This window comes from Medicago sativa, chromosome 3 (assembly GCF_051527215.1).
Source record: "Medicago sativa cultivar Bolivia chromosome 3, Bolivia_mono, whole genome shotgun sequence".
In the NCBI taxonomy this organism is placed as follows: domain Eukaryota; kingdom Viridiplantae; phylum Streptophyta; class Magnoliopsida; order Fabales; family Fabaceae; genus Medicago; species Medicago sativa.
In genome coordinates this window covers 4,452,421-4,588,084 of record NC_140751.1, presented here as the reverse complement: position 1 = coordinate 4,588,084, position 135,664 = coordinate 4,452,421, and the positions used below count along the sequence as shown (strand labels likewise).

At 32.8% G+C, this 135,664-nt stretch overlaps 4 protein-coding genes, 4 long non-coding RNA genes and 4 pseudogenes across 8 annotated transcripts; 2 read left to right on the top strand and 10 right to left on the bottom strand.

Moving 5' to 3' along the window:
- Positions 1–21,363: 21,363 nt before the first annotated feature.
- LOC146935075 (uncharacterized) lies at positions 21,364–22,066 on the bottom strand. Its single transcript, XR_015030116.1, has 3 exons — positions 21,866–22,066; positions 21,710–21,782; positions 21,364–21,625 (listed from the first exon to the last, which is right to left on the bottom strand). It is a non-coding gene; the product is annotated as an uncharacterized LOC146935075 (long non-coding RNA).
- Positions 22,067–22,077: 11 nt separating this feature from the next.
- LOC146935074 (aspartic proteinase Asp1-like) lies at positions 22,078–23,406 on the bottom strand. The gene is made up of 5 exons (XM_085757783.1): positions 23,217–23,406; positions 23,005–23,131; positions 22,730–22,920; positions 22,416–22,643; positions 22,078–22,324 (listed from the first exon to the last, which is right to left on the bottom strand). Exons 1-5 carry the CDS (start codon positions 23,381–23,383, stop codon positions 22,078–22,080), a joined length of 960 nt encoding a protein of 319 aa, XP_085613909.1. The 5' UTR covers positions 23,384–23,406.
- A 3,174-nt stretch (positions 23,407–26,580) lies between these two features.
- LOC146935073 (putative inactive shikimate kinase like 2, chloroplastic) lies at positions 26,581–31,493 on the top strand (annotated as a pseudogene).
- A 13,274-nt stretch (positions 31,494–44,767) lies between these two features.
- Positions 44,768–46,847, bottom strand: LOC146935072 (aspartic proteinase Asp1-like). The gene is made up of 8 exons (XM_085750254.1): positions 46,651–46,847; positions 46,418–46,544; positions 46,134–46,324; positions 45,820–46,047; positions 45,569–45,728; positions 45,270–45,458; positions 45,114–45,186; positions 44,768–45,029 (listed from the first exon to the last, which is right to left on the bottom strand). Exons 1-8 carry the CDS (start codon positions 46,815–46,817, stop codon positions 44,932–44,934), a joined length of 1,233 nt encoding a protein of 410 aa, XP_085606380.1. The 5' UTR covers positions 46,818–46,847; the 3' UTR covers positions 44,768–44,931.
- A 5,019-nt stretch (positions 46,848–51,866) lies between these two features.
- On the bottom strand, positions 51,867–53,232 carry LOC146935071 (F-box/kelch-repeat protein At3g23880-like; annotated as a pseudogene).
- A 4,762-nt stretch (positions 53,233–57,994) lies between these two features.
- LOC146935067 (putative inactive shikimate kinase like 2, chloroplastic) lies at positions 57,995–84,902 on the top strand (annotated as a pseudogene).
- Positions 66,210–68,594, bottom strand: LOC146935070 (uncharacterized). The gene is made up of 2 exons (XR_015033064.1): positions 68,103–68,594; positions 66,210–66,427 (listed from the first exon to the last, which is right to left on the bottom strand). It is a non-coding gene; the product is annotated as an uncharacterized LOC146935070 (long non-coding RNA).
- On the bottom strand, positions 72,358–74,742 carry LOC146935069 (uncharacterized). The gene is made up of 2 exons (XR_015033063.1): positions 74,251–74,742; positions 72,358–72,575 (listed from the first exon to the last, which is right to left on the bottom strand). It is a non-coding gene; the product is annotated as an uncharacterized LOC146935069 (long non-coding RNA).
- Positions 78,498–80,855, bottom strand: LOC146935068 (uncharacterized). The gene is made up of 2 exons (XR_015033062.1): positions 80,391–80,855; positions 78,498–78,715 (listed from the first exon to the last, which is right to left on the bottom strand). It is a non-coding gene; the product is annotated as an uncharacterized LOC146935068 (long non-coding RNA).
- Positions 84,903–98,559: 13,657 nt separating the features above from the next.
- On the bottom strand, positions 98,560–100,441 carry LOC146935066 (aspartic proteinase Asp1-like). Its single transcript, XM_085757777.1, has 8 exons — positions 100,235–100,441; positions 100,002–100,128; positions 99,718–99,908; positions 99,404–99,631; positions 99,197–99,356; positions 98,898–99,086; positions 98,742–98,814; positions 98,560–98,657 (listed from the first exon to the last, which is right to left on the bottom strand). Exons 1-8 carry the CDS (start codon positions 100,399–100,401, stop codon positions 98,560–98,562), a joined length of 1,233 nt encoding a protein of 410 aa, XP_085613903.1. The 5' UTR covers positions 100,402–100,441.
- Positions 100,442–122,224: 21,783 nt separating this feature from the next.
- Positions 122,225–124,061, bottom strand: LOC146935065 (F-box/kelch-repeat protein At3g23880-like). The gene has a single exon (XM_085757587.1). It carries the CDS (start codon positions 123,902–123,904, stop codon positions 122,750–122,752), a length of 1,155 nt encoding a protein of 384 aa, XP_085613713.1. The 5' UTR covers positions 123,905–124,061; the 3' UTR covers positions 122,225–122,749.
- An 8,127-nt stretch (positions 124,062–132,188) lies between these two features.
- LOC146935064 (F-box/kelch-repeat protein At3g23880-like) lies at positions 132,189–133,329 on the bottom strand (annotated as a pseudogene).
- Positions 133,330–135,664: the final 2,335 nt, after the last annotated feature.

Here is a 135,664-nt window from a genome sequence, read left to right as displayed (position 1 = left end):
CATGTCCCTCAGCATGATTCATCAAGTACCCATCAACCAACGTTATGGTTATCCTTTTACAGACAACGTTAGAATGGCAACAAAGCACTTGAGTCCACATCTAGGGATCATAGTGGTTTCAGGTCTAAGAGCGATATACATTATTATCATTGTGAGAATATCTTATGACATTTTCATAACATACTATGTAGTATTCTCACGGTGGGTCAATCCAGTATAAATATTACCCCTAATATTTATACCTATGTATAGACTTAATATCTCAATATCAATGACCCATGAGATGCGGTCATCAGTCTACATACATAATAGTCTTTATGCTTTATTATTATCCCAATTCATATTAAAGCTTGACTATGGATATGTTTAAGAATAGCGTTCTTTACGTAATGTAATCTCATGATTAAGTCACACTTAATATTCCATTACATGAACTATCTATTCTAGGGACTTTATTATTTTGAAACATAACAAAATCAATAAAGAAATGCCTTATTATTATATATATTCACAATATATATTTATATCAATATCATGATACAAAGCCAAACCCAATCAATATTGATTGGATATTAGGGCTTACTCCAACAATCTCCCACTAGCACTAAAAGCCAATCAAATATTAACTCAATATATATTGATCAAGTGTTAGCATCAAGCACACCCTGGGCATGATACTATTCTAGTAGATAAGGAACTCTTTCCTATGTTGGTAGGTTACACTTCTTTCAATTTCCACTTTCGATTTTCTATCGAAAAGAAATTGAAGTGTCAAAGCATACATTTGGGTCATTGGTGAGATCAAGTTTTCATTGCTTGCAAGATTTAAACCAATTTTACCTCAGAAGAGATCAATGAAATCCGCAACGCAAGAAACACGTGTTTTCACTCATTTATGAGCTAAACAATCCAAATCATATATATTTGACATCTGTAATAGAAACAACTACTATCTGAAGCTTGTACTTTTACAAATTTCATAGTTGATATCCTAGCATAACATTTATTCCAAATTACGATCTGGATATACTGTACACCGATATGAAAGTCAACACTATTGTAACTCATTTACAATGTTTCTTTCATATGTGTTCAAGAAACAATCCTTAGTCCTTTAAGACATCCATGGATATTCTTGAAAGTATTCTAGTGTCGAACACTACAATCAATTTTGGTACATATTGAAAATAATTTTCTAACCATGTCTCACATGTGTAGATAAATTGTTTTGGTGACTAGTATGTCATCCACATACTCCACCAAACTAATATCAATGCTCCCACTATTCTCCTTGTGTGCACAAGATTTTTATAGATTTTTATTAATCAAAGTTTTTCATAAAACTTCACTAATAAAACAAATAATTCAACTTCAAGAAGCTTGCTCCAATTCATACATGAATTTTGTAATATATATACCTTTCTAGCATCCTTTGGATTAACGAAACCCTACATATATGTCAAATACATATACAAGGTCATTCTAATTAAAGAATGCAACATCGTTGTCCATCTCCTAGAATTTGCATTATACAATAATGACAAGTGGGATCGTTAGATTTAAGCATTATGATGATGTAATAGTTTCGTCATGATTTGCATCACGAGTTGCATGAAACCTTCTACAATCAATCACATCTTAAAGGTATTCATAATACCATCCATGTCAGTTTTCTGAAAGAAAAATCACATTCCAATATCCATATATGGTTTGTGTACATAGATTCTTTATAAGATCCCATGGCATATAGTCACTTCTCAAAGTTCAAGCCATTTAGATCTTGTGCTACTCAAACTGATGATTTAACAACAACCGTTTGTTGAATCAACTCGTGTTCCATTCTTAGAGAGATGTGTATTTTGTGTTACTTGACTTAATTCAAGTTCTACATCACTCCCACTGGCTCCTGTAGAGACATACTCCTTGAAAAGGAATACTCCAGTTCTAGCGACAAACAAATTTTGTCAAAGAAGAAGATGTAAAAAATAATATCCTTTAGTTTCCTAAGGATAGTTACACAATTATACATTCATTAAATTTGAAGTTTAGTTTATCTAATAAACCATATAACCTGAAATTATCATAAAGTCAAAACTAGGTACTCTTACCTCCATATCTAATATGGTGTCTTTATGATTACTTAATTGGAACTTTGTTGTGGGTGAAGAATAACTGTAATTTAATTAATTTCAAGAGTCATTGAGTTATAATCAAACTATTTTAGATCGAGTCATGTCAAACGTGAAGCGATATAAATAATTTATACTCATTAATCAAGCATTTACCATCACGACTTACTCGTATAGTCTTTATACTTTTCAAACTTATTCCTTTTACTTCATTGTTAAAATCTTTGAACAATTTCAAAGTTTTCTTGAATCGTGTCAAATACACTTTGCTTATCTACTAAATGATTTAGTAATGTTAGATGAAGTATAGAAACAATATCTAGCAAATATGTTTAGTTCTCCATATACATCTCATATGTATATCAATTCAAATTAATTATGTGTCCTTTCACCTTTGTTGGTGACCGGTGCATTAATCTATTTTGAAAAGTGGAACTCACATCCTTCAAATGATATAAAACCAAATGAGTCCAATAGTCCATATCCATGGATTTTGGAAATGTGAATCACACTTGTTTGTACTAAACAGTGATGCCAATGATATACAAAAGGTTCAAATCTCATTTGATCCTTTTCTCATATGTTATAGACTAACTTATCAAGATCATGGAACTCAAATCCATTACTTGATTAGCATACTTCTATAGAAAACATAATTTGCATAATAGGACAACGTTTGTCTATTATTCAACTACACAATCATTCTCTTGTCAATACAAGATTTATGATTTAATGCTTCTATTTTATATGGAATTTAATAACAATTATTTGGCTCCATATCAAGTTAAGTTTAAGTCCAAGCATAAGCTCTTATAGTCAATGAAACAATTTGTTCCATTCCAGACGTAGGTGAACTTCACTTATAGTTAATGTTCTGCTTCTTTAAAACTCTCTATATTTCAACAAATATGAGATTAATCATCAAGTATCATATACTTATGATGAAGAAGTAGAAATTTAACTTTCTATAACTATATGGGTAGATAAGAAGTCTTACTTCTATCTTATATTTTGACCCTTTCAAAACTACGAGCAATTTTTGTTTTTCAACTTTTGAAGTAATTGCTTCCCCTTTTGCAACCGTGTTTAACCTTTCAAAGGTAGAAAAACAGAATTTGAATTTTATTCTTATCCATGTACATCTACTTGATAGGCTTAAACTATTCATCTTATAACATTGAGGTTGAATGATCATATCATTCTCCATCGTCGTTACCACTATGAGATATCCTATATCTACTCATTTGACCTAATGCTTCTGATAAGCGTTGTTTTTCAAATATAGACATAGAAAGTTGCTAGGAAATAACTGCTCGAGAATATACAGTTTTTCTCATTCTTAAGAACAATTCTTAAATTTTGTACCAATTCAGAAACTCTTTTCTGAAAATTTTGTTCTTCATAAGAACTTTTAACAGTATAATAAAATTTATATGCTAAAGAAATTCTAAATACAGAAAATAAATAAAATAAATGTATCATGATTTAAAACATATTTAAATAGGTCTTTAATTAAATACGCTCCCACTATTTTACTCAAATCAAATGACCTTCAAAACACTTGATTCGGAAAATCCCGTTGGAAGATTTTCTAGTGGGTTGAAATCCATATTTCACCTTGCTTTAAGTCAACGGGGGCTGTACTCAAAACTCAGTTATTTAGGTAGGAACTCCTTCCAATTGTATCTCATACAACTTTCAAATCATTTGAGTGAATAACTCCTTACTCTAATCTATCATATAGATGTTCCCAAACATTGCTTCTAAATTTATTTTAATCTTATTAAAATTAATTTAGTTAAGTTAAACCCAAAAGAATAACACTTGGGTAAATTGGATTACCGCACCGCAACTTACTAGTATAGAAAGTGCACCTCGCGGAGGCGAAACCTACACATTTCGATATTAGTCTTGAAGGGTGTTAAACTTTTGGAAAGCATTAAACTTAATATTTTGAATTGAAGGATTTTTATTAAGTTTGATCTCACCTCACCACGGCTTATATATCATATATATTCGCACTCCAATCATAACATGCATAACGATTATACAATAATAAAAGTGACATGATTATGGCCATCCTAACGCTATGACTCTCTCAAGCCAATGAGAGAATCTAAACTAATCCTAGAAACGACCTTGCTTCTCCAAGCTTGACCTCCAGGACTATCCTAACGTCATGAGCCCTATTACTTCTTTGTATTCTATTTACATTACATATGAAAGAAAACTCGTTTTACATACGAGGGAGTGGATGAGAAGAGAATGTACAATAGAGATATAAAAGAGAGACACGACACGCAGGCCGTATTTCAAAATCCAAAAGAAATAAAATAAAAGGACTAAGGCCATAATCATTCACATGATAATAATAACAAACACACTTTTATTATTATTAATTATACCTTATAATTAAATAAATTAAATTAAAATTTGACATATGATCACACTACGCAGATTAGCTGGGGGTTTAATTGAGTACCAAAATATATTATATTGAGTACAAAAATATATTATATTAAGTACAAAAATATCTCATATTATGTACCAAAATATATTTTATTGAGTACCAAAATATATTATATTATGTACCAAAATATATTTCAGATCAAGTACTAAAATATATTAGATTGCATACCAAAATATCTCAGATTGTGTTCCAAAATATTCTAGATTGCGTATTTCGCATCAAGACTTGACACGTTTATGAACACCCAAATCGTTTCGGCAAATATTATGATCAAATCCAAAAGATCATATATGATATTGAAACTCTTTCAAATCATGATTCTTTTAAATTATAAACAAATCAAGTTAAAGTCATGCAAATCGATTAAATAATTTCAAAAGATCATATATGACATTGAAACTATTTCAAATCATGATCTTTTAAATTAACTATCAATTTAGGATCGTTTATTACCTTTCAAACAACTTTTGAAAAACAATCCAAAAGGTAGAATTTTTATTTACTTAATTATGGTAATATTGACACTCAATAATTATTATAATTAAATCTGCTTTATTTAGGCAATCAATTTGTTTCCAAAACAAAATACTGGGCTAAAATTAAGCAAATATTTTATTACCAAATTCAAAAATCAAATCATATCTGATATTGAAACTCTTTCAAAATCATGATCTTTTAAATTTACTACCTTTCTCCAAATAAATAAATTAATTAAACATAAATATTTTCAAGGATTGTTTGTTTAGCATGAACAACCGGATCTATGATGCTTCACCAGATTCGGATATTGAAGCTCACTCTCACGAATTGTTCAAATTCACAACAATCTCTTTGAAAACAATTGATCGAATGATACAACCATAATAATACAACGCTTGTATAGTTAGGTATCCTAATACAACAATCAAACATCAATAGTTTTAACAATTGTTTGTTCAGTATGGACAACCGGATCTTTGATGCTTCACCAGAATCGGTATTCGAAGCTCAATCTCACGAGTTGACTACAAATTCACAATCAATTATATAAAACCTATTGAACGAATGATATCATCAATATATCACATACAATGATGTTGTATTAAAATCATATATCACATATATGATATTGATCAATCAATTTTAATTAATATTTAAATTTAAATAATAAAATATTAACACTTAATATTCTATTTTATTAACGGATTTGCATTCCAAATTAATTCCTTATAGAATATCAAAATATTAGCAAATCAAATATTTGCAAAAATATTATTATCTCTTAAAACAATTTTAAAAGATAATCTAATTTGATTTGTTTCCAATCATGTTCCCGTCGATATGTATAATCGATATGTCGATACTTCACCAGAAACGGTTTCTGAAACATCAAACAAATCGAAAAGCCATGCACAGAAAACATGATACGATGCCAATTTTAATTCTCTTTATTATTTAATTCCGATTCAAAATGTTTAATCATATTAAAACATAAAGCAGTAACAAAGCAATCTGATTCATGGTTTCGTAATTGGCTCTGATACCACTGAAGGAAAATCGAAAGATATCATGCACAGCGGAAGAAGAAGAAGAAGAAGAATTTCGATTTTCTTTCCTTGGATCATTACGAAATTCAAACATGAATCAGTGATTCGATTGTTACCTTGAACTGTGGAATCTGAAGGCTAGAACTGGAAACTGGAATCTCGATCACAGCCAAGCAAGCAATAAGCAGCAAAGCCTCTAGCAAGTCCACACGAACAGTGCTCCTCCAAAACTCGGTGCTAGCCAATGAATTGGAAGTGCAGAGAAGAAAGAGGTTGCTTCAAAAACGTGTAACCAAAAACTTCAGCACCAGAGTTCTATTTATAGAACTTCTAGTGTGCTCTGCAAGTCATAAGTCACTATTGGGCTTCAGTAAGCCCAACAACGAGTTTAGTAATTTTGCTAACTAATTAGCGTTATTTACTAAACGCACCCCTTATATAAGTCATGCTTATATATTTCTCTTTTGACTGTTCTTTGTGTGTGACCCTATAGGTTCTAGTCACGTTGGCAATAATATTAAATCTAATATTTAATATTATAAACAATGAGCGGTATCTAGCAACACATCATTGCTACCCAAGTGACAAGAATGTCAAGTGATCTGACGAAACCTTTCCATGATAATACTTATGTGTACAATTACTCCTTTGTCTCGATATCTCTATTGATCCCAAGGCATAGATATTGTCACCCTTGTATAGATCAATGTTTATATTTCTTGATTCCGAAATATACTGAATAACGAATAAGTCCAATATCTTATATTGACTTAGTTCGGCATGGCCATGCAATTTTACAGTCATATTTCATCAAGAGGCCTAAAGATATATCTCCTGTTTATGAGGAGGGACAAATCCCATCTAGGACACTCATGTCCCTCAGCATGATTCATCAAGTACCCATCAACCAACGTTATGGTTATCCTTTTACAGACAACGTTAGAATGGCAACAAAGCACTTGAGTCCACATCTAGGGATCATAGTGGTTTCAGGTCTAAGAGCGATATACATTATTATCATTGTGAGAATATCTTATGACATTTTCATAACATACTATGTAGTATTCTCACGGTGGGTCAATCCAGTATAAATATTACCCCTAATATTTATACCTATGTATAGACTTAATATCTCAATATCAATGACCCATGAGATGCGGTCATCAGTCTACATACATAATAGTCTTTATGCTTTATTATTATCCCAATTCATATTAAAGCTTGACTATGGATATGTTTAAGAATAGCGTTCTTTACGTAATGTAATCTCATGATTAAGTCACACTTAATATTCCATTACATGAACTATCTATTCTAGGGACTTTATTATTTTGAAACATAACAAAATCAATAAAGAAATGCCTTATTATTATATATATTCACAATATATATTTATATCAATATCATGATACAAAGCCAAACCCAATCAATATTGATTGGATATTAGGGCTTACTCCAACAGTTATCTCCATCTTTTGGTGGTATGTGTATCATTCCATAGATTAATCAATTCAAGTACTTCATGTTTGCCTGTGATTTTGGAAAACGGGGGCTAGTTCTGATTATTACAAGTGAGATCGAACTAGAAATCTCAAGACCGTTGTGCAAAGGTTTTTATCGGAAAGAGTTTGAAAAAAGGCCACGAAATGAACTCAGATTGCTTAGAGAGCAGGACGGGTTTGATATAAAAAGGCACTGTCTCGCGACAGGTTTGAGAATGTGATTAAAAGCTTAAAATAAAACAAGACAAAAGTAAGTTTACGCACGTAAACTCAAGGAAAAGGTAAAATGCAATGGATTAAAATAAAAGGGGTGGTCTACAAATCAGTTTACATACATTCTGTATAACTCATTTCCCTATACGTCGGTAGTTTGAGTGTTGTAGAATTCTGTATATGATTTACAACCCACTTTCCGGCTTGGAAACTACTATTTATACTAAAAAAACTGGATGGTGAACCACTAACTCCATGAGCAGCACTTCTTCCGTCTTGGACAACCACTAGTCCCACGTTTTCCGCTAAAAGGAAACTGCTTCCTTGCTTGAAATCGTGCTTCCCGCCCTTTTCCTTGTCTTTGACGCGAAACTGTCCTTTCAGTCTTGCTTTGTCGAGATTCAGGTTATGCGCCTTAGGCTTAATGCTTCGACGAGATTCTTCAATTAAAATAAGGAAGCTTCTTCGATTCCGGCAAAGTAAAAAGTCAAACAAATGTCGACCATTGATGACATGCTGTCATTACGTAATTTTTAGGACTTATTGTGACATTTTGATAGAGTTCTCATGCAATTTATACTGTTCTGGAGTGCAAAAAGCTTAAATATTGAAGTCTGTTCGAAGGAAATCGCGCCACGCCAATTTCAAGCCGTGCTGCGATTTTTGAAGCAAAATTACATCCTCCCTGTTTGAGGGAAATCGCGGCACGCCTATATACATGGCGCGGCGCAATTTTGACGGGTCAGGCCCATGACTTCTATAAATACTGCACTCAATCTGAAGAACAGGGGTTACGATTTTGGAGAGCAAAGTGCGATTTTGAGACATCGGAGACGGCTAGAAGGGCGATTTCTTCATCCTTTTACCAATTCATGTATGTTTTAATTATTTCATTGATTATGTTATTTGTAAACTCGATTATGAGTAGCTAAATCTCTTAGAGATTAGATCCGAGATGAATCTTTGTAACCCTAATTGACACATGTTGCTGTGAAACTCTATTTTGTTTATGAATTCAATTCTAGTTTATTCAATTCAATTGTTCTTAATGCTTTTTATATCTTGATCACATATAACTTGATTTCGTGAGAATGAATGACCACTGACCATGGCTTTCAACTTAGACCTAATTGAATTGTTCTAATAAACAGGGTTAGTCTAGGAATAGATAATCGTTTGTTAGTGATAATAGGTTAACGTTCGGTAAAACCTTCAAGAATTATTAGACCACCTAAGGAATTAGGGGCTGTAGTTTAAGAAGAGGGTCCTAACTCAAGGGATTGATTAGGGCTATTTTGTTAATCATCGTAAATTAGAAAAGGATTCATTACAAATAGGTGCAGTAGACCAATTAGGGGAACTTAGAGGATTCGACGGATCTGATCTCATCTTTCTCTCCATATTTTCTTAACAAATCTTTATTTTCTGTTTCTTGATTTAATTAAAATCAAACCAAATCTTCTGCCTAGCGGCAAACTAAAAATAAACTTTTTACATCCTAATTATATAACGAAATTGAATTATTGAAGTTAAAAACAGTCCTCGTGGGATCGATATTTTTACTACTTCGATAGTATTTGGTGCACTTGCCAAACCTCTATCAAGTTTTTGGCGCCGTTGCCGGGGACTGTTGGTTTATTTCAACAAGGCAATTACGTTATTATTTAGGATTTCTGTCTTTTATATTTTTGTATATATATATTAAAAAAAATATTATGCTCTTTGTTTTCTTCTCATTGTACTGTGCTACTGAAAAGTTTATCCAAGTTTTGCAGCTATGATAGACAGGGTTCTCCTCTATGACACAGAAGAGATTGCTAAGTTGCAGTATGAAAAATATATGCTATCTTTTAAGATCAAAATTTTGGACAACAAAATCTCGAGTTGTGGTCATTATGAGGCGAATCAACCAGGTAGTGATGGTGAAGGGAAGAAAGAGGTGATCAACATTGATTACAATACTCAACTTCATAATATTTTAGATGATTTCTTGGTGTCAAATCAAGTTTCATTTGAGAAGTTTGATGTTCAGTGTGGTGATCTTGTTGAAAAAGCACATGAGTCTCAGAGGAAGCTGGTTCAGATGGAGATTGAGTGTCACAAGGTTGTGGTGGAAGAAAATCCAAAAGTGAGGAGTGATGACATCTTCCCGAAGTCTGAACAAACAGGGGTTAAGGAAATCACTCGTGTGCAAATGGGTGCATGTCCTTCTCTAAGGTGGGAGAGCTTAAATTCCAAAGGTTTAACTATGAGCACATGGGAGCACCTACTTCTTTATGCCAAGTTCATGGATTTCCTGCCTAACAAGAGGAAGAAGAAGGGTGATGTGTTCTTTCTGACATATTTGCCACCCTAACAGTGGTTGAAACGTCAAGCTCAATGACGAAAAAGAAAGCGCTTGGTGGGAGGCAACCCACTATTTATTTTTCAGGTATGATTTTATTGCTTTCAAAAACAAAAACACAAAAATATTTTTCTTTTCTTTTAATACAAGGCAGGAAAGTTTAAAAATTTTGTTCAAATATACCTCCTGCCAAGAAAATCATGCAAGGTACTGATGTCTTGCATGATTCTCTCCTCAAAAGTTTTTCATAAATTAAAGGAACTCAGGCATTTTTCAAGAAAACAAAAATTTTGGCCTGAGGAAGCAAAACATGCTCCCTGTTTGACTAAAATCGCGACGCGCCTGTATATGGCCACAACGCGATTTTCATAAGCAAAGAACCAAACTCCCTATTTTGAGGAAATCACGGATTTTCCTCCTCAGCCTATAAAAACCTCACTATTCATCATCATTTTCATTCCATTTTTCCTACTTTTCTCTACCAAAAATTTCCCTAGACTTCCCATTCACGAATTTTTCCCATCTTAATCTACCTTATCACTTCCTAAACATCATCAAACCACAATCCAATCACAAATTCATCAATCCAAACCATTATCATTCACAATCCATCACAATCCATCATAATTTTCCCAAACTTCACAAAATTCCCTTTTCACCATCTTCCTAAACCACAAATGGCCTCAAACCAAAGAAACACCCGCTCAAAGAAAACTACCAACCCCAAACCATCCACAAGCAAATCCAAACGCCCTCGTGCCGCATCCGAACCACCCGAAAACGCCATCCATTTCATCAATGACCAAGCCCAAGAGTTCCATCAATCTATGAAGAGTTTCGAAGTCATGGGGGAGAGGAAGTTTGATTTCACAAAGCTTGTGAAATATCCTTTCTTTGAGTCTGAATTACGAAGGAGGGGGTGGACGAGGTTAAATGAGATGATAGATGAAGCAAACAACAAAACGGTGATCGTCGAGTTCTTTGCAAATGCAAGGGTGTCCGATACACCCTTTCAATCTTTTGTTCGAGGAAAGTATATTGATTTCAGCCCAGATGCTCTCAATGCATGGCTGAATGTTCAAGCACCGGAGGAGTGTTGGGTTGAAAAATTGAGGAGGGAGAGATTTGCCATTATGGAGGATACCTTTGATGAGATCATCACCACCATGTGTAGGCCTGGGTCGACTTGGAAAAAGTCCCGGATGCTTACCTATGCAGAGATGCTGCCGATACCCAAGGCGTGGGTGTCATATTTGGTCCAGACTCTTGAGAGTGCATCTTGCACTTCTGAAATTCCTCTCAAGAGGGTGCTTGCTGCCTATGCCATCATCAAGGAGCACCCTATAGATATTGGCCGCCTCTTGGCCAATAGTCTTCATGATCTAGCAACCGGAAACACCAGACAATTGGGGCATGGGAGTCTAATTAATTGGTTGTGTGAGCAAGAGCTTGTGCCGGCTTATGATAGTGATCTCAACACCAGCAATATGAAGCCAATCACGGACTCGGTAATGGATGGATTTGTGAAGAAATATGAGGGCTATATGAAGGAGAGAGAGAGGGAGGCAGCAAGGCAACAACAAATGGAGCAAGGAGGGAGTAGTAGCCGAGGGGGTTATGCTCCTCTTCACCCAAAGCTTGAGGAATTCATGCATGTGCAAGCTAATTGGATGAATGAGACTTCGGACCAGCTGTGGGTGAACCGTCCTAGGTTCTCAGCTGCGTTTGCTGCGGAGGCTCAATTGCATATGGGTCCGAGTAGTGGGTCTTATGAGAGGTTTGGAGGCTCCCGTGAGCGCATGGAGCAATATTTTACACATCAAGAAGAGTATGGTCTGCGCATGAGGAGGGAAATCACTGATGATTTCAATGCCACCGAGCAAGATCAAGGGGATGACATCTTTGAAGGATTAAGGACACCGAGGGCTGGACACCCGGATGATGATGTGAACATGGGCTGATCTACTATGGATTAGCATTTCCTGCTTTGTATTTTATTTTCGCTTATTTTTCTTTTGATGTATTTTCTTTATTTTCTTTTTATGTCGAAGTCCATTGAACTTATTTCCCTATTGTAATTGCTCCTGCACTTGTTTATTATTAATGAATTTGTTTTGTTTCATGTGACCTATTCCAGTTTAGTAACAGTTGTTTGATGAAACGGTATTCCAAAAGTTCTAAAGGAGGGGTGACTTGATTCAAAGGCGAAGTGTACGGCGTTGCTAGGTAGTCACATACTCCCAGAAATCTCAGCCATAAGGTTCATTGCCAAATTTGTTTTTCAATTTACTTATATTTAGATTAGTTTTCCATGCAACTACATTTCTAGAACTTGCATTGTTTCTCTATTATTGATTGGTCTTTGTCAATTACACACTGAGGCAAAAGTGCTTGGTCCTGTGAGCCTTTTTGAAGCCTACCCTGTTTTAATTTGTTGAATTTATCCTTTCTTAACCAATTGTGAGCCGGTAGGATTAGAACTTTTTGTTCGGTGACAAACTACATTACAAGCCTAGAGACTTTTAGGACTTGTCCCTTAATGTATTTTCTGAGTTAAGGCATGATAGAATGTTGCTAAAGATTTAGTTTGGGGTTGCTATTGGAATTTGCAACCAACTAAGTTTGGGGTGGGGGTACTAGAGAATAAGAGAACAAAAATGAAAGAAATATGAAATTGTCATGCAAAATACACACAAAAATGGTGTATCAAAAAAAAAAAAGAAATTGTATGGTGAAAAAAGGGACAAAACATTGAAAATCCGAGTAACTTCAAACTCGATTGTCCCTAAATGTTAAAAATGTTCTCTAGTACCTTTGCATTGATTGTGTTTCCACAAGGTGAATGATTGAAGGATTGAATTTTGTGCTTTAATTTTCGTAGGAATGCCTAACTCAAATTTTGTGTAGCCTACTTATCCAAATATATCCCACCTTTCACCTAAGCCCCGTTAAAACCCTAAAGACCTCAAAAGTGTGTAATGATATTGACTTTGATTGATGTTTAGAAACTTTTCAAGCGTATGGTAATATGTAGACCTGCATGTCGACTGGTAGAACCCTATTTCATATTGATGCGTGAAGTTGTGAACTGGTGGATGCGAACAAGTCAAACTAGCTCATCTTTAGCTAGAAGGAGAATGAAATTTTGGGTACTATCGTTTTGTCAGGTAACTGTTATTTTACTGTCGTTTGTCACTGTTGCAAGCAAATTCCTTGAGGACAAGGAATGGTTTAAGTTTGGGGTTGTGATGACATGCTGTCATTACGTAATTTTTAGGACTTATTGTGACATTTTGATAGAGTTCTCATGCAATTTATACTGTTCTGGAGTGCAAAAAGCTTAAATATTGAAGTCTGTTCGAAGGAAATCGCGCCACGCCAATTTCAAGCCGTGCTGCGATTTTTGAAGCAAAATTACATCCACCCTGTTTGAGGGAAATCGCGGCACGCCTATATACATGGCGCGGCGCTATTTTGACGGGTCAGGCCCATGACTTCTATAAATACTGCACTCAATCTGAAGAACAGGGGTTACGATTTTGGAGAGCAAAGTGCGATTTTGAGACATCGGAGACGGCTAGAAGGGCGATTTCTTCATCCTTTTACCAATTCATGTATGTTTTAATTATTTCATTGATTATGTTATTTGTAAACTCGATTATGAGTAGCTAAATCTATTAGAGATTAGATCCGAGATGAATCTTTGTAACCCTAATTGACACATGTTGCTGTGAAACTCTATTTTGTTTATGAATTCAATTCTAGTTTATTCAATTCAATTGTTCTTAATGCTTTTTATATCTTGATCACTTATAACTTGATTTCGTGAGAATGAATGACCACTGACCATGGCTTTCAACTTAGACCTAATTGAATTGTTCTAATAAACAGGGTTAGTCTAGGAATAGATAATCGTTTGTTAGTGATAATAGGTTAACGTTCGGTAAAACCTTCAAGAATTATTAGACCACCTAAGGAATTATGGGCTGTAGTTTAAGAAGAGGGTCCTAACTCAAGGGATTGATTAGGGCTATTTTGTTAATCATCGTAAATTAGAAAAGGATTCATTACAAATAGGTGCAGTAGACCAATTAGGGGAACTTAGAGGATTCGACGGATCTGATCTCATCTTTCTCTCCATATTTTCTTAACAAATCTTTATTTTCTGTTTCTTGATTTAATTAAAATCAAACCAAATCTTCTGCCTAGCGGCAAACTAAAAATAAACTTTATACATCCTAATTATATAACGAAATTGAATTATTGAAGTTAAAAACAGTCCTCGTGGGATCGATATTTTTACTACTTCGATAGTATTTGGTGCACTTGCCAAACCTCTATCAACCATATTAAACGAGCCTGTCAAATTTACAGGCTAACAAATGCCCCCCATAAAAAACCTTTTTCGACGACATAAACTCCACGAAGGAGAACATTGGCATTTTTTTAGACTTATTCTTGAGTCATCATGAAGCATGACATCATAGCTATCATTGCATTTAGACATAGTCTTTTCATGTCCCCCTTGAAAACTTGTAAGATATGTCTTTCCCTTGGACAATTGATCCAATTCTCGTAACTTTAGGTCTTCCATCAATGCGCTACCTTCTGCCTCGAGCCCTTTCAATTTTTAGTGCTTATAAGCATTTGCCTTTTTCCGAGACACGTGGTGATTTTAAAAAACGTAACATGAAGAGTCTTTATATGATGTCTATAAATCATTTTACCATCCATCGTTCACTTTCTTCATCCCTTCTCTCTTATTCCTTTGCGTGCTCTTCCCTTATAAAAGAAAGAATCAGAGTACAAAGAATGGAACACATTTCAGATGATGATCTGCTCAACATTCTCAAGAGAGTAGCAGCTTCTCATGTTGGGTGCTTTCTTCGTTTTAGGGCAACGCCTTCTCGTCACTGGAGACTTGCCAAAACTGCTGAAGTTCTTTGAGCTTTGCCAAGGAATTGTCTATCATTCCTTACAGACCCTAAGCCCTGCGTCAGGGAGCAAATTCTTATCTGACATATCACTGATAGCCAACATCCAGCTTTTTGTGTAGCTCGAGCGGCTTATCTTCTTCATGAGACATATTTCGACCTTGGAGAAATTTGACGAATTCTCCTGAATGTAAAAGCACATGGCTCCATCGAAGCAAAGTAATTTTTAATGATTCTGGACGCTCTGGCCAGCAACGGATTTTCTCTAGCAGATGTTTTCTCGGTCTTTGAAGACCTTTTTAAGCGCAAGCAGCTCTCTAATTGCAGAAGGGCCTTATGTGGGCTCCAAGTTGCTACTCGTCGAGACCTCTTCCTCGTGAATTGGACTATCGGCTTACGTGTCGATCTTATAAAACTTGCAAAGGTTCTGGGTGGAAACTGAATTTCTTTTCACCATCTCTGGGTTTCGACGACAATTATTTCATGACCAACATTTGTCTCTCCTGTCGTCTTGATGATGTGCTTTTGTGGTTTTTAACCCATATTCGATTCTCTGGGGCATTTTAATTTGTTCAAGGCCACAAAGCCTTTTTTGATGTGTCGAACTACAATAGGTTAGGAACTGATTTCGACATATTTATCAAAGAAACTGATTCCTTTGACGATCTGTAAAATGGTAAAGAACCTCAATTATTGAAGATAAGAATTATTTGCAAGCCGAGTAAGCGTTTGCAAACAAACCAAAGTTGTAAGTAAAACTTCAATAAACATAATTGCTTGCCTCCAAACTTTGATCTTGACAAATTTGCGACAAAGGTTTTAAACAAGAATTACATCTATCTCGGTTTCGCCCACTACTTATGGTTTTCTTACTTAAACTTTTGAATCTTTAAGGCAACTAATGCCAAATTTCACCATTTAATTTTCAACTAAGGAATTACATCCATTCCTTAACAAAGATACAATCAAATTTATGGTCAACTAACCAAAGTTCCTGTAAGTTTAAACTTTAGTGTTTCGATAGTATCTTCATCAATGGTTTCTTAACCATCTTTTGATAAGTACTAGCCATTAAGGCATGTTTGATTTCAGACTCCGACTACACAACCGTGATTTGATTCTAAGCATCTTGCTTAGTTGTGATGATCATCTTCATCATTCCCTAAGGTTAGGGAATTCATATCCTTCATGTCAGATTCTGTGTCGAACGTCTCCCTTTCCCACATGAAGCCATGAGTTGGATGGAGTTTCATAGAAATTGCATCTGCTTGATTAGCATCATCAATTTTTACAGATGAACATGGAGTGATATTTTCAAAGTTCTTGTCAAAGGTCTTCCTTGTGATTTGATTTACTTCAGCAAGAAAATAGCTTTGGTCAGCCTCAATGTTCTCGACTATACCATCATCTCACCAGATCGAGATTCTTTGGTGCATGGTTGATGGAACAACACCTCCCATCAATCCATTCTCTCCCCAGCAACAAGTTGAAATTAGCTTTCGATGGGACCACCATGAATAAAGTTGGTCTAACCACAGTTCCCACCGTTAGACTTACTTGGAGAGCACCAAGGGAATGTCCAGCCTTTCCTTCGTAATTCGACAAAATCACATTATGAGGCTTCAAATATTTGTTGGTCTTACCAATCCTTTTGAGTAAGGATTGAGGCATTAGGTTGAAAGCAGTGCCACCGTCGACCAACACTTTGTTAACACTAACCTCATCCACTTTGGATTGGATGAACAAAGGTTTGAGATGACTCTTCATCGAATCATCAGGCTGTTAACACTAAACTCACAAATCTACTTGATCTTTATGGAATGCACTTAAATTCAAAATTTAATTTGATTTTAAAATGTTTGTTAACTCGTAAAAAAAATTCTACTAATGTGAAATCCAAGTATGGATGTTTGTTAAAATTTTCAAATTTGTTACTTAAATATAATACAATATCTATTATGGTAGTAAATTTTTAAATATTATTGAAATATAAAAGTGACATTGACAATCATTGTTTGGACAATTTTATTATACTAGTTGTTATGAATGTGTATACTCATGCATTTTTTTCCCGCATAATAGGGTAAATTAGTTTTTTACTAACATCCATTAAAATATAATGTCACATTCAATATTGTTTAAAAAAAAGCTATTCTCAAATTCATTAAAATTTACTATCATAACAATTTATCATCATTTTAAAGTAACAAGAATTTGAAAATTCTTCCTTTAAAAAAAAAAAGAAGAAGAATTTGAAAATTCTAACAAATAACCATACATGAATTTATCATTAAAATAAAAAAAATATAAATTGACAAACCATTCAAATATCAAATTAAAAATAGAGAAAAGTGTATTCTAGAGAATAAAAGAGATATGAATATTGGGGAAGAAGAAAACTATTATAAACAACGATAATTATCATATCATTGTAAATGCTTGACTTTAATTATAATTATTTATAAAGTCACACATATGGTTAATTGTGTTTTGCTTAATGGTTAACATTTTTTGCTATTTGGTTTCACGTATGTATGCGGGTTCGATGTGTAGTGCATGTGGTGTGTGCCCTCCCCAGCCCCCTTCTTAAAAACTTAAAATAATGAGAAATCTATGTACAATTATTTTTATAAAATTTTAAGATGATCCTGATATTAAAATAATAATCAATTGTTATGGCATTTAATTTTAATGGAATTTACATTACTTTTGTAGAGTTAAAATTTAAAATTACTTTTAAAAAATGAGGGAAAGATTCAAAATTCAACAAATTAGGGATTAACCTTTATTAGAAAAAAAAAAGGATGGGCCAAAATCATTATCATGTTTATTTGTATTGTCTAGTTAAATGATTTGTTAGATTCGACTTAAAAATATATTGTATTGTTTTAAAAAGATATTATCACAAACTTTTGTTCAATAGATAAGCTTATGATACTTGTTGTGATATTAATTATTTATAATATTATGTTTGAACATTAGCTAGAAAATAATTTGATTAGTATTATCAAGTAAATAACAGTATTATCAAATAGTTTAACAGTTGGTATGGACAATGCATAAAATATGCAAGGTCCGGGGTTCGAACCCCGGCCACCACAAAAAAAAAAAAGTTTAACATTAGTTAGATAAAATTCACATCATTTCCATCGTTATCAAGTTTGACCCCTGACTTTAGTTAGATTATCAAGTTTGAGCCCTGACTTTAGTTAGATAAAATTCACATCATTTCCATCGTTATCAAAATTGTTGGTGCACCTCCCAATCCCATCAATGATAGTTAGTACTTTACCCAACATTATATATTTGCTGCCTCGTAGTGGAAAGTCATATTGTATGTGACGACTGAACATAGCCCAATGTTTGTTTGGATGAATCAACGTAAGTTTATGGTATGCTATCTTCATCTTTTGGTGCACATCTACTTATTAGCATTCTATATATTAATCAATTCAAGTACTTCACCATTTCAAACTTTTTGAAATCTTCTCAATTGTTGATTTTTTTTGACAAATATCAAAATCAAGAGTACAATATCTTATTATTAATAAGTTTTTGTTGATATAAGAACATGTAAACATATTTGAGAGTTACATATATAAAGGTTTGGTTAATTAATGTATATACGATATTATCTTTTGAAATGGCTAATGTTAGTAATAATTGGTTAGATTAGTTTTTCTCTTTCGTTTAAGTTTGAGCCTATACCTCAAACTCTTTAAAACTTATCATCATAATGTAAGTTGCAAGAAAATTCTCTTTTTCATTACAATTTTCAAGAAGAAAAATCCACTTACATCTTCAAGATTAATTTGTAATGCAGCCAAATCTCGGACCCCAAAGGTTTATTTGTTCTCCTCGTGAAATATTTTTTATTTTTTTCTTGAATAATCCTCGTGGAATATTTATTTACTTTCACATTCTAGCACTCAACAAATTGCTCGAGTTCATAAACCAATAGAAAAAGAACATCTACTCAACCATTTGAAACGCTGACTTGAAATATTGATGAAGAAATAATCGCATACCTAATTTATTACCTTCACCGTACTCATAGAGTTTTGGCGTTAAGAAATTGAAAACGACATAATTGTGTGATTCACCGGGATCTTCGACCCAAAAGGTTGATTTTCCTCATCTTGGAATATTTCTTTACTTTCACATTCTAGAACTCTACAAAATAGTTAATTTCAAAAACCAATAGAAAAACATGAAATCAGAGATTTAAAAAATGAACTTGAAATATAGATGAAGAAAAGACCTCATACCTAATTTCTTATTGTCACCACATTCCTAAGTCTTTGGTGTTAAGAAATTGACAATCGTGTAATTGTGTCATCCAACAAGATCTCGAACCTCAAAGGTTGATTTTCCTTCTCTTAAAATATTTCTTTGTTTTCATACTCTATAACTCGACAACAAGATCAAGTTCATAAACCAACGGAATAAACATGCAATCAATGATTTAAAACACTGATTTGAAATATAAATTAAGAAATGATCTCCTACCTAATTTATTATTGTCGCTGCACTCCTAGGGTATGGCTTAAGAAATGATCATATTTGACAATTTGTTTTCTCTTATTTCAACACTTTCAGCTCATTGTTATTAATTATTGAATATGTTAATCAAAATACCTGGTCATTGTTTTGCATATATTTTTGGTGTTAATTTGCGCGTAATTTAAACAAAACAAAAAAAAAAAACTTTGGATTGGAGCATCCAAGTTGAATTATCTTAGCTGAATTTTGTACTTTGGTTTCTCCAATTTGAATATGTACATGAATGCATACAATACATTGATAATCGATATCAGCACTTAAATTGGATATGTTAGCTATACTCTTCAAACCTTTGTGACAGGTAGAACAGATATTAAAGTCCAGGATTTTGTAAGGAAATTACAACATCCAAATGTATTATGCATTTCATTATACTTACACAATCACACAATCTATCAATGTTCCATAAAGACAACTTTATGTGATTCATTTATTACACAAAAAGAAAAAACAACTCTAGACTAGCACAAATCTCTTAGGAAGTTCCATAACTCTTGTTCACAATCATCTTCAGGAAATCTGCAGACCACATAACATGTTAAGAATATTGATAGTTAGTAGTTAGTTAAAATTACTTTGTTAGTTAGATCACTAGTTTAGTAATATACAAGCACCAAAGTTCCTACTAAAATTCAATAAATTAGCTACCATTTACCCTTTGCAACCATTCAGTCACAAGTGCACTAAATGTTGTGAAATACAAGGTAAAGGGAACTAAGAAAACATGCATATAACTGAATTCCTTAGATTCATTTGTGCTTAAATTGTGCAGTTAGAATCCTTTTGATATCTAAGATTTTTGTGCAATGCATAATTCTAACTTGTGTAAGTCTTAGGAGTTACTTCTCAAATTTGGTATTTGGACCAAAAATCATGCACCCACCATCATGTTGAGCAATGCTTAAGAAATTGACTTGGAAGACCCACTATCAGAAAGTATGTAGATTCATTAAATAATCACGGAGTCTAGCTACATAATCATATCAGTTAGGATAACAAATGTATGCCGATAACGAGTCAAAACTATAACATGGACATCTACTGCACTCTTGGTTCACTACATTAGTTCCTACCTCGGCTCAAGCGTCAACTGCTCAAATTCGCCTAAACCTATTGTTCCAAGACACAACATAGTTGTAAAAATTTGAAAATAAAAAATTATGCAGCGAAACAGAAATTTTGCTCTCTTGCACTCAACCATTGTAGTTCTAGCTCTTATTCCGTTGACCTCAAAATAGTAATTTAGGCACATATGTACAACTCAATTGTAATTAAGGGAATCAAAAGCCATGACAACGATATAAACCCACTTTGTTTTCTAATATGGTATTAGATTCTATCGATTGGTACCCACCATTTATGTACACTTATTAAGCCCAATAGTTTCGGGTGTGAGTGGTTTTATTGGAAAAAATCCAAGTTCAACATAAAATAAATATATAAAGTCAAAAATGAGTTTCTAAAGTGTGAACACATCCTCACCGTACAAGCCGGTTTTAGAATGACAAATCATATTCGGTTCAGTTCAGTTCAGTTCATCCAATACCTTTGTGTCAAAAGAAAAATGAGAAGAGTTGTTGGATCACTACAAATGCCAACAATATAAGTTTGATGGACAACGTATTAAAAATACACTCAACACAAGGGGCGAGTTGATTATTAGAATGGAGAAAATGAAGAAATAACTCAACAATCAAATATTTATTGAAATTCTATTATCATATAGTATAATGTTAATTCTTTTGGGGAAGAATGCAAATTATTTAAGGCTAGTACAATACAAGATGTGTATTTATTTTATTGAATCTTGCCATCATCCATATCCTCCCGCTTAAGCCTCAATCGATCAACGAGGTGGGGGAAGTTTAGTACAATCGTTAGGGACCCATCCTATCCGCTTTCTCTCGTTGTCAAAAATCATTATCTTATCGTTCATAGATAAAGCTGTTGACACCAAAACAAAATGTTATGACAAATCAAAGTAATAATAATCAGTAAAAATATAAAAGAGAAAAATTTCTTTACTACCTCCTATCACATTATCATCACCAAAACCATTTACAGCGCTATCTTCGATTAGCAAGCATATATTTCCTTTTCTCTGAAAATTAAGGATATATAGCTAGCACATTAGTATATAATTACTTAATTAGAGGATCATATATAAAATCAAAGGTAGCTCACCGAGAGGGTTATATAATGTTTAACTAGTAGTTGAAAATGCACATCGTTTAGGAAGCTCAATGTTATAGGCTTCAAATACTCTTTGCTGACATCGTCTATAGACGTAAATCGTTTCTCACCCTCCCAACACATTAGAGTGCCTTCCTTAGCAAGTTTAAACTTTTTTTTCGAATTCAATTCTTTATTTATCTGAAATATTAATTAATATTTGATCAATAACCACTATGAACTGAAAACGTTATAGTAAATAAATAAGTCGATGAAATTGATATATAATAATTTATATGATTTTTGCTCGCGAGATCCAAAAGAACTTTATAATCTATAGAATTGAAGTATGAACGAGCAGTTCCGCAATCAAACATAAGGTCACGACCCCTAATAGAAGTAGGTTTTCCATTGAAAAACAGATCTATTAGTCCTGCAAAATAGCGTCCTTCCTCAGCCTTGTTATTATTTCTACATATATAAACAAACAAATTAAATTAATTAAAGTTGTGTATAGTATATGTATGTATGAGTGGCAACATCTATTAAATCATTTACTAACATTGAGGGACTTATGTTAGGTGTCCAACTAATCTGTGTAGGAGATTTGGGAATGAATTTATCTCCAAAGAATATGTACCCTCCTCCTTTTTTTATGCAATGACCTACCACATTTTGAATCAAGTCTTGAGATTTAAGCTGGGACAATATGCTGGCCTTACCAAACCCAAGCCCAAGGATCCCTTCAATATGTTGGTTTTTATAGGGAACCTTCAATTTATTTGTACACCTGTCATATTAATTTTAACACATAAACATAAATTATTATCAAATCAAAACTAGCTACATAATCTTTGGTGCGTGCGAGTAACTCACCCGAATGTCAGTGCAGATCCCTGAATACTGTCTTTTACTAGGTATCCCTCAGCTTCAAGAGAGTCTGCATATTCTTTTTGAAACTCACATGGCAATGAGTCACTCTTTCGTTTTTTCGTGACTGCATCACACATGGGCGTCCCATAGTTCACAAATTTGTTCTTGTCAAGTTTATAAAGTTTATCCTTAGCCTGCAAAATTAACAAACAAAGATCAGCAGCATATATATTATTAGAATATAATAATTATGTCAAAATTAGGAGAATATATATTACCAGAGTGCAACCTTCACATTTTTCATCATAATCACACTGAACCCAAGTGAGATCACTACCCGTGTCAATATCAAGGTTAAAGGACTGTACGGGATTGTTGCCAATCTTGAAGGACACCATGTAATCCCTGCAATGCATGCATCATAATAAGAGGTTTTGGAATAAAAGTTGAGGAAGAAATATAAGTGGCATTATTGATAATGATGGCCTACCCAGGTAACCTTTCTTTAATCGGAAGAACAGTAGAAGAAACAAGGTTATGAAATGATAATAATTCTGAGGAATTGGCATCCAAGGATGATAAGGAATGTGATGGGGAAATTATAGAAATAAGTAGCAGAAGGAGGAGTGTAGCTAGTGGAATTCCCTTCATATCCATCTTCACAATGTTTTTAGAAATCAAATCAAATCGTGTAATGTGGAAAACACACGAGGATGGCTTATGCTTATATAGGGAAATTTAACTTAATTTACCACGTCGGTTAATTTAAAGTTTATATAAATTATTTGATGTATTATCTAACATATAGTTCATACGAAATTAATTCATATTTTTTTTTGCATTGAGTTTTTAACAACTACTCCCACAGTCCCGTTTTTAAACTACGGCCATTGAAAGTTTTTTGATACATACTAAAATAATTATTATATGATATAGTAATTTTATAAAATGATATATATTTTATAAAAATTATAAGTTATTAAGAGTAATGTATATAATAATAACTATAATAAGATTAAATAAATAAAAATTAGTATTTCTTAAGAACACAAAATGACAATCTATTTGATACAAAAAGATTACTTTTTTTTTTTTATTGATAGAGTTAAATTTTACCGAATGAGTCAATTATGTGTGTTTTTTGTACAATTTGGATCGAAAAAATTTAAATACCTATGGTATGGTTTGAATGACTTCTAAAAAAAATATTTGATTCAATTTTATGTAGTTTAGTTTGAATCCATTGTTTGATATCAAAATAACAAATTTTAAAAAGATCTATTATAATTAATATCATAAAGACACGCTAAAATCATATGTTTGTTGCAAAATATAGTCAATAATATACTAAAAATTAACAATTAGGAATGAGAATAGTCGATTATAATTGAAATGTATGAAATTGTAAAAATATACATTAAATTTATCTAGTAAATATTATTGAAAAATTAAAATCCATCAAATAATAGATTAATATAGTAAATTATAAATAAAAAAGTATTAAAATTTATTTTTGCAGTTTGGTTTGAATGCAAACACCCTATTTACAAAGTAGTGAAACAATGATTAAATTTCAGGTGAGAGTTACGCTCACATTAATCAATTGGCACACATCAAATATGATTATCTTTGTTTTGTAAAAAAAAAATTATTATTCTTGGGAATGAATCTATAGGGAATTTTTTTTTTAATCCATGCATTTTTTTTTGAGAGGTTCTTTGCATTAATTAACAGTGTGAATTTTTACATATATATCTAATTAAATAATATAAAATAGACATTACTATTTAAGTTACAAAAAAGATATATAAGTTGTAATCACTCTCATTTGATGAATAACAAGATATATAAAAAAGATATATAAAATGACAAATAATGATGAGTTACAAAAAAGATAGCCTTCAACAATGCATTACTGTGCTCCTGCACCATACCTATATAAGTTGTAATCACTCTCATTTGACGAATAACAAGAACACTATTTGTCATTTCTTCCTTTATTCCTTCTCTCATAATACTTAATTCACTCAGACTCACATATACCTTCCTACAATCAGGCAACAAAATCTTTTGATAAGACTCTTTTCTCAAATCAAATGAAACAATAAAATATGAACTTTTACTTTCCTGATGTTTAGCTGCCAACCAATTTATTGTGCCTAAGCTTCCGTACTGCGTCACAGAGGCGTGTAGTTATAAATCTTTCTCTGATGGTTTGTCCTCCATCTCATCCACGTTCTCTATATCTTTCTGTTATGGCTACCATCACAATTGCCCCTCTCAGAAAGTCACAATGACAACACGGTATTTTGCCTACTACATAATTTCCCACCTATAATAACATTATATTTTGTGATCTGCTCTTTTGAGTGTCCCTCTAAATTGTATCATATTAATGTCTACTCATAGAACTATTAACTAAATTATATTAGTGTAGTACATTCACAAAAGTGAGTATAGAAGTTAAAAGGATGGACCATATTGTAGTATTGGACAAAGTGTTTTTTTTTTCTTGTACACTTGAGTTTTTTATGAAATAACACTGTTATTGTGATTTTGTTAAAAGTACTAAAATACATTGTTATCAAAAACCCGACTTAAGTCCCAAAATCCTGGTTTTTGCGACTTTGTGTAGCTTCAACGACTCAAATCCATAGCAAAGTCCCAAAAACAGACAAAATCCTATCAAAATCGCACAAAATCGTGAAATCCATTCAAAATCGCAGGATTTTGATGGATTTTAAAGGATTTTGTTCATTTTTTGATAAGGGTTAATTTTTGACCCAGTTCGTAAATTGACCTGATTTGAATCCATGACCCGTTCTATAAAGACCCAAAAGGCTAAAAATTTTCATTCTTTCACTTCCCCCACATTTATGTATATGTATTTTGTGGACTTTGAACTTTAGTCATTTATGACTATATGCAATTTATAACATATATTAAACATTATTTTTGTTTTGGTACAATCCTCGATTTTGATTGCGATTTTACGAGTCCCGACTTTGCTATCCTACATCAATTCTACAAAAGTCCTTGAGTAAAATCCTTCGATTTTGATTGCGATTTTACGAGTCCCGATTTTGCTACTCCCTTTCGACTTGAAGTAAAGTCCCGATTTTGATAACCTTGCTAAAATATAGTTTTTGTCAACATCACAACAACACGTCAATGACAAAATCTTCAATTGGGAAAATTTTATATTGAATTTCCTTATTCAACAGAAACACCCTCGAATTTCACATGATTTCCTCACCACCATAACAGCAATGAGCTTGGAATTGAAAAACTTGTCACCCTTTAAAGGTAACAACACCAACTGACAATCGATAACCATGCCTTCTATCAAAGTAAGATAGATCACATTCCCTGCATAGTTATCAACTGCAAAATGATCACATGAATATCTTTTGTTTTTAATTTTATTATCACTAAAATTATCAATTTTATATATAAAACAAGCTATTATTCTTCACGAATGAGCTTTCTAAAGTAAGATAGCTCGCCATGAACCTACTTGGGTTGTCCTACTGGTGTTGGCTTGAGACCTTGGAGTGTTCCTCTCAAGATCTCTTGCTTGATTCTCCTAGTGCTAATTTCTATGGCTAATTTGACTTCTTCAAAAAATAAAAAGATAGTATGTGTTCATTGAAGCTTCCCAAATCACCGACCGCTAAGGTATTTTGTTATTCAATATATTACTGCTCAGTAGTATGTGTTCTATTTTATAACTGTGTGAGAATTGAATTAAGAGTAAAATTGTTAAATGATAAATCAAGAAAGTTAAGCTCTATAGGAGGTTTATCCTGCACTGTTTTTTTTTTTTTCAGCAGAAAACGGAGGAGATATCGTAAACATTCAACTTCTTCTCGACTCTAAAACCAAATTTCATCTCACTGCATGCGTTCATTCTCTCATTATTCATTATTTTCTCTAGCTCACAAATACCCTCTTTCTCCCTGCAAATGCTCATTCCCTCCCGTTTCCACTGCAACTTACGAGGTACTTACTTATCCTCTTTACTTTTACACTTTGTAATAAGCTTCGCGCCTGCCTTTGCGTTTGGCCCATCTGTTTGTGGTGGAGGCGACAACCCCCACAGTATGGTTCAGAGCTATTATTGTAATCCGGACCATAGTATTTATATAACACTTGCAACATTCAGTATTAATAATATGACTACAGCTGCTTTGTATTCTCTGACTAGGTACACTTGGCCGGACTTTGTGACCAAACATGTGTTCCATTGTTTTGCTATTTCTGGTTTCTTTAGGTACGCTAACCATGTATTTGGTTATGCGGTGACAAAAATTGAATTTGATTGGATTGATTATGTAAGATTGATTTTGGCAAAATGTCAAGTGAAGGAAAATTGATATGTTTAAATACATGCTTGTGAAAGTCAGTTGAACAATAAACTTAACTGTAAAAATTAATTCTAGAATAAAAAACTACAACTTCTAGTTTCAAGTTAGAATTAATTCTAATTGAGAGCCACCGAACATGTCGAAACCAATTATACACCAACATAATCAATTATGGCTCAAAGAAATGGAAAAAAAAAAAAAAAAACATGTACTATGTTGGTGGCAAAGTTAGTTTTAAGGATCTAAACCTGGAACCGAAATGTCTGCTTGTAACACATACAATTTTATTTTATTTTTCTTTTTGTAATTTGTTGTCCGTCTCTTTTGGCATTTGTTGTAAGAGGCACAAAAGACATGATAGTTGATACAAACGATACATCTTTAACTATCAGAGTGTGGCGGTCACGACCTCCCATTACGTTGGTAGACACTAATCCTCATTTTGACAGGATTAAACCCTCGGAAACAATATGGTTTGTTCAAGTTTAAACTACGTTAAAAATTGAATTTTGAACCGTATTTTGGGCTTTTCGCCTTTGTGGTTGAATGGTTCTGATTTGGGTATAGATGATGATCAGCTTGTGGTGAATATCAAGAAAAACTATCCTAAGTTGAAATGGCCTGACATTATGGAATCATGGGAATCACTTGCTGCTGGATCATCACAGCTTTTGAAAGGAACGTCAATCTATCTTGTTGGTGATTCCACTGAAATCAACCAGAAATTGGCTGAACAGCTTGCTACTGGTCTGGGGTACGTTTTGTAACTACTAGAAATTATTATGTGAAGTGGTTTATTTTTGTGATAGATGTCTATGATTGATGTGCAACTTTGATCAATGGCTTAAATTAACATTCTTGTGTTTAATGTTCTTCTCTTCATAGGTACACACCATTAGGTACAAAAGAGTTACTCAAAACTTATTCCAACCAAACCGTGGATTCATATAAGTGTCATTGTTATCCCTTGTTTTTTCTTCCAGATTTCTTGGGCAGCAAGGTTCAGCAAAGACATGATAGATAGAGAAATCGAATTAATGTATACTATGTATTGTCATCAACATTAGCATATTTATTATTACAATAGAAATCTAGGATGAATCGAGTGAGTGCCTCTAGTAATGTCTCTTACTCTTACAAGATATTACGTGTATCAGTTTGACTCTAATTTTAGGTGCTAACTTAAAGGCTTTAAGTATAGACACAATTAAAGCAATGTGCCAATTCTCCTATTTTAGCATATGGATAATCAGTGTCACGTAGAAACTGCTGAGTTTTGATACAACCTTTTTGTAGCAATTATGTGTGTTACTTCTTCTGACAAAGATATGTTACAAATTGAGGAACCAGTATGGTTTTCTCCTCCTCTGTCCTTGATTCAATTCATGTCTTTTCAACCATCATTTTTCTAGATTCATTTTAGACCCCTTCCAGGAAACCCAAAAGTGGTTGCTCATGGTAAAAGTGGGTTGTGACCTTACGGGCCTGTATGCGAGTTGGTTTTTGGAGGGTTTTGGAGGGCTATGCCAATATTTTGATATATATTTGCAAGTTGGACCTTAAGTGAACTTTGCCAACAATGTTAGGGATATTAATCCTAGATTTGCAAAACTGAGAACGTCGGCCCCGAATTTTATCTTAGAGCTAATTGAGTTGATTCATGAGTAAAGAAAAAAAAATATAAAAAAAACCCCTACATGAAAGATATTTGATGCAGAACGGAAGCAAGAATTAACAAGCTCTAAACCTAAATGATAAACAGACAGGCTGCAAGCGACAAACCTATCAAATATGGGTTTCTGAAAGGCTTAAATAGGTCTTTCGTCCCTGTAAATATAGGTCATTTGAATTTTCGTCCCTGAAGTTACTAATCCTTCCAATCTGCCACTGCAAAATTAAATCATTTGACTTCTGGTCCTAATTAGGTTTTTTTGCTGAGTTGGGGTGTCATTAGCGACGTGGTGCCCATGTGGCAAGTGATGATTGAGCGAGGTGGTTGGCTTAAATAGGTCTTTTGTGCCTGCAAATATAGGCCATTAGAATTTTCGTCCCTGAAGTTACTAATCAGATGTAATTAGCACCATTTTTCAAATGATTAATATTTGCAATGGCAAAATGGAAGGATTAGTAACTTCAGGGACAAAAATTCAAATGACCTATATTTGCAGGGACGAAAGACCTATTTAAGCCTTTCTGAAATCCCCCAGAAATTGAGAAAAGTCTCGATAATTTTATTGAATAAAAAAAGTGCCTCTTGGGCTGCATAAGTTTGTTTAATTACTAGAGGAAATAACAAACCGGTATGGGCCGAGAAACAACAAACTGAAATAAAACAGAAAATAATAAATATGTTGAAATATTAAAATGCGGTTTTGGGCCTTAAGACGACCTTGATGACTAAATTCACCCCTACGTCATGGCAAAGCGATGAGTTTTTCTTGTGAGGTCCGGGGTTTTTCAAAAAGGTATAATTTTAGTCATTTCAACAACGGATGTCAAATCTGCACCATTCTGAGTGAACCTTTCTTGTGCGCCACTTCATCTTCGATACGCGCCGCCCGTTTTCCTACATCAATATTAGTATTATAATGCATCTTGTTTAGTAGAAGAGGACATGGCTGCGACAATTGCACCAATTTCAATACCTTAGTCACTTAAATCCTATATATTGTAGTGCATTAACAAATGTAATTAAATTATATGGCTGCTTGTTGAAGGTTCTGACTCATTAGCGGAAGGCGAAGGTACTATACTCGAAAGCATACATAGGTAAGTCAATTTCTTAATTTTATTGATACTTTTGTTGCTAGGTTTTAACAAAAAAATTCTACTTTTGACTTTTGAGCGCTCTGCAAGTCATGTAAGGGTCGTGGTTGCAACCTTAGGAGGTAAACATGGTGCTTCTGGAAGATCTCATAAATGGCAACATCTTTATGCAGGATTTATTGTATTGTTGTCACAGGCTGAAGCCTCAGGTGATTTTAGTTGATATGTTATTTGGTTGTTTTTACAAGATATGTCTTCAGTTTCGGTCCAATACTCCAATCTTGTTCTGAACCTTCAAAATATAAGAGATGAGTCATTTGACTCAAGTCTCGAAGAAACTTTTACCATTACAAAGATTGTGTGTTAGATGAGGGATTTAGGAGGCGAAATGTGTGTGTGGGGGTTCTTACATGTATCTATCCAAGAACCTAACCTTATCAACTTTTATAAATATCTTGTTCCACAATTTGGTGGAAGATCATTGGAAGATTTTAAACATCCATAAAAGGGGAGGAAAACTTATTTGGATTGACTTGATTCAGCTCATTTATTGACATAAACACTTGTGAGACTGTTTGAGAGAGCTTATGAAAAAGACTTAGATGAAAACAAGTTGACTTTATTTTATCTTTTGTTTTAGAAATAGCTTATACATAAACGCTTGTATCATAAGTGCTTAGTTATGTTAATTATGATTGCTTCAGTCATTGTTTTCAGTAAAAATTGATTTTGATAGTATGAAATACATATGAAGATTCTGCATCAGACGGAATTGTCAAAGATCGCATAACTGAATCTACAAATGAAGATGTGGTCGTGAAATTACAGGGATGGGATCCTGCTTATGCTAAAAGTGTTGCACAGGGATGTTTGAGTGCCCTAAAATAGTTAATCCTATCAGACAAAAAACTTCTAGGTACTTGTGCTGATTTATTTATAATTAATCCCTTGTTGTTACATCAAACTTCTGGCTTGATAACTTGGGCAATTGCTTTTCATTTAGTTAAGAGTATGTTTGAACAAACAGTTCAATTAAATGCTTATTGAATAAGATTTTGTTGTATAAGCCCTTATGCATAAGTTAATTTTATAATTAACGAGAATGTAGTTAAATTGTTTTAATATAAGTTGTATAACTTGTAAGCTATGTAACACAGATACGGGCACCGGACATGACACGGAATTGACACGCCGACATCATTAATAATTCGAGAAAATCACGTAATTCAGTGTAATTACTTGTGTCAGTGTCGTGTCTGTGTCGGACACCACACATGTCCGACACCGGAATACACCTAATCCGAGAAATATCAACGCTTCATAGCTTGTAAGCTATATTTTTCTAAACTATCTGAAGAAACTTAATGAATATGTCATAAACTAAAATCATCTCCAGAACTTACTCAAGATTTTATGTCATAAGGTAAGTTCAAAAAAGTTGTAAATTAAAACGGAGACTGGAATTAATGTTTAAAAGTTGATTAGTCATGATTGACTTCATGTCCAACTCTGTTATCATCCAGGTAATAAAAAGCCTATACATAAGATTGGGATGTCGTGGTGATTAGCCAAACATCAAACCCCCTGGTTGGTATCCATCAAGTGAAGCTGGTGAAACTCTTGGCACGCAATAACGATGCATGTAATATTAATAACAATGTGTAACATCAAATCTGTCAATACAAGTTTATTAAGGTAATATAAGAGAAATGTGGCTGGATGTTCCAAAAACTGGTTTATACTCCAATTTTTTTAGCAGCAGTTGGAGTTCTTGGTTTTAGTACAATTTTGGCTTTCAATTGGAGTTTGTTCATTGGGATGACTCTCGATAAAATTTGACAGATAATGATTACATTTTCAAGGTAGAAAAAAAAATCAAAAGTTGCAGAAAATGATAAATATTACATTCCTACTCAAAATTGAACACAAAGTCAAACTATTCATAAATAATCAACATGGTTACCATAACATGATTTAATTTACAGTTGGATGGTCATTTTAAATGTAAACTATCCACCCCTTTATATGATGTTCACTTTAATTTAAATTTACGGTTAGTATTTGTGACCATATTGGATGTAACGATGTTGAGTTTTTCACATTGTATAAGTTTCAAAATTGAACATTTTAAATTTCATTCTTTAACAATAATATGAATTGTTTTAAACTAAGAATTAATAAACTATTGTCTTGAACTCTTGATCTTGCAGATATGCAATACAAGTTAAAAATATTTTAAACTTTAAAGATTATATTATAAGAGCTACCAAAAATTATTATTATGATAATAAATACAATTTAAACCATACTCTTGATCTGATTTTGTTAACACGAAGCAAAGACTAACTTACAAAGATGATCATATTAAATAACAAACTATTCTCTCGAGGAAATTTTTGTTTTTGAATGAGAAAAGTTATCATTAATAAGTGAAGATCTATGGCACAAGTTGTGCCAAGACTTCCAATTACACTATTCCTTACATATTATGTCGGCAAATTATTTAACTAGGGGACAACTCGGTATTGAGTCAGCCCCAAAACCTCCCAATAATAGTAGGGAACATCACTTGTGAATGTTTCATCAAGACATCAAAAAAATTAACAATGTTTATCATTGGCACTACCAAACCATTTGCAAGTTCAATCCATCATTATGCCGTGCAAATTGTGCAAATCACTTTGAAGTGAAAATAATAAAAGAAATATCCAACTAACGGTATTTATTACAAAACCAAAAAAATATGAAAGTTCACAGTACATCTAATCACCAAACATTTCAAAATAAATTGTTATGAAGTTACAATAGCAAACATTCATTACAGTTCCATATCGAAACTGAAAATTAGAACGATAAAATCAAATTAAAAAAATATTATTTCTCCAAGGAGAAAACAATATCACAACTTCATGTTGACAATAGCTGACTCCAAGTGAAAAATATCTGTCTCCTCATTCAAAAGCTTATCTTCCGCTTGATGTTTGAGCTGTTTGATCGGCCAAGATGGTCCCTAGAACAAGCCAGATATAGATTAGGAGGCATAATCAAATTGCAAGAGATAGTTCATATGACTCCACAAAGCAAAAGATAAGCATATGATATGTAACTACAACTTAGAGTGATTTTGATGGGAGGTATAAACATAACACAAGAAAACGTATCATACTTCATAACCAAATAAATTTTTTAGGATAAATAAATCCGGTACCTTGAATTTAGTATTATTTATTGCAGATGTCAATATGTTGTCTCCAACATTCAACCTCAGCTGCCGAACGAAATCCTCACGAGAAATCTTCTTTGACTACATAAGTACGATATGATACATTAGAGATATTTTATCATTTAAAGCATATGCATTACATTGACCTACTTTACATACCACATATTGTTGATAATGGCGAATGGTTTGAAACATAATATTTCGAGGAACCATATCTTTGATGGAAGCTAAAAGCATGCGAAAAGGTATCGAAGGGGATCTTGGTACTCTTCGTGTGTTAGCAGGAACACTAGTCGGTGCCAAAACTCCATTCAAATGTGCAACACATCGGGTAGCCTGCTTTTGCTTCAGATTGTCTGCAACTCCATCCAATACCTTTGTGGGTTTTGCGTCCATTTTTATCTACTAGATGACTATAAATATACACACGCGCAAATATAAAAGCTTAGTTGCAACAGTTAAATATAACTATAGATCTTAAGCAACAACAATGTTTGGCATTCCTGATATATGTTTAAAACATTTAAGACTATTGAACTGGTATAAAGGATCATGTGCTCATCATAATAATAAAATGTTGACATAATAAGAAAGATAAATATTAAATCAATAAGAGCATTCCTTGTAGAGAAAAACAAATAATAAGAAACATTTTCACAAGTAAAACATTGCAATAGTACAACCGAAACATAAATGAATGCTCACTCCTTCCCAAATTATAAGTCACATAAATTAACTAATGTATTTAATGTTGTATGGAGAAAAAAAATGAGTCACTTTACAAAAAAATTCTTTATTAATGGTATGAGAAAGATAAATTAATGAGTTGGAAAAAGATAGAGAAATAAATAATAAAGGCATAATAGGAAAATAAGTATTAATGATTAATTTGATATTGTAAAATGACATAATTTGGGACAAAAATATTTAACTAGAATGACATATAATTTGGGACGGAGGGAGTATAACATTAAAACATAATTTAAAGGTTACTTCTGCATTATATCATTGCATGTACTAGAAATTTGTCAATATGCCGAATGTGGACATTTATGCTCTTCAATTCTACATAAAAAGTCCAACTAAACTCATAATAATCATAATGTATATTGTAGCGTTCTTTGATGGCACCAACTTTCCAACAAAACAAAGATATATCTACAACTCTTCATATGCTCCCAAAAATGGCTTCAAAAATAAATATCAAATGACTAATCTAATTTTCATAAAACTGTCAAAGCTTAACCCATTATTCATAAAAAAATATATAAGTATTGTGTAGAAAAAGTTTCAAGAAAGGATTAGAAATAGCATAGAAACCAATCTTACACTTACAAAAGGTTAAAACTACAGAATAAAAGCAGAAACACCATTACTAAAATCAAGGAGTGGCATTTGAAAAAATGGGGAAGGGAATAATGGTTGCATTAATGGTGATTTAACAACTATCTCAGGTGAGATGGTTTGAACCATGTCCCTTGAGGTTATAACGTCAAACTGTTATAAGTGAGTTGACACCTCTTGGACAACAAGGCTTGGTATTCACCATTCTGAACTAGAAAAATTGTATCACCAAACCACAACATTTTTCCTAAAATTATTTTTAAAATAAATCGACTTCCAAGGGTAAAATCAGAGTATAAAATTGATGAAAAACAAAAACAAAATTCCAATACCAATAAAAATACTAACTTAGTCAACCCATCAATTACAAACTCAATAAAACACAAACAAGCAAAAACAAACTAAATTACAATATTTAAACTTAAAGTAAAAAATAAAAAGAGTAAGAAACAAAGAAAGGACTATGAATTTATACCTGAGTGAAGTAACACACAACAAAAAAGAGACCAAACAGTTAAGTAATATGTTTTAACTTTGAAACTGTGTATCTAATTGGAGGAGTAAGGGGTCCTATTTATACTACATTCTAACCCAAACACAAACACAATAAACTAACCCGTTAAGTGAATTGAGTATCTCGCTGACACACCTAAAAAGATATACATTAACAACGGATTTTTTTTCTTAGTAAGCATTAGCTAAGTATTCATTGTATTTGTTTTCTTTTTTAACAATTTACAAATCTGCATGATCCTTCTAGAATGCACATTGATCATATTCTAAATTGATTTTCAAATGTTTGTTAAAGCTTAAATTTTTTCTACAAATGTGCAAACCAAGTATGGATGTTTGTTAAAGTATAAATTATTTCCTACTAATGTGGAATCCAAGTATGGATGTTTGTTAAAAGTTCCGGATTTTTTACTTAAGTATAATATATTATCAGTTACGGTAATATTTTTATAAATAACATTAAAATATAATGGTGACATTGATAATCATTATTTGGAACATCCATTAAAATATAATGCCACCTTCAATATTGTTTAGAAATTATCAATTCTCAAATTCTTTAAAATTTTCTATTATAACAATTTATCAATATTTCAAAGTAACAAGATTTTTTTTTGACAAAAAGTAACAAGAATTTGAAAATTCTAACAAATAACCATACAAGAATTTATCATTAAAATAAAATTAATTTATGAATTGATAAACCATTCAAATATCAATTTAAAAATAGAAAAAAGTGTATTCTAGAAGGATAAAAGAGATATGAATATTGGGGAAGAAGAAAACTAATACAAAGAACGATAATTGTCAGATCATTATAAATGTTTGACTTTAATTGTAATTCTTTATACAGTCACACATATAGTTAATTGTGATTTGCTTAAAGTGTTACATTTTTTGGTATTTGGTTTCACGTTTGTATTATACCAAACATGCACGGAGTATTATAAAGACAATTGAAATAATTGTTTTTACGATAAAACAATTTAGACAATTGGAATTTTATTTTGTTTTTAGTAAACCCCTAAACTTTAATATCACTTGTATATCAAAAATAATTCTTACTGTGTATAGATTATTTTTCTTTCATCAGTTGAATGAAACTAATTTTGTCTATTTATTATATGATTTTGATTGTGTTCTTTTTGAAATTTGTTTGGATTGGTTTCAACTATGTATGTCAACAATTATTTAGAATTTGATTATGATTTAAATCAAGAAAAAGAATCCTCATGTTGACACTTGACATATGGATGGGTTAGTTTTTCAAACGTCTATAAATAAGATTGCTAGTAATAGATATTTTCTAGCCCTAAGATTAAGTGACTTAAGTTATTATATCAAGAAGATCATTAATGAATATGCATAAAATTTTGATTCTATTATATATATATATATATATATATATATATATATATATATAAATTTATAAAAAAATAAAAAAATTGGTCCAAATCCTCTACATTTCTCAAAAAAATAAAATAAAAAGATAAATAAAAATGAGAAGTTGGTGGAACTAAAATTCAAAAATATTTTAATCATTGGATTCCACCGATCTCTTGCTTGAATCTATTTTATAAATTTATAAATGGAATGCTTTGTTTCTTATGAAAAATTAAGAGGATGTCAACTCATACAAAATGGAATATATTTCTCAAACAAAAAAAATGTAATGGAAACATTGGCACATGATATATGTAGGAATACAATGTTTGATACATTAAAGAGATGACTCATATTCCCGGTGTATTAATGATGTATTAGTATTATTACTCTTTCTTTTCTAAGCTTAATTTTATCCATTAAAATTTTCAATAATAAAAATGGGAGAACAATAGGAAGAAAATAGACCTAATACATTATATTTTCATGAGAACAAACTTTTGTTCAAAAGATAAGCTTATGATACTTGCTGTGATATTAACTATTTATATATTATGCTTGAACATATGCTAGAAAAAATATGATTAGTATTATCAAGTAAGTAACAGTATTATAAAAGAGTTTAAGTTTAGTTAGATAAAATTCGTTTATTTTCCATCATTATCAAAATTGTTGGTGCACTTCCCAAGCCCATCTTGATAAGTTTGTGGTATGTTATCTCCATCTTTTGGTTGTATGCATATCATTCCATAGATTAATCAATTTAAGTAATTCGTGTTTGCCTGTGATTTTGGAAAACGGGGGCTAGTTCTGATTATTACAAGTGAGATCGAACTAGAAATCTCAAGACCGTTGTGCAAAGGTTTTTATCGGAAAAGAGTTTGAAAAAGGCCACGAAATGCACTCAGGTTGCTTAGAGAGCAGGACAGGTTTGATATAAGGCACTGTCTCTCTATAGGTTTGAGAATGCGATTAAAAGCTTAAAATAAAGCAAGATAAAAGTAAGTTTACGCACGTAAACTCAAGGAAAGGGTAAAATGCAATGGATTAAAATAAAACGGGTGGTCTACAAATCAGTTTACATACATTATGTATAACTTGTTTCACTATACGCCGGTAGTTTGAGTGTTGTAGAATTTTGTATATGATTTACGACCCACTTTCCGGCTTGGAAACTACTATTTATACTAAAAAAACTAGACGGCGAACCACTAGCTCCATGATCAACACTTCTTCCGTCTTGGACAACCACTTGTCCCACGTTTTCCACTAAAAGGAAACTGCTTCCTTGCTTGAAATCGTGCTTCCCGCCCTTTTGCTTCTCTTCGACGCGAAATTGTCCTTTCATCCTTGCTTTGTCGAGATTCAGGTTATGCGCCTTAGGTTTAATGCTTCATCGAGATTCTTCAATTAAAATAAGGAAGCTTCTTCGATTTCGGCAAAGTTAAAGGTTAAACAAATGTCGACCATATTAGACGAGCCTGTCAAATTTACAGGCTAACAAATGCCCCCCAAAAAATACCTTTTTCGACGACATAAACTCCACAGAGGAGAACAATGGCATTTTTTGAGACTTATTCTTGAGTCATCATGAAGCATGATGTCATAGCTATCATTGCATTTAGACATAGTCTTTTCATGTCCCCCTTGAAAACTTGTAAGATATGTCTTTCCTTTGGACAATTGATCCAATTCTCGTAACTTTAGGTCTTCCATCAATGCGCTACCTTCTGCCTCGAGCCCTTTCAATTTTTAGTGCTCATAAGCATTCACCTTTTTCCGAGACACGTGGTGATTTTAAAATGTGACATGAAGAGTCTTCATATGATGTCTATAAATCTTTTTACCATCCATCGTTCACTTTCTTCATCCCTTCTCTCTCATTCCTTTGTGTGCTCTTCCCTTAAAAAAGAAAGAATCAGAATATAAAGAATGGAACGCATTTCAGATGATGATCTTCTCAACATTCTAATGAGAGTAGCAGCTTCTCATGTTGGGCGCTTTCTTCGTTTCAGGGCAACGCCTTCTCGTCACTGGAGACTTGCCAAAACTCCTGAAATTCTTCGAGCTTTGCCAAGGAATTGTCTATCATTCCTTACAGACCCTAAGCCATGCGTCAGGAAGAAAATTCTTATCTGACGTATTACTGATAGTGGACATCCAGCTTTTTGTGTAGCTCGAGCGGCTTATCTTCTTCGTGAGACATATTTCGATCTTGGAGAAATTCAACGAATTCTCCTGAATGCAAAAGCAAACGGCTCCATCAAAGCAAAGTACTTTCCAATGATTCTCGACGCTCTGGCCAGTAACGGATTTTGTAACATCCCAGACTGCTTTAAGCATTGCCGACTGACCCTACAAACAAACACAAGTCTTTTCAGCGTGTTTTGTCCTCACTCGCACGCTTACCGAGAAACTTCTCGGTAGGTCACCCATCCCTAAATTGCTCCAAGTCAAGCACGCTAGACTATGGAGTTCTTATGGAATGAGCAACCGAAAAGAAGATGCATCTTGTTGATATAGGTAGTACTAAACAATTCTTATAAGCCTTCCTTCAACCATGTAGTCCCATACCTACACAACCTTAGGATCCCTCTCATTCCGATGTGATTCGGTTCCTCTAGAAACTGTCGGAGCCGCTCATTGTCATGCCTTGTGCACCGGCGATCACTCCCCTGCTCTCGTCAGCCGTGGGTGTTACATATTTTCTCTAGCAGATGTCTTCTCGGTCTTTGAAGACCTTTTTGAGCACAAGCAGCTCTCTAATTGGAGAAGGGCCCTTATGTGGGCTCCAGGTTGCTACTCGTCGAGACCTCTTCCTCGTGAATTGGACTATCGGCTTATGTGTCGATCTTATAAAACTTGCAAAGGTTCAGGGCGGAAACTGAATGGTTTTTCAGCATCTCTGGGTTTCGACGACGATTATTTCATGACCAACATTTGTCTCTCCTGTCGTCTTGATGCTGAGCTTTCGTGGTTTTTAACTCATTTTCGTTTCTCTGGGGCATTTTAATTTGTTCAAGGCCACAAAGCCTTTTTTGATGTGTCGAACTAAAATAGGTTAGGAACTGATTTCGACATATTTATCAAAGAAACTGATTCCTTTGACGATCTGTAAAATGGTAAAGAACCTCAATTATTTAAGATAAGAATTATTTGCAACCCGAGTAAGCGTTTGCAAACAAACCAAAGTTGTAAGTATAACTTCAATAAACATAATTGCTTGCCTCCAAACTTTGATATTGACAAATTTGCCACAATGGTTTTAAACAAGAATTACATCTATCTCGGTTTCGCCCACGGCTTAAGGTTTTCTTACTTAAACTTTTGAATCTTTAAGGCAACTAATGCCAAATTTCACCATTTAATTTTCAACTAAGGAATTACATCCATTACTTAACAAAGATACAATCAAATTTATGGTCAACTGACCAAATTTCCCGTAAGTTTAACCATCTTCATCAATGGTTTCTTAACCATCTTTTGATAAGTACTAGCCATTAAGGCCTGTTTGATTTCAGAATTCGACTACACAACCGTAATTTGATTATAAGCATCTTGCTTAGATGTGATGATCATCTTCATCATTCCCTAAGGTTATGGAATTCATATCCTCCATGTCAGATTCTGTGTCGAACATCTCCCGTTCCCACATGAAGCCATGAGTTGGAGGGAGTTTCACAGAACTTGCATCTGCTTGATTAGCATCATCAATTTTTGCAGATGAACATGGAGCGATATTTGCTAAGTTCTTGTGAAAGGTCTTCCTTGTGATTTGATTTACTTCAGCAAAAAAATAACTTTGGCCAGCCTCAATGTTCTCGACTATACCATCATCTCTCCAGAGATTCTTTGGTGCATGGTTGATGGAACAACACCTATCCTATCAATCCATTCTCTCCCCAACAACAAGTTTAAATTAGATTTTGATGGGACCACCATGAATAAAGTTGTCTAACCACAGTTCCCACTGTTAGACTTACTTGGAGAGCACCAAGGGAATGTCCAGCCTTTCCTTCGTAATTCGACAAAATCACATTATGAAGCTTCAAATATTTGTTGGTCTTACCAATCCTTTTGAGTAAGGGTTGAGGCATTAGATTGACAGCAGTGCCACCTTCGACCAACACTTTGTTAACACTAACCTCGTCCACTTTGGATTGGATGAACAAAGGTTTGAGATGAATCTTCATCGAATCATCAGTATGTTAACACTAAACTCACAAATCTACTTGATCTTTATGGAATGCACTTAAATTCAAAATTTAATTTGATTTTACAATGTTTGTTAACTCGTAAAAATAATTCTACTAATGTGAATTTGAAAATTCTAACAAATAACCATACATGAATTTGTAATTAAAATAAAAAAATTTATAAATTGACAAACCATTCAAATATCAAATTAAAAATAGAAAAAAATGCATTCTAGAAGACAAATCTACTTATTAGCATTCTATATATTAATCAATTCAAGTACTTCACCATTTCAAACTTTTTGAAATCTTCTCAATTGTTGATTTTTTTTGACAAATATCAAAATCAAGAGTACTCAAAAATATATATTAATGAAACGCTTGTTATATTACACACATATGGAATTTCTATAAGTATTGATATTTCACTACTTCATTGCTTACATGCTTACATACTATATCTTATTATTAGTAAGTTTTTGTTGATATAAGAACATGTAAACATATTTGAGAGTTACATATATAAAGGTTTGGTTAATATAATTAATGTATATACGATATTATCTTTTGAAATGGCTAATGTTAGTAATAATTTGTTAGATTAGTTTTTCTCTTTCGTTTAAGTTTGAGCCCATACCTCAAACTCTTTAAAACTTATCATCATAATGTAAGTTGCAAGAAAATTCTCTTTTTCACTACAATTTTCAAGAAGAAAAATCCACTTACATCTTCAAGATTAATTTGTAATGCAGCCAAATCTTGGACCCCAAAGGTTGATTTGTTATCCTCGTGAAATATTTTTTATTTTTTTTTAGTAATCCTCGTGGAATATTTATTTACTTTCACATTCTAGCACTCAACAAATTGCTCGAGTTCATAAACCAATAGAAAAAGAACATGTACTCAACCATTTGAAATGCTGACTTGAAATATTTATTGATGAAGAAATAATCGCATACCTAATTTATTACCTTCACCGTACTCATAGAGTTTTGGTGTTAAGAAATTGCAAACGACATAATTGTGTGATTCACTGAGATCTTCGACCCAAAAGGTTGATTTTCCTCCTCTTGGAATATTTCTCTACTTTCACATTCTAGAACTCTACAAAATAGTTAATTTCAAAAACCAATAGAAAAACATGAAATCAGAGTTTTAAAAAAATGAACTTGAAATATAGATGAAGAAAAGACCTCATACCTAATTTCTTATTGTCACCACGTTCCTAAGTCTCTGGTGTTAAGAAATTGACAATCGTGTAATTGTGTCATCCAAGAAGATCTCGAACCTCAAAGGTTGATTTTCCTTCTCCTGAAATATTTCTTTGTTTTCATACTCTATAACTCGACAACAAGATCAAGTTCATAAACCAACGAAATAAACATGCAATCAATGATTTAAAACACTGATTTGAAATATAAATTAAGAAACGATCTCCTACCTAATTTATTATTGTCGCTGCACTCCTAGGGTATGGCTTAAGAAATGATCATATTTGACAATTTGTTTTCTCTTATTTCAACACTTTCAGCTCATTGTTATTAATTATTCAATATGTTAATCAAAATACCTGGTCATTGTTTTCCATATATTTTTGCTGTTAATTTGCGCGTAATTTAAACAAAACAAAAAAAAAAACATTGGATTGGAGCATCCAAGTTGAATTATCTTAGCTGAATTTTGTACTTTGGTTTCTCCAATTTGAATATGTAAATGAATGCATACAATACATTGATAATCGATATCAGCACTTAAATTGGATATGTTAGCTATACTCTTCAAACCTTTGTGACAGGTAGAACAGATATTAAAGTCCAGGATTTTGTAAGGAAAATACAACATCCTATCAATGTATTATGCATTTCATTATACTTACACAATCACACAATCTATCAATGTTCCATAAAGACAACTTTATGTGATTCATTTATTACATAAAAAGAAAAAACAACTCTAGACTAGCACAAATCTCTTAGGAAGTTCCACAACTCTTGTTCACAATCATCTTCAGGAAATCTGCAGACCACATAACATGTTAAGAATATTGATAGTTAGTAGTTAGTTAAAATTAATTTGTTAGTTAGAGCACTAGTTTAGTACTATAAGTCACGACGTTGACTCATTTGTAAATACAACACAATAAAACTCGTAATTCTACTAACAATGACCATGTAGAAGTTATTCAGAAACATGACACAACCTTATAGTTATTCAGAAATCACAAACTGACACGATTTGCGAAGAGAAATGGACGTGCTTGCTACTGGAAATGTGAATGCAAACTGAATTGCGGACCTTCTATATATGTTAATAACAAAGTCTTCAACCTCAACTTGAAACTTTTAAAACGTAAGGGACCAACTTGAAACTTTCAAAACGTAAGGGATCAACTTGAAAACTAAAATAAACATAAGGGACCAAACATGCAATTAAGCCTTGCGGAAAATAGCACCTTGTTCAAAATATTTACACCTACATGCTATAGCGCTGCTACCAAACAACACTTTGCACTAAATAGCATATCGCCAAAGAATAGTAAATTGTTCAAATTGTTCTAAGCTACAGTGTCATTATATCCACAATTTCACAACACATAATACAACAAACAAATCAAATCATTTAAATTGGAAAATACCATATTAATTGGAAATCAAATACCCATAGGTGTAAGATTTAGTCAGGCGTGCTATGTACTATTCAAATAAATTGAAACTTTCTGACTTGCTCAGATCAATTTCGAAGATCTAACAGTTCCTACAATATGCATTAATTAAGACAAAAAAGTATTGGTCCAATTTCTCATAAGTAAATAATTTATAACAATTATTTAAGTAGCATAAAATTCAAGAACTATAAATGACCCAGACCGAACTATAATCAGATCAACATGGTAAATATTTATAGAATTGAAATAAAGAAAATTTACATTCATCAAAAACAGCGAGAATAGATTTGTAAAGTATACAGACACAAGGTTTAAAGCACATGATATTTCCAAAGAGGGTCAAACTGAATATACAAGCACCAAAGTTCCTACTGAAATTCAATATACTAGCTACCATTTTCCCTTTGCAACCATTCAGCCACAAGTGCACTAAATGTTGAGAATACAAGGTAAAGAGAACTAAGAAAACATGCATAACTGATTTCCTTATATTCATTTGTGCTTAAATTGTGCAGTTAGAATCCTTTTGCTATCTAAGATTTTTGTGCAATGCATAATTCTAACTTGTGTAAATCTTAGGAGTTACTTCTCAAATTTGGTATTAGGACTAAAAAGTGTCTACTTATGTGGTAGGGCATCTACTAAGGTGATTTTGACACACTAAATAAATAACTAACTAACATTAGAAGACTGTGCAAATAGCACAAGGGCAAAAGCACTAGTTCATAACGTTGACACTTATGATGACTTCCATACTTGATTTTGAATCCTCATGTTGAGCAAAGTAACTAAATTTAAATCATGTACTCTGGCTTAAGAAATTGACTTGGAAGACCCACTATCAGAAAGTATGTAGATTCATTAAATAATCACGGAGTCTAACCACATAATCATATCAGTTAGGATAACAAATGTATGCCGATAACGAGTCAAAACTATAACATGGACATCTACTGCACTCTTGGTTCACTACATTAGTTCCTACCTCGGCTCAAGCGTCAACTGCTCAAATTCGCATAAACCTATTGTTCCAAGACACAACTTAGTTGTAAAAATTTGAAAATGAAAAATTATGCAGCGAAACAGAAATTTTGCTCTCTTGCACTCAACCATTGTAGTTCTAGCTCTAATTCCTTTGACCTCAAAATAGTAATTTAGGCACATATGTACAACTCAATTGTAATTAAGGGAATCAAAAGCCATGACAACGATATAAACTCACTTTGTTTTCTAATATGGTATTAGATTCTATCGATTGGTACCCACCATTTATGTACACTTATTAAGCCCAATAGTTTCGGGTGTGAGTGGTTTTATTGGAAAAAATCCAAGTTCAACATAAAATAAATATAAAAAGTCAAAAATGAGTTTCTAAAGTGTGAACACATCCTCACGGTACAAGCCGGTTTTAGAATGACAAATCATATTCAGTTCAGTTCATCCAATACCTTTGTGTCAAAAGAAAAATGAGAAGAGTTGTTGGATCACTACAAATGCCAACAATATAAGTTTGATGGACAACGTATTAAAAATACACTCAACACAAGGGGCGAGTTGATTATTAGAATGGAGAAAATGAAGAAATAACTCAACAATCAAATATTTATTGAAATTCTATTATCATATAGTATAATGTTAATTCTTTTGGGGAAGAATGCAAATTATTTAAGGCTAGTACAATACAAGATGTGTATTTATTTTATTGAATCTTGCCATCATCCATATCCTCCCGCTTAAGCCTCAATCGATCAACGAGGTGGGGGAAGTTTAGTACAATCGTTAGGGACCCATCCAATCCGCTTTCTCTCGTTGTCAAAAATCATTATCTTATCGTTCATAGATAAAGCTGTTGACACCAAAACAAAATGTTATTACAAATCAAAGTAATAATAATCAGTACAAATATAAAAGAGAAAAATTTCTTTACTACCTCCTATCACATTACCATCACCAAAACCATTTACAGCGCTATCTTCGATTAGCAAGCATATATTTCCTTTTCTCTGAAAATTAAGGATATATAGCTAGCACATTAGTATATAATTACTTAATTAGAGGATCATATATAAAATCAAAGGTAGCTCACCGAGAGGGTTATATAATGTTTAACTAGTAGTTGAAAATGCACATCGTTTAGGAAGCTCAATGTTATAGGCTTCAAATACTCTTTGCTGACATCGTCTATAGACGTAAATCGTTTCTCACCCTCCCAACAAATTAGAGTGCCTTCCTTAGTAAGTTTAAACTTTTTTTTCAAATTCAATTCTTTGTTTATCTGAAATATTAATTAATATTTGATCAATAACCACTATGAACTGAAAACGTTATAGTAAATAAATAAGTCGATGAAATTGATATATAATAATTTATATGACTTTTGCTCACGAGATCCAAAAGAACTTTATAATCTATAGAATTGAAGTATGAACGAGCAGTTCCGCAATCAAACATAAGGTCACGACCCTTAATAGAAGTAGGTTTCCCATTGAAAAACAGATCTATTAGTCCTGCAAAATAGCGTCCTTCCTCAGCCTTGTTATTATTTCTACATATATAAACAAACAAATTAAATTAATTAAAGTTGTGTATAGTATATGTATGTATGAGTGGCAACATCTATTAAATCATTTACTAACATTGAGGGACTTATGTTAGGTGTCCAACTAATCTGTGTAGGAGATTTGGGAATGAATTTATCTCCAAAGAATATGTACCCTCCTCCTTTTTTTATGCAATGACCTACCACATTTTGAATCAAGTATTGAGATTTAAGCTGGGACAATATGCTGGCCTTACCAAACCCAAGCCCAAGGATCCCTTCAATATGTTGGTTTTTATAGGGAACCTTCAATTTATTTGTACACCTGTCATATTAATTTTAACACATAAACATAAATTATTATCAAATCAAAACTAGCTACATAATCTTTGGTGCGTGCGAGTAACTCACCCGAATGTCAGTGCAGATCCCTGTATACTGTCTTTTACTAGGTATCCCTCAGCTTCAAGAGAGTCTGCATATTCTTTTTGAAACTCACATGGCAATGAGTCACTCTTTCGTTTTTTCGTGACTGCATCACACATGGGTGTCCCATAGTTCACAAATTTGTTCTTGTCAAGTTTATAAAGTTTATCCTTAGGCTGCAAAATTAACAAAGATCAGCAGCATATATATAGTACTAATTAATTATTAGAATATAATAATTATGTCAAAATTAGCAGAATATAAATTACCAGAGTGCAACCTTCACATTTTTCATCATAATCACACTGAACCCAAGTGAGATCACTACCCGTGTCAATATCAAGGTTAAAGGACTGTACGGGATTGTTGCCAATCTTGAAGGACACCGTGTAATCCCTGCAATGCATATATGCATCATAATAAGAATAAGTTGATATATATATATATAAGTTTTGGAATAAATGTTGAGGAAGAAATATAAGTGGCATTATTGATGGCCTACCCAGGTAACCTTTCTTTAATCGGAAGAACAGTAGAAGAAACAAGGTTATGAAATGATAATAATTCTGAGGAATTGGCATCCAAGGATGATAAGGAATGTGATGGGGAAATTATAGAAATAAGTAGCAGAAGGAGGAGTGTAGCTAGTGGAATTCCCTTCATATCCATCTTCACAATGTTTTTAGAAATCAAATGAAATCGTGTAATGTGGAAAACACATGAGGATGGCTTATGCTTATATAGGGAAATTTAACTTAATTTACCACGTCGGTTAATTTAAACTTTATATAAATTAGATGATGTATTATCTAACATATAGTTCATACGAAATTAATTCACATTATTTTTTTGCATTGACTTTTTAACAACTACTCCCACAGTCCCGTTTTTAAACTACGGCCATTGAAAGTTTTTTGATACATACTAAAATAATTATTATATGATATAGTAATTTTATGAAATGATATATATTTTAAATAATGATAAGTTATTAACAATAATGTATATAATATTAACTATAATAAGATTAAATAAATAAAAATTAGTATTTCTTAAAAACACAAAATGACAATCTATTTGATACAAAATGATTACTTTTTTTTTTACTGATAGAGTTAAATTTAACCAAATGAGTCAATTATGTGTGTTTTTTGTACAATTTGGATCGAAAAAAATTAAATACCTATGGTATGGTTTGAATGACTTTTAAAAAAAATATTTGATTCAATTTTATGTAGTTTAGTTTGAATCGATTGTTTGATATCAAAATAACAAATTTTAAAAAGATCTATTATAATTAATATCATAAAGACACGCTAAAATCATATGTTTGTTGCAAAATATAATCAATAATATACTAAAAATTAACAATTAGGAATGAAAATATTCGATTATAATTGAAATGTATGAAATTGTAAAAATATACATTAAATTTATCTAGTAAATATTATTGAAAAATTAAAATCCAGCAAATAATAGATTAATATAGTAAATTATACAAATAAAAAAGTATTAAAATTTATTTTTGCAGTTTGGTTTGAATGCAAACACCCTATTTACAAAGCAGTGAGAGTTATGCTCACATTAATCAATTGGCACACATCAAATATGATTATCTTTGTTTTGTAAAAAAAAATTATTATTCTTGTTGAATGAATCTATAGGGAATTTTTTTTAATCTATGCATTTTTTTTGAGAGGATCTTTGCATTAATTAACACTGTGAATTTTTACATATATATCTAATTAAATAATATAAAATAGACATTTTATAGAGAAATTTTCAGAGCTTGCAAAAAGTGTCATCAACAAACAATTTAATTGGATTATTTTTATAGTACAATCGAAAATTCAACATGTACCAAAAAGACTATAGTGTTGATATTCTTGGATAGATAGTGTTGATATAGATATTAAATTTATATATAAATGTGAACCGCGTTACTAAAAAATTTATAAGATGCTTACTGGGTGAAGAAGTAAGTCCCATTTTTAGTAGTTCATAAAACAAAGAATTTCATAACATTTTCATATTTTGATATGTGATGTGGCAAAGACGATGCATGATAGTTATGCCTGGTTATAAAGAGAAAATATACCATAAAATGCTACATGTCCATTTCATTAATTACTACAAATAACCGGCAGTAAATACTACCTAATCTCTTTTCCTACAAAACACAAAATACTACCTAATCTCAAATACAATTTCAAGCCTTCAGCTAGCGTTCAACATGGCAAGATTTTAAAAAAGAGAGAATTTGTTTATTTTGTTATAAATATCATGATTTGTTTGGGTGGTGCTAAAAAGTCCTTACGTGCATTTCCGAAAAAAACTTTTTGAGAATTTGATATTTGTTTTGACAATAATTTTCTGAACAAAACAAAAATCAAATATATTAATCCAAAAAGAAGATCAGAAGCAATCAGCACATGATGTGGTCCATCCCATTAATAATGTATAATAATACGGCTCACTATGTCCATCTCGTTAATTCTTTCAAAAAAAATTGTCCATCTCATTAATTAATACAAATATCTTGTACTAAATACTACCTAATCTCAAACAAAACTGAATGTATAATAATGTGAAAAATCATCTCTAGCTCACAGCATGCAAGGTTAAAGTTTTTTTTAAAAAATGAAATTATAGTTTTTTTTTTTTTTTTACAAAAAGATAGAATTTTAAAAAATATGATTTTAGGGATCACAATGCGGTCCTCCCTTACTTAAGACTGGACATCTTAAATTTATAATGAAAGAGTAAATATTTGCCTGTAAAAATGTGAAAAGGTGGCGAAGGCCAACAAATCATATTTATATATCATAAACATAAATAGTGGAGGATGAATAATTTTGATTGATATCAACTCATAATAAGTATCTCATCTCTCTTTTGTTGATGGGTAATATAGTTCTCACCTATAACTAAAGGATGAAACCCTTTGACGATCAAAATCCATGTCAAATAAATGACAAACTTCTATGCCAAATAAGGGGTATGGGCAATGTTTTCATTCACACAGAGAACAGTAAAATTTCATAGAAAATGTAACGTTGAATGCAAAAAAAAAAAAATGTAAGAACAATGTAAAAATAGAATAAATGTTTGGAAAATGTAAATGACTAGTACGATGTAAAGGTTTTGAAATGTCAGAAAATGATTTATGGAACCAAACATCCTTGGTACATAAGTTCAAAAACTTAAGTCTTTGTCTTTTTTTAGAGGAAAACTTAAGTCTTTGTTTCCATGATGTAATTGAACAAAGTGGAGCAGAATAGAATAAAATGGAGTGGAACAGAACATAATGAAACAGAGAATCCATTCAATTGTTTGGATTTTTACTTAAATATTTTCATTCTTTCGTTTGGAAATTGAACAGAATACATTAAAACGTGTTTATTCCATTTTTACTGTTATGTAAAAAAAATATTATTACCAAAATCTTATTTCTTTCAACAAAAAGTATGGAATAAAAAAAATGTCCAATTAAGACACAAATTTTACAGAACTGAGTTCTTTTAATCTAATAATTATGAAGATATAGTTGCATATGATGATGTTGGAATTTCATGTAAACTTGATAAAGAACTGAGTTCAGATTTTACGATTGTAGCTTTTAAGCCATTTTAGATGATTGTTCAAATGTTCAAGTTGATTTGGACTCTTCTTTTCCTTTTTTATTATTTTTGTGAATTTTTATTGTAATTAAATTTTGAACTGAATTGGAAAACAACAAAATAAATGATTGGAGATGAAGAAAAGCAACAGGGCGATCCTTGCTTCAGATTAGTCCAAGAACTTCTTATACAAACATTTCAATAAATTCAGATTACGATCCTTGCCCGAACTCAAACAAGCACGTCATTTTTATTTGGCTTAATTGCACTTTCCCCCCTATCTTTTGCTAATTGTGCGATTTTGCACCCCCTCTTTATTTATGAGCGATTTTGCACCCTATCTTTTGCCAGTTGTGTTTTGTTCAAAATCATCTTTAAAAGAGGGGAAAAGGGGCAAAAGATAGGGTGCAAAATCGCTCAAAAAAAAAAGAAGAGCGGGTGCAAAATCGCACGAGTAGCAAAAAGATAGGGGGCAAAAGTGCAATTGAACACAAAGATGGGGTGCAAAATCAAAAAGGGGGCAAAAAGATGGGGTGCAAAATCGCTCAAAAAAAAAAAAGAGGGGCTGCAAAATCGCACAATTAACAAAAGAAAGGGGGGAAAAGTGCAATTAAGCCTTTTTATTTTACTAGACAATATCATATCAAGTGTTATGCCATATCACTAAGAAAAAAGAAAGCTAATCCTTCACTCAACATCTTCAAAAATTCAGAGACAATATCTCGCACACCAACCTATAGTTTTTTCAAACACCAGAACATGGAAAAAATGCAAAGGAATCAAACATAGCCAAACCCATTGTCCAAATTATAGATGCAATGCACCTGTACTATGATCCATATATACATTAACTATTTAATAATTATTTTGCACTAATCACATTATCATACTAGAATAGTGTATAAAACAATTAAGTTAAATAAGCTAATAATAAACACATAAAATGAAGATGTTAATCTCAAACTGTCATCTAGTTTTTTGAGTCTTCACTTAAGTTAATTTTCGATTTGGTGAAGTAAAAAGGAGTAATTAGTGCATGAAGAGAGAAGAGAGGAATCATAAGGAGGAAAGGGGACAATGATGATGACAATTAGAAAATAGAGTGACTCTGCTAAATGCAGTGCGGGGATAGAAAATAATAACTTAGTTGATTCATGTTAGAATATGGCTACAAAGTTCGGCATAGAAAAGAATTTGGAGGCTCCAAAAATTGATCTAGAGGTTGGTTGGCCGTCAAGTCATCTAAATTTTTCTTGGTTGCAAACATGTTGAAACTAAAATATCAAAACTAGTACTTTCATCGTCCATGTGAAGCTAAGTTCCAACAAGGGTGTAGGAATTGTCAACCACATTTTGAGTCGTCATTGGGTAAACCTTATGCTTCAAAATATATTGAATTGTTGTTTCTCATCCTTAAATACTTTTTTAATACCTTATTTTCACAGCAAGATGATGATTTCTTCAAGGATGAAACTTTATGTTGCTCACAAAAGTAGAGTGATGTGCCCTTACATATTCAGGGTCTAGAGAAATGAATTGCTACAGGTTTCAGAGCATGATATAGCTGGGTTTTGTTCAAAATAATTAAACTCATATTTTCCTAAGTAGAGATACAACTAGATTAGCTACTCATGAAAGTGCGTATATTAGACTTATCTTCAGGAAAAAGGCGAATGTGCATAGAACTTTACATTAGTAAACTAAAAATTTGGGAAGGAAAAAATACTTGAAAAGTTTACTCAGTAACTGTTGTGGTGACACTGCTTTCAATTCAGCATGGAAATGCCAAACTGAATCAAACCAAACTGGTTGGAAATTTTGGAAAATTAAAGTAGTTGAAAATCAACCCAATTCGGTCGAGAACAAAATTGTGATTTCAAACTCAGCTGGTTGAAAAACTAGTTATGAATAGGTTAACATAGTTGAATAAACAAATTTTCTAATTCTGAACGAATTTTCGAACTGAACTGATTTCTCAAACCTTTTTAAAATTATGGCATATAAATCACAACACAAATCTTAGAAAATCAAAAGATAAACCATTTATTGCAATTCATGATTATTAATTATTTAAAGTATAATGCAAGATAAGAGAGAATCAACAACTCAAATTAACCATACTATTAAAAATAAAAGTAATATCCAGCCTATAGATTTCCTCAACCATTGATTAGCAATGATCCAACAAATAACCAAGAATTAAATCAGACATAAAATAAATAACACAATAAAAAAAAATTTACCACATATATGTTGCAGTTGAAAACTTGCTTAAGGTGATATCAAACTCTCAATGTAGACATCTGAGTATAGTTGTTCATAGTTGTTTTGAAACTCAGGAATATTCAAAGTACCAGTCTTGGAATCATAAACAACCAACTTGATATTTCCACCTTGCAATGCATAAAACTCTAGCAGCAGTTTGTCATCATCAAAAATATACAAAGCTTTAAAGGGTTTGAGACCCTGATCTTGTATGTCAGGAACAATGTACAATTTATTCCAAGACACTTGATTCCCGTACTCTTTCATAATCCAAACATCCATATACATATCACAACTAGACACACAAGCAATCCCTCACCAAACCCAAGAACGGAGAATCATCATTGGAATCAGGTAGCAAAAGATGTTGATATGACTCCTTCGCTAAATCAAGAGAAAGAATGAATTGCATACTTGAATCATCCCTTGCGAACCAATTAACAGTGCCACTCACAAATGTTCCAGGTTGATGGATGTTGTAATTATTTGGGATGTCCTCTATTCTTGTCCAATAATCAGTCCCCAAAGTATAAACACTAACTTCATTTTTTGTAGAAACATCAATGACCTTATAATTATCAATGAAATGATCATACCCAAAGCTTACGGAAACAGGATGACTTTCGCACGAATATCCCAAAGGAGGCAATAACTTAAATTTTGAAATGGAAGGGTTTCACAAAAAGTAACAACCAAAATCGAGCTTACCGCAAAAGATGCCATCGGAAGAGCACCTTAAGTTCACAAATTTTTGTCCATGGAAAAATAAAGTTGTGATACTATCGGGAGGGTAAAGTTGTCTTTGTGTAAAAACGTTAGAAGTAGATAAAATCGATGGGATTGGGGAATCACAAAGAAGCCACTCACTTGAGATGTCGTCCATACATGTTAACATGAGGTGGTGGCGCTTTGTTGACAATTGAAGATTTTTTTTTGCGAATTTTGGATCAGAAATAAGAGAATTCAAGGACTTGCAGAGGCACCGAAGCTGTCCAAGTAATTTGACGGGAAGCCTACAAAGAATCTCAGGAAGGACATCGAACGGAAGAGTAGGAAGCAGGGTTCGGGTGGTTGTTTCGGCCGTGGGTGACAGAGAAGTAAGGTTGATGTCGTTTGGAATTGGGTCTTCATCTTCATCGCTGCTAACCTGCACCATTTCTCAACAACAACTGAGCAAAGGGATTTGAGAAAAATAGAACAGTCACAAATGATATATATCTATGTGAATTCCATGGCAATAGATTGGATGTTCCAAAATTAGGGTTTGAGTTCAAAACGGCGCTTTCTCCACCCTACACTACTTTTGAGTCTTTTTTTTTTTTTGTCAAGACTTGAGTCATTCTTTTCTCAATATTTAAATACGTATTATTTTCTTCTTCTTTCATTTAATATATTTTATAGTTAAGTAAAAAATAAATAAAAGATAGATAACTATATAAAACGATTATATATCCTTCGGAAAAAAATAAAGATGATATATGATTTTGAGTTGATTTTTTTTTCTTTTGTTGTAGAAATGATTTTGAATTGATTTTTTTACTTTCAATTTTACCGCTTTTATTTGAATTATTAGTTAAAAAATATTAAATCACTATTGCAATAGAAATAATATCTTACTCTAATTTCCTTTACTTTTCTTTAGAAAATATTTCATATGTCCAAATTGATGTCTTTTTATATATAATTAAGTGCGTGAGGAAAAAATGGATAGACGAACATGTTAGTGTCCGTCCTTTTGCTAGTTATTATGACTGTTAAATTAACTTATCAATTTGGTCATATTTCATATATTTTTAAAAGTGTATTGATAAATTAAAAGATCAAATATGTTTTTTATCCTTATAAATAATATTTCAACTTTTTAATTAACAGTCATATTTAATTCATGTTTTTTAAAAAAATTTAATTTTTATCTTGCAAATTTAATTAAAAATATGATGGCGACACATGAGTTAACTTAAATATAGGACTAAAAGTGTGGATGAATTTTTTTTTGGGGGGCCAAAAGTCTAAGAAAAATTTAATGGAGCCTAGTTGATATATTTATAGAGGGCCAAAACAAATTTAACTCTAAATTGATTATAGGTCTTCGATTGATTAAATTTATCACATTATAGATTTCGTGGACATGTGGTGAACATGATCAAGTTTTTAGATTAATTGGTATATATAAATGTTGTGAATTCGGACTCAAAATCACACCAATACAAACTATGATGTGTGGAGCAAAGGAAAGTAGTAACCAATATCAAAGTAAACACAAACAATAACAACAATAACAACACCTAGATCTAATCTAAGAATCAAAGTGAAAGGCACAAAACCACAAGTAAAAGATAAAGGGAGAAGAGAAACAAAACACACCAAGAAATGTTCACCCAATTCGGTCCAACTTGACCTACTCTGGGGAGAGATTGATCTCTCCAATCCACTATCAATGATTTATTACAAAGAGATACAAATGGGTTACATGAAATTAGCTTCAACAAGCTCACAAAGAACAACCCTTATTTCTACCCATTTTCCCAATCTCACCAATTAACAAGACACTCAATGATTTTCACTCACCCAAGGTGTTTACAATGTTTCCCAACCCAAGAGAACTCTAATCAAAGACCCTCAACCCTAAAGTTACCTCCTTTGATTTCCCAAGTTTTCCTCTCTTGAAGTTCTATCTCCCTCTCTCCCTTCAAAAATGAGCTGAAACACTTCAATAGTACACAGTGACACACAAAATCGCTCCGCGCCTGTCATTAATCGTGTCACGATTGATGAGTACGACCCAAGGCACGACAACCTTATCCAGAAATCGCGTCACACCTGCACAAATCGTGCCACGATTTTCCTTGAGCAAAAACCATACGTTCTGCCAACAAAATTGTGTCACGCCACTCATAATCGTGTCACAATTATGAGTTTTCTCATAATCTCAAATTGAAGATATACACAACAATAAATGTTGATTTATCATTGAGGCTTAATGATTAATATCCTTTATGGGACATGTGTATGTGTAAGTTTCATCATGTGCTTATTTGATTGGCTTATTCGACTTGTCCGAGCACAATCATGGAGAGGAATGTTGCAGAGGAGAGGAGATTTCGACCTCCTAACAATTGTTCTGCTGGAATCATAGAGGAGATTGGTAAGCTTATATGTATCTCTGTTTCATTTCCTAGGATTAGTATCCAATCTTAGAATATATTATATTATCTCTTAGAATATTATCTCTTAATTCTAGACAAATGCTATTGATTTTACTTTTATATTTTTACATGTTATATTCAGGTTGTCCTGATCAGCACAATTGCATGAGAAATTCTCTATCATTAACATTGGTGTAGATGGCTAAATACCAGAATCAGATCATATTGAGTTACAATCATCAATAATTACAAGGTTACTCACCATCACATCATATAACATGAATTTTATCTTTAAATCATTCACTTTTGTTTCTAGTTCAATTCATTCCTCTACAACCTAGAAATTTTTCTTGGTGTTATTCTTTATTAGATCATATATATGGTTTTGCTATAATATATTGTAATTACTACACTTAAGAACTCTTTTCTGATTTCAATTTTGACTAGCTTTATTCGATGATCAAGAAAATTACTTGTTGGGAATATGGACAAATAAGTTGTTAACCATATAGAATTTTATGATTTTTGAACTTCTGATTGTGGAAGTGTTCCATAATGAGACAAATTATCATTGATATTTGCTTCATTTAGTTACACGCTTCATTAAGTTAGTTTCAAATATGAAGGTACGTACTATCATCACATCCTGGAATATGCCATAAAAGTATATGATTGCAATATTTGGGTTGTTATTGGTTTTTATTTTAGTTTAATTTTAATTTGATGGTCTTCATGTGAATACTTTTACTTGGTCATTCGTGTCAGGTTTCTATGCTTCATTTAAGAGATGATCTTTTGTCACTATTAGTTGCTGGTCATAAGACCATTGGTTTGGGCTGACATGGACACTTCATTTTCTATAAAGGTATCGTTTTGCTCTTCTTTAATGCATTGGTTTAAAGGATTTTTATTTGAATGATATCACATATGTTGATGACTTGCATATTTTCATTTGGTGGGTTGTACTGTTACATATCTTCTACTTGAAATTTTAGTTATATTTATGCAAAGGTAATGTTTATATATGTTTAGGTCAATTAGTGCACTGTGGATTGATATGATTGCTTCAATTCATTGAAATCAGTTCTTTGTTTCCTATAGTAAATACAACTGTTGCATATGGCTTGTAGATGTTGTAACTTGGATGTCTGGTGGAGTCCTTAATTCAAGAACAGAGGTAAATCAAAGACCTATCCACATTTGTATTTTACAAGTAGTTGTTGTTTGTTGTGATTTTCAATAGTAGTATTACAGGGAATTAATTACATATACTGAAAATAATAAATAAGCCATTGTTGGAGTCAACAAGCCACTGCAGTTAGCCATTGGTGGAGTCAACAAGCCACTGCAGTTGATTGATTATAGGGCCACTGGGAAGAATGATGGGGTAATTCTCATAAGATTTGAGAGTTTAAATGGAAGCCCAATTGATGTGGCATTTGCATTAGGAGAGCGACAATGGCGTCAGGTACTTACTTTCTATTTACAATGCTTAATTAACTTTTTCATTGGCACTGAAGTTACTCATGAATCATTTCTTTTGCTTTGCCTTGTTTTTTCCTGCATTAATTGGAATCTTTCAAATGAAAGTTATACGGACAAAGTCTACAGCAAAGTATGAGAATAAGATAAAGGGGCTCACTATGTTATGCGAGCTCAAGGCAAAAGAATGCTATGAGGCGTGTATGTCATTAACTGAAATGAGTAGGAAAATGGAAAAAAGTCTAGATGGAGCTTGATTAAGTCACTCACTAACGATATGTTTTGCACAACCTTCCAACAAGAGAAGTATATAGAAATAAGGATCTTTACAGAGTTTTCTCAGCTTGATTAATGAGACTTGTCATCATGTATATGTGGCAAATTAAACATCTGAGTATGCGTAACTTATGGTCTTAATAAAATTATCTTAGTTAGATGTGCTTATAAAATTAAACATCAGAATTACCTTAATAAAATTAACTTATGGTCTTAATTAAACATCTGATTCTTGCTACACTTAGCACAACTCAACTGTCCTAAGTGTCAAATCCCAGTCTCAGGATCTCCTCAATTTCGGCTAATCACAAGTATCTATTAGAATATGTTATGTCTTGTCAGTTTTTTAACATGTATATAGTTTAATAGTGTATTTTGTATAGCTGAAACTGTGAATTTTTGTTGAAATGGACTGATTATAACATCTGTACAAACCTGGAGGATATAAGCTACTTGGTTGGATATGGACCAAAATCTATTAACTTTGTTATGCAGAGTGGTGTATTCATCAATTTAAATATATTTTTCACGCATCTAGATTAATCGCATTTTGATTAGATATCTGAAACTTTTATTGTTAAAATCAACATTGCTAGGAAATTACTACGAAATTGCTTGGAACTTGAGGCTAGTGATTTACTTCAAAATTATTATGGCTAAATCCTAACTAGATAGCTAGGAAATAAAAAAAATTGTGCATTATATTGCTACGTACGTATTAGTTTGAAAGTAGCTAGGATTTTTTAAATATTAGTTTCCAATTAGCTAGGAAATATTTTAATAGATAATTTGCAGCCCAATCCATGCTATAGACAATATGACAGCTAATTCCCAACTAGGTAGTAGCTAAATGTGTTTGCTATGGGTTAGCTGCGAATTCAATACCATTATTTTCGTAGCAAATCACTGATTTTCTTGTTGTGATCTAAACCTGGAACCGAACTGTCTTCTTGTGACACAGACAATTTTATTTTGCTTTTTGTAATTTGTTGTCCGTCTCTTTTTGCATTTGAGTTTGATTTATAACTGATGGTAACTAACCAGTATAACAAAAGACATGGATATAAGAGGCACAAAAGACATGATAATTGATGCAAACAATACATCTTTAACTATCAGAGTATTGCGGTTAGGACCTCCCATTACATTGTTAGACACTAATCCTCTTTTTGATAGGATTAAACCCTCGGAAACAATATGGTTTGTGCTATTTTGAACTACGTTAAAAATGGAATTTTGAACTGTATTTTGGGCTTTTCGCCTTTGTGGTTGAATGGTTCTGATTTGGGCAGGTGTATGGACGACAATCAATTTGTGGTGAATTTCAAGAACAATGCTCCTGAGTTGAAATGGCCAGATCATCACATATTTTGAAAGGAACATCAATCTATCTTGATGGTGATTCCACTGAAATCAACCAGAAATTGGTTGAACAGCTTGCTACTGGTCTGGGGTACGTTTTGTAACTACTAGAAATTATTTGTGAAGTGGTTCATTTTTGTGATAGATGTCTATGATTGATGTGCAACTTTGATCAATGGCTTAAATTAACATTCTAGTGTTTAATGTTCTTATCTTCTCAGGTACACACCATTAGGTACAAAAGAGTTACTCGAAACTTAGTCCAACCAAACCGTGAATTCATGTAAGTGTCATTGCTATACCTTGTTTTTGTTGGAGTAAGCCCTAATATCCAATCAATATTGATTGGGTTTGGCTTTGTATCATGATATTGATATAAATATATATTGTGAATATATATAATAATAAGGCATTTCTTTATTGATTTTGTTATGTTTCAAAATAATAAAGTCCCTAGAATAGATAGTTCATGTAATGGAATATTAAGTGTGACTTAATCATGAGATTACATTACGTAAAGAACGCTATTCTTAAACATATCCATAGTCAAGTTTTAATATGAATTGGGATAATAATAAAGCATAAAGACTATTATGTATGTAGACTGATGACCGCATCTCATGGGTCATTGATATTGAGATATTAAGTCTATACATAGGTATAAATATTAGGGGTAATATTTATACTGGATTGACCCACCGTGAGAATACTACATAGTATGTTATGAAAATGTCATAAGATATTCTCACAATGATAATAATGTATATCGCTCTTAGACCTGAAACCACTATGATCCCTAGATGTGGACTCAAGTGCTTTGTTGCCATTCTAACGTTGTCTGTAAAAGGATAACCATAACGTTGGTTGATGGGTACTTGATGAATCATGCTGAGGGACATGAGTGTCCTAGATGGGATTTGTCCCTCCTCATAAACAGGAGATATATCTTTAGGCCTCTTGATGAAATATGACTGTAAAATTGCATGGCCATGCCGAACTAAGTCAATATAAGATATTGGACTTATTCGTTATTCAGTATATTTTGGAATCAAGAAATATAAATATTGATCTATACAAGGGTGACAATAACTATGCCTTGGGATCAATGAAGATATCGAGACAAAGGAGTAAATATACACATGAGTGTTATCATGGAAAGGTTTCGTCAGATCACTTGACATTCTTGTCACTTGGGTAGCAATGATGTGTTGCTAGATACCGCTCATTGTTTATAATATTAAATATTAGATTTAATATTATTGCCAACGTGACTAGAACCTATTGGGTCACACACAAAGAACAGTCAAAAGAGAAATATATAAGTATGACTTATATAAGGGGTGCGTTTAGTAAATAACGCTAATTAGTTAGCAAAATAACTAAACTCGTTGTTGGGCTTACTGAAGCCCAATAGTGACTTATGACTTGCAGAGCACACTAGAAGTTCTATAAATAGAACTCTGGTGCTGAAGTTTTAGGTTACACGTTTTGAAGCAACCCCTTTCTTCTCTGCACTTCCAATTCATTGGCTAGCACCAATTTTTGGAGGAGCACTGTTCGTGTGGACTTACTAGAGGCTTTGCTGCTTTGCTTAGCTGTGATCGTGATTCAGAACAGAAACTATCGAGGTAACAATCGTATCACTGATTCATGTCAAATTCGTAATGATCCAAGGAAAGAAAATCGAAATTCTTCTTCTTCTTCTTCTTCTTCCGCTGTGTATGATATCTTTCGATTTTCCTTCAGTGGTATCAGAGCCAATTACGAAACCATGAATCGGATTGCTTTGTTACTGCTTTATGTTTTAATATGATTAAACATTTTGAATCGGAATTAAATAATAAAGAGAATTAAAATTGGCATCGTATCATGTTTTCTGTGCATGGCTTTTCGATTTGTTTGATGTTTCAGAAACCGTTTCTGGTGAAGTATTGACATATCGATTATACATATCGATGGGAACATGATTGGAAACAAATCAAATTAGATTATCTTTTAAAATTGTTTTAAGAGATAATAATATTTTCGCAAATATTTGATTTGCTAATATTTTGATATTCTATAAGGAATTAATTTGGAATGTAAATCCATTAATAAAATAGAATATTAAGTGTTAATATTTTATTATTTAAATTTAAATATTAATTAAAATTGATTGATCAATATCATATATGTGATATATGATTTTAATACAACATCATTATATGTGATATATTGATGATATCATTCGTTCAATAGGTTTTATATAATTGATTGTGAATTTGTAGTCAACTCGTGAGATTGAGCTTCGAATACCGATTCTGGTGAAGCATCAAAGATCCGGTTGTCCATACTGAACAAACAATTGTTAAAACTATTGATGTTTGATTGTTGTATTAGGATACCTAACTATACAAGCGTTGTATTATTATGGTTGTATCATTCGATCAATTGTTTTCAAAGAGATTGTTGTGAATTTGAACAATTCGTGAGAGTGAGCTTCAATATCCGAATCTGGTGAAGCATCATAGATCCGGTTGTTCATGCTAAACAAACAATCCTTGAAAATATTTATGTTTAATTAATTTATTTATTTATTTGGAGAAAGGTAGTAAATTTAAAAGATCATGATTTTGAAAGAGTTTCAATATCAGATATGATTTGATTTTTGAATTTGGTAATAAAATATTTGCTTAATTTTAGCCCAGTATTTTGTTTTGGAAACAAATTGATTGCCTAAATAAAGCAGATTTAATTATAATAATTATTGAGTGTCAATATTACTATAATTAAGTAAATAAAAATTCTACCTTTTGGATTGTTTTTCAAAAGTTGTTTGAAAGGTAATAAACGATCCTAAATTGATAGTTAATTTAAAAGATCATGATTTGAAATAGATTCAATGTCATATATGATCTTTTGAAATTATTTAATCGATTTGCATGACTTTAACTTGATTTGTTTATAATTTAAAAGAATCATGATTTGAAAGAGTTTCAATATCATATATGATCTTTTGGATTTGATCATAATATTTGCCGAAACGATTTGGGTGTTCATAAACGTGTCAAGTGTTGATGCGAAATACGCAATCTAGAATATTTTGGAACACAATCTGAGATATTTTGGTATGCAATCTAATATATTTTAGTACTTGATCTGAAATATATTTTGGTACATAATATAATATATTTTGGTACTCAATAAAATATATTTTGGTACATAATATGAGATATTTTTGTACTTAATATAATATATTTTTGTACTCAATATAATATATTTTGGTACTCAATTAAACCCCCAGCTAATCTGCGTAGTGTGATCATATGTCAAATTTTAATTTAATTTATTTAATTATAAGGTATAATTAATAATAATAAAAGTGTGTTTGTTATTATTATCATGTGAATGATTATGGCCTTAGTCCTTTTATTTTATTTCTTTTGGATTTTGAAATACGTCCTGCGTGTCGTGCCTCTCTTTTATATCTCTATTGTACATTCTCTTCTCATCCACTCCCTCGTATGTAAAACGAGTTTTCTTTCATATGTAATGTAAATAGAATACAAAGAAGTAATAGGGCTCATGACGTTAGGATAGTCCTGGAGGTCAAGCTTGGAGAAGCAAGGTCGTTTCTAGGATTAGTTTAGATTCTCTCATTGGCTTGAGAGAGTCATAGCGTTAGGATGGCCATAATCATGTCACTTTTATTATTGTATAATCGTTATGCATGTTATGATTGGAGTGCGAATATATATGATATATAAGCCGTGGTGAGGTGAGATCAAACTTAATAAAAATCCTTCAATTCAAAATATTAAGTTTAATGCTTTCCAAAAGTTTAACACCCTTCAAGACTAATATCGAAATGTGTAGGTTTCGCCTCCGCGAGGTGCACTTTCTATACTAGTAAGTTGCGGTGCGGTAATCCAATTTACCCAAGTGTTATTCTTTTGGGTTTAACTTAACTAAATTAATTTTAATAAGATTAAAATAAATTTAGAAGCAATGTTTGGGAACATCTATATGATAGATTAGAGTAAGGAGTTATTCACTCAAATGATTTGAAAGTTGTATGAGATACAATTGGAAGGAGTTCCTACCTAAATAACTGAGTTTTGAGTACAGCCCCCGTTGACTTAAAGCAAGGTGAAATATGGATTTCAACCCACTAGAAAATCTTCCAACGGGATTTTCCGAATCAAGTGTTTTGAAGGTCATTTGATTTGAGTAAAATAGTGGGAGCGTATTTAATTAAAGACCTATTTAAATATGTTTTAAATCATGATACATTTATTTATTTTCTGTATTTAGAATTTCTTTAGCATATAAATTTTATTATACTGTTAAAAGTTCTTATGAAGAACAAAATTTTCAGAAAAGAGTTTCTGAATTGGTACAAAATTTAAGAATTGTTCTTAAGAATGAGAAAAACTGTATATTCTCGAGCAGTTATTTCCTAGCAACTTTCTATGTCTATATTTGAAAAACAACGCTTATCAGAAGCATTGGGTCAAATGAGTAGATATAGGATATCTCATAGTGGTAACGACGATGGAGAATGATATGATCATTCAACCTCAATGTTATAAGATGAATAGTTTAAGCCTATCAAGTAGATGTACATGGATAAGAATAAAATTCAAATTCTGTTTTTCTACCTTTGAAAGGTTAAACACGGTTGCAAAAAGGGGAAGCAATTATTTTAAAAGTTGAAAAACAAAAATTGCTCGTAGTTTTGAAAGGGTCAAAATATAAGATAGAAGTAAGACTTCTTATCTACCCATATAGTTATAGAAAGTTAAATTTCTACTTCTGCATCATAAGTATATGATATTTGATGATTAATCTCATATTTGTTGAAATATAGAAAGTTTTAAAGAAGCAGAACATTAACTATAAGTGAAGTTCACCTACGTCTGGAATGGAACAAATTGTTTCATTGACTATAAGAGCTTATGCTTGGACTTAAACTTAACTTGATATGGAACCAAATAATTGTTATTAAATTCCATATAAAATAGAAACATTAAATCATAAATCTTGTATTGACAAGAGAAGGATTATGTAGTTGAATGATAGACAAATATTGTCCTATTGTCCTAATAATGTTTTCTATACAATGTGCTAATCAAGTAATGGATTTGAGTTCCATGATCTTGATAAGCTAGTCTATAACATATGAGAAAAGGATCAAATGAGATTTGAACCTTTTGTATATCATTGGCATCACTGTTTAGTACAAACAAGTGTGATTCACATTTCCAAAATCCATGGATATGGACTATTGGACTCATTTGATTTTATATCATTTGAAGGACGTGAGCCCCACTTTTCAAAATAGATTAATGCACCGGTCACCAACAAAGGTGAAAGGACACATAATTAATTTGAATTGATATACATATGAGATGTATATGGAGAACTAAACATATTTGCTAGATATTGTTTCTATACTTCATCTAACATTACTAAATCATTTAGTAGATAAGCAAAGTGTATTTGACACGATTCAAGAAAACTTTGAAATTGTTCAAAGATTTTAACAATGAAGTAAAAGGAATAAGTTTGAAAAGTATAAAGACTATACGAGTAAGTCGTGATGGTAAATGCTTGATTAATGAGTATAATGATTATTTATATCGCTTCATGTTTGACATGACTCGATCTAAAATAGTTTGATTATAACTCAATGACTCTTGAAATTAATTAAATTACAGTTATTCTTCACCCACAACAAAGTTCCAATTAAGTAATCATAAAGACACCATATTAGATATGGAGGTAAGAGTACCTAGTTTTGACTTTATGATAATTTCAGGTTATATGGTTTATTAGATAAACTAAACTTCGAATTTAATGAATGTATAATTGTGTAACTATCCTTAGGAAACTAAAGGATATTATTTTTTACATCTTCTTCTTTGACAAAATTTGTTTGTCGCTAGAACTGGAGTATTCCTTTTCAAGGAGTATGTCTCTACAGGAGCCAGTGGGAGTGATGTAGAACTTGAATTAAGTCAAGTAACACAAAATACACATCTCTCTAAGAATGGAACACGAGTTGATTCAACAAACGGTTGTTGTTAAATCATCAGTTTGAGTAGCACAAGATCTAAATGGCTTGAACTTTGAGAAGTGACTATATGCCATGGGATCTTATAAAGAATCTATGTACACAAACCATATATGGATATTGGAATGTGATTTTTCTTTTAGAAAACTGACATGGATGGTATTATGAATACCTTTAAGATGTGATTGATTGTAGAAGGTTTCATGCAACTCGTGATGCAAATCATGACGAAACTATTACATCATCATAATGCTTAAATCTAACGATCCCACTTGTCATTATTGTATAATGCAAATTCTAGGAGATGGACAACGATGTTGCATTCTTTAATTAGAATGACCTTGTATATGTATTTGACATATATGTAGGGTTTCGTTAATCCAAAGGATGCTAGAAAGGTATATATATTACAAAATTCATGTATGAATTAGAGCAAGCTTCTTGAAGTTGAATTATTTGTTTTATTAGTGAAGTTTTATGAAAAACTTTGATTAATAAAAATCTATAAAAATCTTGTGCACACAAGGAGAATAGTGGGAGCATTGATATTAGTTTGGTGGAGTATGTGGATGACATACTAGTCACCAAAACAATTTATCTACACATGTGAGACATGGTTAGAAAATTATTTTCAATATGTACCAAAATTGATTGTAGTTCGACACTAGAATACTTTCAAGAATATCCATGGATGTCTTAAAGGACTAAGGATTGTTTCTTGAACACGGATTAAAGGAACATTGTAAAGAAGTTACAATGATGCTGACTTTAATATCGGTGTACAGTATATCCAAATCGCAATTTGGAATAAATGCTATGCTTGGATATCAACTATGAAATTTGTAAAAGTACAAGCTTTAAATAGTTGTTGTTTCTATTACAGATGTCAAATATATATGATTTGGATTGTTTAGCTCATAACTGAGCGAAACCATGTGTCTCTTGCGTTGCGGATTCCATTGATCCCGTCTGAGGTGAAATTGGTTTAATCTTGCGAGCAATGAATACTTGATCTCACCAATAATCCAAATGTATACTTTGACACTTCAATTTCTTTTCGATGGAAGATCGAAAGTGGAAATTGAAAGAAGTGTAACCTACCAACATAGGAAAGAGTTCCTTATCTACTAGAATAGTATCATGCCCAGGGTGTGCTTGATGCTAACACTTGATCAATATATATTGAGTTAATATTTGATTGGCTTTTAGTGCTAGTGGGAGATTGTTGGAGTAAGCCCTAATATCCAATCAATATTGATTGGGTTTGGCTTTGTATCATGATATTGATATAAATATATATTGTGAATATATATAATAATAAGGCATTTCTTTATTGATTTTGTTATGTTTCAAAATAATAAAGTCCCTAGAATAGATAGTTCATGTAATGGAATATTAAGTGTGACTTAATCATGAGATTACATTACGTAAAGAACGCTATTCTTAAACATATCCATAGTCAAGTTTTAATATGAATTGGGATAATAATAAAGCATAAAGACTATTATGTATGTAGACTGATGACCGCATCTCATGGGTCATTGATATTGAGATATTAAGTCTATACATAGGTATAAATATTAGGGGTAATATTTATACTGCAATGACCCACCGTGAGAATACTACATAGTATGTTATGAAAATGTCATAAGATATTCTCACAATGATAATAATGTATATCGCTCTTAGACCTGAAACCACTATGATCCCTAGATGTGGACTCAAGTGCTTTGTTGCCATTCTAACGTTGTCTGTAAAAGGATAACCATAACGTTGGTTGATGGGTACTTGATGAATCATGCTGAGGGACATGAGTGTAACACCCATACCAGACGTATCTAGAAAGTCTGGCACGTGCGTTATTATTAGTACTGGATACATTAAAATATACAACAATTAAAAACTTCGAATGAATAATATTTACATCAAGTTACGTTCATATAAATAATAATACAACACCACTCATCCATACATAATAATACATCCTAGATGTCCACCTCGTCCTGCAGCTTTACGAACGAACCCTTGAAGTAATATCCATCCGGCTACGAACATGCATAACATCCTGCTTATCTGAAACAAATAAGGATTGGGATGAGACATAATGTCTCAGTGAGTTCCCCTAAATCCTAGGCTATAGGCAACCTCAAGGGGAAACCTAAGGTCACCACGTGTCTACATTACAACCTGACGGTTGATTGTACGTGTGTGGGGACTTGCATACTTAGACGGTAGTGCATACTAGAGCCGTCATAATCATATCTTACTTGTTATAGGCTTCACTTCCTATACGTGTCATGGCGGTCAGAAGGGAACCTAGAACCGCATTGCCAAGAATACGATCTACGTATCAAGGCCTAACATAACATAATCATGGCACGATTCTAAACCGGACGATTAGGGGAAACCTAAGATCGTCATCGGCATCATGTTCATAACTTGCTCTATACATAACTTGTACTATTTCATATCTTGCTCTTGCTCTTAACTTAATCATGAGCATAAACATAAACATAACACAATCATATCGTGCATAAACGTATCTAAGTTCATTCATTAGGTTAGCGTTGAACAAACAGTTATTATCTTGATTCATTTTACGGATAGCCCCGGGTGGAGTAACCCCGAAATCAATCCCATACATGACCGATGTACGTACATCGGACTCCCTCGGTGTCGTGCGGGTCCCTTGCGGCTTGAACCGTTCCCCTTAGGTCGAGAACCTCCCGTATCCCCCTGGCGTGGATAACAAGAGACACGAGCACCTACGTCTTGTTAATTTCGGTGACATGCGGGTCCCTTACGGCTTGAATCGTTCCCCTTAGATCGAGAACCTCCTGTATCCCCCTGATGTGGATAACAAGAGACATGCCACCTACTTATACTTGTCATGGTCTTGTCATTCATATAAAATAAACCTATACATACATGCTTGCTTATTACCTCGGACCCTTGAGTCGATCCGATTAGCGGTAACTTGTACTTGTTCATAAACATACTTATCGTGGCGGAGAGATTATCTAGTCAATCCACGGCTTACATATTTGCTAAGTCATACTTGATCATAGGCGAAGAACATACACTTCGCATCTTATCTTTCTAGGAATTCATCCTATACTAGCCATACTTATTGTTCATTCTATCTTGCTAGTTCTCAACACTATGTTGAGGCTCTACATTCATGCCCATTCTTATTTCATAGCTACCCGAGTAATATCGGCTTAATCTCCCTTGATTCACTCTTGTCATTCTTATTAGGTTTGCCATGATTTTCTTTTCAAGAATCGTTTGATGTTATGTGCATTGCCTAGATGTTGTTTTAGGGTTATGAAGTTGTAAAACGTTGAAAGAAATGCTTCGGAACGCACTACCGACCCGAGGGAGGCCCAACAGGCCAAAATTAAGTTGGCCATTCCAGAGGGCTGCGCTAATAGCGCCCCTGGAGCGTGGCTTTTCTGGGGAGCTACGCTATTAGCGTAGAATTTCGCTAATAGCGTAGTTCTTCGGGTCTGTGGTACCAAATTTCCAATTTTGACCCAAAACTTGTCCAGTTCGATCCTGCAATGCACCATAATCATCCAGCAACATATATATACATTTATAAACTTATTTCATGGCAAACTAACAAGTAATCAACAAGAATTTATCAAAAGTACATTTAGGTTCAAAACCTCTCTTAAACATAATTCTATGCTTTAAACATGGAATTTACACAACCCAAGGAAGGTAAACTATCTATGGAACTCACCCTATCATGTTTGCTTGCTTTCCTTCAAGTCCAAGCTCAAACCCTAGCTTTTGCTTCAATCTTGATCTTTAGCTTTTCCCACCAAACCAAGCTTTAATCCAAGTTTTCTCTTGTTTCTTGCTTACCAAGCCACCATATGCATGATTTTGGAAGACTTTGATGCCTTAGAGAGGAAAGATTGGGGGCGGTTCATAGAGAGAAGGAGGAGAGAATTTTCTTCCCAAAACCTAGAGAGAGAAAGTGGAGTGGGAAATGAGTAATTTGTGCCCCAAACATACTTATATACTCCCTTATGCGAGATTACTTAAATACCCTTCGTCTCAGTCGTGTTTACCTGCCACTGATACATAACTCATGCTTAACTGATATTACTTATAAATATCTTTCGTCGTACTTAACTTTCTTCATCATAACCACTTTCCATAAACCTGAGCCCTCTGCTACATTTAACAGATGAAATTTCCATTAGCTGACGAGCGGGATGTTACACTCTACCCCCCTTAAAAAAAATTTCGTCCTCGAAATTTAGAGATCAATTACCAATCCTCGTGACATACGTTTACCATCTATGGTCTGAGCCATACATATTCTATACATACTTATTCATACAGTTCGTCGCATAAATTTCTCATCTTGTTTCTTAACCCGCAAGTAACTGAACATAACCTTCTTGATCTTAATATCACTCAACTTAGAGTCTTCTTAGCATATCATGATTCAGAACTTACCTTGCCACACATGAACTTATTGTCTCAAATCCATATTACATCCGCCTAATGTAAATCATCCATGTAAGTAACTTATCATAACTAGAACACTCAGGATTTGCCTTTTTAACTGGATCCTCATGGAAATCCAGGTTTGCCCTGCAGTGCTCGATTGCATTTTAAACATCTTATCATACATACACATGGTTAAAACATGACTTTCCTTGTTATACCTTGAGACATGTGCCTCGTTCTTATATTACTTATCTTGACGATTCTACGAATCCCTTATCTCTTTTCAGAGTCTTAAGAAAACTTTCGATTTCATTACCATTGTTATTGCACCCAAATTCATGGATGACTCATATAACTTATCGTAGAGAGGTGAAATTAATTACACCTATACATATAACATTCATCAACTCACCTTGTGAATTACATGCTTTGAAAACTTCCGACTTAAACCTCTTGCATTTGGAGTATTCTTAACATATACTTGTGCGTCTCATAAGACTTTTCGAAAAACTATTGTTTACTTCATCAAATCTTACCTTACATGGTGTTCTACATACTCTCAAGTGTCGCATCTTGTTAGATAATAACGATACTTGTTCTAACGTCTTGACTAAGGAAATTTTCTAAACCTTGGGTATCTGGGTCCTTGGAATGAATAATTGTATAACTCTAAAGAAAACATTATGAAATCATGTTTTTAAAATAATCACCGCTCCAAAGTCCCTTACTACCCGTTTTAACTTTAAAAGTTATAAATCATAGTTCAAAATCTTCATAGCAAGTATCGTGATCTTTTAACAAGTTTAACATAGGAGAGTATGCACTTCCTCGTGCATAACTTATCATTTATAACTCCTTTCATAATAAAATTCTTGAACTTTAAAAGTATCTTCTTTCTTATTCTTTCTTGAATTACATACATATCTTGAAGACACACAATTGCATAACATAATTCATATAGGATTCTTGACTCTCATAACATTATCTCATTTTCTCGTTCTAAGAACAATGAACTTGAATCTTCAAAACATCATATCCGGTTACGATCACATATTGTTACCTTATCCTGCATCCCACTTCTTCTTTTAATACCGGCTTCACACTTGATAACCCAATTATTACTCTGAGTCACAAAAAGGAACCTCTCGACTCTTACATGTATTTCTCTTGTCATAACACATACCCTTACATGCATCTTCCTTTTCATAGTACATATTCTTCATTTGTTGCTTCTCTAGCCCTTCTTATCATACTTAGATAAAATCATATCCACTATACCTTTGTCATATAGTTCACCGACCTTATCAGTCTCATTACTTATTCGATATTTCGAGAACTCCTCGCTTGTTCCATAATGCTTCTTAAGAAGACTCTTACTATCACATTCCATGTTCCATGATTACTGTTATCAACTAAGCCAATTAACTTTCGTTGCGCCACTCTGATTCCCACCAGTTGGCCTTAACCAATACTATAATCCATTGAGACGACTGAAACTTCACATTCTTTTTCCCATATGAGCCTCTCTTCTTGAGCCTTTCTCAAAACCTTTCATGTGGCAACCATTGCCATAAACATGCACCTCACAATACCTTGCAAGATTGTATCTCACGGTAGACATGTCGCATTACCATATTTTATCACTGGTTGAGTTCATATCATGACATACACTTATCTTACATAAACTTGTTTCTGAGAAATCTTGAATCCCCATAGTAGACTCATCATAAATTCATACATACTTTTCCTGATCATACTTCATTGTATTCTCGCGTACTATGTTTTGCATAATCAATCTACTGCTTGCTCGTCAATTTCTTTCTTTAAGAAAACATCATAATTTAACACACGGGTCATTGGCGTTGACGATTCCTCTTATATACAAACGTAATAAGTTTGGCCCCAGTCGTTGTTCTAACATCACGGAATAAGTTGACAACACAACTGTGTCATCCAACTTTAGTTCCGGTGAGTTTAGCCCATTCTACGTGAGTCGTAACAACCGGTACCTGAAAAAATTTATTTTTAAATCCAAAAACGTCATCTCCAATCACCCATATGCATGTATTTTTTTTTTCTAAAATCTTGTAACTTATAATTCATCATCATAACGAGCTTTAGCCATTCAATTAAGCAAAACATAGGTCCGGGGGAATACTCATAACTTCATTGAATCTGAAAATTTGTGACTTTGCATAATTCTTTACCACTTTACTTTCCATCTCCTGCCTTTGCATCCACTTAATCCGTTCCATAAGTCGAAACCTTAAAACTTCTGACCCAAGCTCTTTGTCAGCTCTTGTTACGTTAACTTCTAATGTTACCTTGAACCGGATTGATTCCGTTAATAGTTGTCCATGCATTTTCTTCCTTAGAATTCATAGGGTGTAATATGCATTTGATACTTGATGTTATAGAGAGTTTTTGTTGCATAAAAGATTGTTAAAACAACCTCCAATAGCTACTATTAACCCTAGAGACGAAATGACAGTTTTCGGGAAAACCAAAATTTCGCTCCAGGTTCGCTATTAGCGAAATCCTCTGGAGTAATTTCGCTATTAGCGAAATTTTCGCTATTGGCGTGCTTTCTTTAACATAGTTTTCCAAAAATCATATTTTTCATAAAATCTTATTTCCTCAAGTATCCCCATGCATATCATTCCTTTCGATTGTCTAAAAAAATAATTCTATAACCTTTGCATGACAAGCATTAACATCATTCGATTCAATTCACGGCAGATTAGAAACTGATATCTTGTCATCCTAGCACTTAACATAAACTTCCACATAAAACTTCAACTTCGTCCGCTAAGAACGACTTAACTTATTTCTCTGCCAACTTATTCATTGTTAGAACCTTATTCTTACTGAACATATAAATCTTTATCTTCCGTTCTCATATCTCAATCCCTGAGAGCTTACTAATTCCATCAACACATATCGTCTTATCCTTAACTTATAATCTTGTACTTACGTTCCAGAATATATTTTCCTTTGCGTACAATAAGCCCGTTCCAACAACAACTCTTACCGAAGCTTCCGGTCACGCTTAGATATATATATATATATATATATATATATATATATATATCCAACTTCTTCACTTACGGATACATGAAGTATCACTAACATCATACTTCGAATTTGTCGGAACGTTCTTTCCTAACATGCCTTACATTCCCGGAGGATTCACACTTGTGCTTGATTAGTTCATCGGCCACCTTTTTGGCACGGTCAAACTCTTACTAATACTTATCCGAGTTCTTACTTATGAGTTCACACTTTCCAGTGCATCTCCATCACATACTTCGTTCCTCCTGGGTCCTATTCAGCTCTCAGGCATCCATTCCAATTGTCGAATGCTAAATTGAGTTGATCAGGCTCAACTAACAACAACAATTAGAACTTTTACCCTGAACCCAATGGTCCCACTACCTTAGTTGTAATTTAATGACCCAAGGCACGGTCTGAATCGACCTGCTCTGATACCAATTGTAACACCCATACCAGACGTATCTAGAAAGTCTGGCACGTGCGTTATTATTAGTACTGGATACATTAAAATATACAACAATTAAAAACTTCGAATGAATAATATTTACATCAAGTTACGTTCGTATAAATAATAATACAACACCACTCATCCATACATAATAATACATCCTAGATGTCCACCTCGTCCTGCAGCTTTACGAACGAACCCTTGAAGTAATATCCATCCGGCTACGAACATGCATAACATCCTGCTTATCTGAAACAAATAAGGATTGGGATGAGACATAATGTCTCAGTGAGTTCCCCTAAATCCTAGGCTATAGGCAACCTCAAGGGGAAACCTAAGGTCACCACGTGTCTACATTACAACCTGACGGTTGATTGTACGTGTGTGGGGACTTGCATACTTAGACGGTAGTGCATACTAGAGCCGTCATAATCATATCTTACTTGTTATAGGCTTCACTTCCTATACGTGTCATGGCGGTCAGAAGGGAACCTAGAACCGCATTGCCAAGAATACGATCTACGTATCAAGGCCTAACATAACATAATCATGGCACGATTCTAAACCGGACGATTAGGGGAAACCTAAGATCGTCATCGGCATCATGTTCATAACTTGCTCTATACATAACTTGTACTATTTCATATCTTGCTCTTGCTCTTAACTTAATCATGAGCATAAACATAAACATAACACAATCATATCGTGCATAAACGTATCTAAGTTCATTCATTAGGTTAGCGTTGAACAAACAGTTATTATCTTGATTCATTTTACGGATAGCCCCGGGTGGAGTAACCCCGAAATCAATCCCATACATGACCGATGTACGTACATCGGACTCCCTCGGTGTCGTGCGGGTCCCTTGCGGCTTGAACCGTTCCCCTTAGGTCGAGAACCTCCCGTATCCCCCTGGCGTGGATAACAAGAGACACGAGCACCTACGTCTTGTTAATTTCGGTGACATGCGGGTCCCTTACGGCTTGAATCGTTCCCCTTAGATCGAGAACCTCCTGTATCCCCCTGATGTGGATAACAAGAGACATGCCACCTACTTATACTTGTCATGGTCTTGTCATTCATATAAAATAAACCTATACATACATGCTTGCTTATTACCTCGGACCCTTGAGTCGATCCGATTAGCGGTAACTTGTACTTGTTCATAAACATACTTATCGTGGCGGAGAGATTATCTAGTCAATCCACGGCTTACATATTTGCTAAGTCATACTTGATCATAGGCGAAGAACATACACTTCGCATCTTATCTTTCTAGGAATTCATCCTATACTAGCCATACTTATTGTTCATGCTATCTTGCTAGTTCTCAACACTATGTTGAGGCTCTACATTCATGCCCATTCTTATTTCATAGCTACCCGAGTAATATCGGCTTAATCTCCCTTGATTCACTCTTGTCATTCTTATTAGGTTTGCCATGATTTTCTTTTCAAGAATCGTTTGATGTTATGTGCATTGCCTAGATGTTGTTTTAGGGTTATGAAGTTGTAAAACGTTGAAAGAAATGCTTCGGAACGCACTACCGACCCGAGGGAGGCCCAACAGGCCAAAATTAAGTTGGCCATTCCAGAGGGCTGCGCTAATAGCGCCCCTGGAGCGTGGCTTTTCTGGGGAGCTACGCTATTAGCGTAGAATTTCGCTAATAGCGTAGTTCTTCGGGTCTGTGGTACCAAATTTCCAATTTTGACCCAAAACTTGTCCAGTTCGATCCTGCAATGCACCATAATCATCCAGCAACATATATATACATTTATAAACTTATTTCATGGCAAACTAACAAGTAATCAACAAGAATTTATCAAAAGTACATTTAGGTTCAAAACCTCTCTTAAACATAATTCTATGCTTTAAACATGGAATTTACACAACCCAAGGAAGGTAAACTATCTATGGAACTCACCCTATCATGTTTGCTTGCTTTCCTTCAAGTCCAAGCTCAAACCCTAGCTTTTGCTTCAATCTTGATCTTTAGCTTTTCCCACCAAACCAAGCTTTAATCCAAGTTTTCTCTTGTTTCTTGCTTACCAAGCCACCATATGCATGATTTTGGAAGACTTTGATGCCTTAGAGAGGAAAGATTGGGGGCGGTTCATAGAGAGAAGGAGGAGAGAATTTTCTTCCCAAAACCTAGAGAGAGAAAGTGGAGTGGGAAATGAGTAATTTGTGCCCCAAACATACTTATATACTCCCTTATGCGAGATTACTTAAATACCCTTCGTCTCAGTCGTGTTTACCTGCCACTGATACATAACTCATGCTTAACTGATATTACTTATAAATATCTTTCGTCGTACTTAACTTTCTTCATCATAACCACTTTCCATAAACCTGAGCCCTCTGCTACATTTAACAGATGAAATTTCCATTAGCTGACGAGCGGGATGTTACACTCTACCCCCCTTAAAAAAAATTTCGTCCTCGAAATTTAGAGATCAATTACCAATCCTCGTGACATACGTTTACCATCTATGGTCTGAGCCATACATATTCTATACATACTTATTCATACAGTTCGTCGCATAAATTTCTCATCTTGTTTCTTAACCCGCAAGTAACTGAACATAACCTTCTTGATCTTAATATCACTCAACTTAGAGTCTTCTTAGCATATCATGATTCAGAACTTACCTTGCCACACATGAACTTATTGTCTCAAATCCATATTACATCCGCCTAATGTAAATCATCCATGTAAGTAACTTATCATAACTAGAACACTCAGGATTTGCCTTTTTAACTGGATCCTCATGGAAATCCAGGTTTGCCCTGCAGTGCTCGATTGCATTTTAAACATCTTATCATACATACACATGGTTAAAACATGACTTTCCTTGTTATACCTTGAGACATGTGCCTCGTTCTTATATTACTTATCTTGACGATTCTACGAATCCCTTATCTCTTTTCAGAGTCTTAAGAAAACTTTCGATTTCATTACCATTGTTATTGCACCCAAATTCATGGATGACTCATATAACTTATCGTAGAGAGGTGAAATTAATTACACCTATACATATAACATTCATCAACTCACCTTGTGAATTACATGCTTTGAAAACTTCCGACTTAAACCTCTTGCATTTGGAGTATTCTTAACATATACTTGTGCGTCTCATAAGACTTTTCGAAAAACTATTGTTTACTTCATCAAATCTTACCTTACATGGTGTTCTACATACTCTCAAGTGTCGCATCTTGTTAGATAATAACGATACTTGTTCTAACGTCTTGACTAAGGAAATTTTCTAAACCTTGGGTATCTGGGTCCTTGGAATGAATAATTGTATAACTCTAAAGAAAACATTATGAAATCATGTTTTTAAAATAATCACCGCTCCAAAGTCCCTTACTACCCGTTTTAACTTTAAAAGTTATAAATCATAGTTCAAAATCTTCATAGCAAGTATCGTGATCTTTTAACAAGTTTAACATAGGAGAGTATGCACTTCCTCGTGCATAACTTATCATTTATAACTCCTTTCATAATAAAATTCTTGAACTTTAAAAGTATCTTCTTTCTTATTCTTTCTTGAATTACATACATATCTTGAAGACACACAATTGCATAACATAATTCATATAGGATTCTTGACTCTCATAACATTATCTCATTTTCTCGTTCTAAGAACAATGAACTTGAATCTTCAAAACATCATATCCGGTTACGATCACATATTGTTACCTTATCCTGCATCCCACTTCTTCTTTTAATACCGGCTTCACACTTGATAACCCAATTATTACTCTGAGTCACAAAAAGGAACCTCTCGACTCTTACATGTATTTCTCTTGTCATAACACATACCCTTACATGCATCTTCCTTTTCATAGTACATATTCTTCATTTGTTGCTTCTCTAGCCCTTCTTATCATACTTAGATAAAATCATATCCACTATACCTTTGTCATATAGTTCACCGACCTTATCAGTCTCATTACTTATTCGATATTTCGAGAACTCCTCGCTTGTTCCATAATGCTTCTTAAGAAGACTCTTACTATCACATTCCATGTTCCATGATTACTGTTATCAACTAAGCCAATTAACTTTCGTTGCGCCACTCTGATTCCCACCAGTTGGCCTTAACCAATACTATAATCCATTGAGACGACTGAAACTTCACATTCTTTTTCCCATATGAGCCTCTCTTCTTGAGCCTTTCTCAAAACCTTTCATGTGGCAACCATTGCCATAAACATGCACCTCACAATACCTTGCAAGATTGTATCTCACGGTAGACATGTCGCATTACCATATTTTATCACTGGTTGAGTTCATATCATGACATACACTTATCTTACATAAACTTGTTTCTGAGAAATCTTGAATCCCCATAGTAGACTCATCATAAATTCATACATACTTTTCCTGATCATACTTCATTGTATTCTCGCGTACTATGTTTTGCATAATCAATCTACTGCTTGCTCGTCAATTTCTTTCTTTAAGAAAACATCATAATTTAACACACGGGTCATTGGCGTTGACGATTCCTCTTATATACAAACGTAATAAGTTTGGCCCCAGTCGTTGTTCTAACATCACGGAATAAGTTGACAACACAACTGTGTCATCCAACTTTAGTTCCGGTGAGTTTAGCCCATTCTACGTGAGTCGTAACAACCGGTACCTGAAAAAATTTATTTTTAAATCCAAAAACGTCATCTCCAATCACCCATATGCATGTATTTTTTTTTTCTAAAATCTTGTAACTTATAATTCATCATCATAACGAGCTTTAGCCATTCAATTAAGCAAAACATAGGTCCGGGGGAATACTCATAACTTCATTGAATCTGAAAATTTGTGACTTTGCATAATTCTTTACCACTTTACTTTCCATCTCCTGCCTTTGCATCCACTTAATCCGTTCCATAAGTCGAAACCTTAAAACTTCTGACCCAAGCTCTTTGTCAGCTCTTGTTACGTTAACTTCTAATGTTACCTTGAACCGGATTGATTCCGTTAATAGTTGTCCATGCATTTTCTTCCTTAGAATTCATAGGGTGTAATATGCATTTGATACTTGATGTTATAGAGAGTTTTTGTTGCATAAAAGATTGTTAAAACAACCTCCAATAGCTACTATTAACCCTAGAGACGAAATGACAGTTTTCGGGAAAACCAAAATTTCGCTCCAGGTTCGCTATTAGCGAAATCCTCTGGAGTAATTTCGCTATTAGCGAAATTTTCGCTATTGGCGTGCTTTCTTTAACATAGTTTTCCAAAAATCATATTTTTCATAAAATCTTATTTCCTCAAGTATCCCCATGCATATCATTCCTTTCGATTGTCTAAAAAAATAATTCTATAACCTTTGCATGACAAGCATTAACATCATTCGATTCAATTCACGGCAGATTAGAAACTGATATCTTGTCATCCTAGCACTTAACATAAACTTCCACATAAAACTTCAACTTCGTCCGCTAAGAACGACTTAACTTATTTCTCTGCCAACTTATTCATTGTTAGAACCTTATTCTTACTGAACATATAAATCTTTATCTTCCGTTCTCATATCTCAATCCCTGAGAGCTTACTAATTCCATCAACACATATCGTCTTATCCTTAACTTATAATCTTGTACTTACGTTCCAGAATATATTTTCCTTTGCGTACAATAAGCCCGTTCCAACAACAACTCTTACCGAAGCTTCCGGTCACGCTTAGATATATATATATATATATATATATATATATCCAACTTCTTCACTTACGGATACATGAAGTATCACTAACATCATACTTCGAATTTGTCGGAACGTTCTTTCCTAACATGCCTTACATTCCCGGAGGATTCACACTTGTGCTTGATTAGTTCATCGGCCACCTTTTTGGCACGGTCAAACTCTTACTAATACTTATCCGAGTTCTTACTTATGAGTTCACACTTTCCAGTGCATCTCCATCACATACTTCGTTCCTCCTGGGTCCTATTCAGCTCTCAGGCATCCATTCCAATTGTCGAATGCTAAATTGAGTTGATCAGGCTCAACTAACAACAACAATTAGAACTTTTACCCTGAACCCAATGGTCCCACTACCTTAGTTGTAATTTAATGACCCAAGGCACGGTCTGAATCGACCTGCTCTGATACCAATTGTAACACCCATACCAGACGTATCTAGAAAGTCTGGCACGTGCGTTATTATTAGTACTGGATACATTAAAATATACAACAATTAAAAACTTCGAATGAATAATATTTACATCAAGTTACGTTCGTATAAATAATAATACAACACCACTCATCCATACATAATAATACATCCTAGATGTCCACCTCGTCCTGCAGCTTTACGAACGAACCCTTGAAGTAATATCCATCCGGCTACGAACATGCATAACATCCTGCTTATCTGAAACAAATAAGGATTGGGATGAGACATAATGTCTCAGTGAGTTCCCCTAAATCCTAGGCTATAGGCAACCTCAAGGGGAAACCTAAGGTCACCACGTGTCTACATTACAACCTGACGGTTGATTGTACGTGTGTGGGGACTTGCATACTTAGACGGTAGTGCATACTAGAGCCGTCATAATCATATCTTACTTGTTATAGGCTTCACTTCCTATACGTGTCATGGCGGTCAGAAGGGAACCTAGAACCGTATTGCCAAGAATACGATCTACGTATCAAGGCCTAACATAACATAATCATGGCACGATTCTAAACCGGACGATTAGGGGAAACCTAAGATCGTCATCGGCATCATGTTCATAACTTGCTCTATACATAACTTGTACTATTTCATATCTTGCTCTTGCTCTTAACTTAATCATGAGCATAAACATAAACATAACACAATCATATCGTGCATAAACGTATCTAAGTTCATTCATTAGGTTAGCGTTGAACAAACAGTTATTATCTTGATTCATTTTACGGATAGCCCCGGGTGGAGTAACCCCGAAATCAATCCCATACATGACCGATGTACGTACATCGGACTCCCTCGGTGTCGTGCGGGTCCCTTGCGGCTTGAACCGTTCCCCTTAGGTCGAGAACCTCCCGTATCCCCCTGGCGTGGATAACAAGAGACACGAGCACCTACGTCTTGTTAATTTCGGTGACATGCGGGTCCCTTACGGCTTGAATCGTTCCCCTTAGATCGAGAACCTCCTGTATCCCCCTGATGTGGATAACAAGAGACATGCCACCTACTTATACTTGTCATGGTCTTGTCATTCATATAAAATAAACCTATACATACATGCTTGCTTATTACCTCGGACCCTTGAGTCGATCCGATTAGCGGTAACTTGTACTTGTTCATAAACATACTTATCGTGGCGGAGAGATTATCTAGTCAATCCACAGCTTACATATTTGCTAAGTCATACTTGATCATAGGCGAAGAACATACACTTCGCATCTTATCTTTCTAGGAATTCATCCTATACTAGCCATACTTATTGTTCATGCTATCTTGCTAGTTCTCAACACTATGTTGAGGCTCTACATTCATGCCCATTCTTATTTCATAGCTACCCGAGTAATATCGGCTTAATCTCCCTTGATTCACTCTTGTCATTCTTATTAGGTTTGCCATGATTTTCTTTTCAAGAATCGTTTGATGTTATGTGCATTGCCTAGATGTTGTTTTAGGGTTATGAAGTTGTAAAACGTTGAAAGAAATGCTTCGGAACGCACTACCGACCCGAGGGAGGCCCAACAGGCCAAAATTAAGTTGGCCATTCCAGAGGGCTGCGCTAATAGCGCCCCTGGAGCGTGGCTTTTCTGGGGAGCTACGCTATTAGCGTAGAATTTCGCTAATAGCGTAGTTCTTCGGGTCTGTGGTACCAAATTTCCAATTTTGACCCAAAACTTGTCCAGTTCGATCCTGCAATGCACCATAATCATCCAGCAACATATATATACATTTATAAACTTATTTCATGGCAAACTAACAAGTAATCAACAAGAATTTATCAAAAGTACATTTAGGTTCAAAACCTCTCTTAAACATAATTCTATGCTTTAAACATGGAATTTACACAACCCAAGGAAGGTAAACTATCTATGGAACTCACCCTATCATGTTTGCTTGCTTTCCTTCAAGTCCAAGCTCAAACCCTAGCTTTTGCTTCAATCTTGATCTTTAGCTTTTCCCACCAAACCAAGCTTTAATCCAAGTTTTCTCTTGTTTCTTGCTTACCAAGCCACCATATGCATGATTTTGGAAGACTTTGATGCCTTAGAGAGGAAAGATTGGGGGCGGTTCATAGAGAGAAGGAGGAGAGAATTTTCTTCCCAAAACCTAGAGAGAGAAAGTGGAGTGGGAAATGAGTAATTTGTGCCCCAAACATACTTATATACTCCCTTATGCGAGATTACTTAAATACCCTTCGTCTCAGTCGTGTTTACCTGCCACTGATACATAACTCATGCTTAACTGATATTACTTATAAATATCTTTCGTCGTACTTAACTTTCTTCATCATAACCACTTTCCATAAACCTGAGCCCTCTGCTACATTTAACAGATGAAATTTCCATTAGCTGACGAGCGGGATGTTACAATGAGTGTCCTAGATGGGATTTGTCCCTCCTCATAAACAGGAGATATATCTTTAGGCCTCTTGATGAAATATGACTGTAAAATTGCATGGCCATGCCGAACTAAGTCAATATAAGATATTGGACTTATTCGTTATTCAGTATATTTTGGAATCAAGAAATATAAATATTGATCTATACAAGGGTGACAATAACTATGCCTTGGGATCAATGAAGATATCGAGACAAAGGAGTAAATATACACATGAGTGTTATCATGGAAAGGTTTCGTCAGATCACTTGACATTCTTGTCACTTGGGTAGCAATGATGTGTTTCTAGATACCGCTCATTGTTTATAATATTAAATATTAGATTTAATATTATTGCCAACGTGACTAGAACCTATTGGGTCACACACAAAGAACAGTCAAAAGAGAAATATATAAGTATGACTTATATAAGGGGTGCGTTTAGTAAATAACGCTAATTAGTTAGCAAAATTACTAAACTCGTTGTTGGGCTTACTGAAGCCCAATAGTGACTTATGACTTGCAGAGCACACTAGAAGTTCTATAAATAGAACTCTGGTGCTGAAGTTTTAGGTTACACGTTTTGAAGCAACCCCTTTCTTCTCTGCACTTCCAATTCATTGGCTAGCACCAATTTTTGGAGGAGCACTGTTCGTGTGGACTTACTAGAGGCTTTGCTGCTTTGCTTAGCTGTGATCGTGATTCAGAACAGAAACTATCGAGGTAACAATCGTATCACTGATTCATGTCAAATTCGTAATGATCCAAGGAAAGAAAATCGAAATTCTTCTTCTTCTTCTTCTTCTTCTTCTTCCGCTGTGTATGATATCTTTCGATTTTCCTTCAGTTTTTTCTTCCAGATGTCTTGGGCTATTCCTTCCACCTTAGGGCAGAAAGGTTAAGAAAAGACATGATAGAAACATCGAATTTATGTATACTATGTATTGTCATCAACATTAGCATATTTATTAGTACAATAGAAATCTGGGATGAATCGGGTGAGTGCCTCTAGTAATGTCTCTAATTTTAGGTTCTACCTTAAAGGCTTTAACTCTAGACACAATTAAAGCAATGTGCCAATTCTGCCTATTTTAGCATATGGATAATTAGTCTTACATAGAAACTACTGAGTTTTGATACAACCTTTCTGTAGCAATTATGTGTGTTACTTCTTCTAACAAAGATATGTTACAAATTGAGGAACCAGTATGGTTTTCTCCTCCTCTGTCCTTGGTTCAATTCATGTCTTTTTAACCATCATTTTTCTAGATTCATTTTAAACCCCTTCTCGTAAACCCAAAATTGGTTGCTCATGGTAAAAGTGGGTTGTGACCTTACGGGCCTGTATGCGAGTTAGTTTTTGGAGGGTTTTGGAGGGCTATGCCAATATTTTGATACATATTTGCGAGTTGGACCTTAAGTGAACTTTGCCAAAAATGTCAGGGATATTAATCCTAGATTTGGAAACCTGAGAACGTTGGTCGTGAGGCTTATCTTAGAGCTAAATGAGTTGATTCATGAATATAAGAATAAAAAAAATTAAAGAAAAAACCCTACATGAAAGATATTTGATGCAGAACAGAAGCAAGGATTAACAAGCGCTAAACCTAAAAGATAAACAGACATGATGTAAGCGACAAACCTATCAAATAAGGGTTTCTGAAAGGCTTAAATAGGTCTTTCGTCCCTGCAAATATAGGTCATTTGAATTTTCGTCCCTGAAGTTACTAATCCTTCCAATCTGCCACAGCAAAATTTAATCGTTTCACTTTTGGTCCTAATTAGGTTTTTTTGCTGAGGTTGGCAGTCATTAGCGACGTGGTGCCCTTGTGGCAAGTAATGATTGGGCGAGGTGGTTGGCTTAAATAGGTCTTTTGTGCCTGCAAATATAGGCCATTTGAATTTTCATCCCTAAAGTTACTTATCAGATGTAATTAGGACCATTTTTGAAATGATTAATATTTGCAATGGCAAAATGGAATGATTAGTAACTTCTGGGACGAAAAATCAAATGGCCTATATTTGCAGGGACGAAATACCTATTTAAACCTTTCTGGAATCCACTAGAAATTGAGAAAACTCTCGATAGTTTTATTGTATAAAAAAAAGTGCCTTTTAGGCTGCATAAGTTTGTTTAAATACTAGAGGAAATAACAAACTCGTATGGGCCGAGAAATAACAAAGTGAAATAAAACAGAAAATAGTAAATATGTTGAAATATTAAAATACAATTTTGGGACTTAAGACGACCTTGACGACCTTGATGACTAAATTCGTGAGGTCCGGGGTTTTCCGAAAAGGTATAATTTATTCATTCCGACACCGGATGTCAAATCTGCACCATTCCGAGTGAACCTTTTTTGTGCGCCACTTCATCTTCGATACGCGCCGCCAGTTTGCCTACATCAATATTAGTATTATAATGCATCTTGTTTTAGTAGAAGAGGACATGGCTGCGACAATTGCACAAATTTCAATACCTAAGTCACTTAAATCCTTTATATTGTAGTGCATTAACAAATGTAATTAAATTATATGGCTGCTTGTTGAAGGTTCTGACTCAGTAGCGGAAGGCGAAGGTACTATACTTGAAAGCATACGTAGGTAAGTCAATTTCTTAATTTCATTTTATTGATGCTTTCGTTGCTAGGTTCTAACAAAAATTTCTATTTTTGACTTTTGAGCGCTCTACAAGTCATGTAAGGGTCGTGGTTGCAACCTTAGGACGTAAACATGGTTCTTCTGGAAGATCTGATAAATGGCAACATATTTATGCAGGATTTACAGTATGGTTGTCACAGGCTGAAACCTCAAGTGATTTTAGTTGATATGTTATTTGGTTGTTTTTACAAGATATGTCATCAGTTTCAGTCCAATACTCCAACCTTGTTTTGAACCTTCAAAATAAGAGATGAATCACTTGACTTAAGTCTCAAAGAAACTTTTACCATTACAAAGATTGTGTGTTGGATGAGGGATTCAGGAGGCGAAGTGTGTGTGTGGGGGTTCTTACATGTATCTACCAATAACCTAACCTTATCAACTTTTATAAACATCTTGTACACAATTTGGTGGATCCATAAAAGGGGAGGAAACCTTATTTGGATTGACTTGTTTGAGCTCATCTATTGACATAAACACTTGTGAGACTGTTTGAGAGAGCTTATGAAAAAGACTTACATGAAAGCAAGTTGACTTTATTTTATCTTTTGTTATAGAAATAGCTTATACATAAACACTTGTATCATAAGTGCTTAGTTATGTTAGTTATGATTGCTTCAGTCATTGGTTTCCAGTAAAAATTGATTTTGATAGTATGAAATACATATGAAGATTCTGCATCAGACGAAATTGTCAAAGATTGCATAACTGAATCTACAAATGCAGATGTGGTCGTGAAATCACAGGGATGGGATCCTTCTTATGCTAAAAGTGTAGCACAGGGATGTTTGAGTGCCCTAAAATAGTTAATCCTATCAGACAAAAAACTTCTAGGTACTTCTTCTGATTTATTTATAATTAATCCCGTGTTACATCAAACTTCTGGCTTGATAACTTGGGCAGTTGCTTTTCATTTAGTTAAGAGTATGTTTGAATGAACAGTTTAATTATGTGCTAATTGAATAAGTTTTTATGGTATAAGCTCTTATACATAAGTTATTTTTATAATTGAAGAGAATGTAGTTAAATTGTTTTCATATAAGTTGTATAACTTGTTTGTAAGTTATTTTTCTAAACTATCCTAAGAAGCCTAACGAATATGTCATAAACTGAAACTTTCTCAAAAACTTGCTCAAGATTTTATGTCATAAGGTACGTTCAAGTATGCTGTAGATTAAAACGGAGACTGAAATTAATATTTGAAAGTCGATTAGTCATGATTGACTTCATGTCCAACTGTTATGTATATAAAAAGCATATACATAATATTGGGATGTCGTGGTGATTAGCCAAACATCAAACCCCCGGTTGGTATCCATCAAGTGAAGGTTGTGAAACTCATGGCACGCAATAATGATGCTTGTAATATTAATAACAACGTGTAACATCAAATCTGTCAATACAAGTTTACTAAGGTAATATAAGAGAAATATGGCGGGTTGTTCCAAAAACTAGTTTATACTCCAATTTTTTTAGCAGCAGTTAGAGTTCTTTGTTGTTGTGCAATTTGTGCTTTCAATTGGAGTTTGTTCATTTGGATTACTATCGATAAAATTCGACAGATAATGACTACATTTATAAGGTAGAAAATAAAAAAAAATCAAAAGTTGCAGAAAATGATAAACATTATATTCCTACTCAAAATGGAACACAAAATCAAACTAATCACAAATAATCAACATCGTTACCATAACATGATTTAATTTACAGTTGGATGGTCATTTTAAATGTAAACTATCCACCCCTTTGTATGATCTTCACTTTAATATAAATTTACGGTTAATATTTGTGACCATATTGGATGTGACGATCTTGAGTTTTTCACTTTGTAAGTTTCAAAATTGAACATTTTAAATTCCATTCTTTAACAACAATGTGAATTGTTTTAAACTGAGAATTAATAAACTAATGTCTTGAATTCTTGATCTTGCAGATATGCAATACAAGTTAAAAATATTTTAAACTTTAAAGATTATATTATAAGAGCTACCAAAAATAATTATTATGATAATAAATACAATTTAAAAAATAAGGTTAAAATAAAAAATGGATATGTTAAGAGAAGGAGGAGGGACAAAATCTGATTTTGTTAACACGAAGCAAAGACTAACTTACAAAGCTGATCATATCAAATAACAAGCTATTCTCTCCAGGAAATTTTTGTTTTTGAATGAGAAAAGTTATCATTAATATGGCACAAGTTGTGCCAAGACTTCCAATTACACTATTCCTTACATATTATGTCGGCGAATTATTTAACTAGGGGACAACTCGGTATTGAGTCAGCCCCAAAACCAGCCAATAATAGTAGGGAACATCACTTGTGAATGTTTCATCAAGACATCAAAAAAATTAACAATGTTTATCATTGGAACTACCAAACCATTTGCAAGTTCAATCCATCATTATGCAGTGCAAATTGTGCAAATCACTTTGAAGTGAAAATAATAGAAGAAATATCCAACTAACGGTAATTATTACAAAACCAAAAATATGAAAGTTCACACTACATCTAATCACCAAACATTTCAAAATAAATTGTTATGAAGTTACAATACCAAACATGCATTACAGTTCCATATCGAAACTGTAAATTAGAACGATAAAATCAAATTAAAAAAAATATTAATTCTCCATGGAGAAAACCATATCACAACTTCATGTTGACAATAGCTGACTCCAAGTGAAAAATATCTGTCTCCTCATTCAAAAGCTTATCTTCCGCTTGATGTTTGAGCTGTTTGATCGGCCAGGATGCTCCCTAGAACAAGCCAGATATAGATTAGGAGGCATAATCAAATTGTAAGAGATAGTTCATATGACTCCAGAAAGCAAAAGATAAGCATATGCTATGTAACTACAACTTAGAGTGATTTTGATGGGAGGTATAAACACAACACAAGAAAACGTATCATACTTCATAACCAAATAAAAATTTTAGGATAAATAAATTTGGTACCTTGAATTTAGTATTATTTATTGCAGCTGTCAATATGTTGTCTCCAACATTCAACCTCAGCTGCCGAACGAAATCCTCACGGGAAATCTTCTTTGACTACACAAGTACGATATGATACATTAGAGATATTTTATCATTTAAAACATATGCATTACATCGACCTGCTTTACATACCACATATTTTTGATAATGGCGAATGGTTTGAAACATAATATTTCGAGGAACCATATCTTTGATGGAAGCTAAAAGCATGCGAAAGGTATCCAAGGGGATCTCGGTGTTCTTCGTGTATTAGCAGGAACACTAGTCGATGCCAAAACTCCATTCAGATGTGCAACACATCGGGTAGCCTGCTTTTGCTTCAGATTGTCTACAACTCCATCCAATACCTTTGTGGGTTTTGCGTCCATTTTTATCTACTAGATGACTATAAATATACACACGCGCAAATATAAAAGCTTAGCTGTACCAGTTAAATATAACTATAGATCTTAAGCAACAACAATGTTTGGCAATCCTGATATGTTTAAAACATTTGAGACTATTGAACTGGTATAAAGGATCATGTGCTCATCATAATAATAAAATGTTGACATAATAATAAAGTTAAATATTAAATCAATAAGAGCATTCCTTGTAGAGCAAAACAAATAATTAGAAACATTTGCACAAGTAAAACATTGCAATAGTACAACCGAAACATAAATGAATACTCCCTCCTTCCCTAATTATAAGTCACCTTGGAAATTTCACATAAATTAACTAATGTATTTAATGTTGTATGGAGGAAAAAAAATGAGTCACTTTACAAAAAAATTCTTTATTAATGGTGTGAGAAAGATAAATTAAAGAGTTGGAAAAAGATAGAGAAATAAATAATAAATGCATAATAGGAAAATAAGTATTAATGATTAATTTGATATTGTAAAATGACATAATTTGGGATAAAAATATTTTGCTAGAATGACATATAATTTGGGACGGAGGGAGTATAACATTAAAATATAATTTAATGGTTACTTCTGCATTATATTGTTGCATGTACTATAAATTTATCAATATGCCGAATGTGGACATTTATGCTCTTCAATTCTACATAAAATCTCCAACTAAACTCATAATAATCATAATGTATATTGTAGCGTTCTTTGATGGCACCAACTTTCCAACAAAACAAAGATATCTCTACAACTCTTCATATGCTCCCAAAAATTGCTTCAAAAATAAACATCAAATGACTAATCTAATTTTCATAAAACTGTCAAAGCTTAACCCATTATTTATAAAAGAAAAAAAATATATAAGTATTGTGTAGAAAAAGTTTCAAGAGAGGATTAGAAATAGCTTAGAAACCAATCTTACACTTACTAAAGGTCAAAACTAAAGAATAAAAGCAGAAACATCATTCCTAAACATGAAGAAATTAGAAAAAATTAAATACAATTAAAAAATGACCCTAAATTGACAATAGTAACAAAAAAAATGTATGCCTTCTCAATGTTTCATACATTGTACATGTTCTTCCCAGAGACAACTTTTCTCATGGTAAAGAAATTCGACAATATAAAAAGATTATAACTTTTTTCAAAAAGGAAAAAACAATTGGCTTAATCAAAACCAAGAAGGATTGGCATTTGAAAAAATGGGGAAGGGAATAATGGTTGTATTAATGGTGATTTAACAACTATCTCAGGTGAGATGTTTTGAACCATGTCATTTGAGGTTATAACGTAAAACTGTTATAAGTGAGTTGATACCTCTTGGACAACAAGGCCTGGAATTCACCATCCTCAACTAGAAAAATTGTATCACCAAACCACAATATTTTTCCCAAAATTATTTTTAAAATAAATTGACTTCCAAAGGTAAAATCAGAGTATAAAATTGATGAAAAACAAAAATAAAATTCCAATACCAAGAAAAATACTAACTTAGTCAACCCATCAATTACAAACTCAATAAAACACAAACAAGCAAAAACAAACTAAATTACAATATTCAAACTTAAAGTAAAAAATAAAAAGAGTAAGAAACAAAGAAAGGACTATGAATTTATACCTGAGTGAAGTAACACACAACAAAAGAAAGACCAAACAGTTAAGTAATATGTTTTCACTTTGAAATTGTGTATCTAATTGGAGGAGTAAGGGATCCTATTTATACTAAATTCTAACCCAAACACAAAAACAATAAACTAACCGGTTAAGTGAATTGAGTATCTTGCTGGCACACCTAAAAAGATAAACATTAACAACGGATTTTTGCTTAGTGAGCATTAGCTAAGTATTCATTGTATTTGTTTTCTTTTTCAACAATTTACAAATCTGCATGATCCTTCTAGAATGCTCATTGATCATTTTCTAACTTGATTTTCAAATGTTTGTTAAAGCATAAATTTTCTCTACCAATGTGGAAACCAAGTATGGATGTTTGTTAAAGTATAAATTATTTTCTACTAATGTGGAATCCAAGTATGGATGTTTGTTAAAAGTTCCGGATTTTTTACTTAAATATAATATATTATCAGTTAAGGTAATATTTTTTTAAATAATATTAAAATATAAAGGTGACATTGATAATCATTATTTGGAACATCCATTAAATTATAATGACACCTTCAATATTGTTTAGAAATTATCTATTCTCAAATTCTTTAAAATTTTCTATTATAACAATTTATCAATATTTCAAAGTAACAAGATTTTTTTGGACAAAAAGTAAAAAGAATTTGAAAATTCTAACAAATAACCATACATGAATTTATCATTAAAATAAAATTAATTTATGAATTGATAAACCATTTAAATATCAAATTAAAAATAGAAAAATGTGTATTCTAGACGGATAAAAGAGATATGAATATTGGGGAAGAAGAAAACTAATACAAAGAACGACAATTGTCAGATCATTATAAATGTTTGACTTTAATTATAATTCTTTATAAAGTCACACATATAGTTAATTGTGATTTGCTTAAAGTGTTACATTTTTTGGTGTATGGTTTCACGTTTGTATTATACCAAACATGCATGAGTATTATAAAGACAATTGAAATTATTATTTTTACGATAAAACAATTTAGACAATTGGAATTTTATTTTATTTTTATGAAGCCCTTAAACTTTAATATCATTTGTATATCAAAAATAATTCTTACTGGCTTGTTCAAAAAAAAAAATTTAATTCTTACTGTGTATAGATTATTTTTCTTTCATCAGTTGAATGAAACTAATTTTGTCTATTTATTATATGATTTTGATTGTGTTCATTTTGGAATTTGTTTGGATTGGTTTCAACTATGTATGTCAACAATTATTTGGAATTTGATTATGATTTAAATCAAGAAAAAGAATCCTCATGTTGACACTTGACATAGGGATGCATAAGTTTTTCAAACGTCTATAAATAAGATTGCTAGTAATAGATATTTTCTAACCCTAAGATTAAGTGACTTAAGTTATTAAATCAAGAAGATCATTAATGAATATGCATAAAATTTTGATTCTGTTATATATATATATATATATATATATATTTATAAAAAAATAAAAAATCGGTCCAAATCCTCTACATTTCTCAAAAAAATAAAATAAAAAGATAAATACAAATAAGAAGTTGGTGGAACTAAAATTCAAAAATATTTTAATCATTGGATTCCACCGATCTCTTGCTTGAATCTATTTTATAAATTTATAAATGGAAAGTCAACACATACAAAATGGAATATATTTCTCAAACTAAAAAAATGTAACGGAAACGTTGGCACATGATATATGTAGGAATAAAATGTTTGATACATTAAAGAGATGACTCATATTCCCGGTGTATTAATGATGTATTAGTATTATTATTATTACTCTTTCTTTTCTAAGCTTAATTTTATCCATTAAAATTTTCAATAATAAAAATGGGAGAACAATAGGAAGAAAATAAACCTAATACATTATATTTTCATGAGAACAAACTTTTGTTCAAAAGATAAGCTTATGATACTTGCTGTGATATTAACTATTTATATATTATGTTTGAACATATGTTAGAAAAAATATGATTAGTATTATCAAGTAAGTACTATTATTATAAAATAGTTTAAGTTTAGTTAGATAAAATTCATTTATTTTCCATCATTATCAAAATTGTTGGTGCACTTCCCAAGCCCATCTTGATAAGTTTGTGGTATGTTATCTCCATCTTTTGGTGGTATGCGTATCATTCCATAGATTAATCAATTCAAGCACTTCCTATTTGCCTGTGATTTTGGAAAACGGGGGCTAGTTCTGATTATTACAAGTGAGATCGAACTAGAAATCTCAATACCGTTGTGCAAAGGTTTTTATCGGAAAAGAGTTTGAAAAAAGGCCATGAAATGCACTCAGGTTGCTTAGAGAGCAAGACGGGTTTGATATAAAAAGGCACTGTCTCTCGACAGGTTTGAGAATGCGATTAAGAGCATAAAATAAAGCAAGTTAAAAGTAAGTTTACGCACGTAAACTCAAGGAAAAGGTAAAATGCAATGGATTAAAATAAAAGGGGTGGTCTACAAATCAGTTTACATACATTCTGTATAACTCGTTTCCCTATACGCCGGTAGTTTGAGTGTTGTAGAATTCTGTATATGATTTACGACCCACTTTTTGGCTTGGAAACTACTATTTATACTAAAAAAAACTAGATGTCAAACCACTAACTCCATGATCAACATTTCTTCCGTCTTGGACAAACACTTGTCCCACGTTTTCCACTAAAAGGAAACCGCTTCCTTGCTTGAAATTGTGCTTCCTGCCCTTTTGCCTGTCTTCGACGTGAAACTGTCCTTTCAGCCTTGCTTTGTCGAGATTCAGGTTATACGCCTTAGGCTTAATGCTTCGTCGAGATTCTTCAATTAAAATAAGGAAGCTTCTTCGATTCCGTCAAAGTTAAAGGTCAAACAAATGTCGACCATATGAAACAAGCCTGTCAAATTTACAGGCTAACAAATGCCCCCAAAAAAATACCTTTTTCGAAGACATAAACTCCACAGAGGAGAACATTGGCATTTTTTTAGACTTATTCTTGAGTCATCATGAAGCATGATGCCATAGCTATCATTGCATTTAGACATAGTATTTTCATGTCTCGTAACTTTAGGTCTTCCATCAATGCGCTACCTTCTGCCTCTAGCCCTTTCAATTTTTAGTGCTCATAAGCATTCGCCTTTTTCTGAGACACATGGTGATTTTAAACCGTGACATGAAGAGTCTTCATATGATGTCAATAAATCTTTTTACCATCCATCGTTCACTTTCTTCATCCCTTCTCTCTCATTCCTTTGCGTGATCTTCCCTTAAAAAAGAAAGAATCGGAGTACAAAGAATGGAACGCATTTCAGATGATGATCTGCTCAACATTCTCAAGAGAGTAGTAGCTTCTCATGTTGGGCGCTTTCTTCGTTTCAGGGCAACGCCTTCTCTTCACTAGAGACTTGCCAAAACTTCTGAAGTTCTTCGAGCTTTGCCAAGGAATTGTCTATCATTCCTTACATACCCTAAGCCCTATGTCAGGAAGCAAATTCTTATCCGACGTATCACTGATAGCGGACATCCAGCTTTTTGTGTAGCTCGAGTGGATTATCTTCTTCATGCGACATATTTCGACCTTGGAGAAATTCGACAAATTCTCCTGAATGCAAAAGCAAACTGCTCCATTGAAGCAAAGTACTTTTTAATGATTCTCGACGCTCTAGCCAGCGATGGATTTTCTCTAGCAGATGTCTTCTCGGTCTTTGAAGACATTTTTGAGTGCAAGCAACATTCTAATTGAAAAAGGGCCCTTGTGTGGGCTCCAGGTTGCTACTCGTCAAGACCTCTTCATCGTGAATTGGACTATCAGCTTACGTCTCGATCTTATAAAACTTGCAAAGGTTCTGGGTGGAAACTGAATGTATTTTCACCATCTCCGGGTTTTGACGACGATTATTTCATGACCAACATCTGTTTCTCCTGTCATCTTAATGCCGAGCTTTTGTGGTTTTTAACCCATTTTCGTTTCTCTGGGGCATTCTAATTTGTTCAAGGACACAAAGCCTTTTTTGATGTGTCGAACTAAAATAGGTTAGGAACTAATTTCGACATATTTATCAAAGAAACTGATTCCTTTGACGATCTGTAAAATGGTAAAGAACCTCAATTATTTAAGATAAGAATTATTTGCAACCCGAGTAAGCGTTCGCAAACAAACCAAAGTTGTAAGTAAAACTTAATAAATATAATTGCTTGCCTCCAAACTTTGATATTGACAAATTTGCCACAAAGGTTTTAAATATGAATTACATCTATCTCGGTTTCGCCCACTGCTTATGGTTTTCTTACTTAAAATTTTCAATCTTTAAGGCAAGTAATGCCAAATTTCACCATTTAATTTTTAACTAAGGAATTACATCCATTCCTTAACAAAGATACAATCAAATTTATGGTCAACTGCCCAAAGTTTCCGTAAGTTTAAACTTGAGTGTTTCGATAGTATCTTCATCAATGGTTTCCTAACCATCTTTTGATAAGTACTAGCCATTAAGGCCTGTTTGATTTCAGACTCCGGCTACACAACCGTGATTTGATTCTAAGCATCTTGCTTAGATGTGATGATCATCTTCATCATTCCCTAAGGTTAGGGAATTCATATCCTCCATGTCAGATTCTGTGTCGAATGTCTCCCTTTCCCACATGAAGCCATGAGTTGGATGGAGTTTCCAAGAACTTGCATCTGCTTGATTAGCATCATCAATTTTTGCAGATGAACATGGAGCGATATTCGCTAAGTTCTTGTCAAAGGTCTTCCTTGTGATTTGATTTACTTCAGCAAGAAAATAGCTTTGGTCATCCTCAATGTTCTCGACTATACCATCAACTCTCTAGATCGAGTTACTTTGGTGCATGGTTGATGGAACAACACCTATCCCATCAATCCATTCTCTCCCCAACAACAAGTCGAAATTAGCTTTTGATGGGAACACCATGAATAAAGTTGGTCTAACCACAGTTCCCACCGTTAGACTTACTTGGAGAGAACCAAGGGAATGTCCAGCCTTTCCTTTGTAATTCGACAAAATCACATTATGAAGCTTCAAATAATTGTTGGTCTTACCAATCCTTTTGAGTAAGGATTGAGGCATTAGATTGACAGTAGTGCCACCTTCGACAAACACTTTGTTAACACTAACCTCATCCACTTTGGATTGGATGAACAAAGGTTTGAGATGATTCTTCATCGAATCATCAGGTTGTTAGCACTAAACTCAAAAATGTACTTCATCTTTATGGAATGCACTTAAATTCAAAATTTAATTTGATTTTACAATGTTTGTTAACTCGTAAAAAAAATTCTGCTAATGTGAAATCCAAGTATGGATGTTTATTAAAATTTTCAAATTTGTTACTTAAATTTAATACAATATCTATTATGGTAATAAATTTTTAAATATTATTGAAATATAAAAGTGACATTGACAATCATTGTTTGGACAATTTTATTATACTAGTTGTTATGTGTATACGTCATGCATTTTTTTCCGCATAATAGGGTAAATTAGCTTTTTACTAACATCCATTAAAATATAATGTCACCTTCAATATTGTTTAAAAAAAAAAGCAATTCTCAAATTCATTAAAATTTACTATCATAACAATTTATCATTATTTTAAAGTAACAAGAATTTGAAAATTCTTCCTTTAAAAAAAAAAGAAGAATTTGAAAATTCTAACAAATAACCATACATGAATTTATCATTAAAATAAAAAATTTATAAATTGACAAACCATTTAAATATCAAATTAAAAATAGAAAAAAGTGTATTTTAGAAGAATAAAAGAGATATGATTATTGGGGAAGAAGAAAACTATTATAAACAACGATAATCATCAGATCATTATAAATGCTTGACTTTAATTATAATTATTTATAAAGTCAGATAATTATCATATCGTTATAAATGTTTGAACATTAGCTAGAAAAAAATATGATTAGTATTATCAAGTAAATAACAGTATTATTAAATAGTTTAACATTAGTTAGATAAAATTCACATCATTTCCATCGTTATCAAAATTGCTGGTGCACCTCCCAATCCCATCAATGATACTTAGTACTTTACCCAACATTATATATTTGCTGCCTCGTAGTGGAAAGACATGTTGTATGTGACGACTGAATATAGCCCAATGTCTGTTTGGATGAATCAACGTAAGTTTATGGTATCCTATCTTCATCTTTTGTTGCACATCTACTTAGTAGCATTCTATATATTAATCAATTCAAGTACTTCACCATTTCAAACTTTTTGAAATCTTCTCAATTGCTGTTTTTTTTTTGAAAAATATCAAAATCAAGAGTACTCAAAAATATATATTAATGAAACGCTTGTCATATTACACACATATGGAATTTCTATAAGTATTGATATTTCACTACTTCATTGCTTACATGCTTACATACTATATCTTATTATTAATAAGTTTTTGTTGATATAAGAACATGTAAACATATTTGAGAGTTACATATATAAAGGTTTGGCTAATTAATGTATATACGATATTATCTTTTGAAATGGCTAATGTTAGTAATAATTTGTTAGATTAGTTTTTCTCTTTTGTTTAAGTTTGAGCCCATACCTCAAACTCTTTAAAACTTATCATCATAATGTAATTTGCAAGAAAATTCTCTTTTTCACTACAATTTTCAAGAAGAAAAATCCACTTACATCTTCAAGATTAATTTGTAATGCAGCCAAATCTCGGACCCCAAAGGTTGATTTGTTCTCCTCGTGAAATATTTTTTATTTTTTTTTTTGAGTAATCCTCGTGGAATATTTATTTACTTTCACATTCTAGCACTCAACAAATTGCTCGAGTTCATAAACCAATTGAAAAAGAACATGTACTCAACCATTTGAAACGCTAACTTGAAATATTGATGAAGAAATAATCGCATACCTAATTTATTACCTTCACCGAACTCATAGAGTTTTGGTGTTAAGAAATTGCAAACGATATAATTGTGTGATTCACCGAGTTCTTCGACCCAAAAGGTTGATTTTCCTCCTCTTGGAATATTTCTTTACTCTCACATTCTAGAACTCTACAAAATAGTTAATTTCAAAAACCAATAGAAAAACACGAAATCAGATATTTAAAAAATGAACTTGAAATATAGATGAAGAAAAGACCTCATACCTAATTTCTTATTGTCACCACGTTCCTAAGTCTTTGGTGTTAAGAAATTGACAATCATGTAATTGTGTCATCCAACAAGATCTCGAACCTCAAAGGTTGATTTTCCTTCTCCTGAAATATTTCTTTGTTTTCATACTCTATAACTCGACAACAAGATCAAGTTCATAAACCAACGGAATAAACATGCAATCAATGATTTAATACACTGATTTGAAATATAAATTAAGAAATGATCTCCTACCTAATTTATTATTGTCGCTGCACTCCTAGGATATGGATTAAGAAATGATCATATTTGACAATTTGTGACAGGTAGAACAGATATTAAAGTCCAGGATTTTGTAAGGAAAATACAACATCCAAATGTATTATGCATTTCATTATACTTACACAATCACACAACCTATCAATGTTCCATAAAGACAACTTTATGTGATTCGTTTATTACATAAAAAGAAATAACAACTCTAGACTAGCACAAATCTCTCAGGAAGTTCCACAACTCTTGTTCACAATCATCTTCAGGAAATCTGCAGACCACATAACATGTTAAGAATATTGATAGTTAGTAGTTAGTTAAAATTACTTTGTTAGTTAGAGCACTAGTTTAGTACTATATAAGTCACGACGTTGACTCATTTGTAACTAAAACAGAATAAAACTCGTAATTCTACTAACAATGACCATGTAGAAGTTATTCAGAAACATGACACAACCTTATAGTTATTCAGAAATCACAAACTGACACGATTTGCGAAGAGAAATGGACGTGCTTGCTACTGGAAATGTGAATGCAAACTGAATTGCGGACCTTCTATATATGTTAATAACAGAGTCTTCAACCTCAACTGCATATTGCGGAAAATAGCACCTTGTTCAAAATATTTACACCTACATGCTATAGCGCTGCTACCTAACAACACTTTGCACTAAATAGCATATCGCCAAAGAATAGTAATTTGTTCAAATTGTTCTAAGCTACAGCGTCATTATATCCACAATTTCACAACACTGGTTAATAATACAACAAACAAATCAAATCATGTAAATTGGAAAATACCCATAGGTGTAAGATCTAGTCAGGCATGCTATGTACTATTCAAATCAATTGAAACTTTCTGGCTTGCTCAAATCAATTTCGAAGATCTAACTGTTCCAACAATATGCAATAAGACGAAAAAAGTATTGGTCCAAGGGTGTGAAAGGAAAAGTCCGTCACCTTGCCATGTTCCCCTCCAATTTCTCATTTATAACAATTATTTAAGTAGCATAAAATTCAAAAACTATACATGACACAAATCAAACTATAACCAGATCAACATAATAAATATTAATAGAATTGAAATATAGAAAATTTACATTCATCAAACTCATCGAGAATAGATCTTGTAAAATATCTAGACACAAGGTTTAAAGCACATGATATTTCCAAAGAGGGTCAAACTGAATATACAAGCACCAAAGTTCCTACTGAAATTCAATATACTAGCTACCATTTTCCCTTTGCAACCATTCAGCCACAAGTGCACTAAATGTTGAGAATACAAGGTAAAGAGAACTAAGAAAACATGCATAACTGATTTCCTTAGATTCATTTGTGCTTAAATTGTGCAGTTAGAATCCTTTTGATATCTAAGATTTTTGTGCAATGCATAATTCTAACTTGTGTAAATCTTAGGAGTTACTTCTCAAATTTGGTATTAGGACCAAAAAGTGTACTGATGTGGTAGGGCATCTACTAAGGTGATTTTGACACACTAAATAAATAACTAACTAACATTAGAAGACTGCAAATAGCACAATGGCAAAAACACTAGTTCATAACGTTGACACTTATGATGACTTCCATACTTGATTTTGAATCCTCATGTTGAGCAAAGTAACTAAATTTAAATCATGTACTCTGGCTTAAGAAATTGACTTGGAAGACCCACTATAAGAAAGTATGTAGATTCATTAAATAATCACGGAGTCTAGCTGCATAATCATATCAGTTAGGATAACAAATGTATGCCGATAACGAGTCAAAACTATAACATGGACATCTACTGCACTCTTGGTTCACTACATTATTTCCTAGTTCGGCTCAAGCGTCAACTGCAAATTTGCCTAAACCTATTGTTCCAAGACACAACTTAGTTGTAAAAATTTGAAAATAAAAAATTATGCAGCGAAACAGAAATTTTTCTCTCTTGCACTCAACGATTGTAGTTCTAGCTCTTATTCCTTTGACCTCAAAATAGTAATTTAGGCACATATGTACAACTCAATTGTAATTAAGGGAATCAAAAGCCATGACAACGATATAAACTCACTGTGTTTTCTAATATGGTATTAGATTCTATCGATTGGTACCCACCATTTAAGTACAATTACCAAGCCCAATAGTTTCGGGTGTGAGGGGTTTTATTGGAAAAAATCCAAGTTCAACATAAAATAAATATATAAAGTCAAAAATGAGTTTCTAAAGTGTGAACACATCCTCACCGTACAAGCCGGTTTTAGAATGACAAGTCATATTCAGTTCAGTTCAGTTCATCCAATACCTTTGTGTCAAAAGAAAAATGAGAAGAGTTGTTCGATCACTACAAATGCCAACAATATAAGTTTTATGGACAACGTATTAAAAATACACTCAACACAAGGGGCGAGTTGATTATTAGAATGGAGAAAATGAAGAAATAACTCAACAATCAAATATTTATTGAAATTCTATTATCATATAGTTTAATGTTAATTCTTTTGGGGAAGAATGCAAATTATTTAAGGCTAGTACAATACAAGATGTGTATTTATTTTATTGAATCTTGCCATCATCCATATCCTCCTCCCTCTTAAGCCTCAATCGATCAACGAGGTGGGGGAATTTTAGAACAATTGTTAGGGACCCATCCAATCCGCTTTCTCTCGTTGTCAAAAATCATTATCTTATCGTTCATAGATAAAGCTGTTGACAGCAAAACAAAATGTTATTACAAATCAAAGTAATAATAATCAGTACAAATATAAAAGAGAAAAATTTCTTTACTACCTCCTATCACATTATCATCACCAAAACCATTTACAGCGCTATCTTCGATTAGCAAGCATATATTTCCTTTTCTCTGAAAATTAAGGATATATAGCTAGCACATTAGTATATAATTACTTAATTAGAGGATCATATATAAAATCAAAGGTAGCTCACCGAGAGGGTTATATAATGTTTAACTAGTAGTTGAAAATGCACATCGTTTAGGAAGCTCAATGTTATAGGCTTCAAATACTCTTTGCTGACATCGTCTATAGACGTAAATCGTTTCTCACCCTCCCAACACATTAGAGTGCCTTCCTTAGCAAGTTTAAACTTTTTTTTCGAATTCAATTCTTTATTTATCTGAAATATTAATTAATATTTGATCAATAACCAATATGAACTGAAAACGTTATAGTAAATAAATAAGTCGATGAAATTGATATATAATAATTTATATGATTTTTGCTCACGAGATCCAAAAGAACTTTATAATCTATAGAATTGAAGTATGAACGAGCAGTTCCGCAATCAAACATAAGGTCACGACCCTTAATAGAAGTAGGTTTCCCATTGAAAAACAGATCTATTAGTCCTGCAAAATAGCGTCCTTCCTCAGCCTTGTTATTATTTCTGCATATATAAACAAACAAATTAAATTAATTAAATCATTTACTAACATTGAGGGACTTATGTTAGGTGTCCAACTAATCTGTGTAGGCGATTTGGGAATGAATTTATCTCCAAAGAATATGTACCCTCCTCCTTTTTTTATGCAATGACCTACCACATTTTGAATCAAGTATTGAGATTTAAGCTGGGACAATATGCTGGCCTTACCATACCCAAGCCCAAGGATCCCTTCAATATGTTGGTTTTTATAGGGAACCTTCAATTTATTTGTACACCTGTCATATTAATTTGAACACATAAACATAAATTATTATCAAATCAAAACTAGCTACATAATCTTTGGTGCGTGCGAGTAACTCACCCGAATGTCAGTGCAGATCCCTGTATACTGTCTTTTACTAGGTATCCCTCAGCTTCAAGAGAGTCTGCATATTCTTTTTGAAACTCACATGGCAATGAGTCACTCTTTCGTTTTTTCGTGACTGCATCACACATGGGCGTCCCATAGTTCACAAATTTGTTCTTGTCAAGTTTATAAAGTTTATCCTTAGGCTGCAAAATTAACAAAAATCAGCAGCATATATATAGTACTAATTAATTATTAGAATATAATAATTATGTCAAAATTAGCAGAATATATATTACCAGAGTGCAACCTTCACATTTTTCATCATAATCACACTGAACCCAAGTGAGATCACTACCCGTGTCAATATCAAGGTTAAAGGACTGTACGGGATTGTTGCCAATCTTGAAGGACACCGTGTAATCCCTGCAATGCATATATGCATCTTAATAAGAATAAGTTGATATATATATATATAAGTTTTGGAATAAATGTTGAGGAAGAAATATAAGTGGCATTATTGATGGCCTACCCAGGTAACCTTTCTTTAATCGGAAGAACAGTAGAAGAAACAAGGTTATGAAATGATAATAATTCTGAGGAATTGGCATCCAAGGATGATAAGGAATGTGATGGGGAAATTATAGAAATAAGTAGCAGAAGGAGGAGTGTAGCTAGTGCAATTCCCTTCATATCCATCTTCACAATGTTTTTAGAAATCAAATGAAATCGTGTAATGTGGAAAACACATGAGGATGGCTTATGCTTATATAGGGAAATTTAACTTAATTTACCACGTCGGTTAATTTAAACTTTATATAAATTAGATGATGTATTATCTGACATATAGTTCATACGAAATTAATTCATATTATTTTTTTTGCGTTAACTTTTTAACAACTACTCCCACAGTCCCGTTTTTAAACTACGGCCATTGAAAGTTTTTTGATACATACTAAAATAATTATTATATGATATAGTAATTTTATAAAATGATATATATTTTAAAAAAATTATAAGTTATTAAGAGTATTGTATATAATATTAACTATAATAAGATTAAATAAATAAAAATTAGTATTTCTTAAGAACACAAAATGACAATCTATTTGTTTTTTGTACAATTTGGATCGAAAAAACTTAAATACCTATGGTATGGTTTGAATGACCTCTAAAAAAAATATATGATTCAATTTTATGTAGTTGAAATTTTTTCATGAAGACACACTAAAATCATATGTTTGTTGTAAAATATAATCAATAGTATACTAAAAACTAACAATTTTAGGAATGAAATTACTCGATTATAATTGAAATGTATGAAATTGTAAAAATATACATTAAATTTATCTAGTAAATATTATTGAAAAATTAAAATCCAGCAAATAATAGATTAATATAGTAAATTATACTAATAAAAAGTATTAAAATTTATTTATGCAATTTGGTTTGAATGCAAATACCCTATTTGCAACGCAGTGAAACAATGATTAAATTTCAGGTGAGAGTTACACTCACATTATTAATCAATTGACACACATCAAATATGATTATCTTAGTTTTGTAAAAAAAAAAAAATGGTTATTCTTGTTGAATGAATCTATAGGGATTTTTTTTTTAATCTATGCATTTTTTTTTTTGAGAGGTTCTTTGCATTAATTAACAGTGTGAATATTTACATATACATCTAATTAAATAATATAAAATATACATTTTATAGAAAAAAAATTAGAGCTTGCAAAAAATGTCATCAACAAACAATTTAATTGGATTATTATTTCCAGAATGTTTTCATTTTTTTAATTTTTCCAGATTTTATTTTTTATTTTTAAAATTTTCCAGATTTTTGTTTTCATTTTTATTAATTTTTTCGGTATTTTTTTCATTTTTTTTTATTTGTTAAGAATTTTTTCCGTTTTTTAAAAAAAAAAATTTAAAAAATTTTTTAAAATTTTTTTTTAAAAAATATATATTTTTTAATTAAAAAAATAAAAATGCCACGTGTACAATATAAAAAAATAAAATAATTATACAGTCAGCGTGCCACGTGACGTGGCGCGCCACATCAGCACCTGGCGTGTGCCAGATTCGACCAGGGGTGTTTTCGACAGAATCTTCAAATTACAGGGTCGGAATCTTAACAAAATTTATTACAGGGGGGAAAACCGGAACTCGCCCAAATTACAGGGGGTAAACACATATTAACCCTTATTTTAATTTAAAAAATATTAAAAAATATTTTATTTTATTTTTTTAATAATTAAAAAAATAAAATAAAAAAGCATTACACATGTAATGGTTACCGATGCAAGACTGCAAGGTGATAAACTCCTAAATTAAGATGCACATGGATAAAAAAAAAGATGTTCAATAATTTTGGTGAAAACCAGTCTTATTTTTATAGTGTTTGAACTAAAACACTCTCACAACAAAGTAAAGAAAACAAATTTGAAAAACAGTGACAAAATAAATTTAATGGATCCTTCATTTTGAGGCTGCTCTCAACCTATCTTTATCAATTGCTTTTTCCACTTCCCATTTTGAACTCTAAATTAACATGCACGTCTCAGACACGACACTGTATTTCCTGCCAACCACCCACCAACCTTGCATATTTTGGCCTGGGTTAATATGTGTTTACCCACCTGTAATTTGGGCGAGTTCCGGTTTTCCCCCCTGTAATAAATTTTGTTAAGATTCCGACCCTGTAATTTGAAGATTCCGTCGAAAACACCCCTGGTCGAATCTGGCACACGGCAGGTGCTGATGTGGCGCGCCACGTCACCTTTTTTTATCATGACGTGGCACGCTGACTGTATAATTATTTTATTTTTTATTAAAAAAACATTATTTTAAAAAAAAATTAATTTTTTTTTTAAAAAACGAAAAAAATTCTTAACAAATAAAAAAAATGAAAAAAATTCTGAAAAAAATAAAAAAATACCGAAAAAGTTAATAAAAATGAAAACAAAAATCTGGAAAATTTTAAAAATAAAAAATAAAATCTGGAAAAATTAAAAAAAATGAAAACATTCGGGAAAAAAGATTAATCTTGAAAATTTTGAAAATGATCAATCTTGAAATTTTTGAAAAAAGATTAATCAGCTCTATGGGACTGGTTGTTTCTTTTCAAAAATTTCCTCAATTTTCAATACAAATAAAACATGTAACACATCGTAAATATTGAAAAAATTCCAGATTGTTTTTATTTTTCGAAAAAGAAGTTTTTCAAATTTTCTCAACAAAAAAAATCTTGAAAATATTTTTATTTTTAAAAATCTGTGTACAAATTTATTTAAAAATTTAGTAAAATTCAGATTTTTTTTTAATTTTTTTGACGATGTGTTACAAATTTGAGAATATTTTCTAATATTTAAAAATTGAGGATAAAAACAATCTGGAAGTTATTTGTATTGAAAATCGAGGACATTTTTGAAAAGTACTTTCTGAAAAAAAATGAATTTTTTTCATTTTTCCGGTATTGAAAAAAATCTGGAAATATGAATTTTTCGAAATTTATTAATTTTTTCCAGAATGTTTTCATTTTTTTAATTTTTCCAGATTTTATTTTTTATTTTTAAAATTTTTCAGATTTTGGTTTTCATTTTTATTAATTTTTTCGGTAGTTTTTTATTTTTTCAGTATTTTTTTCATTTTTTTTTATTTGTTAAGAATTTTTTCCGTTTTTTTTAAAAAAAAAAATTTAAAAAATTTTTTAAAATTTTTTTTTTAAAAAAAATATATTTTTTAATTAAAAATAAAAATGCCACGTGTACAATATAAAAAAATAAAATAATTATACAGTCAGCATGCCACGTCATCATAAAAAGGTGACGTGGCGCGCCACATCAGCACCTGGTGTGTGCCAGATTCGACCAGGGGTGTTTTCGACGGAATCTTCAAATTACAGAGTCGGAATCTTAACAAAATTTATTACAGGGGGGGAAACCGGAACTTGCCCAAATTACAGGGGGTAAACACATATTAACCCTTATTTTAATTTAAAAAATATTAAAAAATATTTTATTTTATTTTTAATTTTTTAATAATTAAAAAAATAAAATAAAAAAGCATTACACATGTAATGGTTACCGATGCAAGACTGCAAGGTGATAAACTCCTAAATTAAGATGCACATGGCTAAAAAAAAAGATGTTCAATAATTTTGGTGAAAACCAGTCTTATTTTTATAGTGTTTGAACTAAAACACTCTCACAACAAAGTAAAGAAAACAAATTTGAAAAACAGTGACAAAATAAATTTAATGGATCCTTCATTTTGAGGCTGCTCTCAACCTATCTTTATCAATTGCTTTTTCCACTTCCCATTTTGAACTCTAAATTAACATGCACGTCTCAGACACGACACTGTATTTCCTGCCAACCACCCACCAACCTTGCATATTTTGGCCTGGGTTAATATGTGTTTACCCACCTGTAATTTGGGCGAGTTCCGGTTTTCCCCCCTGTAATAAATTTTGTTAAGATTCCGACCCTGTAATTTGAAGATTCCGTCGAAAACACCCCTGGTCGAATCTGGCACACGGCAGGTGCTGATGTGGCGCGCCACGTCACCTTTTTTTATCATGACGTGGCACGCTGACTGTATAATTATTTTATTTTTTATTAAAAAAACATTATTTTAAAAAAAAATTAATTTTTTTTTTAAAAAACGAAAAAAATTCTTAACAAATAAAAAAAATGAAAAAAATTCTGAAAAAAATAAAAAAATACCGAAAAAGTTAATAAAAATGAAAACAAAAATCTGGAAAATTTTAAAAATAAAAAATAAAATCTGGAAAAATTAAAAAAAATGAAAACATTCGGGAAAAAAGATTAATCTTGAAAATTTTGAAAATGATCAATCTTGAAATTTTTGAAAAAAGATTAATCAGCTCTATGGGACTGGTTGTTTCTTTTCAAAAATTTCCTCAATTTTCAATACAAATAAAACATGTAACACATCGTAAATATTGAAAAAATTCCAGATTGTTTTTATTTTTCGAAAAAGAAGTTTTTCAAATTTTCTCAACAAAAAAAATCTTGAAAATATTTTTATTTTTAAAAATCTGTGTACAAATTTATTTAAAAATTTAGTAAAATTCAGATTTTTTTTTAATTTTTTTGACGATGTGTTACAAATTTGAGAATATTTTCTAATATTTAAAAATTGAGGATAAAAACAATCTGGAAGTTATTTGTATTGAAAATCGAGGACATTTTTGAAAAGTACTTTCTGAAAAAAAATGAATTTTTTTCATTTTTCCGGTATTGAAAAAAATCTGGAAATATGAATTTTTCGAAATTTATTAATTTTTTCCAGAATGTTTTCATTTTTTTAATTTTTCCAGATTTTATTTTTTATTTTTAAAATTTTTCAGATTTTGGTTTTCATTTTTATTAATTTTTTCGGTAGTTTTTTATTTTTTCAGTATTTTTTTCATTTTTTTTTATTTGTTAAGAATTTTTTCCGTTTTTTTTAAAAAAAAAAATTTAAAAAATTTTTTAAAATTTTTTTTTTAAAAAAAATATATTTTTTAATTAAAAATAAAAATGCCACGTGTACAATATAAAAAAATAAAATAATTATACAGTCAGCATGCCACGTCATCATAAAAAGGTGACGTGGCGCGCCACATCAGCACCTGGTGTGTGCCAGATTCGACCAGGGGTGTTTTCGACGGAATCTTCAAATTACAGAGTCGGAATCTTAACAAAATTTATTACAGGGGGGGAAACCGGAACTTGCCCAAATTACAGGGGGTAAACACATATTAACCCTTATTTTAATTTAAAAAATATTAAAAAATATTTTATTTTATTTTTAATTTTTTAATAATTAAAAAAATAAAATAAAAAAGCATTACACATGTAATGGTTACCGATGCAAGACTGCAAGGTGATAAACTCCTAAATTAAGATGCACATGGCTAAAAAAAAAGATGTTCAATAATTTTGGTGAAAACCAGTCTTATTTTTATAGTGTTTGAACTAAAACACTCTCACAACAAAGTAAAGAAAACAAATTTGAAAAACAGTGACAAAATAAATTTAATGGATCCTTCATTTTGAGGCTGCTCTCAACCTATCTTTATCAATTGCTTTTTCCACTTCCCATTTTGAACTCTAAATTAACATGCACGTCTCAGACACGACACTGTATTTCCTGCCAACCACCCACCAACCTTGCATATTTTGGCCTGGGTTAATATGTGTTTACCCACCTGTAATTTGGGCGAGTTCCGGTTTTCCCCCCTGTAATAAATTTTGTTAAGATTCCGACCCTGTAATTTGAAGATTCCGTCGAAAACACCCCTGGTCGAATCTGGCACACGGCAGGTGCTGATGTGGCGCGCCACGTCACCTTTTTTATCATGACGTGGCACGCTGACTGTATAATTATTATTTTTTTATATTGTACACGTGGCATTTTTTATTTTTTATTAAAAAACATTATTTTTAAATAATTTTTTTTAAAAAAAAATTAATTTTTTTTTAAAAAAACGAAAAAAATTCTTAACATATAAAAAAAATGAAAAAAAATTAAAAAATACCGAAAAAATTAATAAAAATGAAAACAAAAATCTGGAAAATTTTAAAAATAAAAAATAAAATCTGGAAAAATTAAAAAAAATGAAAACATTCGGGAAAAAAGATTAATCTTGAAAATTTTGAAAATGATCAATCTTGAAATTTTTGAAAAAAGATTAATCATCTCTATGGGACTGGTTGTTTCTTTTCAAAAATTTCCTCAATTTTCAATACAAATAAAACATGTAACACATCGTAAATATTGAAAAAATTCCAGATTGTTTTTATTTTTCGAAAACGAAGTTTTTCAAATTTTCTCAACAAAAAAAAATCTTGAAAATATTTTTATTTTTAAAAATCTGTGTACAAATTTAATTAAAAATTTAGGAAAATTCAGATTTTTTTTTCAATTTTTTTTACGATGTGTTACAAATTTGAGAATATTTTCTAATATTTAAAAATTGAGGATAAAAACAATCAGGAAATTATTTGTATTGAAAATCGAGGACATTTTTGAAAAGTACTTTCTGAAAAAAAATGAATTTTTTTTATTTTTCCGGTATTGAAAAAAAATATGGAAATATGAATTTTTCGAAATTTATTAATTTTTTCCAGAATGTTTTCATTTTTTTAATTTTTCCAGATTTTATTTTTTATTTTTAAAATTTTTCAGATTTTGGTTTTCATTTTTATTAATTTTTTCGGTATTTTTTATTTTTTCAGTATTTTTTTCATTTTTTTTATTTGTTAAGAATTTTTTCCGTTTTTTTAAAAAAAAATTTTAAAAATTTTTTTTAAAAAAAATTTTAAAAATTTTTTTTTAAAAAAATATATTTTTTAATTAAAAATAAAAATGCCACGTGTACAATATAAAAAAATAAAATAATTATACAGTCAGCATGCCACGTCATCATAAAAAGGTGACGTGGCGCGCCACATCAGCACCTGGCGTGTGTCAGATTCGACCAGGGGTGTTTTCGACGGAATCTTCAAATTACAGGGTCGGAATCTTAACAAAATTTATTACAGGGGGGAAAACCGGAACTCGCCCAAATTACAGGGGGTAAACACATATTAACCCTTATTTTAATTTAAAAAATATTAAAAAATATTTTATTTTATTTTTAATTTTTTAATAATTAAAAAAATAAAATAAAAAAGCATTACACATGTAATGGTTACCGATGCAAGACTGCAAGGTGATAAACTCCTAAATTAAGATGCACATGGCTAAAAAAAAAGATGTTCAATAATTTTGGTGAAAACCAGTCTTATTTTTATAGTGTTTGAACTAAAACACTCTCACAACAAAGTAAAGAAAACAAATTTGAAAAACAGTGACAAAATAAATTTAATGGATCCTTCATTTTGAGGCTGCTCTCAACCTATCTTTATCAATTGCTTTTTCCACTTCCCATTTTGAACTCTAAATTAACATGCACGTCTCAGACACGACACTGTATTTCCTGCCAACCACCCACCAACCTTGCATATTTTGGCCTGGGTTAATATGTGTTTACCCACCTGTAATTTGGGCGAGTTCCGGTTTTCCCCCCTGTAATAAATTTTGTTAAGATTCCGACCCTGTAATTTGAAGATTCTGTCGAAAACACCCCTGGTCGAATCTGGCACACGGCAGGTGTTGATGTGGCGCGCCACGTCACCTTTTTTATCATGACGTGGCACGCTGGCTGTATAATTATATTTTTTTTATATTGTACACGTGGCATTTTTTATTTTTTTATTAAAAAAACATTATTTTTAAATAATTTTTTTTTAAAAAAACGAAAAAAATTCTTAACAAATAAAAAAAATGAAAAAAATAAAAAAATACCGAAAAAATTAATAAAAATGAAAAAAAAATCTGGAAAATTTTAAAAATAAAAAATAAAATCTGGAAAAATTAAAAAAAATGAAAACATTCGGGAAAAAAGATTAATGCGAATCCACTTTTCCAACTCATTTAAGAGAGATTTAGGCCAACTGTAAATTGACATGCTATGTAATAACATGCCTTGAACCACAGACTTTACCAATTGAACTCTCCCAGCAATTGTGAGAAGGGAAGCTTTCCAACCAGCAAGTTTACTTTTGATCTTGTCTGCTATAGGAGCAAGGTGAATAGATTTTGGTTTACCTCTAAAAATGGGGACACCAAGGTATGTGAAAGGAAGACTGCCAATATTGAAACCAGTTTGAGCAGAGATTTGTGAGATTCTAGAGTTGGAGATTGAACCCGCATATAGTGTTGACTTTGCTGGATTCACAAGTTGTCCAGAAATAGCAGCATATCTGTGGAACAGATCCTTTAGGGCTTGGATAGATGATGCTTTAGCCTTGCAAAAAACCATAATGTCATCTGCATAAAGAGTGTGTGAAGGAACAAGATAGTGTCTGGATCCTCTGATGGGTTCAATCTTCCCTTGATCCACAAGCTTTTTGATACTTCTACTGAGAACATCTTCTGCTAGACAAAAGAGAAGAGGAGATAGGGGATCTCCCTGTCTCACCCCTCTTTTGCATTTGAAAAAACCATGTTGCTTACCATTGATAGCTATAGATAAATTGGCTGATTCCAGAATTGCCTTGATCCAGCTGCAGAAAAGATCATTAAAACCAAATTGCTTCAACACTTTAAGAAGAAAGCTCCATTCAATAGTATCAAAGGCTTTAGCTATATCAACTTTGAAAGCAATGTTTCCACCAAAAGATCTATTATGAAGGAGATTGATAGCCTCTGAGGTAGTACAAATGCAGTCCCTAATGTTCCTTCCTTGTATAAAGCCTCTTTGTTCCTCAGAAATGATGGTATTCATGATGGGTGCCAGTCTGTCAGCTAGAATTTTTGTGATTATCTTGAATTTAAAGTTCGCCAGAGCAATTGGTCTAAATTGATCAACTGTATCTGCATTGTCATGTTTTGGAATTAACACAAGAGTATTAGAGTTGAAGCAAGGTGGAAACCAACCCCTTGTGAAGAATTCAATAACAGCATTGCAAACATCTTTGCAAATAATACTCCAGAACGATTGATAGAATATAGCTCCAAAACCGTCGGGACCAGGGGCTCCGTCTTTGTTAAGCTCAAACACTGCTTTTTTGATCTCATCAATGGAAGGGATCATAGTAAGCAAAGAATTTGTGCTGTTGGAGATCATGTTTGGAATCACCTCCTCCACAAGCTCATCCACCTGCAAAACAATGTTAGAAGAAAATAAATTTTGAAAATAATTTGTAAATTGAGAAGCAATTTGCTCAGGTTCATGGATAATGTCATCATCAACTCTGATAGCGGTTATAGGTTTGGTTTTGGATTTAATTTTAGCAATTCTGTGGAAATAACTGGTATTTCTGTCGCCTTCTAAATGCCACTTTGTTTTAGCTCTTTCCTGCCAAAAAGCTTCCTCCTTGTTAAGGGTTTCTTCAAATTGTATCTGAGCTATTTTTTGTTGCTCAAGAAGCTCATCAGTCATACCTTGACCATCAATTATTCCTTGGATCTCAACCAGCTTCTTTTCAGCTTCTTTAACGAGGACATGAACATTACCAAAAATGTTGTGATTCCAGTCTTTGAGCTTTTGCTTCAACAGTTTTAGTTTTCTAGAAAGAACAAACATCGGGTTACCAACAACATTAGTGTTCCATGATTCAGAAACAATTCTGCTGCAATCCTCATGAAGAAGCCACATCTTCATGAATCTGAAAGGAGATGCTTGTGTGATGGATGAGGTTTTGCAATCCAAAAGGATAGGGAAGTGATCAGATTGATGTCTGGTTAGGGAAGAAACAGTTAGGGAAACACAATTATCTAACCAGAGTTGGTTACAAATGGCCCTGTCTAACCTTCTTTCTGTGTGTCTAGCACCTCTTCTACCATTGGCCCAAGTAAAATGCACCCCCCTAGTAGGGATATGGAAAAGGTTATTAACATCAGACCAGTTGAAGAATTCCTCCATTGGTAATCTTGCTGGGTTGAAGTTTCCTCTATTTTCACGTGAACCCAGAATGGCATTAAAATCACCAATTGAACACCAGGGTATGTTATGTTGGCTTTGGATTGTTTGGAGTTTTGTCCACAAATGTCTTCTAGTGATATAGTTTGTTGAGGCATATATGGCGTTGAATCCATATGTTATATTGTTGTCAGTAATGGTGAAGGAGACTTGCTGACTATCTGCATCAATGATGGTAGGGTTAAGGGATTTAGAGCATATACACCAGAGATTGGGGATATTGTTGATTCTGATGTTAAGGGCAAACAGCTTCAAATTTAGGCTATTCAACCAATAATAAGGGAAACTATTAAAAGGTATCCATGGTTCAGCTATCAGGATTATGTCAGGTTTATGGTTAACTATAATTTTCTTTAAAGCCAATCTTGTGGGAGAATTGGCTATTCCTCTAATGTTCCAAAAAAGACACTTCATCTAAAAGGTTTAGGAATGGCTACCTTGGATCTCAAGGTGTAGGGTTTGGAAGCTGCAGCATTACTTTGTTTGTTGATTTTCTTTTGCTTTGCCTTACTTGCCACCAATTGAAAACCAGATTCATCAATGTTGTGTTGAATCTCCTGTGCAATTTGTAGATCAATGCATCTTTGTTGATGTTCCAATGTGATTTCATCTTCCTGGTCCTCCTCCAAATTTGCTAAGTTAGCCCAAGAATTCTGGAGGAAAGCCATATCATGCTGGATTCTATCTGGGGTAATCTGTGGAATATTAGGTGGTTGATTGAGACTTGGTTGTGATTTTTGGCCAGTGTTAGAAAGGCTGTGGGTTGTATTGTGGCTGGGTTTTGAGGCCTGGCTATTGTTTACTTTCTGGCTAAGGGAGTTTTGCTGGCTATTGTTTAATTGTTGGTTAGTGTTTGGAGTCTGGCTATGGTTGGTTTTTTGGCTCGAGCCTTGACCAGATTTGCAGACATTTGGAGTATTATCCACAAACTCAGAATCATCCGATGAATAAACTTCATCATCAAATGCAACTCCATGTGTATGTTGCCCTGCATCCTGCCTATCAAAGTCTGGGTTTACCTGTTCCACTTCAGTCTCAGGCAAAACTTCTTCATTATTCTGACTTGTAAGATCAATTGCATCAGTAGGCTGCACATCATTTTTTTCCTTATTTCCCTCCTCCTCATCAATGATGATAGCTGCATTCTTTCCTTTTCTTCCTTCATCCTTTTTGTTATGCAAGTCTGGCTTGGAATTGTCATTTTTTTAAGCTATTTTTCGACATTTATCCAAGCTGTGCCCTGTCATCTTACAATAGCTGCAGAAAGCTGGCAGATTATCATATCCAAGTTCAACAAAAAAGGCGTAGCCCTTTCTTTCCACCAAAACTTTGTACTTCAGTTCTTTGGATAAATCCATATCAACCAGGACTCTAGCGAAGTGGCCAAAAGTTCTTTCAATAGCAGGTTTGCTAGTGACTGCATCAGTGCACAAAGGCGTACCCACACTACTTGCAATGGCAAAGAGTATTTTTGGTCTCCAATACTCTTGTCCAAGACCATAGATACGGACCCAGACTTGAGCAGAAGAGTTTTGAAGGATGCTAGGATTAAAGTCAGGAGTCCAAGCAAACAGTTTCAAAATACCAGGATTAAGGTTCCAGGAACCAACAGACCTAACACTATTCGCATCTTCAATGGAAGTAAAAGTAAATTCGTAAAATCCCTTACCTAGAGATGTAATTCCCCATCTTCCCAAATTCTTCCAGGCTGGTTGGAGTTTTGTGCGCAGGGCAACCACCGTGAGAGGCGTCGAGCCTTTTGGCCAGAGTATCCTAGCATGTAAATTGAATTTACAATCCTCCATTCCCATGTCATATTCTTCATCCGGAATAGGGATTGCAAAGTTGTCTCCTTTCTTGCTTGGTTTTGGTAGTTGACTTTAGGGGATGTCACAAACGTTGTTCAAAGCTTGAGCAAAAGTTTTGTTAGAAATGGGTTTGGAATTTTGGGGTTGTTTCAGAGCGATCTTAGGTTCATCTTCATCTATAAGGAATTTCCAAGGGTGCTGAAAGGGTTTTGAGGCCATCGGATTAAGGATAGGTGAGGCGGTAGTTGAGTTTGGGTTGCTATCGAGAGTGATGATGAACAGTAAACATTTCACCAGAGCAAATGTCTTAACAATGGATGTACCATGTTCCCGTGTTTGAACTAAAACACTCTCACAACAAAGTAAAGAAAACAAATTTGAAAAACAGTGACAAAATAAATTTAATGGATCCTTCATTTTGAGGCTGCTCTCAACCTATCTTTATCAATTGATTTTTCCACTTCCCATTTTGAACTCTAAATTAACATGCACGTCTCAGACACGACACTGTATTTCCTGCCAACCACCCACCAACCTTGCATATTTTGGCCTGGGTTAATATGTGTTTACCCACCTGTAATTTGGGCGAGTTCCGGTTTACCCCCCTGTAATAAATTTTGTTAAGATTCCCACCCTGTAATTTGAAGATTCCGTCGAAAACACCCTGGTCGAATCTGCCACACGGCAGGTGCTGATGTGGCGCGCCACGTCACCTTTTTTTATCATGACGTGGCACGCTGACTGTATAATTATTTTATTTTTTAGTTTTTTATATTGTACACGTGGCATTTTTTATTTTTTTATTAAAAAAACATTATTTTTAAATAATTTTTTTTTTAAAAAAAAAATTAATTTTTTTTTAAAAAAACGAAAAAAATTCTTAACAAATAAAAAAAAAGAAAAAAATTCTGAAAAAAATAAAAAAATACCGAAAAAATTAATAAAAATGAAAACAAAAATCTGGAAAATTTTAAAAATAAAAAATAAAATCTGGAAAATTTTAAAAAAATGAAAACATTCGGGAAAAAATTAATAAATTTCGAAAAATTCATATTTCCAGATTTTTTTCAATACCGGAAAAATGAAAAAAATTCATTTTTTTTTAGAAAGTACTTTTCAAAAATGTCCTCGATTTTCAATACAAATAATTTCCAGATTGTTTTTATCCTCAATTTTTAAATATTAGAAAATATTCTCAAATTTGTAACACATCGTAAAAAAAAATTGAAAAAAATCTGAATTTTCCTAAATTTTTAAATAAATTTGTACACAGATTTTTAAAAATATAAATATTTTCAAGATTTTTTTTTGTTGAGAAAATTTGAAAAACTTCTTTTTCGAAAAATAAAAACAATCTAGAATTTTTTCAATATTTACGATGTGTTACATGTTTTTTTTTTTTTTTTAAGCAAAAGTAATGCTTTAAGCATTACATCATGATATATAAACAAAAAGAGTAGATACAAAAGAGAGGGGGAACTAGGTCAAAACCCTCTTAGAAATAAACAAACCTATAGTTAGGTATGCCTAGTCTATTAGTAATATAGTCTTTCCTAATGCAGTCAGGGAGTGAAGGGAACCAAACAAATGAAGATAGAGCTAAACCAACATTAGCCATACTATCTGCACAGGAGTTCCCTTTTTTTTTTTTTTTTTTGATAAGCAAGGAGCGAGGACAGGCATCAGGAGACATCGTCGACATCCCAACTAGGTTGGCACCCCGAGACACCACCATCCTCTGCCGCCTAACTCAAATAAATTTTATTAAAAAAATGAAAAAATAATTACAAAGAAGGGGGGACTAGGCCAAAACCCTCCGAAAGGAACAGCTGATAAAAAAAAAAACGGAATAAAAATAAACAAACCACAAACAGACTAAGGAAATCTGTAGTTAGGTAAACCGCATCTGTCCCGAAAGAAATCCATAGATATAGCACGAGGGAGAGAGTCTATCCAAACCGCCCCGACCACCGAGTGACCCATATTCGCAAAAAAATCAGCACAGGTATTACCTTCTCGAAAAATATGAGAAGCAATCACCTGAATTCCAAGATTGCGAGCATTTTGCCATCTGTTACGAAGCCAAACAGGTACCAAATGAGGACGGGAAAAAATCATGATAGCGCTTGTTGAATCACTCTCCAACCATATATTCCTCCAACCGTTACGGGCAGCACACTCAATAGCAATAATAATGGCCAATACTTCTGCATAAAAAACAGACTGCACTCCAATATTACCAGCAAAAGCACCACGGAACGTCCCGCGGTGGTCACGAAACAGGCCCCCACAGGCTGCATTCCCACCAATCACCGAACCATCCGTATTAACTTTCAACCACGGAGCGGTGGGAGACTTCCACACAACCGGCACAATATCTCTAATCTTACGGCAATGAGGAGCAACCGTAAAGGAGTCTAGTAACACAGAATCAGAAGGAAGGCAAAACCCCTTAGAAACATTACCTGACATTGCTATAAAGGACTGTATACGAACCTTAGCTGCATGCAACGTAGGCACCACATTTGAAAACCGCAAAGCATTTCGTGCCCACCAAATTGAATGAACGGTGTGCAAGACCGCAGCCAGATATATATCAGAGATTTGCAAAGAACATCTAGCTGGTCTACAAGAGAGAAGAGAACCAGCAGTAGAACGATCAATAATACAGTTAAGTTTCATACCTATCCAGTCCCACAGCTGATTGGCAAAGTGACACCGAAGAAAGAGATGCTCCGAGGACTCGTCTGTTGACATACACAAGCTACAAACCGAAACTACAATACATCCTCGACGTCTGAGATTCTCATCCGTTGGCATTTTATTATGATGCAGCCTCCAGTAAAGACAAGAATGCGAGGGAGGAATAGCGGTGCTCCAAATATTTTCTGCCCAAGACAAAACAGTAGCGCTAGGCCGCAGAAAGTCAAAAGCTTGCTTCGAATTTAGTTTCCCATCTGAGGTATGGCGCCACACCAACACATCAGGGAGCGGACTTCTTGGTAAAATAATGTTGTTGACATAATTTTGAATGGTTGCATCAGCTGTAAGAGCCGCAGGAAGCCTCAAGATGCCATTATCTATCACTTCCGACACCGTACCGGTAAGCTGCGCATGAAATTTAGGATCAAGGTGCATTACATCAACCAATGGTTCTCCAAGCCAATTATCCGTCCAAAAATGAATACTCTCTCCTGATCCAACAACCCACATTGAATTACCTATGACAGTAACAATGTGCGATTTAATTCCAGCCCATACCGAGGACTTGCAATATCGCATATTTGGTATGCCATTCGTGAAATATCTTCTCTTGAAAATGGACGTCCATTGATTTTTCTTTGTTTGAAGGTCCCATGCCAATTTCAGAATTAAAGCCTCATTAAGTAGACGTGTAGGCTTGAGATTCAACCCACCTTCATCCCACGACCGGCACATAGTACTCCAAGAAACCGTGCACACCTTCCGCATTAAAACATCCCCGCTCCAAATGAAATTTTTTATCCAAGTATCAAGCAATCTCAGCAATCTTGTGGGCCACAAATATATATGAAAGGAATAAACAAGCATCCCATGAACAATAGATTTAACCAACTGCACCCTGCCCATGATTGAAAGAACTGAACCCTTCCACGTAGCAAGTTTACTCTTAATTTTGTCTGTAATGGATCTGAAATGAATAACCTTCGGCTTCCCTTGAAAAATAGGGCAGCCAAGATACATAAAAGGAACAGCTCCCACATTGAACCCTAACATATCAGAGATCATGTTCACACGAGCAACCGACATAGAACCCGTATAAAAGCGGCTTTTGGCATTATTGATCACTTGTCCCGAAACCTCCGAATACTTTTTAAAAATATTAAGAAGCTCCCAAATATTAGACTTCAAACCTGTGCAAAAAATCATAATATCATCAGCATACAACACATGGGTAGGAAGATAAGTGCCACGACAATATGACATAGGAATGAGCCGTCCTTTCTCTCGGGATGCAGAAATCGCCCTGCTGAGAACTTCCTCCGCCAGACAAAATAAAAGTGGTGAAAGAGGATCACCCTGACGAACCCCGCGAGAGCAAGAAAAGAAACCAACCGCCTTTCCATTGACCAAAATAGACAACCTTGCAGATTGGAGAATAACAAGAATCCAATTAATGAGCGTGGAAGAAAAACCGAAGTTATTTAGCACCATGATTAAAAAATTCCAATCCAACGTGTCAAAAGCCTTGGAGATGTCGACTTTAATAGCAATGTTTCCCCCATATTGACGTTTGTCTATGGAGTTGATAGCCTCCGAAGCCAGAATAACACAATCCGAGATGTGACGGTCACGAATAAAACCCCTTTGCTCCAATGAAATTATGCGTGAAGTAATAACAGCCAATCTATCCGCCAAAATTTTAGTCACAATTTTAAATTGAAAATTTGCAAGGGCTATAGGACGGTAATCAGCCATAGATCGTGCACCTGAAACCTTTGGAATAAGCACAATCAGGTTAGAATTAAAATTAGTAGGCAAACTACCACCGAGGAAAAATTCTTGGACCGACTGCACTACATGAGTGATCAAAAAATTCATTTGCTTAATGTTTTATTTGTATTGAAAATTGAGAACATTTTTGAAAAGAATCAACCAGTCCCAAAGAGCTGATTAATCTTTTTTCAAAAATTTCAAGATTGATCATTTTCAAAATTTTCAAGATTAATCTTTTTTCCCGAATGTTTTCATTTTTTTAATTTTTCCATATTTTATTTTTTATTTTTAAAATTTTCCTGATTTTTGTTTTCATTTTTATTAATTTTTTAGGTATTTTTTTATTTTTTCAGAATTTTTTTCATTTTTTTATTTGTTAAGAATTTTTTTTTAAAAAAAAATTTAATTTTTTTTTTTAAAAAAAATTATTTAAAAATAATATTTTTTTAATAACAAAATAAAAAATGCCACGTGTACAATATAAAAAAATAAAAAATAAAATAATTATACAGTCAGCGTGCCACGTCATGATAAAAAATGTGACGTGGCGCGCCACATCAGCACCTGCCGTGTGCCAGATTCGACCAGGGGTGTTTTCGACGGAATCTTCAAATTACAGGGTCGGAATCTTAACAAAATTTATTACAGAGGGGAAAACCGGAACTCGCCCAAATTACAGGGGGTAAACACATATTAACCCTTTATAAAATGATATATATTTTAAATAATGATAAGTTATTAACAATAATGTATATAATATTAACTATAATAAGATTAAATAAATAAAAATTAGTATTTCTTAAGAACACAAAATGACAATCTATTTGATACAAAAAGATTACTTTTTTTTTTACTGATAGAGTTAAATTTAACCGAATGAGTCAATTATGTGTGTTTTTTGTACAATTTGGATCGAAAAAAATTAAATACCTATGGTATGGTTTGAATGACTTCTAAAAAAAATATTTAATTCAATTTTATGTAGTTTAGTTTGAATCGATTGTTTGATATCAAAATAACAAATTTTAAAAAGATCTATTATAATTAATATCATAAAGACACGCTAAAATCATATGTTTGTTGCAAAATATAATCAATAATATACTAAAAATTAACAATTAGGAATGAAAATATTCGATTATAATTGAAATGTATGAAATTGTAAAAATATACATTAAATTTATCTAGTAAATATTATTGAAAAATTAAAATCCAGCAAATAATAGATTAATATAGTAAATTATACAAATAAAAAAGTATTAAAATTTATTTTTGCAGTTTGGTTTGAATGCAAACACCCTATTTACAAAGCAGTGAGAGTTATGCTCACATTAATCAATTGGCACACATCAAATATGATTATCTTTGTTTTGTAAAAAAAAATTATTATTCTTGTTGAATGAATCTATAGGGAATTTTTTTTTAATCTATGCATTTTTTTTGAGAGGATCTTTGCATTAATTAACACTGTGAATTTTTACATATATATCTAATTAAATAATATAAAATAGACATTTTATAGAGAAATTTTCAGAGCTTGCAAAAAGTGTCATCAACAAACAATTTAATTGGATTATTTTTATAGTACAATCGAAAATTCAACATGTACCAAAAAGACTATAGTGTTGATATTCTTGGATAGATAGTGTTGATATAGATATTAAATTCATATATAAATGTGAACCGCGTTACTAAAAATTTTATAAGATGCTTACTGGGTGAAGAAGTAAGTCCCATTTTTAGTAGTTCATAAAACAAAGAATTTCATAACATTTTCATATTTTGATATGTGATGTGGCAAAGACGATGCATGATAGTTATGCCTGGTTATAAAGAGAAAATATACCATAAAATGCTACATGTCCATTTCATTAATTACTACAAATAACCGGCAGTAAATACTACCTAATCTCTTTTCCTACAAAACACAAAATACTACCTAATCTCAAATACAATTTCAAGCCTTCAGCTAGCCTTCAACATGGCAAGATTTTAAAAAAGAGAGAATTTATTTTTTTTGTTATAAATATCATGATTTGTTTGGGTGGGGCTAAAAAGTCCTTACGTGCATTTCCGAAAAAAACTTTTTGAGAATTTGATATTTGTTTCGACAATATTTTTCTGAACAAAACAAAAATCAAATATATTAATCCAAAAAGAAGATCAGAAGCAATCAGCACATGATGTGGTCCATCTCATTAATAATGTATAATAATACGGCTCACTATGTAAAAATCAACCTCTCTTCCCCTTCTCTCTCTTGGAGCCGTCACCAAAACCCTAGTTTTTTCACCTTCATCCACCAAAGATGGGTGATTTAGGGTCAATTTTTGACCTAAAATCACCCCTCTAGCTCGTTTTTTCTATTTCCCTTTTATTGAAATAAGTGATTTTCACATCTATTTCGTTTTTCTTTCGTGATTTTGTCGTCTTTGTGCGATGTTGTTTTGTTCGTCGTCTTTGTACGACGTTGTTTGTTTTCTTGTTTCGTTCAGGTATTTGTTCGGTTCAGATTGTTCGCTTCGATCCAGTGCAGATCAAATCAATGACTTTGGAGTCATCAATGTTGCAGATCCGGAGACATGAGTATTCCGGTGGATTAAATATAGTCATATGTGTAGGCTTTAGTACTTTGCCGATTTATGCTATTAACATGGATGTTGTGAGTTTGTTCACAGATTCATCCTTTTTGTTTTTAGCGAATTTTCATTGTATCGATGTACTCTATCAATTTGAATGAATGAATATCATTTATTTTTGTCAAAAAAAAAATACGGCTCACTATGTCCATCTCGTTAATTCTTTCAAAAAAAATTGTCCATCTCATTAATTAATACAAATATCTTGTACTAAATACTACCTAATCTCAAACAAAACTGAATGTATAATAATGTGAAAAATCATCTCTAGCTCACAGCATGCAAGGTTAAAGTTTTTTAAAAAAAATGAAATTATAGTTTTTTTTTTTTTACAAAAAGATAGAATTTTAAAAAATATGATTTTAGGGATCACAATGCGGTCCTCCCTTACTTAAGACCGGACATCTTAAATTTATAATGAAAGAGTAAATATTTTCCTGTAAAAATGTGAAAAGGTGGCGAAGGCCAACAAATCATATTTATATATTATATCATAAACATAAATAGTGGAGGATGAATAATTTTGATTGATATCAACTCATAATAAGTATCTCATCTCTCTTTTGTTGATGGGTAATATAGTTCTCACCTATAACTAAAGGATGAAACCCTTTGACGATCAAAATCCATGTCAAATAAATGACAAACTTCTATGCCAAATAAGGGGTATGGGCAATGTTTTCATTCACACAGAGAACAGTAAAATTTCATAGAAAATGTAACGTTGAATGCAAAAAAAAAATGTAAGAACAATGTAAAAATAGAATAAATGTTTGTACCAAAAAAAAATAGAATAAATGTTTGGAAAATGTAAATGACTAGTACGATGTAAAGGTTTTGAAATGTAAGAAAATGATTTATGGAACCAAACATCCTTGGTACATAAGTTCAAAAACTTAAGTCTTTGTCTTTTTTTAGAGGAAAACTTAAGTCTTTGTTTCCATGATGTAATTGAACAAAGTGGAGCAGAATAGAATAAAATGGAGTGGAACAGAACATAATGAAACAGAGAATCCATTCAATTGTTTGGATTTTTACTTAAATATTTTCATTCTTTTGTTTGGAAATTGAACAGAATACATTAAAACGTGTTTATTCCATTTTTACTGTTATGTAAAAAAAATATTATTACCAAAATCTTATTTCTTTCAACAAAAAGTATGGAATAAAAAAAATGTCCAATTAAGACACAAATTTTACAGAACTGAGTTCTTTTAATCTAATAATTATGAAGATATAGTTGCATATGATGATGTTGGAATTTCATGTAAACTTGATAAAGAACTGAGCTCAGATTTTACGATTGTAGCTTTTAAGCCATTTTAGATGATTGTTCAAATGTTCAAGTTGATTTGGACTCTTCGTTTCCTTTTTTATTATTTTTGTGAATTTTTATTGTAATTAAATTTTGAACTGAATTGGAGAACAACAAAATAAATGATTGGAGATGAAGAAAAGCAACAGGGCGATCCTTGCTTCAGATTAGTCCAAGAACTTCTTATACAAACATTTCAATGAATTCAGATTACGATCCTTGCCCGAACTCAAACAAGCACGTCATTTTTATTTGGCTTAATTGCACTTTTCCCCCCTATCTTTTGCTAATTGTGCGATTTTGCACCCCCTTTTTTTTTATGAGCGATTTTGCACCCTATCTTTTGCCAATTGTGTTTTGTTCAAAATCATTTTAAAAGAGGGGAAAAGGGGCAAAAGATAGGGTGCAAAATCGCTCAAAAAAAAAGAAGAGGGGGTGCAAAATCGCACGAGCAAAAAGATAGGGGGCAAAAGTGCAATTGAACACAAAGATGGGGTGCAAAATCAAAAAGGGGGCAAAAAGATGGGGTGCAAAATCGCTCAAAAAAAAAAGAGGGGCTGCAAAATCGCACAATTAACAAAAGATAGGGGGAAAAGTGCAATTAAGCCTTTTTATTTTACTAGACAATATCATATCAAGTGTTATGCCATATCACTAAGAAAAAAAGAAAGCTAATCCTTCACTCAACATCTTCAAAAATTCAGAGACAATATCTCGCACACCAACCTATAGTTTTTTCAAACACCAGGACATGGAAAAAAATGCAAAGGAATCAAACATAGCCAAACCCATTGTCCAAATTATAGATGCAATGCACCTGTACTATGATCCATATATACATTAACTATTTAATAATTATTTTGCACTAATCACATTATCATACTAGAATAGTGTATATAACAATTAAGTTAAATAAGCTAATAATAAACACATAAAATGAAGATGTTAATATCAAACTGTCATCTAGTTTTTTGAGTCTTCACTTAAGTTAATTTTCGATTTGGTGAAGTAAAAAGGAGTAATTAGTGCATGAAGAGAGAAGAGAGGAATCATAAGGAGGAAAGGGGACAATGATGATGACAATTAGAAAATAGAGTGACTCTGCTAAATGCAGTGTGGGGATAGAAAATAATAACTTAGTTGATTCATGTTAGAATATGGCTACAAAGTTCGGCATAGAAAAGAATTTGGAGGCTCCAAAAATTGATCTAGAGGTTGGTTGGCCGTCAAGTCATCTAAATTTTTGTTGGTTGCAAACATGTTGAAACTAAAATATCAAAACTAGTACTTTCATCGTCCATGTGAAGCTAAGTTCCAACAAGGGTGTAGGAATTGTCAACCACATTTTGAGTCGTCATTGGGTAAACCTTATGCTTCAAAATATATTGAATTGTTGTTTCTCATCCTTAAATACTTTTTTAATACCTTATTTTCACAGCAAGATGATGACTTCTTCAAGGATGAAACTTTATGTGGCTCACAAAAGTAGAGTGATGTGCCCTTACATATTCAGGATCTAGAGAAATGAATTGCTACAGGTTTCAGAGCATGATATAGCTGGGTTTTGTTCAAAATAATTAAACTCATATTTTCCTAAGTAGAGATACAACTAGATTAGCTACTCATGAAAGTGCATATATTAGACTTATCTTCAGGAAAAAGGCGAATGTGCATAGAACTTTACATTAGTAAACTAAAAATTTGGGAAGGAAAAAATACTTGAAAAGTTTACTCAGTAACTGTTGTGGTGACACTGCTTTCAATTCAGCATGGAAATGCCAAACTGAATCAAACCAAACTGGTTGGAAATTCTGGAAAATTAAAGTAGTTGAAAATCAACCCAATTCGGTCGAGAACAAAATTGTGATTTCAAACTCAGCTGGTTGAAAAACTAGTTATGAATAGGTTAACATAGTTGAATAAACAAATTTTCTGATTCTGAACGAGTTTTCCAACTGAACTGATTTCTCAAACCTTTTTAAAATTATGGCATATAAATCACAACACAAATCTTAGAAAATCAAAAGATAAACCATTTATTGCAATTCATGATTATTAATTATTTAAAGTATAATGCAAGATAAGAGAGAATCAACAACTCAAATTAACCATACTATTAAAAATAAAAGTAATATCCAGCCTATAGATTTCCTCAACCATTGATTAGCAATGATCCAACAAATAACCAAGAATTAAATCAGACATAGAATAAATAACACAATAAAAAAAAAAACTTACCACATATATGTTGCAGTTGAAAACTTGCTTAAGGTGATATCAAACTCTCAATGTAGACATCTGAGTATAGTTGTTTATAGTTGTTTTGAAACTCAGGAATATTCAAAGTACCAGTCTTGGAATCATAAACAACCAACTTGATATTTCCACCTTGCAATGCATAAAACTCTAGCAGCAGTTTGTCATCATCAAAAATATACAAAGCTTTAAAGGGTTTGAGACCCTGATCTTGTATGTCAGGAACAATGTACAATTTATTCCAAGACTCTTGATTTCCGTACTCTTTCATAATCCAAACATCCATATACAGATCACAACTTAAAGAGACACACAAGCAATCCCTCACCAAACCCAAGAACGGAGAATCATCATTGGAATCAGGTAGCAAAAGATGTTGATATGACTCCTTCGCTAAATCAAGAGAAAGAATGAATTGCATACTTGAATCATCCCTTGCGAACCAATTAACAGTGCCACTCACAAATGTTCCAGGTTGATGGATGTTGTAATTATTTTGGATGTCCTCTATTCTTGTCCAATAATCAGTCCCCAAAGTATAAACACTAACTTCATTTTTTGTAGAAACAGGAATGACCTTATAATTATCAATGAAATGATCATACCCAAAGCTTACGGAAACAGGATGACTTTCGCACGAATTTCCCAAAGGAGGCAATAACTTAAATTTTGAAATGGAAGGGTTCCACAGAAAGTAACAACCAAAATCGAGCTTACCGTAAAAGATGCGATCGGAAGAGCACCTTAAGTTCACAAATTTTTGTCCATGGAAAAATAAAGTTGTGATACTATCGGGAGGGTAAAGTTGTCTTTGTGTAAAAACGTTAGAAGTAGATAAAATCGATGGGATTGGGGAATCACAAAGAAGCCACTCACTTGAGATGTCGTCCATACATGTTAACATGAGGTGGTGGCGCTTTGTTGACAATTGAAGATGTTTTTTTGCGAATTTTGGATCATAAATAAGAGAATTCAAGGACTTGCAGAGGCACCGAAGCTGTCCGAGTAATTTGACGGGAAGCCTACAAAGAATCTCAGGAAGGACATCGAACGGAAGAGTAGGAAGCTGGGTTCGGGTGGTTGTTTCTGCCGTGGGTGACAGAGAAGTAAGGTTGATGTCGTTTGGAATTGGGTCTTCATCTTCATCGCTGCTAACCTGCACCATTTCTCAACAACAACTGAGCGAAGGGATTTGAGAAAAATAGAACAGTCACAAATGATATATATCTATGTGAATTCCATGGCAATAGATTGGATGTTCCAAAATTAGGGTTTGAGTTCAAAACGGCGCTATCTCCACCCTACACTAATTTTGAGTCATTTTTTTTTGTCAAGACTTTTGAGTCATTCTTATCTCAATATTTAAATACTTATTATTTTCTTCTTCTTTCATTTAATATATTTGATAGTTAAGTAAAAAAAATAAAAGATTTTTTTTTGACAAAAAAAATAAAAAAAAATAAAAGATAGATAACTATATATAACGATTATATATCCTTCGGAAATAAAGATGATATATGATTTTGAGTTGATTTCTTTTTCTTTTGTTGTAGAAATGATTTTGAATTGATTTTTTTACTTTCAATTTTACCGTTTTTATTTGAATTATTAGTTAAAAAATATTAAATCACTATTACAATAGAAATAATATCTTACTCTAATTTCCTTTACTTTTCTTTAGAAAATATTTCATATGTCCAAATTGATGTCTTTTTATATATAATTAAGTGCGTGGGGAAAAAATGGATAGACGAACATGTTAGTGTCCGTCCTTTTGCTAGTTATTATAACTGTTAAATTAACTTATCAATTTGGTCATATTTCATATATTTTTAAAAGTGTATTGATAAATTAGAAGATCAAATATGTTTTTTATCCTTATAAATATTTCAAATTTTTAATTAACATTCATATTTAATTCATGTTGTTTAAAAAAATTTAATTTTTATCTTGCAAATTTAATTAAAAATACGACGGCGACACATGAGTTAACTTAAATATAGGACTAAAAGTGTGGATGAAATTTTTTTTGGGGGGCCAAAAGTCTAGGAAAAATTTAATGGAGCCTAGTTGATATATTTATAGAGGCCAAAAACATATTTAACTCTAAATTGATTACAGGTCTTCGATTGATTAAATTTATCACATTACAGATTTCGTGGACATGTGGTAAACATTTTCAAGTTTTTAGATTAATTGGTATATATAAATGTTGTGAATTCGGACTCAAAATCACACCAATACAAACTATGATGTGTGGAGCAAAGGAAAGCAGTAACCAATATCAAAGTAAACACAAGCAATAACAACAATAACAACACCTAGATCTAATCTAGGAATCAAAGTGAAAAGCACAAAACCACAAGCAAAACATAAAGGGAGAAGGGAAACAAAACACACCAAGAAATGTTCACCCAATTCGGTCCAACTTGACCTACTCTAGGGAAGAGATTGATCTCTCCAATCCACTATCAATGATTTCTTACAAAGAGATATAAATCGGTTACATGAAATTAGCTTCAACAAGCTCACAAAGAACAACCCTAATTTCTACCCATTTTCCCAATCTCACCAATGAACAAGACACTCAATGATTTTCACTCACCCAAGGTGTTTACAATGTTTCCCAACCCAAGAGAACTCTAATCAAAGACCCTCAACCCTAAAGTTACCTCCTTTGATTTTCCAAGTTTTCCTCTCTTGATGTTCTATCTCCCTCTCTCCCTTCAAAAATGAGCTGAAACACTTCAATAGTACACAGTGACACACAAAATCGCTCCGCGCCTGTCATTAATCGTGTCACGATTGATGAGTACGACGCAAGGTACGACAACCTTATCTAGAAATCGCGTCACACCTGTACAAATCGCGCCACGATTTTCCTTCAGCAGAAACCATACGTTCTGCCAACAAAATCGTGTCACGCCACTCATAATCGTGTCACAATTATGAGTTTTCTCATAATCTCAAATTGAAGAAATACACAACAATAAATGTTGATTTATCATTGAGGCTTAATGATTAATATCCTTTATGGGACATGTGTATGTGTAAGTTTTATCGTGTGCTTATTTGATTGGGTTATTCGACTTGTCCGAGCACAGTCATGGAGAGGAATGTTGCAGAGGAGAGGAGATTTCGACCTCCTAACAATTGTTCTGCTGGAATCATAGAGGAGATTGGTAAGCTTATCTGTACCTCTGTTTCATTTCCTAGGATTAGTATCCAATCTTAGAATATATTATATTATCTCTTAGAATATTATCTCTTAATTCTAGACAAAACCTATTGATTTTACTTTTATATTTTTACATGTTATATTCAGGTTGTCCTGATCAGCACAATTGCATGAGAAATTCTCTATCATTAACATTGGTGTAGATGGCCAAATACAAGAATCAGATCATATTGAGTTACAATCATCAATAATTACAAGGTTACTCACCATCAGATCATATAACATGAATTTTATCTTTAAATCATTCACTTTTGTTTCTAGTTCAATTCATTATATTCCTCTACAACCTAGAAATTTTTCTTGGTGTTATTCTTTATTAGATTGTAATTCATATATATGGTTTTGCTACAATAGATTGTAATTACTACACTTAAGAACTCTTTTCTGATTTCAATTTTGACTAGCTTTATTCGGTGATCAAGAAAATTACTTGTTGGGAATATGGACAAATAAGTTGTTAACCATACAGAATTTTATGATATTTGAACTTCTGATTGTGTAAGTGTTCCATAATGAGACAAATTGTGGCTTTTCATGTTCTTGTATTGCTCAATCATTGATATTTGCTTCATTTAGTTACACGCTTCATTAAGTTAGTTTCAAATATGAAGGTACGTACTATCATCACATCCTGGAATATGCCATAAAAGTATATGATTGCAATATTTGGGTTGTTATTGGTATTTATTTTCGTTTAATTTTATTTTGATGGTCTTCATGTGAATACTTTTACTTGGTGATTCGTGTCAGGTTTCTATTCTTCAATTAAGAGATGGTCTTTTGTCACTATTAGTTGCTGGTCATAAGAGCATTGGTTTGGGCTGACATGGACATTTCATTTTCTAAAAAGGTATCGTTTTGCTCTTCTTTAATGCATTGGTTTATAGGATTTTTATTTGAATTGTTGCGAATTCGATGAGAAAACACACCAATAACAAACTTGATGTGTGGAGCAAGGGATAATTAAGCAACCAAAACGAAGTGTTTGGAACAGTTATAATCACAAGCCAAAAGTAGAAAACAGCGAGAGAGAAAAGAAGAGAGAACACAAAAGAATTTGTTGACCCAGTTCGGTCCAAATTGACCTAGTCTGGGGGAGAGAGCAGCCCTCTGTTCCACTATATGATGTGTAACGTTACAAAAGAGATATCAATGGGTTACAAGAATAAGTCTCCCGCCTAATTCTACCCAAATCCTAGCCTTTTCCCGTAACCAAGAGATTCAATCCTAATAGTGTTTCCCAAGGTGAATCAACCTTCAAACCCTAGTTTGTTGCCAAGAGATAAACTCTATACAAACCCTAGTTTGATTTCTAAACCCTTGTTTCAGCCCCCTCTATCTCCAGATTTACACTAATACAATGCCTATATTTATAGTAAAAGAATCCTCAATAAAACTGGAACAAATCTAGGCACGAAAATACGTTTCTGTTTTATTTTCAGCTGTCAAAATCGGTCACCGTGCTCACCAAATCGGCCACCGATTTTTACAGAACCAACAGACAAAAAACGTTGTCCAAAATCGGCCACCGTGCTCTGAAAATCGGCCACCGATTTTCTGCGACCAGAATTCCAATTTCTTCAATTTTGAGGCACTTTCACAACAATCTCCACCTTGACTCTAAATTAGTGATGATGCCAATTTAACATCAACACCTTGTTGCTCTTTCCCTTGCTTCCCACTACCCCATGTAGCTCCACAAGTTTACACCTTAACCTCTTCAGCCATCGGAATGTCTTCCGCCTTCTCGAAGATCCTTGTAGTCCAACTAATCTAGGAATTTCAGGTAGTTCTACAAGACTATACCATAACCTCTTCAATACGAGACATCTCCCGCTTCCTTGAAGATCTACTTGTTCCCAATCACCCTTGGCTTTTAGAGTAATCCACAAGTATACACCTCAACCCCTTCAGCCCTCGGAATGTCTTCCGCCTTCTCGAAGGGTCCTTGCAGTCCAACTACGTTAGGAGTTTTAGGTAGTTCCACAAGCATTCACCATACCTCTTCAATACGAGACATCTCCCGCTTCCTTGAAGATCACCTTGCATCCAATCACCCTTGGACTTTTAGGGTACTTTCACAAGTCGTGCTATACATTCTTCAACCTCCGGAATGCCCTCCGTCTTCATGAAGAAATCCCTTGCTCACCACTAGAGCATAGCACCCAAGGTCCTCCATAGTCGTACCACTCCCGGTGTGTTCAACTCCACCAAAAGCTGAGCTTCCAACCTCTCAACTAGCAAATGAGTACATCCCACTATGTCTTCCACCTTGAAACTCCACCTCAACAGGTAGATCATGAGTATTCTTACCACCGCCTCTCCAGGCTGATCTTGAGTATTCTTACCACCGCCTCTCCAGGCTGATGTTGAGTGTTTAACGTCTCTCCAGACGACCACCGCTCCACTAGACATCAATCCCAAGGTGACCAACATCACCTTCTTCATCATCCAAACAACACCGCACCATCAGAGCACCCGCATCCTCAAGACGCACCTCAATGTTCTCCAAATCAACAACGATTTTGTTGAACTCCACAAGTAGCTCCATGACGGCCTTTGACTTTACCATCTTGAATGAGTAAAATTGTTGTTTTAGGACTTTTCGATGAGCCAAAGACTTTGTCATATACAAAGATTCCAACTTTTCCCAAATCGATGCCACGGTTGGTTCCTTTGCTACTTCTCTCAATTCCTCAAGTTTCAATTGACCATTAACTAACAATGATCCATTAAGCAAGCATACTAACCAATAATCATAACAAGTAAATAGAAATTAACATATAGATGGGGACCGATCCAAACTTTCTAATATGCTTCTTTCAACATGTTTAACTACTGTTTTCACACTTTACCCTACTGGAACATCTTATAGATGGGATTGGACTTGATTTTGTGATTTTGAACTTAACTTTTGAAAATTGTCCAAGAATGTCGATTTTTCTGAAACTTATTTTTCTCATGGAATTGAAGTAGGATTAAAGTTGTACAATGCTTACATGATTTTTAAAAATGGTTGTGATTGGTTTCATTAAGTTTGAACTTGTTTTGCTTTGAAAATGGAAATTTTTGTGAAAAGTGATAAAGGGAGACGAACTTTGTGATTTTTATGTATTCGTCGTATTTGGCCGGTGAAACGCGAAAGTATCCTCTACTGCACCCACATGTGGCCTAGAGGCATACTTAGTTGAGGTATTGGAACTTGTTTACTTGGTTTTGGCTTAAATGCTCAATTATTTCAATGTGGTGATTTTTGGAGACAGACTTGGTAGAAAATGATTTTTGAGAGTCAATTGCTTATGAACCCTTTATGAATAGATTAATATAATTATGAGATGATGTATGAATGGTTGTTGAGTGATGAATATGATGTTTGTGATCATATGTTGTATTTGTTCCTTTATTTGGATTGTAAGGAATTATGTGGAAATGTGGCAACTATATGTTGATTTATGTGGAGATGATTGATGATGTATATGTGTGACAACTATATGTTGATTGAATTGTGGATGTTGTTGGTGATTTTATATATGTCAAGTGGCGGTGAATTGTTGTCGATGCATATATACTAATTGAATGGTGATGAACATGTTTATGTTATGTTGTTATTGAACATGTTAAATGTTGATTGTTGGTGGAGAATTCATACATGCTAATATTGATGGTGATCTTGTTGGTGAATGCATGTATGCAAAATGATGGTGATGGTGAGGTGATTATTGTTTGTGTGAACATATGCATTTAGTCGAGTCATATGTTCATGCATTCATGACTGATGGTGGTGGATTTTATATCCAATTGAGGTGAATTCTAAGAGGAGATGTACTCTTACATACAATGTTTTTGTTGCATCGAAGGTGACGACCTTGAGGTGATTTGGTACCACATGCATCTAAAAGAGTCTAGAACATTGCATGCATTTGATTAATTGATGAGTCGTGTCATAATTGAATATGTGACTTGGTGAATTTGTGTAATGGTGAAATTTGGTGAATGTTGTGATTATGTGGATTGGTGTATATGTACATTGGTGGATTTTATTGATGGTTATGAGTAATTGAATCATACTCTAATTGCATGTCTTACTTGTTTGTGCCTATACACTTGATGAACCTATTTGATGATAATTAATTTGATAATAATGATGAGGTGAGAATTGTATATGTATATACATGAGATGTGGTGATTTCTTTGATAATGATGATTGTTTGCTTATAACTTTGAAATGATGAATTGTACTTGTTGAGTTAAGTATGCTAAGTGAAGAATAAGGTGAGTAATCCTTCATTGATTGATAATTGATAAACTTATGTCGATGATTTGTTTAGAGATTGGATATACTTGTTATGCCATGTTAATAATGTGATAGCTTGAAATGTAAGTGGTGGGGGATAATAATCATGTGATGCTGGTGTTCTAGGAGGGATGGTTATATATATGTGATATGTATGAATCCGTGAATGTTATGTCTTCATATGTGGATTATGATGATGTAATGCTAACCCTCAGTGGTTTACCACCTGCCTTTCCGCATGGACGGGTAGATGGAGTGCAGGGTGCTTAGATTGTGTGCTTGATGTTGCCGAGGAGCGGAGTTCCTCCTTTTTATGTGCAAGTGTCTAGATTAGGGCTCTGATCTAGGGTAGTACTTGCATGTTGGATTTTGTTTTGATTATGTAGTTTGGAGTTGAGGCATTGATTGTATCTGAGAGATGTATTTATTGTCATGAGATTTGGAGATGTTATTCATATGATTATATATATGTTCCGCTGCTATGTTTATGAGACTTGACAATTTATACATGTATTCTGTTTTGTGTTCATGACGTAGCATCTATTTCTAGAATATATTTGTATATTCGCGCGTTTTACCGCTTATTAGAAGTAGGGTGTTACTTGATAATTCAAGTCCAATCCCATCTAACCAACTTGTAACACCCTATTTCTGATAAGCGGTAAAACGCGCGAATATACAAATATATTCTAGAAATAGATGCTACATCAACAAAACAAAACAGCATACATGTATAAATTGTCAAGTCTCATAAACATAGCAGCGGAACATATATATAACCATGTGAATAACATCTCCAAATCTCATGACAATAAATACATCTTTCAGATACCATATATCAATGTCTCAACTCCAAAACTACATAATCAAAACAAAACCCAACATGCAAGTACTATCCTAGATCAGAGCCCTAATCTAAACACTTGCACGTAAAAAGAGGAACTCCGCTCCTAGGCAACAACAAGCACACAATCTAAGCACCCTGCACTCCATCTACCCGTCCATACGGAAAGGCAGGTGGTAAACCACTGATGGTTAGCATTACATCATCATAATCCATATAAGATTTAATCAAGAACAATGGAAATGAAAGATATATTCAAGAACGAAGAATAGAAAATCCTACATGTACATCAAATAGGTTCACCAAGTGTATAAGCACAAACAAGTAAGACATGCAATTAGAGTATGATTCAATTCCTCACAACCATCATTAAAATCCACCAATGTACATATACACCAATCCACATAATCTCACATTCACCAAATTTCATCATTACACAAATTCACCAAGTCACATATTCAATTATGACATGACTCATCAATTAATCAAATGCATGCAATATTCTAGACTCTTCTAGATGCATGTGGTACCATATCACCTCAAGGTCGTCACCTTCGATGCAACAAAAACATCGTAATCACCTCAATTGGATATAAAATCTGCCACCATCAGTCATGAATGCATGAACATATGACTCGACTCAATGCATATGTTCACACAAACAATAATCACCTCATCATCACCATCATTTCTCATACATGAATTCACCAACAAGATCACCATCAATATTAGCATGTATGAATTCACCACCAACAATCAACATTTAACATGGTCAACAACAACATAACATAAACATGTTCATCGCCATTCAATTAGTATGTATGCACCGACAACAATTCACCACCACTTGACATATATACAATCACCAACAACATCCACAATTCAATCAACATATAGTTGTCACATATATACATCATCAATCATCTCCACATAAATCAACATATAGTTGCCACATTTCCACATAATTCCTTACAATCCAAATAAAGGAACAAATACAACATATGATCACAAACATCATATTCATCACTCAACAACCATTCATACATCATCTCATAATCATATTAATCTATTCATCACTCATAATCATCTTGTATGTCAGGAACAATGTACAATTTATTCCAAAACTCTTGGTTTCCTTACTCTTTCATAATCCAAACATCCATATACATATCACTACTTAAAGAGACACACAAGCAATCCCTCGCCAAACCCAAGAACGGCAAATCATCCTTGGAATCAGGTAGCAAAAGATGTTGATATGACTCCTTCTCTAAATCAAGAGAAATAATGAATTGCATACTTGAATCATCCCTTGCGAACCAATTAACAGTGCCACTCACAAATGTTCCAGGTTGATGGATGTTGTAATTATTTGGGATGTCCTCCATTCTTGTCCAATAATCAGTCCCCAAAGTATAAACACTAACTTCATTTTTTGTAGAAACAGCAATGACCTTATAATTATCAATGAAATGATCATACCCAAAGCTTACGGAAACAGGATGACTTTCACACGAATTTCCCGAAGGAGGCAATAACTTAAATTTTGAAATGGAAGGGTTCCACAAAAAATAACAACCAAAATCGAGCTTACCGCAAAAGATGCCATTGGAAGAGCACCTTAAGTTCACAAATTTCTGTCCATGGACAAATAAAGTTTGACACTATTGGGAGGGTAAAGTTGTCTTTGTGTAAAAACGTTAGAAGTAGATAAAATCGATGGGATTGGGGAATCACAAAGAAGCCACTCACTTGAGATGTCGTCCATATATGTTAACATGAGGTGGTGGCACTTTGTTGACAATTGAAGATGTTTTTTTGCGAATTTTGGATCAGAGATAAGATAATTCAAGGACTTGCAGAGGCACCGAAGTTGTCCGAGTAATTTGACGGAAGCCTACAAAGAATCTCAGGCAAGACATCGATCGGAAGAGTAGGAAGGTTCGGGTGGTTGTTTCCGCTGTGGGTGACAGAGAAGTAAGGATGATGTCGTTTGGAATTGGGTCTTCATCTTCGTCACTGCTAACCTGCACCATTTCTCAACAACAACGAAGCGAAGGGTTTTGAGAAAGATAGAACAGAAACAGTCACAGATGATATATATCCATGTGAATTCCATGGCAGTCCCCACGCTACACTACTTTTGAGTTTTCTTTTTGTTTTTTTTTGTAAGACTTTAGAGTCATTCTTATCTCAGTATTTAAATACTTTTTTTTTTTGAAGCATATCTCAATATTTAAATACTTATTATTTTCTTCGTCTTTCATTTAATATATTTGATAGTTAAGTAAAATAAAGATGATATAAGATTTTGAGTTGCTTTTTTTACTTTCAATTTTACTACTTTTATTTGAATTATTAGTTAAAAAATATTAAATAACTATTACAACAGAAACAATATCTTACTCTACTTTCCTTCATTTTTCTTTAGAAAATATTTCATATGTCAAAATTGATGTCTTTTTATATATAATTAAGTGTGTGAGGAAAAAATGGATAGACGAACATGTTAGTTTCCGTCCTTTTGCTAGGTATTATGACTGTTAAATTAACTTATCAATTTGGTCATATTTCTCTCATATATTTAAAAAAGTGTATTGATAAATCAAAAGGTTAAATATGTTTTTTATCCCTATAAATATTTCAATTTTTTTTTTCCTTCTAATTAAAATGTGTCGATAAATTAAAGGCTTAAAAAGTCATATTTAATTCATATTTATTTAAAAATCTAATTTTTTTTTGGAGATATTTTTTAATATTCTTGCAAATTTTAATTAAAAATACGATAGCGACACATGAGTTGACTTAAATATAGGGACTAAAAGTGTGGATGAATTTTTTTTGGGGGCCAAAAGTCTAAGAAAAATTTAATGGAACCTAGTTGATATATTTATAGGGGTCAAAAACATATTTAAATCTAAATTAAAAAAGAGAGAGAAAGAGAGAGTATATTTATTAAAGTACTATTATGTGTTTATTTTTTGTGAACTCATGTATTGGTGTATTTATCATCATTTTAAATGAAAATTAGAAAATAAAATATTTAATTGGGTGTGATGCAAGTAGCATTAACTAAAAATATAATTTAAAAATAAGTAATTAAATACATTACATTATGAATAGAAGTCATATACCCATGAGATACAGATAATTTTATTGTAATTTGCATTCTGGAATGAGAAAATGGCTACAATATCAGTGCACTGCACATAGTCATGTTTAACCAATATAAAGAATGTCGAAAATTGAATGACAATTATGATGCAAATTCTATACAGCAGATTTTGTAAACACAAATCATCTTATTTATATCAATAGTATAATTAATTAGAAAACATTGATATCATACCTCATGGATATTTAAAAAACATTGTTTTGAAACAAAATAAAAGTTCTATAAACACCATATTTTGGAATGGAGGGATCAGTACTATCCTGTAATGACATACCTTGGAAAAAACTTCGACGAGGGCAGTCTTCTCATGGAAATTGTGCATGGCTAATCTTTCAGAACTTCTTGCCACATCTCGAGCTAATTTCTTGTGAACTGTGAATAAACAAGAGATTTGAATTGAGCAAGAACATGGGAGAAAAGAAAAAATACAAAATAAATATAGTGCAGTTAGTAAATCCCTTGCGTACTGCAAATACTAGACGTTTCAAAGGGAACCTAGCTATATTCTTATACCCATTATCACCCAATTTAATAAGTCAGCTAAACTGTGATTTTATAATTGTGTTATGAATAAAAACATTAATGTTTTCATTATAACTATCCCCGATGTTTCACTCAAGATCAACACATTTCTCACCCAATATCTTTCTTATATGTTATAACTTGTAACCATTTCCAAAGTTCAACTTTTCATGCATCAATATATGATTGATGACTGTCCTACAAATTAGTTAAAATTTAACATGAACTACAAATATGTCGGAAAAAACTTGTTTTCTTTGCAAGTTCTCCGGCAAGGATAGACACTTCTGTTTTTGGCAAAAGGCAAGGATAGATTGAAAGGTGCAAAGTACAATAATAAGTGAATATCAAAGTATGATTTTTAGAATGAATCCAAAATAAGATGACATACCTGCTGAGGCAGGGAAACAGAACCAAAAGATTTGCAGTCCTCAGAACATCATCTGCCTTTGTCCAAAAATCATCACTGCCTTTCGTCTGTGTAAAGTTGAGCACTCTTTTTGCAGGCTTAAAACACGATGCAGACTTTTGGGCAGTCATTTTCTGAAGCTTAACATCAGAACCATCTCTCAGGTACTAACTGTGGAGGTGTACGTGTGTCATCAAACAATCCGAACAAGAGACAATTTTAAAATCAGGGCTTTCAACGCGGATAACAGAATGTGGAGGGGAGATCTTATGTACTGGTGTATTAAAAACATTTCGTTGAATACACATGGAGTGATTCCTTCTGCTTGCCTCTTTCTACATTATTACTCACAGAATCAGACCATGGTGTACAATCTTTCTGCCATGTGCTTTCACTTTCTTTGTTATCCAGCCAATCAGATCAATTCTTTTGCATACTTCTAA

What these genes read in the sequence shown, in the direction of transcription:
- LOC146935065 (XM_085757587.1), bottom strand. Translation starts at nt 123,904, where the DNA reads ATGGTGCAGGTTAGCAGCGATGAAGATGAAGACCCAATTCCAAACGAC.
- LOC146935074 (XM_085757783.1), bottom strand. Translation starts at nt 23,383, where the DNA reads ATGGATATGAAGGGAATTCCACTAGCTACACTCCTCCTTCTGCTACTT. An exon ending in ATTAAAGAAAGGTTACCTGG is followed by an intron (nt 23,132 to 23,216) that starts GTAGGCCATCAT and finishes CATGCATTGCAG; the next exon opens with GGATTACATGGTGTCCTTCA. An exon ending in CCTAACATAAGTCCCTCAAT is followed by an intron (nt 22,325 to 22,415) that starts GTTAGTAAATGA and finishes TTATATATGTAG; the next exon opens with AAATAATAACAAGGCTGAGG.
- LOC146935072 (XM_085750254.1), bottom strand. Translation starts at nt 46,817, where the DNA reads ATGGATATGAAGGGAATTCCACTAGCTACACTCCTCCTTCTGCTACTT. An exon ending in AATGTGAAGGTTGCACTCTG is followed by an intron (nt 46,325 to 46,417) that starts GTAATTTATATT and finishes TTAATTTTGCAG; the next exon opens with CCTAAGGATAAACTTTATAA. An exon ending in ATAAAGTTCTTTTGGATCTC is followed by an intron (nt 45,459 to 45,568) that starts GTGAGCAAAAGT and finishes TTAATATTTCAG; the next exon opens with ATAAACAAAGAATTGAATTT.
- LOC146935066 (XM_085757777.1), bottom strand. Translation starts at nt 100,401, where the DNA reads ATGGATATGAAGGGAATTGCACTAGCTACACTCCTCCTTCTGCTACTT. An exon ending in AACATTATATAACCCTCTCG is followed by an intron (nt 98,815 to 98,897) that starts GTGAGCTACCTT and finishes CTTAATTTTCAG; the next exon opens with AGAAAAGGAAATATATGCTT. An exon ending in TGATGATAATGTGATAGGAG is followed by an intron (nt 98,658 to 98,741) that starts GTAGTAAAGAAA and finishes TGCTGTCAACAG; the next exon opens with CTTTATCTATGAACGATAAG.